This window comes from Mchenga conophoros, linkage group LG23 (genome assembly GCF_057382185.1).
Source record: "Mchenga conophoros isolate Kocher_MC1m ecotype Shallow Benthic linkage group LG23, M_conophoros_male_GT1.1, whole genome shotgun sequence".
NCBI classification, from domain to species: domain Eukaryota; kingdom Metazoa; phylum Chordata; class Actinopteri; order Cichliformes; family Cichlidae; genus Mchenga; species Mchenga conophoros.
Window position 1 is genome coordinate 5,547,169 of NC_140547.1, and position 144,179 is coordinate 5,691,347.

The following is a 144,179-nucleotide window of genomic DNA, read 5'->3' on the forward strand; positions in this document are numbered from 1 at the left end:
AGGAAACCCCGAGATGTCTGGCTCAGTGAATGGCTCAAATATAAGGGGGACCGTGGTGGTAAGCTTTAGGATGATGCAAAAGAGTGAAAAAAGCGCAGAGGAGTGGCAGTCAGAGACCAAAGCTGTCTCCCTCTTTCAGAGCAGATTAATGTCAGACTCCCCAAAGCTTCACATTCACCTCCCACTTTTTACTGAATGAATGTCACTTTTTATAGTCTGTGCTTTTCTCCCTGCTGTCTGTCACTATAAAGCACAAAGTGATGTGTATTAAATCAACACACTGACAGTTACTTGACTAAGGACAGTACATTATGAAAATTGTATTTTTCCACGAGGACAAATGACATGAAACAATCTTGCTTAAGGGAGGAAAACACAGACTACAGTCACACTGGTTCTCAGTTTATTATTGCTTTGACTGGTTATTTTCTTCTGTGTTTATTTAAAGTGATGGCATTATATCTACTGCAGTACTTGTAGAACATTTTAATCATGAGAATATGACTGTCTGCACTCATATAGCCCCTGACTTGTTATTTCTTCATGCCTCTTAAGATGCATGCCTACTGAAGCAGGGAACTGGGAGCCTGTTTGCTCTTCTCCCTGCAGTTTCCTCCACCTCAGCCAGCAACACTCTGCAGTTTGCTTTACTTTGACTGTGATACATGGTTTGATTGGTGGGTTGGCGGAATCCCAAACTTTGACAAGATAATTTGTGACTTCTGCTCTGACCAGCTTGTACAGGATGAGACAGACTTTGCATTAATCTGGATCGCTCTTTTTTCATCACTTCCCAGTCTTATAAGTTCACCGGAGGTTTCCTTAAAGTTAACCCCAACCTCAAAAATGTATACAGAGCCATGCTTTTCCTCCAGCAGTACTTGCAATGGTTAGTTGTCATGTGGTTTTAATTAAGATTGCAACAGAAAAAAACAAAACTATAATATTAAAATATTATGCCACTATTTTGTTTTTGTGGCGTCAGTCCATGAAAGGTGATGCATGACTGAAACATCTCAACAGTTATTAGATTATTTTTTTGAGAATTCTTCTACTGTGCTGTTGTGGATGAATCACAGATGCACTTCTGGCCTGAACTTACTTAATAGAGCAGCACTTGTAAACACAAAGGTGCAATTTAGAAGCATTGGACACGAAATGGCCTTTAACCTGCCAGTTTCCTGGTCCATAATCTAACTAATGTCCGATCAGGCCAGTGTGAGAATATTGCAGTTAGTAGCCCCTTTGTTTTTCATCTGTCCTGCTTCCAACATGGTCTGCACAGAATATTTCCACCGGTCATCATGCATATCAATGAAACTACCTCTTGAAAATATTCAGAAGTGATCCTCTCCACTGTTTGGAAATCATGTGTGGAAGCAGCTCTACTCTGCTCATTCCTTTTGTTGCACCATGAGGTAGACATTTAGGGTTTTGAATGGACATATCAGTAACAGATCAACTATTGCGATCTCTCAACTTTGTTATTCTGTACCGTCAGTATGTTTCTAACATGCTGTGTGGGCTACGTGTTGAGTTGTGATCAACTTTTGTGTCTTCCACCCAACCACCAAGCAGTGGGACAGATTTTTTTTTGTATTTTACTGATCCGTTTCCAGTCTACGTTGTATACCAGAAGGACAGATTATAAGGTGTGAAGAGGAAGGCAGCCATTTGAAAAGTTCCCTTTGTAGATCACAGAGAGGATTTGGCTTTACTCCCCAATTATTTGGAGGAAGTGATAAGAAGAGGCAAGAAATCAATATGAGCCTAAGCAACAGGGAAAAAAACATGAAATGAGATTCATGAGAGGGAACCTTATCTGCAATCCTTTCCCATGTCTTGATTAACAACCATTCCCTAGAAATGAGGCACGCTATAACCAATTTTGCTTCATTCATTTATTCACAGATTGGAAAACAAGCCTAAAATAACACTTTTTGAAAATTATTTGGTCCCTCAAGGCTCAATAGATTCGGATCATCAAAAGCAAAGTTGTTAAGAAAATTTATCTTTTCTTTTTTCCTTTGAGAAAATAAGCAGTTTACTAACAAGCAAGAAATACAGAAATACTTCTACTTTCAAAGAGATAAATTCCACAAAATCTCGTTGTTTACAGCATCCTAGAATGACTCTTAAATCCCATAAAATACAAAATCTCTAGTCACACCAGTGTTTTGACTTCTGCATTAAACAACTGAGCATTAAATATGGACTGGATCGGTACCATTAGTCTGAGAAAACATGAAGATTTGCACTAAAATTTGAACTCATGCAGACCAACACATTGCTATGCATCAACGCATTTGTCAGGCTACTGGTTAGTATACAAACACCATTTACCACAGTGTCCCCAGTTATATAATATCTGCCTAAACCTAATAAAGGATATTGATACAGTCTAGATATTGTGATATTGTGCTTGTATACACAGCAAACTGTAATATTTGTACAGATGCACTGATTTCAGTTCAATCCTTATGGCCGTTTTCTTTTGTGGCTGCTGTTGTCTCAAACTGACTCACGTTTGAGACATTTTGGCTTTTTGGGGGGTGTTTTGTGGAAAACATAGCGGTTTTCCTCTTTAAGATTAACTGTCAGGATGGGATGAATAATTATGATGGCACAAAATTGCTCCAGGGGATTGTGGTTTTAATTGTGACATAATTGTTCAGTGTGTGTGTGTGTGTGTGTGTGTGTGTGTGTGTGTGTGTGTGTGTGTGTGTGTGTGTGTGTGTGTGTATGGTGGGTGGTTGGGTGGGGGGAAGACAAGAGCAATTAAAAAAGCACTAGGCTCCCTATTCTTTATTTGAGTTCATCTCCTTTATTCTCAGTCACTGTTCTTGTAATAGGAAACTCAGCCTGTGCCTCAGAGTCCACTTAGGAGACTCCTGTCACACAGAGGAGAAAGATCTAATTTGGGCAGACTGTAAAGGAGCATCATCATCATCATCCACCCAAACAAACAGAGGAGGATAATGTTGTCTGCTCGGATATTTCACTTCAGTCCTTTCAACTGCCTGCATGGCACCAACCTCAAAGAAGGGAGTAAAGGGAGACGGGGCACGCGAGGAGGACTCCCCGTTTCCTTGTACAATTAATATTCAACACCATCATCTACAGTGTTCCCTTTTATGCATATTCTGCATTGAATTCTCTGCCTAAAAAGCTTAATCTGATGATGTTTTTTTTTTTGTTTAATTTAGACACAACTACAGCTTGTTTTTTATTGCAAAAAAAGCTAAATAAGAGAGAGAAAAAGTCGACTTAAACACAGACACTTTGTTCTGATAGTTTTATGACCTTTTAGGAAGCCATAAAGCCCCCGAGGGAGGAATCTGCTGCACTGTCAACTTTCTCAAGAAAATTAGAGGAGGAGGGGGGGCAGAAATTAGAATGTCATATGTTGACAAATAAAGCTTGTTTTGTAAGCATGAGAGAACATGCCTGCCTGATTAATTCAGTTGTAGCTTCATATCTAATAGCTTTTATGTAATTTCTCTTATCATGGCTTTAAACACAACTCTGGCTCTGTTCTCATTCTTAGTGCAGTGATGCCCAAAGTAATAAAAGTCATAGCTGATGGATCTTTGACTGATGAAGAATCATTGCACCAGAGTGCTGGATCTTGTCTAGTCTGATAGTTCTTCCTGTTGGCAGGCAGGACGTCTCATTTTTAAACCTGCCGCACTGTCAGTTTTCGCTGTCATCTAAGCAAGCTAGACATACAAAAATATATTACTGCTCATTAAACAAAAAGTTACAAGTAAACAAGAAATGTGTCACAAAGCCGAGAAGCATTTTCAATCACACAGTTGGTGATAGAGGATGTCCTCAATTTGACCTTTTCTGTCATCCGGTCAACCAACAGGCTGGACACCACTGATCTAAACAACCACTCTGAATAACTCCATGTAGCGTAGCGTCTTCCTTATTTGGGTCAATCTTTTTAAAGGAACTAAGCCTACTAAACTAATTTAACTTTTTTAAAGGGTCTGTGTTGCCCTGCAATAGGCCACATCAAGATAATTTATGATTCATATAGTTCTAAGCAATCTTTGAATTCACAACTATGTTTTTACTACAGTATTTACTCTCACAGCACTGGTAGGTAACTGTTTTGTCCACTTCACTAGCCTTCTACTTGTCTAATAGCACCTGGTTTCACAGTGGATCAAGGAGTACAGAGGCCATAGCAGCTCTCAGCTTGATTTACTTTTACTGGAGAGCAGAGACAGAAAGACAGCAAAAGAGGCATAAAGAGAATACACACACAAAGAAACACTTAATGAGGAAGCAGTTATTTCTAAAATTGTATGATTTTTGATATGTTGATGTTAGTGAGCTGTAAAATGGGAAGACTCAACAGCTTTGTAATGCTGACACTTGCAGGGAGAGAGTGGATACATTTCTGGTGGATCAGCTGTATCTACGGTTATCTGGGAATTGGTGTTTAATTGAAACTGAAGCAAGACAAACCAAACAGAAAGAAATGAGTGTATTAGCAGACAGGAGGTTGATGAGGAGGACGATTGGAGCCCTGCTACACTGGGCTGTGGTCCGGAGAAGCGTGTGTGGCTGTCACGGTCACACACTCTGTAGCCGTGTCCTTGGTCCTGCGAAGGCCCGTGTACAACCTCTCATCCAGGTTAGCACTCAGTTTGTCTGTTAGCTCTGCTGTGATGGTTTGTGGACCGTATCCCGACGAGTCGAGCAGCTGACGTGAACGCTCATCTGGGGGTTCAGAGGGGTGGCTAGACTGTCTGCTGTCATCCTGAGGGTCAGGCAGCTCAGTCAGTCCTCCGTCTTTCTCTGAAATGGAGGGATGAAGAGGTGAAGGGGAAGAGGTTGTGTGGTCCTCAGTGTCTCTGACAGGGGCGCCCTGCACCTTTTCTCCATCCTCAGATGTTGTGAGCTCTACCTTTGGAGTTTCAGGTGTGCTGCTGGTCCCATCGCTCGTCTCCTCGTCAGGAGCACTGACGATGCGGGGCAGCGTACTGTGGTAGCTTGTGTCCAGGGGATAGTTTACACTGTCACCCCTCCGTAGAGGCGTCCGCTGTCTCTCAAAGGAGGACTGGAAGTGTCTGACACCAGGATCGCTCCACTGCTTGTGGCGCTGCCACTGCTTGCGTAGGTGGATTCGGGACCGGTGCTTTCTTAGTGGGGACTCCTGCTGATCAAACTGAGGGTCATGGCGGAGAAACTCATGGAAGAGCGCATCTGTCTTCTCATCTATGCTGTAGTCTCGGCGGTGCAGGGTTAAATGCTGAGGTGGAAGCTGTGCAGCTTCTCGAGGAGAGAGCACATGACCATATGGAAACCACCCCAGTGAACCAGCACCTGTTTCGGTGGAAACTCCTCCACTGGCACCCAACAACAACTCATCTTCAGGCTCCTCCTCAAAGAGATGAGATTCAAAACTCTCACCTATCGTGCCAGTTCGCCCTGCATTGGTGAAATGATGCCTTTTCTCGTGGGCTGTTCTGTCTTTGGGGCTGCTGGTGATGCTGCTGCTCCCAAACAGTCGCAGATCTTCCGGACCTCGAGACGGAGCCTCTATCGACGCGTAGCCGCTGTCCATCTGCAGTAATTTACGAGTCCCCGTTTCTCCATCATTGCTCCCTCGCTCTGAGTCTGTGCTTTTCTGTTTCTTCTTTTTTGACTCCTTCACCTCCATCTTCTCATCCATATAGACAAAGAAGTCCTTGTCATCCTCCCCACACTCTCCCTCATCCCCTAAATCCTGGGATGGGTAGCTGGGGAGACCTCTTTCTGTGTCTGTTCGTCCACCAAGTGAACACACACTGTCAGCATCACTGCAGACTGAGTTCCTGTCATTGTTGCTGCTCTGGTCAGAGGCTGCGTACTGTTCGAGAGTTGCACGTAATGTCCAGATGTCTCTGTAAAGTGACTGGGAATCCTGGGGATCAATGGGGTCGGATTGGTTTGCACTTTCCCTTCTAGCCAAGGACAGCGCTTCCTCTTGGGGATCAGGGGACAGGCCAATCACCCCTGGTCCTCCATGGCTGCAGCTGGGCTCCACCATCACCTCTACCTCTACCCTGCAGTATCCACACAGGGATGGAGAGATGAGATAAAATGAAAAGAAATAAAGAGACGAGGAAGAAGAGAAACAAAGAGACATGCAACACAAGTGTCAGTGAGCATTTACCTAAATAGGATGTTAATCTGAGACATGGTCGTGTTCACAGAGCACAGAATGATTATCATGACTTGCAATGGTTGCAGCTGCATGTCTCTAAAGTGATCTTAGCTGAACAGCTGAAACTGCTTAAACTCTGGAAAGGTGCTTTCATCTTAGGGCAGGGAATTTTAATAAACGTAATGCACGGAGCATAACATGACCTGAGGAAATGAGCATAAGAATCATTGCATTTCTTTGATCACAGAAATGGATTTTATTTTCAGCAATAAAACAAATGTACACCAAAAACATTGATTTGTTTCATATTCAGTGTAAGAAAATAAATAGTTATGTAAGAAAATATGTATGAGCATTAGCAGTTTTTGTTGCGTAACATAAAACCCTAAAAAAACCTGCACTGCTATAATTGCAAACTTATATTATAATCGTACTTTTGAAAACATCATTACATTATCAAGTCAGCAATGAAATGGTTTCGTGTGCCTGTTATAAACCCCACGTCCCAATTCTCCGCAAGGAATCCTCTCCATGTGGCTCAAACTGATGGCATTGTTTGAAAAGACAGATCAGACTTTGGTTACAGAGTGTTCACACTTAACTCTGCATTGTCTGATATCATCTAATTAAGGATCATAGAAAAACAATTAGTCTAAAAAAAGACAAGATGATAAGTTACAGTTTTATTTAGTTTAGGAACTTTTGTGTTAACGCACTGTGGTGGAGAATTAGGACTTTGAGTTGTAAATTACTACAAGTAGTTAGCACAGGTTTTCTTGCTGAAATAAAGAAATGAGTGCAAGGCAGCAAAGCAGTGGACGGGATGAATGGCAAGGGAATTAAAGATACCTGCCGAGGGAGGGGGGTGGTGTCGAAGGAGGCGAGAGGAGGCATGTGGTGGGCTGGCTAGGGCGATAGGTGACGTCATGGGTGCGGGCAATGTATTGGATGAGGTCTATATGATGTGCATCGTTGTCATCCTGGTCCATGCTCTCACTGGCGGCCCGCTGGCGCTGGAACTGTCTCCTCTTTGGAGAGCCTGGCTCGCATCACACATGAAGAAAGAGCTGTGAGTTATAGGTGTATGACAGCAGGAGTGAAGTAACATTTAATTCAGCAGAAAGCTTCTATTAACTGCGGAGAAGATTTTGTGATGTTTTGGGGGTTTTTGGGTACCTTGGTATGACAGAAGAGGCGCGTGCAGACAAGTGTGTATATAGAATAAGGAGGATCGGTGTGGAGGATTTACTCAGGGGCTCAAATTGATTTGGAACAACCAATCTTTGCGTCACTGAGCCATCTGTCTATTATGCTTGTGTGTACATCTCCACCTCAGTCAAAAGGCAGCTCACAGTTGGTTGCTAAAGCCTGCTGCTTAACCATTGTATGTTTACCAAGAGAGAAAGCTGGCACAAATACTTCATACACAAATAAACCAAAAAAATAAAAGTCCAGAACCAGGAAGAACTATTTGTACTTCCTTGCTGCACTGGTACTGATTTTTCTCAAAAAGAATATCACAGCGATACCATCCATTACCTCTGGTGTCCAGACTCGATGCTCTCTGGCTGCTGTCCAGCTTCCATTTCTTGATCTTGAAGTAGGGACTGGCCCCCTCTAGACTAGCATGGCGCCGCAGTTTAGTAAGGAACTGCAACACGGGCCTCTGGCCTGCACCGCCACCAGCAGGAGAGGCACCGCTCCCCAGCACTGCTGATTCTCCCACACTGACACTGCTGCCTCTGCCCCGAGGCCCCACTCCCATCATTTCAATCTGAGCAGAGAAAAACATAGTCAAAGAGAAAACCTGCCAAGAGTAGTAGTCTGTGTAAAATCCTATCCGACAGTGATGTTCCTTGTTTACCCATCAGCCATCATTCTTGCTGGTCCTCCCTCAGGCTACGTGACCCTCTAACGTCTGTGTGGATGACTCACTTGTTGACTGGCTTGTGGGTGTAAAGACTGACTGACTTAAGAAAATGTATCACTCTACAAATGACTAAATATTCATTCCACAAACTCCATGTTGACCTAGATTCTAAACTAATGCCTTGTTTACTTTTTTCATCGCACGACCTCTTACAAATCATTTATATGCATGCTCAGCATCTAGAAGGCCTTTGGACTTATGTATCTTTACTGTGTGGCTCCTCAGCAATAAAAATGTTGTGTGACACCATCCTTTGTACAAAAACATATTAACAAGGTGATGTAGAATAATATATATTGATATATTTCACTCACAGAAGTGGAGCTTGGCTCTTTGGTGCTGTCCACCACAGAGTTGAGAGCATCTCCAGGGAGGGCACAGCTTGGACTGACACTTAGGCTGGTCAACGCTGTTTGTGGCAAGGGACACAGCATTGGCTGCAGGAAAGCACAAATAAAACTAGACTTTGTTATCTTATGCATAACTGCTGTGCATTTACATTCTTTTAGAAAAGTTTATTTTTTGTGTTAAAGTAACAAATATCAATTAATTTCAAGGACAGATTTCCTTCTAGGCTGTCATCCCAGCTTTACCTAAATGGAAAATTAATGCTGGGTCTGTTGAAATGATCCCTGAACCCTATGTTTGGACTCATTAGGTTGCCGGATTTTCTTGACCTGACCCAAATAAAAGATGTTTTAATTGGCCCTGGTGAATACTAATGACTATTGTTACATCAGTACGAATGGCAGGTCAAGGCTGTCACCTGGAAGATGGAAAGGGCTGACTTAGCAACAGGGCGCGTTGTCATCGTGATGGTGTTCTCTGCAGAGTCGCACTCGTGGATGGTGACTATCTTGAGGGCCGGAGGAGGTATGTGGAGGTTTGTGAGCCGGGCATTCTTCAGATGATGAAAGTCACCCTCCGTCAGAGTGTACCTGAGGTGGAGAACGCTGAGTTACTAAAAAACTATAAATTGCTGACATGAGTTGCATGAATTCTTCATGAGTGTTGAATCATGAAGCTTATCTTTGTATAAGAGGGAAACGACCAAGGGGAGATATTTGACTTCAAACCCATTAGAACTACCGTGATTTCTAGATTTAGGCTTAAAGAAAAATTAGTATTTTAGAGTCTGAGCTTTAAGGGAAAAGTAGGGCAGTGAAGTAATAACAAAGGGTGAGAGCTTTTTGTGTCCGAAGCATACATAATGCAGACTGATTTTATTCTGAACTCTAAAGTAACAAACGCATGTGGGACACAGTAAAAGGTTTAGATACTTTGAGCTCACAAAGAATTAAGCACTGGCGTGAACCTACATCAGTGAGTGGTGAATGCCGATTCAACAACACAGAGATTTGCAAATGTGGGCTGCTTTGTTTGTGTTGGCTTTCTAACCTGCGGCCTTTCTCCTGGGTTTTCTTGCCGTGGTCGAAGAGCGCAGCCTCATTGAAGGAGACGCGACGGCCTGTGGGGCCCGTGGAGAGGAAACGCTCTGTTTCTTGGTCATGAGAACTGGCCATGGACAGGCAGTCTGACTCATCCACCCTGATGGTGATTTCTGCCCAGAATGAAGGAAGAGGAGAACGATAATTACATAAATAGCAAGAGCACAAGGACAAAACAATAGAAGAATAGAAGTAAGTGTGTGAGCTCAGCTGTAATGCTGGTCTGTCAGTCAGTGAATAAACTGCACTAGTACAAAGTGAAATATGGAAATACCATTTATGGATCCCACTGACTTTGGTGTGTTTTACTCCAATCTGACTAACAGGATACAGCTTTAATTCATTCACTGAAAATTGCTCTCTACCTAAGATGGGCCGATGCCAAACTTTGTAAGAATCATGCTCCCCAGAGGAAGTTCCCACTTTCATCTCCTGTTTTTTAGACCTCTGTGAAATGTGTCAGTGTGGTTTTGTGTCTCAGCAGTTATTTTAATGGATTGCCTTCAAATTTTGCAAAAGCATTCATGTCCTCCCTGGGATGAATTACATAGACTCGTGTGCTGGGTTCATGTAACGAGCGGTGTTTAATATTACATCAGGATGAATACACAGCATATTACAGCGCTGAAGAAAACGTGTCTGATTCAAGTCCCCATGGGTACCTCTCTTCCTACTCGTTTCCTCTATTGCACTGTGTAATAAAACTATAAAATGCCCCCCAAATACTGGAAAACTAAATGCACTGCAAAAGTAGTGTGGTACAAAACACATGCTACCTCTAATATATCTTGTTCACTTGACACAGATAGCATTCACTGGTAACACAATGTCAAAATGTGTTCCTGGAATTGCACAGCCATTTCAGCTAATTGGGATGAGATCACAATATTTTAATGGAATAGACATTACACATTTGTGCTGACATGATAAAAATATCCATGCCATCATCCCATCTCTCCAGTTCACAGCTTCCCCATCTCCATTACTTCTCCCTCACTCACTTACTCGCCTCTTTCTCTCCTGTCTCCTTCTCTAGCCCTCCCTCACATTTCTCCTTCCTTTTTTTTTGTTCTTTTTTCTCTTACCATGGGTGGGCTGAGACTCCTCCAAGTAGGTGTTGTTGGTTTTCTCAGGGTCATTGCTGGCCCTGGGGCACACAAAAACATTCAGATCAATGCAGTGACATGATTACCCCTGAAGTCTGTCTTTCATCTGATGGACCCCGCTGATGCAGGCAGGCACTCTGGACACCACAGAACAAGGCCTTATGATCAGTGTTACTATCTGACCTTCAGCTTAGTCAAAATAATGCACCTGGGGCCACATGCGTGGCAGTCTGTGGTGATACACTTAAAACTGTGTCTTTGCACGAAAGCAGAAATGTTGCATTTTTTTTGTCAGACTTATGAAACTGCACTTATGCGTGGCCTTCCTTTATACAAGTCCATCACCATAAATGGTCACGTGTGCACAAGCCTCGCTCCGTCCTTATCCATGGAAGGTTGTAAACACTCATGATGTAAAAGCGCTGTTTCCACTGCAGATTATTAGACGAAGGCTAATAAGACAACTGCAAAGAAGAAGCACATTTTCACCAAATGTAAAATTCAGAGAGAAGTCCCTGTGTTATATTAGGTGGTCCCAGTTCTGCTATCACAAATAGAACAAAATTCTGAAAGGAGAAAAGTAATGCAAGTTGTCAACTCAGTAAGTTCAAAAAAAAGGAAAAAAAAAGGAATTTTTCTGAGACTACAGAGATCCTTCATCCTTATGCTCAACAATTTTCTACAGAAGCAGCTATTTAAAATATGTACAGTTTATCCCTCCAATAAATAAATAAATAAGAACCTCACAGAATTTATTACATACTGCATTCTTCACATTAACATTTGTTAATGGTACATTTTAATTGTTGAAATAGAGGTATGTGTCTGAACAGGTGTAAATTAAAAATGCATGCTCTGTGTATGTTAAATGTAACATATTATGGCTTACCTCATTTTGTCACAATTATGCTGTTACAATGGCTGCTCATATTAAGCAATAAGCATCTGTTCATGTGCAAGTAAACCCTGTGCACCAAATTCTCAGGCTGCTCCATCCCCTCTGTTTCTGACAGTTTTCTCTTTCTTGGCTCTGTGTGATGTTGGTCAGAGTAGATATACTTAATATGGTCAACCAAAGCACATAGCTCTGGCCGTGACTACAGAAGTGAAACACTCTGTTTGTAAGGGTCATCCAATCAGAAACAAGGTAGCTCAAAGGGATGAGGAAGCTAAAGCAGCTGATTTCAGACAGATGATCAAGTAAGAAGCTGCTCCAAGACACATTATAAGACAAATGAGGACTATTGAGAACTACTCTAGAAGAGTCCAAGAATTTAAATGTTGAGTGGGAATTTAGCATAATAGGTTTTTTCTGCTTCCCTTATGGTAAATGGTAAATGGCCTGCATTTGTATAGCGCTTTACTCAGTCCCTAAGGATCCCAAAGCGCTTTACACTACATTCAGTCATTCACCCATTCACACACACATTCACACACTGGCAATGGCAAGCTACATTGTAGCCACAGCTGCCCTGGGGCGCACTGACAGAGTGCCCCTTTCATGGAAATATTACACATTTCCATGAAAGGATTGATACTGTTTCAAAAACATACATATGTACTTCTTTTATAAATAACAGTGCTGGAGTGGGAAGATGCGTACGCATGGTTTTGTGTGGAGGACAGAAAAACTGCGATTCCAGTCAAATCTGATGCAAGCTGCTTAAAATGGTGTTTTTTGGTCCCAAAATATGTTTTTTAACAATGTTTTTCTCCTTGGAAGTTATACTCCATCATCATTGCTGTTGGAAAGTTCTTTCAGTGTCACGCCTCTCACTTGAGTCACTGTTACATTTATACATTGAGTTCTTGTGCTTTATTAATACACTTGCATGTGAACAGCTTACAAATTCAGCGATCAAAGAACTATCAGAATAAGTTATTAGGACTGAAAGTCCACTGTGCTTTTTTTATAAATGGCCTGCTCGAGTGTGTAATCAATGAAGGCCTAAATCATTGCCAGTAACTTGATAACCTTCAGAGCCAGGGGACTTCTTGAACTGATAAAGCATGATGCTTTATTGGATTGTACACTTACACTCATCTTTAAGGACACAGAGGAGATGCACAATAAAGGTCATTTTGTTTAGCAGATAGAGTGTCTATTACTCTATAAGCATATCTTTATGCAGCCCTTTTTTGTTTTAACAGCTTATAATTTTTGTTTTTAGTAGCTTATAATCCTCCACAGTGCTGCTTAAATCCCATACACAGGGTCTAGTTGATGAGGCAGAAAAAAGAAACTGAAAGCTGTTCCAGAGTGGTGCAGAGATACAAGTTGTATGTGTGCGTGTGTGTGTGTATGTTGGTGGGTGTATGTTGGTGTGCATTGTGTGGGTGTGAAGTGACTTAAGGGAATTTTCTTTCCACTCAGATCTGTGCTTCTCCTTGTCTTTCATTTCCTCTGTGGCTCCTCCTTTCCCGTTCAGGGTATGCCCGTGAGTTTGTGTGTGCATATTCTCAGCGGTGCACACACAGCACTCGTTTGAAACGTAAGATTAATCACTGCCGATGGCGGCTATGAAATCTTATTACACTCATCATTTGTACTGGTCTGTCCGATTCTCCTTTTGCTCTCTCCCAGGCTTTTCACGCCTCAGCCTCTGAGCTCTTTGTTTATCTGCATCTAGGTGCTGTGCACTCATGTATTCAAGTATACGTGATAATGTGTGCTGCTGTAGAGATGGACAAAAAGTCTCGAGGGTCAGCCATCTTGCTGTACAATAAACACGCAAATAAATAAGCATGAATATTGAATGTCTTTCCACTAAGGTGTTCTCATAGCAGCCTCATGGGAGTCTCAACACTCAAATGGAAGACATCGTATAATGAGTTGTTCTGCTTTAACATGCTGAGATGTCACAGTAGGGCAACATTTATTTTCTTACCACCTACTGCAATATAGCTTTTTTGTGTTACAAAGATGCTTTCATTTGTTTGATGGCTCACTTTTTGCCTGTTAATGACGTCACAGTGAAGAACTGGATAATATTACAGGATGCTGTTAGCGTCATTTGCAATAAGCTTTATCTATTATGCATGTATACAGATTTGATAGAAGAACTGGTTTGTCTCGAAATAGCAGTTGCATGAAAGCATGAGAGCAGTCTCTGTGAACAAAATACTTTTATGCTGCTCGGTAAAACAACACCTGTGCACCTGAATCTTTTTTCTTTTCTTTTCTTTTTTTCTTTTTTCTGTTGATTTCAAGTTTTTGGAAATTTTCAAGGATGTAGAGTTTGGTATTGTTGCTTGGTGCTAACAGTGACAACAGCAACAGCCTAAAATATTATAATAAAATTTAAACTCAAAATAACCACAGGTGAATCAAACGCACTGAGATACAGTGTGGGCATCACAAGCCTTATAAGGTTATTAGTTCTTAGATAGATAGATAGATAGATAGATAGATAGATAGATAGATAGATAGATAGATAGATAGATAGATAGATAGATAGATAGATAGATAGATAGATAGATAGATAGATAGATAGATAGATAGATAGATTTTTTTATTTTATTTTACGAGAAAAGACATACATAATTTTTGTGTCCCACCTGGCACAGCATTTCCCTCCACGGCGGCAAGCGAAGAGGAAGACAGAGATGAATGTCAGTGTTCCTACCAAGAAGATGGAGAGGATCACCAGAAGGAGCACATAACCATCCTGCTGCTCCTCAACCTCGAGTGGGATCTCCTGAGTCTAAAAAGAGGGAGCAACATGTTGCAAATTAGAGAAGGGAAGTTTCCTGTGTTGCCAAAGTAGGCACTGAAACACTCACTGATGATTAATGCTGTGTCGTTCTGGGCTGATAGACAGAGGTACAAAGGGAAAAAAAAGTCACACCTCCACTCTTCTCACTATGATTTTTCACCTTTTATTTTTACTCTTTCTAAAATAAAGTCATACAGATCATGCCTGATGGCAGAAATTGCACCAAATATGCAACGCCATGCAGAAGTGTGCACCGTGCAGGTTTACTTTGAATGCTTTACAGTCTTTTGGTTTGAAACATTGAAACATGAAAAGCCTGACACCTCAGTAGTAGACTAGATTTGCAGGCGTTTTACGTTCGCAGTCGCACCGTGGAGTCCACGGGATTGATTTAGTCCTGCTGTTTGGTTGGTCTGCATAAAGTAAATCTATAAATACGACAGTGCAATGAATCAATACATGCCAGGGCTATTAACCTGTCTACAGTGTACCTTTAGCTATGGGAGAGCTCTCACAGCAAGGACTGCAGCTGAGTGAATTAAGCGTACATTAGGAGACACTTCACTGAAGTTAAATTTTACTTTTTTCCTTCTGTTTTAAAAGCAAAAATGTGTTCCCGTCGTAAGTTTGATTTGGCTCATGTCAGCTGCATAACGGTACTTTAAAGTATTTTAATAAAGTGATAGATGACAAAATGATACAAGGATAATAGACTTGATTTCAGAAACATGATGAATAGGTGGAGTATTGTTCTGGGCTCTGCGATGGAGAACACTCTGCAAGTGTTAATGAGCATTAGACTCTGACGTCACACTGTAATTTCTCTGCAAGGGGAAATCAAAGCTGAGATTAGATCAGAGATTTAATTATTTCAGGTCCAGGTCAGGATGTTCTCCATTAGCCGGTCATCCAGCCAGAAGAGAATATGGGGGGAAAGTATGGTTCTGGTGCTGGGCGTCTCACAGACACACACACACACACATGTAGGACATACAGGAAGTTTGAGAATAAGCCATTGGTGAAAGGCAGACTTACTGTGGAGTTTTCTGGTAGGCTGTTCCAGACGGTAGACTCATTGCTCATGGTCCAGGCCAACTAGAGAGTCCCCCTGAGAGATAACACATGCACAAACACACACAAATACACAAAGGAAATGACTGTAACTGGAGATGTGCATCAAATCACAAAGTCAGCCTCCAAATGTGCTGCCTTCTATCTGTGTCAATAAATCCAGAAATACTGAGCATATAAGCCTAAAACAGCCATGTAGGCTGGTGTGTAATAACATGGAAATTATTGTAATGTGTAATCTGTGTGACAGCCAGTGACAGCAAATAACAATCTTTTCAAAACAGTCATGAAAGACTGGAAGAAGAGGAAGAAACCAAATGGGTATGTTGTTCTTGTACGCATGCGTCGAGTCCGACAGAACATGTAAGCTTTAGCATCTTGGCTGTTAATCATCACCCATAATTCCATATCAGTCCAAAGACTCTATCTACCTCCCCCACACACAGACACACACGCACACACAGGGAACAGAGAGAAACAGCAACTCTTACTAAATACTGGCTCCCGCAGCTGAGTTCCACTACCGCTGCTGGCTCTTGCTCTTACAGATCACAGCCATTAATTCTGCTACTGCTGCACCAGACGCCCACGCATACGCACACACACTAACCCTGGATGGATCTACTCACCCAGCAAGGGAGAAGCAACATGCCAGCAGCAATCAGCACGCCTTGCTCGCCTGCCAGTCACTGCGGTGCTCAACTTCAGCACCACAACCTGTAAGCTATAGCCGAGCTCTTTTCTGCCAGCCCATCTAAAGCCCTGCGTCCACTGTCCAAGCATGAATAGTTTTACAGAAAGCACATCAGTCTGTGGTCAGAATGCTTTCCTTTGCAGTACTGTACCACATCCTGCTTCCTATCAGACAGTAATCTTACCCTGGTGGAGGGCAGTACGCAGCAGCAGCAGTAGCAGCTCTGAATGTGTGTGCCAGGCTGTAGCTCAGGAGTCTCCTCCTCAGCTCCCTTGCTGCATCCTCAGCCACCACAGCGCACCCAGCCAACTGAGCCTGAGCAGCGGTGTTCCCCCTCAGGGCCGACCCACTGGCCTCAGAGCAACAGGACGGTAGTGCTGCATGGCTGATAACAAACACACAGAATGATGCACATTGTTCAAGACACAAATAGTGGGGATTTCGTATTAATGAAACATCTTCTTGGGATGTTCCTAAAACATTAAGCATCATCAAAAATTAGTTACAATTTAAAATAAATGCAATGAAAACCTCTCCCAGCACGTCTTTGGTAACAGGAAGTAAACAACAGATATACTACTTTTATTGACCTGCACTCAAAAATTAAGAAATCCATGAAAGTAAGCTGAAAATCAGTGCATCCTCACACTTTACTGAGGACTGCTTACTTTTGCGTTGTTGCAAATCCCGATGATAGCAGTATTCCCATAGCAGATGGCAAGACACAGGTGTCCCAGCAATACCAGTCAGTATCCAGTCATGCTTAACAAAATTCAAGCATTACCAAGTGCAATACTGCTATCATACAGTGCATCGTTTTCACTTTAATATTTTTAATCTTTAAAAAATATTAACTCGTTTCCGTCCTCCATAGAACAAAGCATGGATATCGTTTTATTTAAATCATGTAATAAGTAGTTTATTAAAATAGATTGCCGCAGTAGAAAAAGCATAAAGAATGCTGTCTCTTGTAGCTACAAAGGGCAATATTTTTCCCTGGAACAAATTAATGGGGATTTTCTCTGGCAGATGTTTCCTACTGAAGGTTTGAGCGATAACAATCTCGCTCTCTTTTTTTTCTAAGTGTAATCACATTATCGAAGGAAATGAAGCCCACCCTTAAAAACTGGTTAGAAAACAACAAAGCCGTTTACATAGATCTTGGTGTACAGAGAGGAGAAAGGCAGCTCACGATTTTGAATTGGGTGCACGAGCACACACAAAAGTAGGCACGCGGCGACGGTAAGCACTCACCTACCCAACTATCCTGGTCCATGCGGGAGTGGAGGGGCGAAGTCAATAACGCGGAACTCTTCCGTGATCACTTTAATGTGGACTTTAAGGCTAAAAGTATTTATGAATGAAACCCCACCGCTTAACACACGCCCACCACCCAGTCAGAGGCGCATCACGTGACTAAAGGAGTGAGGTAAAGCCCAAGGGACGGATGTCAGAAATATCCTGAAGCACAGTTTAGTCTCCACAGCTGCGTTAGAGGAGTCAGGGAAGCCCGAGTGTCTCTGCTCTGTGCTAATATAAACCATGTCACACAGTCAAGGAAACGTGTCTCTTATGCTTACTTATTCTTTTTTTTTCTTTTTTGGCAAATGCACTCACTGAACCTCTAGAGTGAGAAAAATTATTGAAGCATAAGTAGGCTCATATGATCTCATTTACTCGCGCCCGTGTGTGTGTGTGTGTGCTTGCGTTTGTGGAACCCTGCGAGTGGAATACTACAACTAAACTTTATCCCTCGGCCAAGCTTCCGGTGGGTTTCGGTGATTTACAGTATTTGCCAAATAATGACTCGTTGGCCTTTAATCGTCAAACATGTGGCTGAGACAGTCATATCTTTCATTTTGAGTCAGTAAGAACTGTCCTCTCACAAGGCAGAAGTTGCAATCAGTTTATAGCAAAGGGACTTTCATATATCCAGATAAAAGTCTCACTGACACTGCAAATATGTTTTTTCTAGAACTACCTGGTCAAGAGGGCAGCACAAATTCCAAAAAATATAACATAACAGTTCTATGAAGATATCATAGTGGCCAAAAAGGACTGGATATATTATAATCAAGGACACAGAGGTAAACTAATGCAGGATCATTAAGATACTTACAAAACGACCGACCCATTTTTATTTAATTTTATGTATAACCCTTCATAAATCATACTGACTACATTCTGTATATCAATATATGTAAATATGTTTGACATTAAAAACACACAGAGACACTGGCAGGCGTTTACTGGCGACACACCGGTTTGCAGGCTTTTTACAGGGGTTTGGCGCCATCTCCTGACGCAATGGGGATTACATTTATTTGTCAATAAATACTGATAGATGCATATATTTAACAATATTGAACGATAAATATATTTATTAATGAGTAAATATGGAAAACACTATTTTTCTCACATTAACCACTCTTCCCCAATCAATCTCGAAATGTTTCCCCGAGTAACTCCAGCAAGAATACCAGCTGAAAGGCTGAAATACACATTTAGCACATTCAAAACAACCTCAGTTTATCCCAGTTCTATACATGTTATGCTAAATATACACCATATTGACTGTGCTAAATCAACAGTAAACAAATATACTACAAAAAAATCAAATAAAACAAACCGAATAAATCTGTTTTACTGTGTGTTACTGCATAGTAAAAGACAGGGTACCTTACCCAACTAGAACTGAAAGCATATGGGACTAAGGAGGTGATTCAAAGTATTTTTAAACGATGGATAAACTGGGAGACCTTTATTTGTTAACGCAATTGGGGTTTGTTTTTTTTTTGTTGTTGTTGTTGTTTTTTCCCCCCAAGACTACACTACCCTGCATCCTCTACGTCGCAGCAAAGCCTGATGGGTAGCCTCCCGACGTCCTTGTCCTACCAAGCGCACACTGACTGCCTTCACGCAAGGGCTTGGGGATCCCTGTCATTCACTCGTGCTTCACAAAAATAACATTTTCAAGGATGATGGCAGCAAGATTTCTCCGCCGTGCTCTGCCTGTGCTGAGGCAGACTCGCTGCTACGCCGAGGCCGCCTCCGGTGCCCCGCAGATGTCCTTCACGTTCGCCTCACCAACACAGGTACTAGGCTAACGATAACGGCTAGGCTTCTCAGGCCCAGCTAGCTTAATCGGCTCACCGAATGATTTTTTTTTTTAATGAAATGGCACCTTTGGGGTCGTGTAACAGATTGGTGCCGGTCCTTGGCCTCGCTGTGTCCCCGAGCAGTACATGCACGGTTGCATTTAAATTAGCGTTTGTGTTTGGAGGTTAAGCTGGTGTAGCCTAGCCTAGCCGTCATTCACCGTATTTGACAAGCAGTGTGTGGTCCTTCACAAAGCATTGCTCTCTTCACGGTTACTTAAGACTCCGGATCCATTTTTTTAAAAACACATTTACATTTTTTAGGAGTGCAATAAGTTTCAGTGACACTATTAAGGAGCCCTTGTGTTTTAAATACTAAACTGTAACCTTGAAGTGCATGTCGGTGGGACGAGCTTGTCAGTGCAGTTCACTTCACATTCTGAATGTGAATAAACAATGTTTTTGATCCAACAGGTAAAGTCAAGCGCAAAGACAAATTTGTTATATCATGATGCGTTAATATGGATTAAAAAGACTTGTGGTTATTGTGATGCTCTGTTCGTTTCAAAAGTCTGGTTCTTAGTTTTGCATCTGGATATTTACTTAATTGTTGTCAGTTAATGTGGGTTGAAGCTCTCTGTTAAAGTGGTGGTGTAATGTTTCATTTTATTTATTTTTTTAATTTAAAAGTGTTATTATTGTGTGTTGCAGGTTTATTTCAAAGAGGCCAGTGTGAAACAGGTGGATGTCCCCACGCTTACCGGTGCATTCGGTATCCTCCCTGCCCACGTACCCACCCTGCAGGTGCTCCGGCCTGGTGTTGTCACAGTCTTTAATGATGATGGCTCTTCTGCCAAATACTTCGGTAAGATTTTCCTTTGGAAAAATGAGTGAATGACTGCAGACAGACCCACAAAGAAGGATCAAGATCCTACTTATCCAATCAAAGAGAGAGAGATTATAGTCATAGTAATAAATTTATTTTGGTTTTAGTCTCATTTTTTGAAGCAGAAAAGAAAATTATCTCAAAAGTACAAAATTAAGAGAATTAACAGATGCCCAGATATAATGACCATTGTTTAATCTTTAGTGGTTTTAAATTAACCATTGTGGCAATAATACAGTTTTATCTCCATTATTGCACCCAGTAACACTGAATCTCTCGGTGGAAGAACTACCATCTTATCGAATTAATATGATGTTATTAATGACTGCTACAGTGAAGGCTTACACTTTATTGTGATTACCCACTGGTCATAGATCACTTGTTTTGTACAGTGTGAGCATTTAACAAAACACTATCAGGCTGTCTACTATGAAGCGGTTTGTAGCCTGCGTCCAGCATAAAGGGAAAGCAACTTGTGCCGCACTACAGTCAACCATGTTCACTTTCTTTTTTTTTGGGGGGGGGGGTAAAGATCTGCTTTCCTTTTTTCCTTTTTGGCTGTTGTTGATGCCAAAAACAACAACAAAGTGTTTTATCACATCTAAACAAAATACTATTAATGTGGGAGTGCACTTGGCTGACATTACACCTGAGGAGAACGTTACAATTATAGATAAACCAGCTAATTGTATGATGGGATTAAAAATTTGAGAATCTGGTGAGGTGATTAAAACTGGTCGAGAGAAAATTGTAAGAATCAGGGATGCTATGGGGCTCTTCCACACTGCATTGAGTATAATGGTACATATGTAGTTGAGGTGACTACAAATTCCATGTGGATACTTACACTGTGTGTGTGTGCGTGTATATATTCACAGTGAGCAGTGGGTCCGTAACGGTCAATGCGGATTCTTCTGTGCAACTGCTTGCCGAGGAAGCTTTTCCCCTCGATCAGCTGGACATTGCAGTAAGTATAATGTGAACTTTGAAATTAATGTGTGTGGAGCTGCTACACTGACCCCTCATTATTATCAAATGAGAGAAAACAGGAGGAGATTCCTGACTGGTGGTTTGAATTTGAGCATAATAGTCGTTAGTAGGGATGGGTATCGTTTAGGTTTTATCCGATACCGGTGCCAAACCGGTACTTTTGAAACGGTGCCGGTGCTTAAACGGTGCTCAAACCGGTGCTTAAAGAATGGAGAACACAAAATTGGTCCAAAAACCTCTCATGTTCAGCAGTTTTTTTTGTAAAAAGATAACAATGTTAGTCTTTTCTGCAGCTAGAGGGCATATATGGTATCACTCTTGGCTGGAAGCAGTGCTTAAACAATGGAAAAAACACAAACTTTGTCCAAAAACCTCTCATGTTTTCCACTTTTTCTTTGGTCATTTTAGCCTTTTTGGCCAGGGTGAAGGGAGTATCTGCCATCAAACAAGAAGACCGCAGCATGTAGCTATGATGATGTTTGCTAGTTCACCTTACATGCATTAATTTAATAACGTGGTTAGCCTACTCAACGTAAATTATACACGAACAACATTAAGCTACTCACGCAGAGAAGAACGGCTGCTGCTGCCATCATCATCCGTCATCATTTCTGCTACACTGGCAGGGCTAGGGGCCAGGACTGTACTCGTCCGGTTTTTGGGGGATGTTGCTAACTCCGGGTCCGATAACAGTTACCACACCCGCAGTAGATGTGCACGGTGTGAGGTCTCACAGCAAGCTATCAAATACAGCGCATTTTTCGGCTTTTAAAAAAACCGCTATGCGTCGCCGGGTGTTTCATCGGATTCAAGGTGTTACCTCCTTTGACAGTATCACAGTATCAGCTTAAAGCACTTGTTGCAGGTTGCTGAGTTTGCATCTTTTGCTGTGAAGTACAGCCAGACTTTTGACCGCTTCGCCTTGGGCATTTTTAATCTGTAGCTCTGCTCTAAAAGAACGTACGTACCTGGACCCGCCTACTATCCTCGGAAACGTAAAATGATTGACTAGAATCTAAAGTGTATCACAGCTCAGGAAAAAGAAGCACTGAAATAAAGCACCGAAATGTGCGCTGCTTTTCGGTCTGGTTACTACCATTTATGTCAGAACCGATACCGGTACCCATCCCTAGTTGTTAGTCTCATCATCTTCAATTTTCCCCCTCTGGAAAAATTCTTTTGTGTGTCGGGAGGGGACGATGCAGCGTGAAGAGGTGCAGGTGAGATGATTTTTATACATGGAAAAGAACTGGATGATGTAGAACTACAGGTCTAAGGTGAAAAAACGGCAAAGAACCAGCAAATGTTAAGATGTGATACTGTTGCAGCTGCTCAGCTTCAATAGTATTAAGTCCATGTATGTTATCTGTTTACTGTAATACTAAATAATTCATCACTCTATGTAAACTTGTTCTATATGTACGTGTGTTTATGCCACATGTGCATTATGGGTACGTTAACCTCCTCTGGCACCCTGGGTGATACCAAGACAATTGGAACATGGAGCAGATGGCCAAACGCTACTATGAACTGTCACTTTCGGGGTTCTTCACATATCTTTTATGAGGTTCAAGTATGAGCTTTGGTTGGGCTTCTCAGTCACTTGTCCTAAATCCACTCTTCTCTCAACTTTTTTGAGTAAGTTGCATCCTGATAGGTGAACCAGTTTCTGTTAGCTCTCTGTAAGGGCCTCTCTATATTTGACTACTTTAATATCGATCTGACTTGGTCTCACTTAGTGTTAGATTTTTATGCTGGACTAAAGCTGTGGGAGCCTTACATACACACAGTTTTGTCCAATCAACAGAAGGCTCATCCTGATTTTTTTTTAATTATATATAAATTTGAAAGGGGGAAAAAACCCTAGAATATTTTGGTATTCTACATTACTGAGTGCAGATTAATGAAGCCAGATTCAATTCTCCTTATATATAATATGCTATAATGCACTAGTTTTCCAAAACTGAACAAGTCTGAATACCGTTACCATTTTTATCCCCATCTCTCAAGCTCTAGCTGCACATCAATGAATGACTATTTTAGCACACAGTGTACACAAATGTACCCAAGAGAAATTACACTTATGCAAGAATGCGTATGATAGAAAGCGTCATGTTAAATGTGACCTTCACTGTGACATTTCATTCACAGTGCAAAGAAAAAGCCTTGAAGGGTATGGTTTGTGCTATTCCACTGAGCTGAGTATCTGCCCTCCATTACTCTGTTTCAGCAGTGTTGTGGGAGTTTCCTGCTGTAGCACTGTAAGCTCTTCACTATGCTGTGTAAAGTGCCTCGAGGTGACTCGCATTGTGATTTGGTACTTGAAGAAGATAATGCAATAATTGACTTGAAATTCGATTGGGAAGCTGAGTGAGGATACTTCTGTGTGCACCAAGAAGTCTGCAGAATGAAACAGATAAAGGTAATGTGTTGTATCACGTAGGTGGTCTTTATAATGGGAAAACGTCAGTCAGTGGCTTAATGGGTAAATGTTGTGCTTTGAAATAATAAATGCCACAAAAGCAAGGGTCATTATGAAACTGTCACCACTGCAAACCAGCTCATATTGAGCTTCACAAGATTTCCCAAAGGTCAGTATTTAAAGAAGCTTCATTGATTGATTGTGTGACATTGCACAGGTGATCCTATAATTGCAATCCGCAGCTCTGTATTTACTTTAATGATGAATTATCCAATAGGTGCATTGCTCCCCTCATATCTCAGACTTTTAACAAGTTATAAATAAAAATGATCAATGTTTGTGGCATGTAATGAGTATAAAGTCAGCCTTGGTGTATAAGGACTGAGATTCAGTCCGACACAAATAATTGGTATTCATTAAATTGCCTTCCCATCAAGCTTTTTCACAATTAGGGCTGCCACAAACGATTATTTTGATAGTCGACTAGTCACCGATTATTTTTGCGATTAGTCGACTAATCAGATCATCATCCACTGGACGTAAAACTACAGCTTATATAACTATCATTAGCTTACAGCTTTAAGCTTTTAAGGTGCTAACTAAAAATAAAGACAAGATGATAGTTTATTCAATTTTAATGAAATTTGCAGATTGTTTCGGTAAAGTTTAATAAACTCCTTGCTATCTAAAATATAACAGGACACCGGAGTAAATTCTCCAGCATCTCACACTTCTGATAATCAGCTGTCTGCTTGATGTTTATTCAGCTGTGTAAAAACTATAACTTTAATCTCAGCCAAACCGATTTACTCAGGAACAAATAAAATACTGAAAAAAAAAAAAAGCCAAACAACAACATTTTTAATTTATCTAAGTGACTCATATATATTTAACCTGAGTCGCGAAAGACGGCGGTGGGTTTGAAAACAATTTGCCGGGAGTCCAGTGTTCTCACGGCGCTAGTGACCTAGCCCCCGGCTAGCTATCGAGCTAGTGGGTAACAGACGTCTCCGAAAACGTCGGAGCGCTTTTGAAAATATGTGGTGTCCTGATAAACTGAGCCGATATTTGAGGTTTACACAGCTACATTCTCGCCTGAAAATATGTTAAACGTTTATTTTGTGACCCAGAAAGAATAATAAGAGTAATATTAAAACTAACTAGCTACCGCCATTGTTGGAAACTAAGCTGGGCCGCGCTATGAATTCTGGGACACAGCTACTTCTTCTTCTTCGGGGTTTAACGGCAGCTGGAATCCTTGTACGTGCAGTGCTGCCATCTTCTGTTTCAGTCCGTTATTACACTCTTAAATCCTGCTATTATTCCTGCGTCTTTTGCGATCTTACAAAGCTTCAAACGACACGTCGACTATTAAATCAGTCGTCGACGATTTTGATAGTCGACGTAATCGTGACTAGTCGACAAATCGTGGCAGCCCTATTCACAATATAACCCCCCCCCCCCACATGTTTGAACTGTATGATCACTCTGTGCTCTGGTGTTAATTCACTCAGTATTTTTTGAAATTGGTTTCATTGAAGACAAATATGTGTGCCTGCTCTAACAGTTTATTTAGATGTTAGAACTTAAATAAGTTGTTTAAATGAACAGGTTGCTGTTTTTGCTATTTCTTTACACTCTGAATTGCTTTTGCACTCTTGAGTTTTGCTTCTGATTTTGTGCAGCAGCTATTTTTGTACCTGAATTGTCTTTGAGCATTGTAATCCTCACCAGCTCTTTTCTGTTTGACTTTGGATTTAGAGCAGGGCGATATGGCCAAAAATATTTATCACGATATATATTTGAAAATTTGCGATAACGATATAACCGACGATATAATTGATGCGAGACAAAATACAACTCCACAACATTACTAGCGCAAAAAGACAACCTTCCATTTATTTTCACTTAAACAAGAAGCTGGTTTTTATGTACATTAAAGCTTTATAAAAATGTAACAGTGCAAATGCAAATTCCTTGCTGAAAGTTTAACCAAAAGGCATTTCCAGTAGAAATGGGCTGACATATCCTGAGCATAACCATGTATAATATCCACTGAAGTGCTTTGCAACATTAAACTGCAGTGTGCAGTATGTATTTTTCGGACCATAAGGTGCACGGGATTATAAGGCACATTAAGCGAAACAAAGCAGTCAGATAAATCAAACTTTATTAAACTCATTCTTCTTGCTTCCTCCACTTCTGTACCATTGATTCATTAATGTTGAATTCTCTGGCAGCTGCTCTATTCCCATGTTGTTGCAGTCTATTAATGACTAACCTCATATTGTGGATGGATTATCTCAGTTGTTCTCCTGACTGAAGTTTGGTCCGTTTACAACATCCTGCCATGCGATTGCATTTGTCTCTAACCATGAAGAACCTTCATGTTAACTTTTATAAGTGGAAAAGTGTTAGTGTTCGTCCTCCAGCTTCACTGTTTATGTTATGCTAACATAGCTGTGTCGCTAGCGATCACGTAGCACATCATTATATACCAGCTAGCCCAACTTCAGTAACCCTACAAACGTCAATGCTGTTTAGTTTCCTGTCTTCATTTATGTTGGAAGTGATAGCAGAACTGTACGTTTGATTTTTTTCAGAAATCTCTCAGTCAGAACATGCTATATCATGCTTAGGTAACTAGCGAAACTAGCGAGCTAACTTCCGCTAGCTTCCTGCTAACGTCTAACTCCGTTAAATGTAATAACTTTAGTTTTCATGGATGCCTGGAAGTTAAACTTCATAGTTACACCTGGTAAAGCAGCAATGCTGATCGTTTTATTAAAGATGAAAGAATTTAGACAGTTTTTAACTCTAAGTGATGCTGCAGTGTTGTTTGACCTGAAGCACACGGAGTTTAGGACCCAGATTACTCCCAGATTTAAGAGCATCTTAGTCCGACAAATATGACAATAACAACGGCTGCTTGCATGTTCTGCAAAAAAATGTGCTTTGTCGTGTATCTGACGGACAAACACCAAACCAGTTCCACATCACGGAAGTTGCACCATTTTTACAAACCAATTCTGGTTCATCTGTTTCACTCAACAATCGGCCATGTGCGTATGAAAACAAAGGCACTGCGCATGCGCGTTTTACTCCCATTCTATCGCGATATTTCATTTTCCTATCGTTGCCTAACATTATACCGGTATTACCGTGAACGGTATAATATGGCCCAGCCCTATTTGGATTTTTACTTTTTTTTTTTTTTTTATGGAGCTGGATAAATAAAAGATTGTTTTGTTTTTCTTCTCCTTTTGTGTATGAATAAAGTTTGCAGCTGCAAGTCAGGAGACCAGGTGTTTCACTGTGAGCTCAAATGGTGGGAGCCAGTCGTTTGTTCTTAAAACGCTGTCAAAAGCTGTGCAAGTGAGAAAGCTTTGAAAGCCTTGTTTTAAAATAGGTTTCCTTTTCTTTTCACACTCTTTACTCTTTAACAGTGTCACCAGTATTGACACAGTGGTATTCATAAGTGGGTTGTCAGTTCTTTGTCTCTTTTATGCTTTAATGAGGTTTGTGTGATGGGTATCTATATATTCGATTTGTTCAGGCTTGTATCATTCCTAATTATCCACCCAGATCGTGCTCTTTGACAGCAGAGACCATCCTTTGATCCCACGCTACATTATTTTCTTCTGATTTGATCTGCTGGGTCATTCGGCACCTCCCAGCTGATGATTATCCATCAGATCGGCGTTTCAGTCGGACGTCAGTGTTGAGTCCTCTTTTAAATGTCAGTCTTGTTAATGCTAGGCTGCGTTATCATGCACTCGCCTCGAAGGTGTCGCGTCTTTGACCTTGGGCAGTGCCAGAGTCACTGTCAAGTTGACTTCATAGCAGTAAATGAGTTAATTTTTCCTCATCGCCTCCCACTCTGGAGTAACAATGCACATGGGTCTGGTCTGTTAATAAGGAGGGAAAGGTCAGTCACTGTTGAGTTAAAGCAGATGTGTCAAATCCCTGCTGGGAGACCTTTAACTTCCAGCTATGTTTGGCATTTCTCGTTTCTAATCGCGACTGTGACAAATGGCGCTTTCAGAGCAAAGAGGCAGTGGGGATTTTCCCTGCTTGTCTTTCTCCTCACTTAAGACTAGCTCTTTTTTTTCCCCATCTTGATATCCTGACATCCCAGTCATCCTCAAAGGGGTTTGTTGGATGATTTAGAGTTTTGCATACTCTATTATGTTTTTTTTTCTTTTTTTTGAGGGTGATGACCTGTCTTGAAGTATTTTCATAGTCACAGATGATGAGGGTGTATTTGATATTGCACACTACTGTAATAATGTGGTATAAGATGGAAAAAAAAAAAATCTATAACTGTTTCTAAAAATATGCAGCTGGACTTTTGGTTGTTATCTTATAGTGTTGCTTTTTTTTTTTTTTTTAAATAGTCACACGTTCTATTTTTCTATTTTCAGGCAGCCAGAGCCAACCTAGAGAAGGCCCAGGCTGATTTGGCTGGAACAACTGACGAGGCAGCGAGGGCAGAAGTTCAGATCGGCATAGAGGCCAATGAAGCCATTGTCAAGGCTCTGGAGTAGACTTGTGGTACGACCTTTCAACTCCTCTAACATGAGCTGTTTATTGTCCTGGAATTTGTTTGGTTTAACAGGATAATTATGCAGGACTGCATACAATTAATAATATCAAAAGTGGAAACGTTAACAGGTAATTACTGACCACTAACAGCATTAGGTTTTATTTTCATCAAGCTCTTGTTTATTTTCCCTCCTAGGTAATCTTTTCTGTTGTTTGGATGGAAATCGACAGCCCATCTGTGTTTCCAGCTCAGTCACGTCGGCGTCCAGAAGACTCCATGCTTACTTTGTACAGGGGATGAAATTAAAAATAAATTTATTTGGAATTACTTGCTGGAGGAGTTTGTGGTGGTTTCTCATGCTGCAAAAATGCACATGTGTAGTATTTTTGGTGCACAAAGACAAAGTTAGCAGTGTGTTGCAATTACATGCTATTATTAAATAGTTGTCATGTGTTGTGGAAAGTGCTTCACAAAAGAAGTAGTGTGGGGGTTTTCTAATTCATTTTTATAGTGACTGATGACTGTAATGAATGTATTCTGCCACTTGAGGGCAGCAGACATCATAGGTAGTTCAGTGTTTTGGATAATCAAATTTTTCCTCTACTTCCCAGCAAACCACAGTTTCAGGGAAGGAACTGTCATATTTTTCATATAAGGCTGGAGGAAATTGTTTACCGTAAAGCCTCAAAAGAAAGGGTCTCTTGAAATATTTGTGGTAGCTCCTGGATTTGAAAGTGTAGTCATTTTACTGTTGCATTGCCCATGTGTGGGTTTGAGTTATTTGGAAGCTTCTGTTGCTTCATTTAAATGTGTTGGCAGGGCTTTTTTGTTGTGAGTGATGACTTCAGGCTTACATGACTAAGCCAGGAAAAGTCAGGTTTTTTTTTGTTTTTTTTTTGCTGTCCCTTCTTTGGAAAACTGGGCCTTTTTCTTGTTTCATAACCAGACTCACTCCAGGAGGCGCTGACCTCACTCACGTGCCCACTTAAGGCTTTCAGAGCATAAACCACAACCGGTTTATTTCGAATGTCAAAACTCTTGCAGGCTCTCAAGAAGTGTGAGTATGGTGCAAGTAAAAGTATTTACGCAGAAATGTTCTAATAATTACTAATGTGCATGGTGAAACTGCTGCGTAAGGTTCAAAAGCAGGAACAGGAAGTTTTATAAATCATTTCCAGTACAGAATAAAAATGAGGAAAGACAAATTACACAATTTTATTTCAAAACTGTCATATATTTGTTTTTAGCAGAGTTGACGTAGGCTGTGAAGACTTTACTTGGCTTGATTAATTATGATATTTTTTTTTTTAGAAAAGAAACAGTCAACAAAACCTCACACATCCTGCTCTTTGTTCTCCTTTCTAATCTGCTGTTTTCATCAAAACCTTCTCATCCCAGCTGCACACACACACACACTCATGAACAATATACAAACTCATCAGTTAGCCTCAGGGCTTGGAGACATCTGAGTAACACTTCAGACAAACAAGATGAATTGGTTATGTCAAAACCACCACTTCTTAATTCCAGATTTATAATAGAGGATGTTGAAACCAAGAGCTGCACCATCATGTCTGTGTTCTGAGATTTTAAGGCTGCTCGTGCTGAAAAGTGAAGCAGAAAAAGACAGTGTGCTTTCCAAGCGAACTCGTTTCTCTTGACGTGTGCTGTCGTGCAGCTAAAACAGCTGGGTGTTCCGTCGTGTCTGGAGAGCTGTGCCCTATAAATGAGGAACCAGTTCTTTTGGTTCATAGTGCTTCCAGTTTTAGTTTTGCTTCAAACTTCTACTGTATGAGTTTGTAGTGAAATATTTTGAGTTTCACAACATTCACTTCTTCCTCAGCTACACACACTACTGAAGTATCTCACAAATGAACTGCCTGACCCAAGTGTTTAAGTGCTGCTTGGTGGTATAGAAACATTAAAGTGCAGCGCACTGACAAAGGACGACGAGTATCCAGTGAGAGCCCTTACTCAAGAGCCATTTGGTGGTGTTTCAGAGCAGATCAGGTTTGTGATAGTAAGTCAGTGCACATCTCCCATGGATCGCCACGTACTGTAGTTAAAAGATTGCACTGTCTGCACCCAGGAGCGAATAACATGATACACACTATGACAGTCCACGGTGTCATGTTTGAGTGGTACTCGAACACAAAGCAGCTGGAAGCTTTGGGAGAACTCACTGGGCTGCGTTTACTGAGTCAACCACAGTGGCAATAAAAGGGACCAGCCCATGTGAATCATTGTGTTTAGCAATGATGTAATTTCTAAAGTGCTTGCTCCAATGCAGTGGTGTTGTTTGGAAATACGGCATTGTCAGCTTGATTCATAAAGAATTACTGTGTAACAATCTGTTTAAATAATCAAGACCATTTATCAGGAAAGAATGGCTGCTGCTCTTCATGTGGCTTTTGAATGGAATTACTTCACTTTTGGTTGTTCAAAAAACTTGCACTGCAACTAACTATTGCCGTTGGGAAAATGTAATATCTACAAACCAAATGCAATTCCCATCACCCGGTAGCTCTGTTTACTTTTAATTTGCAAACGTTAGCAGGCTATCGTGCAGTCTGATTAGTTGGAGAACATTGTAAACTTTACCTGGAGCATGTTAGCTGAGCAAACCGCTCTCAGCAGTTAATGATACATGCAGCTTTGTAGAGCTGCTAACATGCTGTAGCTGCGAGTGATCTGGTGTCACACTTTATGTCAGACTGCACAGCATTTTTATCTCTTGCCCTCGTCTAATGAAGCGAGTGTCCCAGTTTTCTTTTTTTTTTTGGCTCAGGCTCAAAAAAGTAAACATGTCTCACAAAGAATGTGTCGATGTAGCCCGTGGATGCATCCCTACTGAAATTTAAAGATCAGCTGAAGTAGCAGTTTTATAAATTAAAGTCATAGTCTCAGTATTAGTAACTTGTCCTTCATTGCCTACGATTTATCCAGGATCTGGTTATCATGTTCTCTTAGGTGGTGTCCACAAGTCACTAGCTTTGTTGAACTGAGTTATGGACTAAATTCACTATCAGAATGTTGCTTTGGACCTTTGGCTGTTTGATCACATGGATACTACAATTAAAAGAGCAGCTTTAAAGAAGCCCAGAACAAATATAAGATTGAATAACAATGACATAACATAATTACTTTTGAATGTGCCACCCCATAAAACAAGCATGGAATACTTATGCTTGTGTCCAAGCATGTGTCATTGTAGTAATGCGGCTAATAGGGTGAATCACAAAGCAAATGGAAAGAGTCGAAGCGCAAGATTTTCTTTATGTACTGGCACAGGCTCCAGCATGACACACACTGGCTGTGACACGGTGTGAGATTTTCCTTGATGACTTCTTGCAGGCTTAGTTCCCGGCTTTGTGGATTGGGACATGAGCGACTTTAACCTCATCAGACTTGAAACGGAGTTGAGAGACTCTCAAACCCAAACCCTCTTCATCTCTCTTTATATCGATGCTCTTATTAGCCTCATGAAATCACGGGACACACTTCACATGCGCCACCATTGACATTTCACTCATCGTGTTAATGATAATTCATGCAGCCGACAGCGCTGGGAGAAATATTAATTTATCAGGCTCGATAATGAAAAAATAAAACAATGTATCAGGTGAATAATAAGGGAGTTATGTGCGTAAGAGGGGGAGTGACAACTGAGACACTATGATAAAGTCCCACAAATGTTGCCTTTATACAAGAGGTATCACATCACAGCTTGAATTATTCATTTACAGGAAGTCATCTTCAGCAGAAGAAACAAACTGCAACAGGCTATTTATAAGTTGTTTTCATGTTGCCTGTGCTGTATAGTTACCAGAAGTCTTATATTAATTAGTACTTAAATTGCAATTTTGATAACTTGGAAAGTAGATCCTTCCCAGCAGCAGGTAGCAGAATACAGGATATTAAGAGCGCCTGATGTGTGGAGGCAAATGAGAGACCTGTGAAGGAACCGAGAGGAAATTAAAGGTCTGGAAAATTTAAACGCTTTGAGCAATGAGCCAGCTACGAGGATGTCAATTTTCCACACACCAAAGTGCACTAAAATTACACATATCATCTAGTGTGCATAATCATCGGCCCTGGAGCTAGCTTTAATATACAGTAGCTGTTAAATGGTACAGATACATAAACACATTCTTGTAAGCGAAACCTGAAAATTTCCACCTGTGAGATATGGTCAAGCATGGCTAAGTGTGTATCAAGGGGGCAGATTGAGGCTTCGCAGCACTAAGAGAGAAAGAGAAGCATCCAGAGAGTGGAGCTGATTGAAGTGCTGACCTTTTGGTGGGTCTGTGTAAAGAGGGGGCCTGCAGACTCTCAGTCAGCTGTCAGATACTGCATCCAGCCTGGTAGTGGGAGTAGGGCCCTGACACCAGCCTCCCACCACTTTGCCCTGTTTGTGTCATCCATTCCTCCATTCTTACAGCCTTCCATTCCACATAAACACCCACCCACCCACAAAACACACACGCAGGCAAGCGCTGCCGCAAACACTCACCCAGACGCAAACATCCACACAAACACAAATATATTTCTGCCTGTGCCAGCTAGGTAACATTTCTACAAATAGAAGTGTGGGCATTTGGGAGAAAAATTGCAAAGCTGCAAACACAGCCTGCTGTAGAGGTGAGATAATCAGCTTTGTGGTAACAGCAAATGGCCCCCTGAGTGGCAAGGCAGGTAATCATTGCACTGAGTATTTCTGTGGGAGAGGGAAAAAGTGCTTTTCTGTTCTCATGCATGTATCTATGCATATTCACACAGAAATGAGCAGCCAACTCAAAGACACGCAGGTATAAAAGTATCACATACACGCACCTAGAAGATTAATTAGTGCGTATACAAAAGGACGATACGGTCGCTGGTCTGCCACTTATGGTTTCTTTTTTCTTTTTAAAGAATTCAAAAAATAACTCAAAACAAGGATGTATTTGCGGAGCCGTGAAACATCCTGGGCCATACCAATGCAACAAGACACAAAAAAGTCTGTTGTGCTCAGAACTGCACTCACTTACTAAAAGCAGACCAGGTGGGGCACATTTACATGAGAGGCAAAAACATGCTGTAGATTTGCTTAAATTGAGCTTGGAGTTCTTCCATATCCCCAGTCTGTTTCGAGTTTAGCATCGCTTTGATGATCTTCACTGAATTACTCATTACTGAAAAGAGACATTTACTCTTTCCTTTTTGTCAATTCAAGGCTCTAATTAGCAGATTTGAGTGGTTTCATGCACATTTTACAGCAGTATGCATGAATAAAAACTAAAAGATGCAATAGCTGTCAACAAAAGGCAATGCAAATTTAATCTTCCCTTGAAGAATAAAGAAAAAAGTGAAGGCGGCACATCTGTGCGTGTCTGTACGAGAAAATGTGAAGCTCACTTTCGCTGGGAAAGATGTGTAAAATATCTGCCTTCCTGCTGACAGTGAGGACCGTGGCTGTTTGGCATTCTAACTCGAGGTGTCACATGCTACAAGGGAGTGCATCAGCTGGGTGGGACCCATCTTGTGTGTACAGTATATACAAACAGTACAGCCTGAACGTGTATACCTGTGCAGATGAAAACGAAAGATTTCAGAATCTCATAGTGAACGGTTGGACCAGGTTAAACCACACACGCACAGACATATATATATTGTTTCTATGATGCTAGTAGTCTGGCCTTTTGTGCCTCTGCTGAAAAAAGACAAATCTCAGCGGTTAGTCATGGGGCAAAAAAAAAAGAGCTCCATTTTAGGTCCAGTCTGGCTTTACATTTCTCGTGACTCAATCTAAATCACCGACAAAACCCAGACGTACACATGATGCATGTCTGACTGCTGTTTGAGGAAGTTTGTGGAAGAACCCCAGTAAGTGTACATATATAAGTCACCAAAATTGAAACAAAATTATTAACTGATATGCTTTTCTAGTCAAGCTGCTTCTTTCTCTTTCTGATTTTATGTATGACAAATGGACTCGTGAACGCTGAGTTTATGAGCTGCCAAACCAAAAACTTGAGCCTTTCATGAGGAAACAAATGGTTAGCGGTATCAGCAAGAAGGATGGAAATATTGCAAGGCCAGTGACTGAGCCAAGGAGTGGCCATGGACAGCACTAATGTGTGCCCACCATCTGACCACCCCACACAAATAATGTTGTTACAAAGTTAAAGAGAGTAATTCCTACTTCTCTTGGCTTTATTGTAATTTCTTTAAAACTGCTGTATCCACATGAACACCTCTTAATAGCAAGCCTTCTATTTAAAATTGATTAAACATAATCTTTTTTTTTTTAAATGTAGGACTGCATGAAAAGCTTACTGTTGTATACTCCATGGTGTACATGTCTGTCGTACCTGAATAAAAGATGAAAGTAGAAAAGAGTAAGTTTAAAAAAATGACTACTTGGTCAATCAAAGAGACGTCAGTTTCTCTGCCACACCAATATAAATTATATTCTCAGTCTGCTAACCACATCAAAATTGTCTGGTTGTATCACTGATACTGAGACTTTAGCCGTTGACAGGACTCACCTCAGTTTTGGGCCACTGTATTATTTATTAAGCTAAAGCTTTATGTCAGTACATAATTTGTATTAGTCTATAGAGGTCTGAGTTATGGTATGCCTTAACTCATATATCTAATATTAGCATTCATCTAGCTAAACATTATCACTATTATAATTATTGCAAAGATTACCACATTACTACAACAAGAATTGTTGGATAATATTACTTTACATGTTCTGGAAGCCTAGTTATTGCACAGTAATTGCCATAGCAGACACACTGATCACCTTTACATTTCATGTAAGAGTAATGATACACCCTAAAACCCCCACAGGGCAGGAGTAGCCATGAACAAGCTACCAGTTACATGCCGCAATCCTAGCCTAGACACTCAGTTCTTCCCAAACATGGGACCAAATACTGATCCCTGAGTGCAAATATCATCAGATCGCTCCACTGTCCTTTTCCATGGTTGGTCACTTCTTTGGTGACTGCAATTTTCCTTTTAGAGAGAATCACACACTTTCCCTTCTCTTAAGATCACTTACTCCCATGTGGTGCGCCAGGCCCTGTCGTGTGCCTCCTGGGGATTTTTCAAGCACATTTTCCTGCAGACTCTCCTCAGCTGGTTTAAACTGCTCTGTTGCCTTTTTCCAAAACATCTAGTGGATGTGCCTGGGCACGTGAGGATGCATTCACACACTGGTGCACATGAGCACACACACACTCATCATGAAAGTGCAGCTAGTTATTTGTTGTCCTTTCAACTGCACAGTTATACTCTTGCGCATTATGTGTGTGTGTGTGTGCACGCATGTGTGTGCGTGCGAGGCTGCACAACATGCCAAAAGAGGAAATGAGGCAAAGTGTAAATAACACCAGAGGAGCACCTCCGGGTTGCCTTTCCTTCCTCTTGGGCTGTGTTGAAACCTTCATGTCATTGCATCTGCTCTGCCACCTGTGCTGTTGTGAAAGTTTCCATCTAACACTGTATTTCTTTAAACTACACTCATGATGTGACATTTCCTATATGCAGATTTAATGAAAAAAGCTGTGTCATTTTAGCAAGTGGTAACTTGCACTGGCAAGGAAGCTAGCATGTGCCATGTACATGTAAAGAAGGCTAATCCATTGAGTCATATGCAAGTTAGGCTGAAAAGGAAAAACAAACTTTAATTTTTTTTAAAGTTTAGCTAGTTTGTCTACATGCCCTGTGATCTGATGCCACACAGCGAGGATAGTCAAATGTGTTTGGAGTTAAATTCCCCACCATTTTTTTCCTAAAGAATGAACACTTCAGATATGGTGCTCTCTTATTACTTTGGAATGATAACATACTACTTTCCAATCTGTGTTGTCTTCACACATCATACATGTACTATTTTTACCTATCTGGATAAATCACAAGCTTCATGTCCTTGTAAGCTTTGCACAACAAAAGCAGGAATGCAACTGATAGAAATTCGATAACATCTCAAATGCTTTTTTAGATGACACGATGAGTGCGTCTTCCTCGAACCTGGACCAGATCAGCTAATCTATCAGTGCCGGTTGACACTCGCTTCTGTAGCCAATGTGACGGTCACAAGCATGTACACTGAGTCACTGTAGGAAGATATGCCAGCAGGCTAGTTTCCACCTTGAACAACCAGAGAAGCTAGAAATAATCCCCTAACATGCACAGACCAACTTTGGCCCTCAGCACGACCTGTGAGGTGAATGCAACTATAAAACCTGTTATGGTCAGTGAGTAATGACACCACAGACTACAAACAATGTATCTGAGATAGTACAACAGTGTCATGACTATAAAGTACAGTGCTTAAACAGTTTATATTTGAACAGTTTTTGCACAAGACGTGTCATTTTTGACGTATGACCCAACATATATTATACTGTTACTGTTACAAATCGAATGATGTCCATGTAAATTCCCTGTGACCTTCTGCTACTGTTCTCTTTCTGCTTTACCTTCCTGTACCCTTTCCCCACTTTAACTCTAGTATCGTTCCTTCTAAGTTTGCGTTTCCAGAGGCATTTGGATCAGCACAACAATGACTGAGAATGTAGACTGCAGAAATCCAAAAACACAACATCCTCTTTTCTAAATGTCACCAAAAACCAATTTATTGTAATCCTGCTTTTGATTTCTGTGTTGTACCTTGCAGCCTATGTAACTCTTACTGCATGAGCATGTTCCACAGGCATTCATCCCAGGTCAGGCATGCTCTCAATGTAGCTAGTGACTGATTCCACACGTGGAGGCTTGGGAGGTGTGGTTTTCCATGACTCCAAATGGCAAAGTGCTTTTTGAATCACTATGGAAAGGTCAGAGGGTTTACAGTGCAGAAGCACATACCACGTTTGATGAAAAAGCCTTGAATGATTTAACAAAACATCCCCTAATATTTGTCTGACGAAAAGAGAGAGATTTTTTACCCTGATATCACATATTTACCAGTATGTTAAATGAATAGCTGGACATTTGATAAAATACACTAATCCCCTTTTACAGGTCTTAGACCATGGGTAGCAACTGGTTAGCTTAGAGTGGAAACACTCTAAGCTCTCTGGTTTGGTGCGTGTATTAGTTCATTCATTGCTCATTTACAAACATGTCATATTTAATTTCTTTAATTTTGCAAAAACAGAAGTCATAAAAATGTTAATCTGATGTGTAAACTCCACATTTTTCTGCTTCTTTTCTGTTAATTCCAGTTTTTTGTCTAAGCTAAGCTAATTATCATCTGGTGATACCTTTTGGCAGTAATAAAAAATGCTGGCTGTTTTTTTGTTTCTTTGTTTTTACCACTCCCTTTGGCAGAATTGGCGGAGTTCATTTGAACTGGTTGGTTTCCTGGCATGGCGCTGGCTTTTATGCATAGTCCACAAATTTTCAATACAGTTAAGAGGTATGTTTGGAAAATTAAAGGTGAGGTTTTCAAACCTTACAACACTATACCAAGTGTTAAGCATGGTGGTGGTAGCATCATCCCCTGGGGTTGTTTTGCTGCTAGTGGTATTGGTACATTTCACAAAGTGCCAGGAAGCTAATTATTCTAATATCTGGCAAGCAGAGTGCTCAAATATCCCACTAAAATTACCCCAGAAGCTTACTGATGGCTACCAAAAGCATCTGGCTGAGGTTCAATTTGCTAACCAAGTAATATCGGGTGTGTATGTATACTCTGGATCTTGTGTGGATTAGAGAAAATCCAAAATAAATGTAAATTTGTCCAGCCAACACTTTTTAAAGTCATTAAAGATGTGTGGTGTACAATCATTCCACCTAGGAAAAACAACAGCTCAAGTCATTAAAGTTATTAAAAGGCCCAAATTACTACAACATTTATGCCTATCATAAGCAGATGTAAACTTTTGGTTACAGCTGCATGTACTTGAAATATTTAAGCACTTTCATCAACCTCTAGTTTACTGTTCATTCTGACATCTATGTTTAAATGCAACACCAGCTTGTTAGTTGTGAACACATACACCACTAAAATAAATTATTTTTTATTTTAACATCATATTAAAATATACACTTTACAACAGTCAAAAAACAAACTAGCATTCATTAGAAACTATGAGATAAGCTTATTTACAACAGACTTGTTTTACACTTATTTACTGTGCCTTACTGGAGACTTACAGCTAGAAATGGGAAATTGGTTCCGATATTTATTAATCTATGTGCAAACATGAATTTATAAGGCAAAAACAGAGTTTGTATGACTTCAAAGTAACTATTTGGTATGACCTTTAGTCTTCAATATAACCTGAATTCTTTTAGGCGAGCTTTCTTGTAATTTGTCCAGCAGTCTTCAGGAATAGTTCTTCTGGCTTCTTGAAGAACATTACAAAGCTTGTCTTTGGATAGTGACTGCCTTTTGTTCCACATTACTTCTTGACAGCCACCCTTTCACTTCAGACTTCAGTACACAGTAGATGGATCAACTGAAGGTCCAGATACATCTCTCGGGTCCTGTGTCAGTTGTTTGCTGCATTTTCTTTCCTATTTCTTAAACACACAATCTTCATTATCATCACTTGAGTTATTCTTGAATGATTCATAGTTCATTGTTAAGTGGCTTGAGAAACAACAACAACAAACTAACAATAAAACCCCCAAAACTCTGACTGGAAGAAAAATGTCTAAAAAAGAAAAACATTGAAAGACCTTCTAAATACATACATTACACAAGACAGTCTGGCTATTATTAATAATATATTATAAAGAAATGAGGGATGTGGCAAGACTGTACAATATGGTCAATGATTATGATATTCTTATAATTCAAAGATCAAAATCACTAATAATGTTAGAGTCAGGAAGCTGGAGCAAAGGAAGTTACTAAATGTGTTGTTGCTCTGTCAGTGACAGAGGTTAAACATTTATGAATAGTCATTAAGGTTATTTTCAAAGGGCTACTAATGATACTGATTATCTTTGTCACATCTAGATTTAGACAGTTTCCACTTATTTCTTTCTTTAAATAGCACACAGAGTAACTTGAGTGGAAACAGCTTACAATTTTGTTCATACTACTTGACAAATATTTCACAACCAACAGAACATTCAGAGGCTTGAACTAACTTGCTATCCTGATTATATTAAAAAAAAAGAAGAAAAAAAAAATCTTCATAGGCATGTACTATGTACCAGTCAAGTCCTGCCTCCACCCCCATTTGTAGTCTGAAATTGCCCTTTAAAATGCCACTGAACTTGGCATATCACAGCCAACCCACTATGAAATGTGTCTGATTATATAATTTTTTCACAAACGCTCGTGGAAGCTCAATAAACACATCTTTAACAAGCAGTAGTCAACACTAGACACGTCAGCTGGTATAGTATAAATAGATACAACTGACTAATTAACTGTGAACTCATATTTGGCTGACTGTCTGTATCAAGTAGTATCAAAGAGAAAGAATAGACATGACTAAACATAGACAAGGATGAGGACTGGTGGAGCAAGTGAGGTGAGGCTAGTTGTCATTAGGTTTATCAGATATGCTGATGAAATAAGTTCAGGACTCTGGTGAGAGACAAGACTGCAATAGCAAACAGCGGGGCTCGTATATGACCTAATGAATTCTGTCTGCTCTGCTTATTCCTAGTCCTAAATGGCTATTTCTGACTGCTGCTGGTTGCTGTCATGGAACCAGCAGCAGTCAGAAATAGCATTGTCTAGCTGTGTCTTGACAGTGATTTATGATCCCTTGTTTTAGGCAACCAACAAGCTGTGGCTACTGAGCAGCAAATGTAAGAACATGTTCCACTCTTAAAACTCCCACAAACCCAATATAACAGCATTGCTGATGCATGTGATTTAAAATGATATCAGACTGAGGCAGATAGATTGGTTAATAGTGATCGCTTTGGGAAAATCGCATCTCCTCCCCTGTCAGAGTGAAGTGGAAATCGGTTAGTGTGGGAGCAATGTTCAAGTGAAGCTGGAAACTTTTTATAAGTAGTCAAGAGTTCAATGTGATATCAGTAATGTGGTACTGTGCAACATCTTGATTCACTCTTTAAAACATCTGCAAATATAAATATAAATACAGTATATGAGGTGAAAGGATGGCTTTTAAAGTCCGACAAGCTTGAAAGTATGATCTTCTTTATTGTTCGGTAGAGCCTGAACTCTCTTAGTCAGCTTTCTTATAATTTATTTAAGTAGTCTTCATGAATAGTTCTCCAGGCTTGTTGAAGGACATTCAAAGCTATTCTTTGGATGTTGGCTGCCTTTTGTACTCTTCTCCTTCGTACCCTGTCAAGATGATTCCACACTGTTTCAGCAATGTTGAGGTCTGGGCTCTGGGGAACCTGATTCATGACTGTTTTTCTATCCAGGTATGCTTTTACTGCATTGGCAAGTGTGTTTGGAATCATTTTTATGCAGAAAAATGAAGTACTTGCCAATCAGACTGTTTTGGAATAAGGTATCAAAATCTGATGGTATTTTTTTGGGTGCATAATTCTAATCTATCTATCTATCTATCTATCTATCTATCTATCTATCTATCTATCTATCTATCTATCTATCTATCTATCTATCTATCTATCTATCTATCTATCTATCTATCTATCTATCTATCTATCTGTCTGTCTGTCTGTCTGTCTGTCGAATGACTGTTGAATAGAACTGCAGTTTTCACCTGCCTTTCAATTTCCTCTTCCTGTTATTGTACCTTGGATTGAAACTGTCAGTGGCCACAGACTGTCAAAGTTTGAAGAAAAAGAACCTTCCTGGTTCTGTAAATTCAGGATACACTGTATATGATAATGACAGTCTCAGGATAGCCAGTGCGTGGGTTGTGGAGCTGTCATGCCTGAACAAATGCTGCCACGGTCCTGTATAGGGTTAAACTGAAACCTCGCCTTTGATCATTAGTTATATACTGTGGATACAAAGGGTCAGAACAACCTTCCCTGTGTGACTCATTTCAGCTTCCAGCTTTCCACCCATACACAGTAAATATTTAACTACACGTCATTGGTGGCATTCTGCAGTCAGTGTCCAAATGCACCTCTTCTCCGAAATGATGCTGGCATTTCATTGATTTCAACAAAGTATGCTTGAATTTTTTCTGGTGGGAAAGTGGGAGGTCATGGTAGCGTCTATTTGCATGTTCATTTTATGATTTTTCAGTAGAAAGTCTGGATGGAGGTTCCCTTCATTGAGATTGTTTGGAACCTGTTTTAAAATTCTAGCCTTAAGTTTACAGAGACCAATCGGGACAAAGTACAGTGACCTTACTTTTATGGAATTAGTGCTGTTATCGTGAAATACAAAGAGAAAGAGAGCAAGAGAGAGAGCGCGAGACGGCCAAGAGGAGGAAGAAAACGGGGCAAGGTGGGGGGGTGGCAAAGCCTGGAAAACTGGGGCGTAGTTGTGGAAAAAAAGGGGGCGGGGGGGATAAAATTGCAGAAAGGGATGAGAGGGAAGGGGGCGGTAGAGCCAGAGGGAGACGGGAATACATGACGTTGTCAGTGGGGTTGGAGGGCTATTTTGAGAATGTAATAGGGAGAAAGCTGCTGCGCACATCTCTGGGCTGACGTCACAGATGAGATCAACTCTCTGTGCAGCCTGCCAGCCCGATCATGTGGCCGTTAATGACCTTCGCTATCAGTGCTTAAATTACTGCGTATCAACTGCAAAGCAAAACCAGCTTCAGGGGGCACTGTAGCTGCTGCGTAGAAAACAACAGGAGAAAGTAAAGAAAACTAAAGTAGAAAGAAGAAAAGACAAGAAAGAAGACAAAAGTCCTTTTTATGATAAAACAAGTCGGGTTGGGGGGCGTGGGGGTAAAAGCAGAAGAAGAGAGAGAAAAACTAATTAGCAAGAGTGTGAGTGGAAGGACCAAGGGTGGAGAACAGAAAGACAACGGGAGAGATATAAAACAATGCAGCGCCAGCCAAGATTGAATTAGCCTGCAGCTTTGGCTACCCCTAAGTCTAGGATGGAGGAGGATTAGTGGGCTGGGATTCTAGAGAGTGTGTGGGAGTGTGTGGAAGTTTTCAACCACGTGGGAGGAGAGCAGGGCGATTTGGCAAGTTCGGAACTTGCTTGCACCAACAAAGGAAATGCCTGCATCTGGTATTCATCACCAGTGTGTACTGTACACACACGCACACACACGCACGCACACACACACAAACACACACAGCTATTATCTCCTAACTGGGGGTTTTTCTGTGTGAAAGTGCTAGGAGTAGTAGTGCACATCATAACAGGTTGCTCTTAAACTGATTTTGTGTCCCCTCTACACACGCTGACCTCAAAGGGTGAAATTTTTACAACTGATACTACTCAGTGAATGGATAGAGCTCTTGCAAAAGTCATATCTTTGTTTTACCAGAAGTAATACGCAAGAAGTCCGTTCTGCATTGCCAAAACCACCTACCCAACCACCCACAATCCCTGCCCCGAGTCTCTCTCTCCTACACTCACTCTCACTCTTGTTTTTTTCCAGTCGCTCTCCCTCCTTTGTTCTGCTCTGTTCTATTTTCTGCACTCCACGCTAACACATAACCTTTGTCGGACCACCAGTCCCTCTAGCGCTACGCCATAGGCTGTCAAACAGACAAATAAACAAACAGATACAACTAACACCCTCCCAGCCTGGCCGAGTTTCACAACTATAAAGGTTCTTATCGTGCCCGGCTTGTGTCCTGTGGGTGGATTTCATTAGCTTATTTAGCACATTCAGCCCAGTTCCAGCCTGTCCTATTGTGGGCCTTTTTAGTGTGAGCAGACCAGCTCTGTAAAAAGCAGCAATTATCAAGTCTACTTTGCGGGGGTGTTGAAGTTACACCATTTGGATGAGGTTGTGCAGTAAGTGGTTGACAGGCCCAGATCTGGGCTTTGGAAGTACAGTACAGCACCACTAGTGTCCTGTGAGTCGTGCAGCATCTCGACACAGGACAGACTGTGAACAAGACTAATGTTTCACTGCACACAGACAGAATATGGAACGCGGTGTGAAGTGTCCTGTTACAAACTTGATAGGCTAAGCCATAACAGTACATCGTATTCTCTCACAGGATCCATGTGGAGGCTCAGATCGCAGCGATATATGATTCACAATAATATGCTACTACAAGGCAATGGTTTGAATTGTTGCATATTGCGTAATAATTGCAGATACAGAACACAGACAGTGCTCCCATATGAGTATTACCTCTTCCTGTTGAGATTTTCTAACTTTGAGGTTAAAAAGAATTTTATTTTTGAACCAAAGCCACCGAATTAACCGTACAAACAGACTCCACAGGAATGAGGAAGACAATTACACTTAACTATCACTTGTTTATTACATGAAATAGTCTGCCAAATCATGCTGATCAACCCACTGTAGTATCAAAGTGTCCCCGTGACAAGATTTAAGGAAGAGTATTCTGGTTACATTACTTTCTACACAAAATATGCCTCATTCGTTTTATGTTTCACTTGGGAATGCACTGACTCGTTATGGGGTGACCAATGTGCTCTTAATGATATACAGAAGCTAAGCACAAAGAGTTCAGAATGTTACTCATCACATATACATGCACTCCATCCTCTCTGTGATTAATGTGCTGTCTTTAGAGAATGAATACGGTGAGTTTGATTGTGAAATGTTTGGATTTTATCCAGTCAGTCTGCCTCTGGGCACTGTTCAGGCTACAGATGTTGCATTTAGTTGTTACTCACTTTCTCACTTACTCACTCACTCAGCAGTGCTATATATTTGATAATACACACCCAAGTTGATATTGTGGTTCTTTTCATCTGGTTTTTTTTCTTTCTGACTAAGATAGGAGAGAGTCTGCAAGTCAAACTATCAGCTTCCTGAAAAGTTTCAACAAAAAGTTTTTTGGACAAAAGTCGGGAATGTCGTGACTCTGGAAATGGATGTCTGGTTGTTTTGTCCTTGGCCTGGCTGTTCAGAAGTTACTGTAAGCTGTGACTAAATCTGTCTGAAGTGACACTTTCTTTTCTTGTCCCTTGTCATTGCATGTTTTGCACAATTCTTTCTCTCACTCTCATTTTTTCTCCTCACACTCTCTCTGGCATGATGTCTGCTTATGTGTGGAAAGCAGCAGAGCTCAAGATGTGTCATCAATCATCTGCGCTGTGAGCCGGGAGAGCGAGCGAGCAACACTTCAAACAGGGCTTCTTCTGCAGGTGTGGGATCAGAGACCCCGTCCACACCAAAACCCATCCCACTCAACTTCTAACCCCTCTGTTTTTTTTTAACCCCACACTATATCTGAAGTACTTGTGTAACAAGAATCTCAATGCATTTAACCACTACTTTGAGTGATCTAGCTATTTTTGTAGCGTAATCCCAGAGGTACTAAAAAGTATCTGTAGCAAAGTCCAACTAGAAATGTGTATTTCAGTGTGTTTTCTGCAGATAAACTATCATTTTAATTACTGCAAAAAATTCCACCCCACAAATGTATCTTGACCTGAATCCATTTTTTTTTTCAATATAATGCATTTAGTTAAAAATAATACTGAAACTTGTGAACCCTAACATGTTATAAATTACCTCTCATATCAAAGTACTTGGCTTCTTTTTTTGTTGGTTTTTTTTATAGGTCTAACACGTCTTTTGACCCACAAAGGTCGTTATTTGTGCGTGCAATGCACTCACTGGGCCAGTGACAGAAACCGCTCAAACTTATGAGCTATGGTTACTAAGGTTACTAAGTTCCTATTGTGGCCCAGAGTATACAAATATTGTATTGATTGTAATTTCCAGTTAAAAGGAAACAATGAAGTGATATTACACTTCACGGCTTTCATGTGGATAAGTTCAGACTAACTTCCAGGCTTCCAGATGACGTGCAGCTGTGTTCTTGCTAATTCCCTCTTTGAGTCGAATATCGTCAACTAGAAGAGCTCAAAAATGCTTGTAAGTGATTATAAGCAGCTATTAAAAACAAATCCAGTTATTACAATTTTCTCCCACAAGAAGTCGTGTACATTTACGTCCTTGCACCCCCTACAAGTCCAGGGTCAGACTTATCCAGTTCAGGGTGAATGTATGAACTGTTAGTATTCGTTTGTACTATAAAACCTTGGTCAGATTCAAATGTTCACTTCTGACTGCACTGCACTGTAAAGAACAACTGCAGCCTACAAGTGAATGGATAAAAGAAAAAAGGAAAACACATTTTCTCGTCTTTACTTTCTACATCAGTTCAGTAAGTGACAAACAATTGTGCTTATGCAATTTTGCTCACTTCTATTCGACAAAAGATGCACCTCATCAAGAATAACATGTAAATACTTTAATTTTAATTTTTTCTCCCTGATCATATGTAATATTTGTGGCACTGGGGATCAAATAATTTGTACTAATCTGTTTTGTAATTTTTGTACTTCCGAGTGGATGAGTTAGGCATACATTTTTAAGCCATAAGTCATAGACACTCCTTATCGGTAACATTCTTCCCAGCACTATTTGAATCAGCACGTTTACATGCATCCTCGCTGAATGTGTCAGCTTCCGGTGCCACTGTTGCGAATGTAGCATGGGGGTGGGTGGCGGGGTGTGTCTTTCTAACTCACAGCCACTTAGGGTGAATCAGGAGGAAATGGTGGCAGTAGGAGAAGAGCAGCAGCAGGCCGAGTCTGTTGGGCATGGTTCATTTTTCTCCTAAGGCAGAGGGCGGCCCACGGGTGACTTTGATGGATAGGAATGCTGCTCACCCACACACACAGACACACACACACACGCCCACACATGTCCCACACGCTGACTCTCTCACACAACAACTTGCGCGTTTTGGCTAGCACATGACCCACACAGACTCATTGACTTCTACACATACAATCGCACACGGTCTGCTCTGTCCCACTAGATCTGATATTGGATGTGAAATATTTACGACCCACCCACACAGCCTTCCACCCTTGTCAATAAACTCTTCCCAGAAGTACGTGTGATGCATTATCACGGAGATGACCACATGTGGGGGTTGCTCCTGTATCCTTCATCACTGGCTTGTCCATGTGCATCGTAATGCAACATGCGGCATATAGTGTAACAGATTTGGCTTTTAGGCTGCACAATGATAAATTCGTGCATTAATGCATTTTTTTCACTTAATCACATTGTGATTTGTCACATTAGCAAAGATAGAATGAGGAAAGATACTACACTAGTTGATGCAGATCAAAATAAATGACATACTCAACGAATGATCTGCTCTAGATACTAAAGAAAAACAAAACATGCCCTTTAATTTTTTTAAGAACAAAAAACACCTCCCATTTTATAAAACAAAGCCAAGATCCAGATTGGAGAGAGAGCTGCACCTTTGTCACCAAACATGTCAGATTGTGAGCTCAACTGCCAGGGCTAATTTGGGCAAAGAGGTCAGAATGTTCTGCATCACCTGAGCTGTGTTGACAGCCAGACCTGCTGACGAGCACAGCCGAGCCATCTCATGCCTGAAAGAAGGACTTAAACTCCCAAGCGGCCACAGTGACAAACATCAGCGCACATTAGCTCCTTCTCACCAAAAGTCATGTACAAACAGATCCATTAATGTGCAGCTGCCATCAAGTCCAGCGTAAAAACAAGCTGAAAAGTGAAGCGTTTGACCCAAACAAAGGGTTGTGTTTCAAGTTAGTGAGGGAGTTTAACCAACTCCTTTCACTTTGCTCTACTGAGTCAGCATCTTCCAAAGAGAAAGAACAAGATGGAGACAGATAAGGAAGAAGAGGGAGCTGTTGGGGCCAAGCAAAGACAGGCCCCTTTGTCTGCTCATGTAGCCTCTCGGAGATAATACCAGTGTTTCTTTTGAACACAACAGCCTTTTCTATCTCTATCACACACACACACACACACACACACACACACACACACACACACACACACACACACACACACACACACACACACACACGATGATGATTCAGGTCTCAGACGTTGTGATAATATGCTGGTGGGGCGCAGCCTCCCCTGCACAGTGGGAGTGTGTCTCTGTAATCAGACAGACAATCTGTGCTGGTCCTGAAGCAGAAAAGAAGGACAGTTCTAGATTGGTGCATTTAGGTATTTTCTGATGGCAGAGTCAGGCTTTTTCTTTTCGCTTCTTTTCCTTTTTCCGTGTCAGTGAAACATTGCAAAACATGTCTTGTCCTTGAGGTGGACCACATTGTGATCATTATCACAGTTCTAACCATAGGGACGTAATCACTGCGCAGACATATTAAAGCAGACTGTCCTAATCTACCAATATCAACATCCACTAGTGGAAAGTAAATTTACACACGTACTTAAAAACTAATTTGTCTACTTCCTTCTTTTTCACTTCAAACAGACTTCAATTCCTTTATCTTAAAAGCCATAGCCAACCTAGACTTTAAATATGTTTTTTAAGTTACCTATGTAAAATTATATCAATAGATTTAGAGTTAGATCCAATAATTACAAGCAACAATAGCCTATAAAACCTAATAAGATACCATTATGAAAGAGGCAGTTATGAATAATGAGTTTCAATAGTTGTTAAAAAGCAACTAGATAAATGGATAGTTACCAATTTGAATACACTTAGTTTATTATTACACTTTAGCCGATTTTACGTCTTAGTGTCTCTGCTCCAAAGAGCAGCAGCCCGTAGAATAAACTTCCTACATTCTTGTATAAAACAGTCATTTTGTACATTGTGCGCTTCAAGAATCCGCATTAGGTTATCAGCAGGGCATTAATTCCTCAAACGGGACCAGTGGTGTTTGTTTATCGGCGTACGTGTGTCGTATCCAGGGAGCGTGTTTACCTGTTGCCCGGTGACATTTTCTCTATGTCGTCAAAGGTTGGCAACACCTCCAATATCGCCAAAGATTTAATTTCATTGACTCTTTTTTTAAGGTGGTAGGTCAGTGGCTGTCCGGGTTTCGTGTCTCTGTCGGTGTATGCTACCTTTAAAAGTCGTTCCTGCTGCTGGGAGCCGCTGTGCTTGACACAGTTGGATAGCTTTATCGGTTAAGAATTGCGTTATAGACGCATTCTTTCCCACAGACGACAGCAAGTTGGACTTGGTGGCAGCAGGGAAACGAGGCCACCTTAAATGACATGCTGACATAAGAAGAACATTACTCTCCACCCATATCCGAGAAGCGTCAGTTAAGAGGAGTCTCACCTTTCCGACTACGCTCTTATCACCAAGTAAGACACCGGTGATCTGACTATACACGAAAGCATCTCGGGACCTGACTGTTCCCATTATTGGCCAGGACTGACGAGCCCGGGTCTGCAGCGTAACGACGCGCACGGGGCCACCAGAGAATTTACTGAGACGTTATTGTGGATATTCAAGTGTCTGGATTTATCTCAGAGTTTTGTCGCTGTGTGGGTTTACTTTACATGCCAAAACTGGGGCAAGAGACGGGAACGCAGCAGACTTTTCCGCGAAGCTTTACAGTTTTCGCCACAGTTCTTGGTGAGTTCACTTTATTTTTTATTACGACTGATCTGTACGTTATGTTACGGGTGATGTGTTAGTAAAGTTTGACACGCGCTTTATGTGTTGGTGAGAAATTGATTAGAGACGAGTCAATTGCGGATCGATAGAAGCGTGTCAGCTGCTTGTATGAGACAATTGGGCGTAAATTCTGAGGGACAGCCTAATGTCGTGTTTATTGACGATAGCAGAATGTCATTGTTCCTGTAAATTATAATTAGTAGAAGACAGCAAGTCATTGGTAATTATCTCAGATTAGAAGGAGAACGACAAATCTTATCAAACGTTGCTTTATGGTGACTGTCGTACTCAATACGAGTAAAAGCTGCCATACTTTAATGCATAAGGTTTTAAAAACTGCATGTTCCAAATGTAACCTATTTATACATATATTTATATATATATATGCCAGGGGTAAACTATGAATCGTTTGCATGCTTTCATTGTGAAAACTGATTCCGTTGCCACTGGGTGGCGACCGAGTATTTTTAATGTTTGTTTTTTTTTATGGTAAAGTGCCTACTTAGGTTTGAAGAAACTGCAGAGGTAAGCTCGCTGTGTAGGCTTTATGGTCATTTAAATATTCTTAGTCAGTCTCTCTTTGTGAGTTGCTCTGGTTACTTCTCTCAGGGATATTGCTCTCAGGGCGCTTATTGGTCACCTCAGACTTGAGAACTCGTGCAGCAGCAGTCCGAAGTCTGTGTTACATGCATATACTGCAGCTTACCTGACGAGAATAACCTACTCGTGTCCAGCGTGGATTAGCGTAAGATTCGCGATCACTTGAAGGGTTCCTGCTTGCTTCTGAGGTCAAGGGGGAAAGAGGGTGGCGTCAGCACTATTAATGTCGTTACAGTACATCTGATAACTTGGAGCAGAGGGATCTGGTCTTTATGCCAAGGGTTTAAAAATAGCCACGTCCAAGTTGGTGTTGTTGAAAGTTGATGATGAGCTACATATGCTTAAATTAAGCAATCAGTTATATATTCACACTGTGTGCTGCTGTCAAACATCTCTTCAAAAAATGCGTTTTTGGGATTAATGATGATCGCTATTTTCAGCCTGTTGCACAGTTCCCACACGATGAGACCCTTTAAACAGGCGGTACTTCCAGAGATGGTGCACTCATCATCATATTTGTCTCTAAATATTATCTATAATTGGTGTATCTCGTGAAACGAGAATTCAGGAATGATTCAGCCGTGATTAACTTAAAAAACAAGTCATTTTTACGGGGACTGTCTTTAAAGCTTCCAGTAAGCTGTAGAGGCACACGGCCCTCGGTGTAGCCCTTTATTTGAGTATACTGTGATACTGTTGCATATTTTGCACTGTGCTGTAATTTATTATGAATGGCCTAAACTCGCTTGGCCTCCACGTGGGTGTCGAGCTCATCTTCCTATTGGCTGAGGTCATCGGCGTCCTGAAGGAGCTCTCCTGTGATTGGTCGGACGGCCTCGGGGGCTGTGGGCGTACTTTATCGATGGTGGAAGTGGGATACTTTGTGACAATGTTCATTGTCGATATTTCAGTGGGGCTGCCGTGGGTATGAGTGCGCAGCGGAGAGCCTTTTACTACAGCCGCAAGAGGCTTTGCAGCTCCGGATCGCGTGTCCCATCATCCAAAGCCCGAAAAAGCTCATAAAACATCCGAGAGGAATTTGTTGTTATACATTTTTTTTCTTTCTCAGACATTTTTTTTGTTTGTTTGGTTGTTTGTTTGTTTTTTAAAGGTAACTGCCTGCGTAAATGAGCGTCCGTGCCATTTTTTGCTGACAACATACTTGCGTTTCTGTGTGGCATTTGCCCGTCTATGTAGCATTTCGAAAGACTTGCTTGCACGCTGGAAAGCGCAACAAAGACAAAGATCACACAAAGGGAAACGCGACGCTTGTGTAGTTAAATTTCCTCGGGGGATATTCTCATGATATTGACCGGAGAGACGACGGACTGGGTTTTATTCTGACTCTCGGAGAGCGAGAGAAAAAAAGGGGGCACCAAGAGGAAGGAAAAAAAGAGAGAGAGAGAGCTCTGAATGCTGCCTTTGATTTGCAAGGAGATCAAGGGACTGTAGTGGAAGCGACGGATCTGCTTCACTATTCTTTTCACCCTTTTCACTCCCCGGCTCTGCTCGTCTTGTCTCCCCCCTTCTCTGAGCACAGGTTATCGGATGGACCAGCATCCCAGCGCCCGAAGCTGCACCAGTCGCGGGGCTTCGTCCTGCGAGGCCGTCCCGACGGAACCCTCCATGAATCTGTACATCCACTCCACCACCGGCACACGCTTCGAGCTCTCCTTGCCACTGGAGGAGACCGTGGAGGGACTGAAGAGGAGACTGTCGCAAAGACTCAAAGTCCCAAAAGAGAGACTCGCTCTGCTACACAAAGAAACGTGAGTAAACACGAAAGAAATGCATTGCAGTTGAACGTGTTTAGTAAACGTGGTGTTTTCGGATAGGGACAATAATTACGCATACTTATTTCTTAAAGAGCCAACCGGTACTTGAGACGCTGACATCATAAGCCGTAATGTCTAGGATAGTCCGCAGTTCAAAATGTGCACAAACCGACTTTAGGTGCGCCCACCCTCCTGGGTTGAGGTAATATTTTCCAAACTGCACTTTAACTGGTTAAGCTCACGGGAGGCAAAGGTATGCCCGCTTTGGTGATCAATACGTTCAAGGAAACTATTGACCATGGGGGTGGACAATATTGGAATTATGGGCTGGGACTCACCAGTCACTGGAACAGTATTGACATGCAATCTGCAGACTTGCATTGATTCGTCCCCCCTTCTTATAAAAACTGAAGCATGACTGAATTGCTAATGCTGTGTGAGTCAAACATGTTACACATTAATGAATAAAGTCACACAGAAGTGCTAACCTTGACTGTATTTATACTGCTACTGCACAGGTGTGCATTATTCATGCGTGACTTGGTACTGAACCGAAGGTGGATATGTCTTGTGGTTGGATGTGAATGTGAGCGTGCAGTTGCATGACAATAGCCAGCAGATTCAGGAGAATAACAGCAGTTTGTTTGTGTGAGGTATCAGACGGCCAGTTTCGCGAGGGCTTGAAAAACGCTGCTGTTTAAGCAGAGCTGCATGTGTGAGAGAATAGATAAACTCTTTATTATTCAAAACGAACCAGAACCTGAAGCATTATGAAGCTATGAAATGAATCAGGCACAGGTTAAACGAGCTCACAATAGTGCAGGTGGTGCTATGCAAAAAAGAAAGGGGGGGCTTTAGTACATGCGAACAGTCAGCATTGTTTTCAGCCCCCATCTCCTCCCACCCGTTGTAATCACCCAATAAATCACATCATCCTTTAAAACCTGAAAACTCCATTTTTAATCCCCTCCTGCGCCTTAAACTGTAGACCTACAGCAAGTCGGGGCTGACTGCCTTTGTTCAGCTGCGTGGCATAAGATTTGGGTCATGCCTCCAGACCAGACTGCCCTAAACATCCTTCACTAACATAAAGCAGGCAAACGGGCAGAAACGGGTGTGAATGCTTGCATAGCATTTGGCTCTGAGATACTAGTACTTGCCATTCTTTTCATTTATAAATTTAATATGCTGTGGTTTTGGTTTCAGCATGAAGTTTTTCTTCCTCATTTGTGCAACTGATATTGTCAAGAAAAAAAAAATTCTTACCTCCACTTAGGCAAGTGCCAGTGGTGCCAAATATCCACTGCAAGCACTTGTCAAGCTCCACTATACTCGAAATTGAAATATGACAGTGCAATCAATACTTCTCTTTCGTGGAGCTTTACACCCACAGCTCTTTTCCAAAATAGTTTTGATGTCCGTCTGCACCCCCTGGCTGAAGGGTGTTTGTATGTCTGAAGAGAGAATATATTGTCAGCACAGTCTAATTATCTTGTTCTCCCCAATCCCTGCAGGCGACTAAGTTCAGGCAAACTCCAGGATCTAGGCATCTCGGATGGGAGCAAGTTAACACTTGTGCCAACAGTTGAAGCAGGATTAATGGTATGGATTCAGCTTGCTGTGAATTTATTTTAGTTTGGAGTTCAAATCTAAAGAATGAACTTAAAAAAAATTACACATATTAAATTTTTTATTTTATTTCTGTCATGCAGTCTCAAGCATCAAGACCAGAACAGTCAGTAATGCAAGCTTTGGAGAGCCTAACAGAAACTCAGGTAAGGATCTATGTGTGCCTGTGCATGTGTGTGTCCGATGAGCCTAAATCAAGGCTGATAAAGCAAAGTTGGAATCCTGCAACTTAAACTGAGCTCCAAATTTTTTGTGTGCATATTTGCATTACGGCTAAAGAAGGTGGAAGCTTCAGTTAAGCACAGAGCAACACCCAGATATGGCAGAGATGAGCCGGCTGCGCAAGCCTCTTTGCTTGTCTAATCTCAGCCTCTTAAACAAGCCAAGCCAAGCTAGACAACCAGTGTGAGCTGCTAGAACATAATAAGCAACAACACCCTCCTGTATCCTAGTAACATCTGTGATTGTGTGTGTGTGTGTGCGCGTGTGTGTGTGTGTGTGTGCGCGTGTGTGTGTGTGTGTGTGTGTGTGTGTGTGTGTGTGTGTGTGCGCAAGCATGCACAGCCCTGTAGGAAGCTAGTGCGAACACCACTCAAGAAGAACTTGAGAGGGCCAGCACTTACTTCCATCTTTCTGTTTACGCCTGTATCTATAATCTCTCTCCGCTCCTTCTGTATTTCACGGTCTTGACTGACAGGCACATATACACGAGCGCACAAGGCGAGTTTCCAGGAAGTGTGCTGTGGCTGCATGGAGACTGATTGTAGTCTCACTCACTCATAAACAGAGTGCTGGATCATCAGATGACAGTCTTCTCACTCAGTATTAGCACATGGTTCCTGGAAGCCTAGTGTGCATGCACAGGCCAAGCGAGGCCTACACCCTGTGCTTGCAGTGAAACAGTTCTGTGGGCCTGCTTAAGTACAGTATGTATTTGAGTCAGAGCGGCATGACTCACCAAAATGATCAATAGTGAGTGTGAAGTTTAAAAAAGACTCCGTGCCGGCCACAGAGAGAAACCGAGCGAGAAGAGAGGCGATAAGGCTGAGCGCTCGCAGACAACAGTGTGACGTATGACACACTTTGCAGCTGACTGACTGACTCAGATCCACTTCCTTTTGTACAGTTGGGCAACACTGAGATGTACGTAAGTGTATCACTGATGCACTACTGTCTGATGTCAGAACGGTACAAGACGGTGAAACAATAACACTGATGTAAGGAGTTAACTGAACTCTTAACAGCGGTTACATCCTGAAGAATTTGCCCGACGCTGTTTAGTGGAATAATTATCCGATAATGTGGGCTGCTCAGTGATAGCAGAGTGTGGTTCAGTATGGCTTCTTGCCCTGCTGATAATTTTATGGTGGAAATCCTAGCCTTGGTGTGTGTGCGTGTGTGACAGAGAGAACTCAGCATGCATCTCGTAGCACTGACAGCAGATGACTGCATGTGTGTAGGTGTGTGTAAGTGGATGTGTGCGTGTCTGTTACTGGATGTGTGTGTGTATGTCACACTGTAAGTAGGCTGGAAGCAAGCTTTGCCCATCATGTGGTACGCCTTTGCTGGGTAGCCAAGAGTGACTGTCATTTTCACTAGAGGCAGATGATAATTCAACCGCCGACCCAGAGGAACCGATCTCTCACTCTGCCTGTCTTCCTGTGTATCTCCCTGTCCACGTAACCTTATTATACTTAGATTCGTTATGAGTCAAGTGCTTGCGTTTTTCTCACGAAATGCTTACCACACGTTACCACATACACCACTTTTGCAAACATGTTTATTTCACTGTAAATGGTCATCTGACGCCGGGGTACGGAACGAATAATGGGTAACAGGAGATTGATGTCACAGTAAAACACAAAAAAGGTGTAAAGCTGCTTTAGTGTGTTTATATCCACAGAAATTGATTCTTCTTTATAATTCATGAAACGAAATGGAATGATATAGATTGCGGAGAGATTACAGATCTTTGTAAGATTAGAAAAATAGGAACACAAAAGCTTTGCCTCATTTCCTATCTCCTCTCTAACTCTGGGGCTATCAAAAATCAATCAATGCACTTAGCCCTTAAAAGTGTCTGACAGGATAACTGATATGCCCATGCAACCAAAAATAGCCTGAGGGAGGTATGGGTTAGTTCTTAGAAAAAGGCATACAAGAGTTGGTTGTTAACCCCTGGACCCCTAATAAGCCATCACCCCTTCAAATATTTTGGTCATGCAAGGTCTTATTTCCAGATTGGATTCCGAGCTGCACTGAGCAGATCACCGTATGTCTTCTCCTTTATCGGGATTATGAAGAAGTCTTCAGCTACCAGGTTGTTAGTCAACAAATCATGCAGCGCATGCCAGCTTCCAAGGGCTGTTTCAGTCTCTTGTGGCATGAGTTTGGGGTGGGGGGCATTTAATGGAAGTTCTTACCCAGCAATGATTAAAATGCTATTTTTTTCCAATCTCCTATGTTTCACCTCCCTCTCTTGTTTCTGCTTAGCAGCTCTCCTAGGGATCTATAATTTAAATGTGCTGTGGTTTGCAAGTCCGGCAAGCTGCCTCACTTTGACCGTGATGGCTGACTTCTTTAGCAAGGACAATCATAGCTGCCTTAATTCCTCCTCTGGCATCCTCCTAGACTTTTTTTTGCATGACATCTAAGCTGATTTAAGCCACTGCTTCCTGACAGCCCATCAAAATACAGTTGCCTGCACTACTCACTACTCTTTTCTTATTCTGTCTGCTAAATAGCGGCTGTGTGTACAGCTTATATTTGCAGTCATACATGGGAACACACACATACACACACCAAATTGAAAGGATATATTTAAGAGGATTTATGGTCATGATGAGAGAATGAGAAACTGTCTGAGCCTAGTTGTAAAATAAATGTATATTTCTATGACAAGTAGTGAAAGCAATATTTACCATTTCTAGTCACATTTAGGCAGTAACATCAGCTCTTGATCTATTTTAGAATTTGATTATGTGGCCATTTAACACACAGGGACTATTTGCTCATTGATGCACATTGACGGTAGAATAAAGCCAACCAGACGTCACCCTTACCATCCCTACCCCCACCCCCAATGCCCTTCCCCCCCCTATGCAGCCACCTCTTTGTTCCCATCCTAAAGCATGAACACCACACCGGCTCAGCTGACAAACATAAGACAATGATTAGTCACCTTTCCACTTCAAAAAGTCATGTTAGGCACAAGGTAGGACAATCGTTTACTCAAACCTTCTCCCTAATCAGTCCTTCCAGTGCCGTTTGGGCTCCATCGGACTCTTGGAAGTGACATAATAATTTTGTGTAAGCTTCAGAATGTCAATTCTGAGTGTTCCAAAACAATATAAGTTATGTAACTATGGATCGGTGACACCAAAACGGTGACCTCATTGGAGCAAGCCAAGGTAGTTGTTGCTGTTTGTTCTGTAAGGTGAATTTTTAGATTGCTGATGGTGATGTTTGAGAGATCAGCTTTTAAGTGGCTTGTTTTTGAATTTAGCCAAGTTTGCATTAAGCTCAGAAAATTTTCAGGACTGTACTTTTCAACCCCTCTCAAAAATTGAAAGCTCTAAAGGAGCAGTTCCTGTGGGACAGACACATCCTAGGATGACTAATTCCTTTAGTGGTAGTACTGAGGTGGGGGGGTAAAGAAGGGCCTAATAGGCTTCAAACTCCAAAATCCTGTTAAGTGCAGCTACAGTGGTGCATACTGGTTTTTAAAATCGATGCGCAACCCAGCTGGAGCGAGGCTCAGCAGGCTTCAGATTGACAAATTTTGCCTTGAACACTAACACAGACTGCTTCAGGAGGAGGCTGTGTTGCCATTCCACGTGTCCCAGGAGAATACGCTGTTACATATCTGCTCTACTTTTCTCGCTCCCAGCGACAAGCACCTCCTGTCCTCATGCACTACCTCCTCCCCCTCACTTATTCCTCCTCTTCCTCTGGCCGGGATACGGCACGGTTTTGTCTTTGTGTCTACAAGCAGACAGACGCAAACTTAACAGGCTCTAACAATCTGTGGGGAGTCACCTCAGGGTCACCCTTTCCTTATTTCCTCTGCTATCCCTCCCTCAGGGGTTGCCACAGTGGGCCTGACAGGTGGAGGAGAAAAGAAAGGGGGAGCTTTGCACAAGTCAGTCAGTAATGTGTATTTGTGTTTGTGTAGTTAAGTGCTATTGGTTGGGGACAGTGGGCAGGAAGGCTAACATGGTTGAGAGATTACAGGGAAGATGAGATGATAGAAGAAAAATGGAGATAAGAGGAGAGGTGCTACTAGAAAAGGAGGATTTAAGAAGTAGTGCTTTTTTTTTTTTTTTTTTTTTTTTTTTTTTTTAAAAAGACAAATAAACTTTGGACCTGTGTGTGTCTATGTACACAATTGTTTGTAAAACAGCTCAATGCAAATGGTCAATATGTTTCTCTTTGCAGTCCTGCGCCCTGCACATCACCTTATATTGATGTCAGTTAATCAGTAGGATTGATAATACTGGAAATCATTGGAGAGTAACTGTCTTGAGGATTTGGGAGCGCAAGGAATTGAAGAATGACCAAGTCTGCCTGTTGGTCAATATGAAGGGTTTCCTCCCCTTTTACATCCCCCAGCGCTCTCTGTCCTTCTCACTACTATTGAGATTAAGGCTTTTTATATGCATGCAGCTTAAGAGACAGAATCTTTGCTCTTTAGAATGGAAATTTCCTTTATTGTAACCTAAAATGAAAGCTACAGAAATTAATTTTGTTGCTGAATGTGTAAATCAAATCGTGCATGGAATAAAAAAACAATGCTGATCTAAAGGCCTTTTCAGTCCCTGCTCATGTAAATCCTGGCCTTGAAAATTGCATTAATAGGCCGATCATGCAGTATTTTTGCACCTGTGTAATCCCCTTTGTGATGCTTAAAATGCATAGTGGGAGGGGAAGTGCTGGGATGGGTGGAGGGAATCAAGGTGTGTTGTGGGGCAGTCAAAAGGGAGCTGGATTTGCAGGGAATTTCATTGTCCTATTATGTATATTCATCTCGATGCATGTGTTTCTGTGGGTGTGCGCATGTGCCAACATCCATTTTTAATGTTTCTCTTTGTATGTTTCCTCACTGAGCGACCAGGGGAGACTTACTTCTCCATTTTGGAGTCGTGACCGTCATTGTTTTCCATTCCCTGGCGATACAGTGCTTTTGTGATTCAAGTAGCAGGCATCGTGACTAGTGGGGCTACTGTGTGGGAGGATGGAGGCCATGTATATCACATTCGATAGCCACTACCAAGACTAATGAAGCCAGTGCTACTAGGGATATGGTGCTGCTGGCAGAGGTGCAGGGTTCAAAAGAGCCAGGTCATTTCAGTCTTTCCTACAAAAACGTAATGAGGAAATGAGAAACGTCTTTAAAAAAAAAAAAAGGCATCATTTTTGCACGATCACCGTTGCAATTACTTACCGTCTTTCTGTTAACGTTCCTCCATCTGTCACAGAATTTCTATACCTATCTCTCAATTTCCCCACACCCACTTCATTTATCTCAGAAACATGTGATGCTGTTTCTTCTTTCATTTGCCGCTGCTTCGTATGATGTTGTTTTTCCCAACTATCCACAAATTTGTCTCACCGGGTACAGAAAATGCTGTGAAGTCATTCTCTGCCAGAACAGGATCCTGATTAAATTGTATTAATCAGCTGGTGTAAATGGCTTTCAAGAGAGTGAGAGGAAAGTGAACAGCGGGGGAAACGAGTAAGTGAAGATTGCTTTGGTGTTGCTTGCCTGATTTAAACCGGATCTTGATAGCTGGGGACTAAGAGGTGAATATGCTCAGTTTTTCTGGCTAGTTGTAAGGAGTGGCTTTTGCAGGAACCCGATCGTCTTGACTTTGCCATTTTGATCTCTCCTTTCATGGAGCCGATCATATTCTATGATGGCCAGCTGTTCCTTTTTTACTCCACTTACCCCCCTCTGTTTCTTATCAGGTACTGTTACAGATGCCTATCTTTCTAATGGTGCCTTTGAAGATTCAACCCCCTCTGCCTTTAGGATTTGGGGATGATGCAAGTCATTGATTTTTTTTCTTTCTCCTTCTCTCTTTTGAGAGCCTTTCATTGCATCTTTAGCTGGTGCGTGTCTACCCAAAGACTATCAATAGCGTCCTGGTGCGATCAAAACATTTAGGTCGATAGGAGGGTTAATAAGCAGTTTTTGAACCATACCTTTCCACCTCGCTGTCCGGCAGGTGAGCAGCTGCACTGGAACCAGAATATGGCTGGAGGAGTGACTTCCTCCTCTCGCAGCTTCTCCTTCTCCTCCCCCGCCCGTCCCGCCTTCCAATCCTCTATCCTCTATCCTCTTTTCCCCAGCACAAAGCTGCTCAGTTGTTCATGAATGTCAGCTCAGTGCTGGCAGCACTCTCTATCTTTCCCTCCCTCTCCCTCTTCACCCGTCCTTAGACTCTCAGCCTCTCTCTTCCTCCCTCACTCCTTATCTCCCTTCCTTAGTTCGCTTAGTGTGCAAAGGAAGAACGACTGCAAATGAGTTCCTTGAACCACAGGGACCCCAATAAATAAAACTGTCAGCCAGAGATGTCGAAAGGGGGGAAAAAAAAAAAAAAAAAAAAAAAAGAAGAAGGAAGGAGCCAGAGGCGCACTCTCACTGAATATTTCATCACCCACCACCACCACCACTACTACTCTGACACCTTACCCTCATTGCCAGCATCCCCATCCCCCCTTACCATCCTTGTTCCCTCCTTTTTTCATGCCATCCCCCCCTTCTCCTTCTCCTCCATCTTGTCTCCACCCCTCCTCGCCCAGCTGCCCCTTATCATATTCTCTCCCATTACTGCATAGCAACCAAAGTATCATACAAACCCCACCTCCTGGACACCCAACAACTAAAACAAAATGGCTGAGAGCACTGTTTCTGGGGTCACTTGTTAGAGAGGTGGGTCTGACGGCTACTAGATGGAAGAGCCATTTTTCAGTACCTGTATATTGCTAAATAAGCTTATCCGTGCAGTTTTTGGTGAGTATAATCAACTATGTTTACGGTCAGGAAATGCACACCTTATTTGTTAGGCATGAACTCCTCATACTGCTCCTTCAATATAATGAAAACACTGGAGTGCTGGTTTCTTTCTGTCTGCCTTGACAAAACCCGGGGTCTCCATTCTCCTTGTCCTATGACTCTCCTTCATAAGTTGCTTTCATAAAGCACTGGAATTTGTACAGCGTCCTTCAAAGACCAAGGTGGAAATAGAATTGGAGGTCTGTTGCAGACTTAAAGACAAGCTATGAAGCGCTTTTTTGTTTTCCTGTGATGTTCCACAAAGCGCTATCTGGTGTTTGTACTGACGTCAATGGTAGTCAGCCACGTTGGCTGTCTTGACTGTGCTCCTGAGAGCAGACAGGCATGTTTGGACTGGAGCTGAGCTTCTAGCCGAGACCTCTGGGATTGATTTGCTAGCCAGCTTTCTAGCAAATCAGTGCCCCTTTTCCTCTCCACCCCCCATCACACACACACATACATATATATATATATATATATATATATATATATATATATATATATATATATATATATATATATATATATATATATATATATATATATATATGCATATGCACTCTCTAACGCTCTCCCCTTGTTTCTCTCATAGTCTCTGTCCGTCTGGAAAAGGCTTGTTGTTACATGATCACTCTCGCCAATCTAGCCTCTGGCAGGCAGGGCGCACTGTATCATCCTCCGCCTCCTCCCTTCCCTTAGGAAACGGGCCCTATTTCAGGTGTTCCACTCCACAGCTCCCGGCTCCCAGCTACACAAGCTGTTCGCCCTCCTTTTCGGGAATTGTCAGGGAGACGGCGTGTCAGATGAAAGTGATGTAGCTGTTTGGTTTGGACGAGTGGAATTCCACACCTGAACGTTTAATTTGGGTCTTTCTCAAAGCTAACCGCAAATATATGAGAGTGTCCAATGGAATTATAGTAGTTGAGATGTCCCCTGTCATTTTCCCTGCAAATGAGATGTCTGTGTTTGTGTGGGTTTGTGGCCTTTTAATTTCTTGCCTAAAAGAAGAGGTTCTGGTGGGTGGTGTATGCATGGAGACCCCATATGAGTCACATGGTCACACACATTTTTAGCTCTCATATACATGTGAAGGTTTGTGTGAGCAACTTCTAAATTGACTTTATGAGTCAACGACTGAGACTCTGAGACCTGGAGTGACAAAAATCAACTGGAGGCGGGAAAGAAGGAAAAAAGGTGTGAGGAAGCGAGCTTGCTTCTTTCGCAGGCTAATTTAAAACCTGCTATGTGGTGTTGGGAAGTAGGAGTACATGAATTCTGTCTTGTGGTTTTGAATAATCCACCCCAGTCATTATAAAGGTAATCAAGCCTCCTCTCTGTTTGTCTTGCTGTCATCACAGTTGGTCTTTTTCTCTCACTTTTTCTTGCATGTGCTTGTATACAAAGAAAAACAGTGATAAAGCAAAGATCCTGTTCATACTTGGCTCTTGGCGTCTTGGATGTTCCTTTCTTGGAAAGAAATAGAAGTACAGCTTTGCAGTCTCCTTTGGTTTCATGCAAATTTTGACCCTATGACATTCACTCTGACCAGCTGTGGCTTGAGGTACCCAGAAGTCATGGTGGTCGTTCCCTCCCCCTCCATGTCACAGCGTAAATTTGAGCAACATGTATCCGTTTAGCAGCAGTTGCATTTTCTCTGCAGATAAAATCAGATCTGTGCAGGGAGGTAAAAACTGATCTCACATGGTTCCTGGAAACAGGATTCTGACGCGAAGTGTGAAATGTAACCTGTTTGAACTGGACGTCGACTCAGCCCGAATATATTTTATATTTGGATCTAGGATCAGAGGTCTATAACGGATACCCACAGGGGTGTCCCCCCCCCCCCACCTTCTAAACATTGGGTTGACGATCTCCCTTGGGGCTTTCGATTTGTATGCATGCCGCTCTGCGTGTTGTGGGTTGACAAACTGTCGACACTTACTCTTGACAGCTGTCAGTCACAGACACAGTCATTGTCTCCTCCCCCTCCTCTGGTCTTTTCTTCATCTCTGTCTCTCCCCCCACCCACCTTTTGGAGCAGGCCTCCCCATTAGGTCTCAAACACATGCACACCTCTTCTCCTGACCTTTTATGTACGGAGTTTCCTAGCGATGTCACATGTAGCCCCCTGCGCTGTTCTCCTCCTCACTTCACACCCCACCTTGCGCCTGCTGAGCGTATCGCCTCACCACGTTGGGGTAATCGTGGTGAGTGTGGATTGTCAATAAATCATTAGTGGCTGACTTTACATTCTGAGAAGTTTGAGTTTCTCTTTATCCAGCAGCGTATTTTATTCCGATTTTTGCTCTAGCCATCAGATCATCCCAACCCCTTAGTTCTTTCACCTGCCCCTCCTCTCCCTTCATCCTCTTTTTCCACATCATGTCAATACCAATGTCCAAAGGTCACCCTGGCAACAGAGAGGCAGCGGTCGATAGAGAAATAAATAAGCAGAAGAAAAGAGAGAGATGTGATGGAGGGCAGAGCCTGGTGATTCAGAGGGTTAACTACAGGCGAGCATCTTACAAGGACACTCCAAATATAAGCCCTTTGCTCAGAATTTTTTTTTCTTTTTATATATTATTTTCTGTGCTTTGTTATTTATATACATCTATCCCTGTGCTCTGTTCTGCTTTTCTGTCCGTCCTCCCTCTCTCTCTGGGGACTAAAATCACACATGCGGTAGTGATTGTTGAAATCTTTTTGGACAGGAGCGCCACTTTGTATTTGCTAGTGCTGGCCATTTCTGCTTGTTTCCATTTAGGGAGAACCTGAGTCATTATTGCTGAGTCTTCAAGACCCACTGAAGCTTTGTGACTCCTGAATCACACTCACTTGGGGGGGGGGAAAGTAAATAAATACATGTCAGACTCTCGTTGCTTGGACTTCAGCAGCAAGTCACAATACACAGCATGAGAGCCACAGGCATACAGGAGGATGACAAGAGAGGTTTTGTTATTTAGCACGAATATTCCAGCCGAGTCGTGACAACTCTGTACTTGTTAGTGTGTGTGTGTGTGTCCATCCAGGCCTTGGGTGGGTCACTGAAGGCCCCCGACACTTGGCTCCAGTTAGCTGTTGCCAGTGCTCCAAACATGGGCATCCTTTCCTGATCTGCTGCAGATTCACAGACAATTGACTATTCTGTGTTTGAGATGCAGGCGGGGTGGATTTCCTAAACGTGGGACTGATTTTTCAGGCCATGGGCCAAACAGAAGGGTGGCCTTTGTCTTTGAGCTGAATAACCCTGCTGACTAAGAACGGACTGAGTGGCAATGGGAAGCAAGGAATAGTGGGTTCTATTTGTGTGTATGTGTGCGTTTTCCAGTAGGCCTCCCTATCCATTCCCCGCCAACAGAAGTAAATAGATGACTATTACAGACTAGTGTTTGACTGCACGATGAGCTTATGTGGTGTGTCTGTGTCTCTGTGAGAGGGGTAGCTCAAAGAGCTGTTGTGTGCACTGTAACTGGCATCCATGGCCCAGATTGTTCATTTACTAAGAAGGAAGTCTGTATGCATGGGGAGCCTTTCTAGTTCCATAGTTTTTTACAGTGAACAGTTGTAAATGCCAGAGTGTCATTAAATCTGGATATAGAGCATCATATATTAAGTTAGACTTTGTCATCTGGCTAAGCTGTGTTGATACCTTGCATAAAAGCAAAGACATTGAATCACTTAACCCTTTTTCCCCTTTCTTTATCAATAGGTCAGTGACTTCCTGTCTGGTCGCTCTCCCCTCACCTTGGCGCTGCGTGTAGGTGATCACATGATGTTTGTCCAGCTCCAGCTGGCAGCGCAGCAGTCCGGTGGTCCCCAACTCCAGCACAGGCACCTCATCACCCGGGGAAATTCGGAGGGACAGCCCCGGGTTCCCCACACTCACCCGCACTCTCATCAACACCCCCAGCATCCACATAATCACCCCAGCCCCCACTTGTCCCATCCTCACCCTATCCCCTCCTCCCCTTCTTCCCCAGGATCCCCTTCTTTTCCCCTGCCCTCCACACACCTCCAGTCCCTTCCTCCCATGTACCACCAGTCACCCTCCTCTGCTCACTGTAGCCCCCCTACTCCTCCACCACACTCCCCTCGCCCATCCCATGTCCCTGGGGGTCTTTTCCGCTCGCCCGCTCATCATCACCACCACCCCCACCACCACCATCATCACCACTACCACCAGCCTTCCTCAGGCCAACCCAGCCACGAGATCGGCCAGGTCAGCCCTGTAGCCCCAGTCCTCTGCCCTGAGGTAAGCCTCAAGAAAATATTCTTATAATTCTTCCAAGTAGTGTTTTGTTTTTTTTTTTTTCTTTAATAATAGCCAATCACAGCATAGGATTGGTAAGATATTGTCTTATATTATTTTCTCAAATAAAAGGGTTCAGTGGTAAAAGTAGGTACATCTTTACAATACATAAGAAAGACACAGGCACTTGGGCTGCCATGAGAACGATAGAGTGGATGGGTTATGACCATTTGACCCAAGTGCCATCCTCACAACTAAATCATTCTCCATTAAATCAATTAGATTAATGGGACATCCTTGTAGCACGAGGGTGAACCCGTGGTTTAGTCAGCTCTGGAGAAGCGTTACACGTGATTTTGCGTGTGTGTGTGTCCAAACCACAGTACATTTGTTCATCACTGGAGTACACTGTGCTCCCCAAATGCATGCAAACAAGCCAGCACATGCGTACACCATGAGAACACAGCATTCATATGACCTCAGTCTTCCCAGGGTAAAGAGCAGTGGGCTAAAATTATAGGAGCAAAAGTGTTCTGGTGTTGTCATTTAACTTTCAGGGTTATGCTCATTTGTTTACCTTAGGATAACTTCATGAACAGCTGCACACACATGCAGAAACACACTTACTTCTGTTCTTCAACCCAATGTGCTGTTTATATTTTCTGTACCTCCTTGAATAGTGAATAGTAACCAAATATCAGCGAACTGTGTGGGAGAGATGGTTCACTACAGGAAAAACAAGGAGACAGGCCAGTTTAGTAGTGAGAAAACGGATATGGCTATTCCTCATCAGGCTTTCACATGCATGACAAAAAGACATGCATACGCACACAACGCGCTTTCTTGGGGTTTCAGTTTCGCTTTCAGATGTCAGTTGAGCAATCCATGTTAAGCCAAAGTGAAGTTGTGAGGTGACCATCTTTAGTTTGATCACAGTAAAGTAACCAAATACCTTAAGTCTTAAGCTATATGGCATGGCAGCAAGCTTAAATTTCATGTTGTCTGAGGTTTCTTATAACCATCAGCCTTAACTGCAGAGGTTAATTACACTGTGCAAATGGTAGTTACACCCAGAGGTAAAGGGTAAAGGTCACTGAGGGAGCTCCTGAAACAGTGATTTTGAGTTTTCACAGCTTTTACTGTAATAGATCATATGCCCTTGTATCCTCAAACATGCTTTGGTCTCACTTTATGCTCTTTTAATAACACTTTTCTTTTCCCCCCTTCAGGCTAACTGCAGTACCAACACCTCCAACAGTGGCACCAGTTCCTCGCCACGCTCCCGTAAACCCGGCGCCATCATTGAAAGCTTTGTCAACCATGCTCCCGGAGTCTTCTCAGGGACTTTTTCAGGTAAGAAAACAGAGCTGCCATTACTGACTTATGACTTATTGCTACTTTAAGCATCAACTGTGCACATAGTGAGATCCAGTTCTAAGATGCCTCTAAGTAGAACTTGACAAAATTTAACATTTTCTTCTCTGTTGGGCCTTTGTTTTAGACTTGTACGCATGCCAGTTTTAAATGTTTTAATTTTTTTTAAAAAATCAAATGATATACAAACATTATACAAAGAAATATAACACGCAAAAATTATAATATTATTTTGGTCTGTTTTGCTTCCTCTCACAGGCACTTTGCACCCAAACTGCCAGGACAGCAATGGGCGTCCCAGACGGGATATTGGGACCATCTTGCAAATCCTCAATGACCTCCTGAGCGCCACACGCCACTACCAGGGCATGCCCCCCTCCCTCACCCAGCTCCGCTACCAGACGCAGTGTGGTTCGCCCACTTCCCCATCCCCCTCGCCGCCTCCTTCCCCTCCAGTTGCTGGCATGACGGGCCTCTCTGCCAAAGCTACCTCTGTGCCCGCCAGCAGCCCTCCTCCAGCTCTGCATCCACTTGTGCAGTGCGAGAGCCAGATTCGCATGTGCAAACCCCCTGGTGAGTGACTCCACTCCACTCCCCTTCTGCACATGCAAACATGTCATGAGCACAAACAAAAACACCCCCTCACACATTAAGTCATTGTGCATCCCTTGAAGCCCTTATGAAGCAGATGTTCCTGCAGTTGCCACAGCTTTGGAGGAATGTGTGTGTGTGCATATGTGTGTAAAATTGCATGCAATTTAGAACCCTGTCAGTGAGTTCTGCATTTGCCTTGCAACCTACTGAAGAGTTCATTGTTATCTTTGTCTCTGTTTCTGTTCTCATATCACATCATGTTTAGCTCAGTTCTGTTGGGATGCTTTTACATCATTGTTTTCAAGTGCTTATTTTCATCTCTAAAATACTGACAAAGCGAGAACAGAAAAGTCAGATTAAAGAACAAAAACAGTCATGCATATGTGTCTCTGGAGGTTTTGAAGCAGATGAGAGAAGAGGAAGAAAGCGGAGGGGGAGGGGGGTCTTCTTAGTAATGCAATACTAGCTTCTCCAGACCTGTTCAGTCAGGCTTCACTTGTCAGGCAATGCAGTTGCCTTTTTGTCTTTGTGAGCTGAGGGGATAGGTTTTACCCCTTCAAGTCTGGGCTGGGCTGTGTTTATATTAGAACAGGTTTGGGGTGATGTAGCCTACCTCCTAAATACGGGCTGCAGCTTGGGCATGTATAGACCTCAACATACCCACGAGAGTTTGGTCGAGGCAGGTGTAGAGTTCAGATGATGCCATTTAAGGACTGGGCTGGGATGTTTTAAAACCTCCTTTCCTTACAGCGACACAGGATGTTGTGTGTCAAACAGATGTCCAGCGCTGATAACATCCAGTCAGCATTGTAAGCTTGGCGTGAGTGCACTGAGGAAAACATCATTGTCCTCTGCCTCCTTATCTCAAGCTAGTCTTCAATGAGCTGCTAAATTTGCACAAAATTTACCAGCGTAAGTAGAATTGTCTTGTGGGAAGGATTGTAGAAATTATTAATTAATGTTTAATGTTTTCTTCTGTTTGGAAAAAGCAAGAGCATACATACCTATTGTTGTAGGCTGGCTTTGTTCCTTGTTTTCTGACCTTTAGTTGTGAGCAGAATGAAGGATTTCAGTTGTCGCTTCTAAACACTGACTCGCTGGGAATGTCCAGTATTTCACTGCATCACCCTTAGTGCATTTACAAGTGTTCAGTGAACAGTTGGAATAACACAAGCTTATTTTCCTAACTCAGGAAAGACCATTCCTTTACTGCCTCCACCTATTGACTCACCCCCATCCTACCCCTCTTCTCCCTCTTCAGTCTTGTCATTTCTCGTCATCTCCGCTCAGCCCAATGCCACTGCCCCCACCCCGATTTGCTATCCAAAAACAGTCTGTAAAATCCATCTCTCTGTGTTCCTCCTAATCACCCCCTTCTTTTTCCATGTCTGTGTTGTGCATCAATACATTGTCTGTGTTCATTTGGCCTTTAAATAGATTTATTCCAAAATGCAGCTCTGAAAAGAATTTGCTTTGTGAACTTGAGGCCAGAGAGAGGAGGAGGGGGACAACACGGAAGATGGGGGTTGTTAAAACCACAACACTAAGCCTCCATTCATTCATCATATGGGTGTTTATATCCTGTCCGTCAGTCCACCAACTGTCCACTCATTAACCAAAGGCAATGAGTGAAAGAATAGCCTGTCTACTGCCATTTTCCAATTTAACTGGCCTGAACCAACTTCCTGCTCACAATATGCACTTCCAGAAAGCCTTGAATGGTGACCTGTCCAACTAAGCCTGGTTAAGACAATGATTGTCCTGGTGTGTTGTGTGAACAGGGGCTATGTGCCTGTTTGTATCCTGCTCTAGTTGGTGTTCTAAATATGCCGATGACTAAGCGGTCTCAGTCGGTCTTATCAGCCGACACCTGATGCAAGACTTACTGGACTTAACACCGCAGCTTAACTCTGCTTCACAGAAACCTGCCTTCATTCAGCTACAGGAAAAAAGCCTGCGCTTCCCAGCTGCCTGAATATGTGTGCGCAATCAAACTTGGATTGAGAGAGCCTCTTGAAAATGTCACAAAGCTTTTCTGTCTCCTGAGAGCCTTTACCTTTTGGTGAAGAAGAGGAACGTAAATAAAATAAAAAAATGCACACACACTCCATCACAAATTTCCTGGTTAAAGGCTGTGACGACTAGCTTGGTTTCATGGTTTTGCTATATAGTATTGCTGAGTTCTAGGGCTTTTTTTAGACCAGGACTTGTGTTGAATTTGAACAGGAGGGTTTTAGAATGGCCTGACAGGTTGATTGTTAGCTAAATTCCTTTGCTGAGTAGGCTGGACTTCCCCAGCATCCCCCCTACATCCCACTAGCCCCCTGCCCAGTCTAACCCTTTGTGTGGGGGCCAGGGACAGGGGCAGTATAGAGGGCACCAGCCTGAACCATTGTGGGACAAAAGAGGGGAGGGCTATGGGATTATAGGGTTGCCTTTTAGTCTCACTCCCACTGCAGCTGGCTTAGCTCAGGCACACAGAGAGGGGCAAAGCGGGGGCAAAGTTGGCTCTGGAAGCTTCTCCGAACCCCCTTCCTCTCTTGTGTCTCTTCCACATCCCTTCACCACCTCCTAACCCCTTTCGATTTGACATGTCAGGTCATGTTAGCTTTGTGCAGGCTGGGACTGCGCAAGCCAAAGGAAGAGGGAGGGTGGCAGAGAATGAGGGACACGCATAGAAGGAGTCTTTGCCCTTAACCCCACTGCGTCCTGTATTTAAACCCTGACCTGCTTAGCCGAGGCATGGCGCATTATCCACTGGCAGGCTTTAGCTCCTCTCGTCACAAACAGACATTTGCCGGGACACACGTGCACCAGTAACGCAACAAATGCCCCAGCGATGCAGCACAGCACAGAGATACCTAGCAAAGCCAGCCAAGCACATCAGGTGCCCTTTCATTGTCGACAAGGAGAGCAAGAGGGAGAGAGAGAGAATGCAAATGAAGTCTAAAAGTCATTGAAGAGCTTGCGTCCCTGCAGGGCTGTCAGTGCCCTTTCAGCAGCTGTCAAAGTGCTCATATTAGCTCCACTTTGATTGGTTGGTTAAGAATATGTCCGATTTGTTTAATTTTTGCTTTCTAGTAAGTAGAGCTGGGTGGGTTATTTCCAGATGGGTTGGGTTTTACGGCTGAACTTTGCTCTGCAGACTTTGAGCTACTGCTTGACTTTGTTAGGTCAGGGAGATGCGGAGCATTTAATCTGAATACATATGTTAGAAGCACTAATTTATACCCTCTCCAGGTAAAAGAGGAAGAAAAAGTGCAACATTAGTGATGTTCAATAGTGGCAGAGTGGCACTATTCAATAGAATAGAATTCAATCTTCCAGTTGAATTCTATTCTAGTTTATTAATATATTATTTCCACACAATAAAAGGGTTAAGGCAAATTTACTTTCTGATTCAGGATCGTTACAGTATTTTTGCATGTTAAATGTGCCACTATTATTCCCACTTGTAATGAAGACTGGCTTCAAACAAGCACAGAGGGATGCTAAAAGAAACCAAGAGTGATTTTGCTGCAATGTGATTTTCTTTCTCTTTGTCTCCCTCCTGTTTCTTTCTGTGTCCGTCCACCCCTCGTTCTCTACCCTGGTTCCCTGGATGCTGAGCAAACACAATGTTCTCTCTGCAAGATCACAAGACTTATCAAGACAAACAAACAAACAACAGCAATAAGACAACTGCAAATGAAGGCCAATCTTTATACAATCAATAAAAGGAGAAGCTCCTTTAATCTCCCTCTCCGTCCTGCACACTGCAGCCCCTCCTCTCTTTTTCTCTTTCTCCATCCTCTGCCTCTCCTCCTCCACCCACCTACTCCTCCCACCCTCCCTCCTGTTTGCTCCCTATCTCAGTCCTTGCTGTGTTGCTGGGCTGGGCTCAAAGGCAAGGAAAACTGACGCATCGATTATTCATAGATCACCCCTTCTTTCTCTATCTCTGTCTTTTTTTCTGCCTTTCTCTGCAGTGCCCACTCTATTTACTACAAGGCTTATGTCAAAGTCTTTGGAGATGAGTTTGGGGAGGGCGAAATGTGCTGCTTCAGGTTGAGTTTTAGTGTGAAAGGCAGGCAGGGGAGTGGTTAAAAACAGAGAGGAGGGGGGAAAAAAAAGAGCCTGGTGTTTCCTTCCTCTGGGTGCCCTTGACCCATCTTCTGTTTGAAATCTTCCACTGTGTCTAAGAAAAGATCTGTAGTTGCTTCCTCATCCGTCTTTTCTGTGCCACGGTGGGTTGTGTACGAGAGTGGATTCTCTCTCTTGCTCTACAATTCATTCCCTATGTCTTTTAGTCACCTCTTTGGGTTCTCCAAGGTTATTGTGCTCACGTCAAGCTCTAGTCTTTGCAGTGAGGCTCCAGGCCAGCCTGTGTGTGTGTGTGTGTGTGTGTGTGTGTGTGTGTGTGTGTGTGTGTGTGTGTGTGTGTGTGTGTGTGTGTGTGTGTGTGTGTGTGTGTGTGTAGTCTGTCCTTCTTAGCCAGCCCTAATAATAGCCCTAGTGTCATAAACATAGTCTGGAGATCCCTGCGGCCAGCTGTGTCCGGCCTAGCCGCCCAGGGCTCCGGTAGTGACGCTGATGAATGGCTACACACACACACTTAGTGTAGCTCCAAGCACATTCCCAGAGCTCTTGCCAAGCCAAAGGCCAAGACCTCCTGCCTCACCACCAAACTGCCCTTTATTCTCTGTGTGTGAGTGTGTGCGTGCACGCACGTGTTTTTGTTTTTTTTGTTTTTTCTTTCATATTGTTGAGCCGTTTTGGTAAATTACCCCTTTTAGAAAAAACAAAATCATGACTGAGGAACTACCTTGGTGAAATACAGGCAGGATTTAAACGGAGACACTCCAGACAAACAGATTTTCTATGTGGGCATGTGTTGGCTTTCTGCCATTTCATTGTTTATGGCCATATTTTGACAAAGCTGAAGGGCGGTTTCACTTTTGACTAGTCAGAGCAGGGGAAGAAGGTGTAGAAGGGGGACCAGAAAGGTAACAAAGCCTTGTGGCAGAATATATGGATGTCACATGGAGCTGAGGCAGCAGAACAATGGCTTTAATGTAGAAGACCACCCCCCATATCCCCCACCCACCCTGTGGTGTACCCCCCCCGTTCTCTGCTGATGACACATTGCCCTCACGCACAGCGTACAGAGCATCTGGATGCACACATACATTTATATCAGGACAGAACATATTGACAGGAAGTGGAAAAACCAAGTCTGCCTGTGTGGCTGTGTGAAGACATTCATGTTTCTGTTAACTCTGAGCCGCTATTCACATCCTTTGTTTTCAAAAAGCACCATTGAGGCTGCTTAGTGGCAGTTTACTTTAGTATGCACTGGTAGACAGTGGTGAATATTTATTGCTGGAGAAAAGGCTCTGGGCTGCTCGATCCGATAAGCAAATGAGAGAAAGAGGTAAATTAAGCCCACACAGAGTCCGGAATTCATTCCGATGAAGGGGGTGGGGGGGGGAAGCAGAGGAGGGCACAATCGATTTGGAAAACTGACACCTACGGCTGATCCTTTACCCTCCACCCTCTTCCTCTGCCCTTTTCTCTATCCCCCTTGCCCCTGGGGTAGGAATTCCTTAACCCACACCACCAACCCCCACCTCCACCGCCAGTCCCCTGCCTGTCCCCTCCTCCTTTTTCTTCTTCACACTGCCCCACCTAGCTGTCTCTAGGGAGATATGGGGCAAGAACTGGAAGAGGGAGGGGCAGAAAAGGGGCTTTCTGTGTGCTTGTGTGTAAAGGGTGAAGGGGTAGAATAGATGGAGTGGGGGGGGGGTAAGGTCAATGAGTGGAGAGTAGGAAGCTAAAGCCATAATAAAGAAAAAATGGAAGGGGGGGGGGAGAAAAAAAAAATCTTTGCTTTCCTCTCGTCTCTCTCCCTGCTTACAATTTCCATTCGCTTGCATTTTCTATTGAAAGCCAATAGCGTTGTCCTGGACCCGAGATGGATGGCTGCACTAGAGCTAAGGTTTAATCAATAGGTCTTTTTAATTTGCCATCGATCCACGTTAAAAGCTACTGCGGCTGTTGGGGTGTGTGTGTGTCTGTCTGTGCACCTGTGACTGTGTGCAGCTGTGTGTAGTTCAGTGCACGGGTGTGCACATTGTGTATGTATTTTTGTGTGAATACATGATGTACCCAAATACGGATGTGAACGTGTGTGTGTGTGTGTGTGTGTGTGTGTGTTGCGGTGCATGCAGCAGGCGCAGGGATGGCCACTGTGCTTCGGTTTATTGACATTCTAGCCCATTATTTAATTATTTAATTCCCAGACAGATACTAATGGAGCTAGCTAATAGATTGCGGTTGCTTTCCCCTCCTTCTGAGGCCCTGAATATACGTATAAATGGAATTAGACTCGACTTGGCTGGTGTAGGAAAGCATTCACGGTGCAATGCAAGGCCGCTCCCTTGAGACTAGACTCTCCTATAGGCACATCAACAGCTAGAAATGCACTTAGGAGCAAATCCAGTCACTGAAGCATGCCATGGGTAATTACGTTTGTAAATATCATAGGCAGCTATCAGAAAGTATCATGTCTGTCAGGGGTTTGCATCTTTTTTGACCCTAGTAGGTATTTCAGCCTTGAGAAGGTCTCCCCCATTCACTGATAAGGGGATGAAATAGCACTGTGGAGGCTAATTATACTCTGTGGGGGAGGTTAACCATCAGATTCCAATGTTACATTGTGTGAATGGTGGATGTGTGTTTGTGTGCATTTGTGAGCCTAGCATGTTTTAGCATTATCATCAGCTACACAGGCACACATATTAACCCCCCCCCCCCCCCCCATTCCTCCAGAGCTGTTAAGAGAGAAGACAATTTAAAAAAAAAAACAAAAAAACATTTGCTATGTAAAGAAAAATACCTGACTGTCTTTCTACTCTTCTCTCCTGTGTCCAGGTGATCGTATACGTCAGACAGAGAACCGCGCAACCAGGTGTAAGGTGGAACGTCTGCAGCTCTTGATGCAGCAGAAGCGTCTGCGCAGGAAGGCCAGGCGGGACCAACGGGCTCCTTATCAGTGGCTGCCCAACCGCAAGGCGGGACGCAGCAATAGCAACAGCAGCATGTCCAGCGAGGGCTCCCTGGACCTGGACTTTGACGATTCAGTGTGGAAGCCCGATGTAAAGGCTGACTTGAAGTCCGAGTTCATCATGGCCTGAACCATCTGCTCCCACATACGCATTCAAAGATGTGCAAAGCATTGCTTGGGATTTCCTTAGAGATAATTTTGAGGGAGCGGATTTGCAGGAGATGACATGTAACTTCAGAGAGGAAATCACAGTTGTCCTTGCGACAGTCATCTGTCACATGAAAACAGGCTCCCTGCAGACTCTAATCTCATTCTGCCCTTTGTGGGTGACCTTGTGAAAAAAATAATAATACAGCAACATTAGCAAAAGAACTTTCTTGTGATGCTTGGATTTGGACAGGCAACTACTGGACTTAACAGTGTGCAAGACCTTTTTTGGGGGGTTTGATTACAGAGACCATACCTGTACTTGAGTATAGCAGAATTCAGTGGGTGGTGGTGGTGGTGGTATTTTCAGAATTTTTGTTTTTGTTTTTTTCTTTTTAAATGCACTCTGGGGAGAAATGAAGAGATCCACACTGGACATAACAGGACAGGAGCACCAGAGGCTTCAGTGTTTCCTAATCAGAAGAAGGGCAGAACTGCCGGACTATGGATTATTTCAGTGGGCATTCTAATTGATCTCAAAACTCATCAACAAGAGTCCAGTTTTTACCTGTTACGGGGTGGTTAAACCTTTTCTTTTTCCACTTTTAAGCATATTATTATATTTTATAAACAAAAAAAATATGTAGCATTGTTCACAAAGCATTCAGGTTTTCATATAACAGTTCAAAGTAGTTTGCACATATTCTTGATTTATAACAGCTGGTCAAAATGTGCGAGGAGGAGGTGGGGCCTGAAATAGAATAAATAATAAATATGGAAGTATTGATATCAACCTCAGTGACATAGGGTATTGATAGGAATGATTAATGAATACACAAAATAAATGAATATTAACAGAAAGTGCTTTAGAGGATTTTAAAATCTTTAAAATGTATATGAAAAAAAATCTATTTTTATTTCTCTTCCTATCTGCTGTTTTCAAAAAACAGCAGCCCTTTGTGGCTTTAGTCAGATCGTTGACTACCAACAAATATGTGCATCCATTCAATCATTCATTAGCTCATTCATGCCTTTTTTTCTTTTCTTTTTTTTTTTTTTTTTTGTCTAGCCACAACAAAAGTTACAGAAAGATCATTTTTCATGCAGCCAACCTCATGTGTTACAAACCTGAAGAGACTGAGGGATTTCGAGTTTGTGTACATAAATGTGACAATTGGCAAATGCTTGTTAGGGCGTGTGTGTGTGTAAGTTTGTTGTAAATTGATTTTTAGAATATCCTATGTTTTTGTCCAGTTGTCTTCTCTCAAACGACCCCATACGTTCTCAAATTTGTGAAGTTCAGCTGCCGTGAGCACATGGCCCACTACTTTGCAACATGACTGTATGAAAAAGCAAATTGGCTCCCAGTTTGATGCCCAATTGATGTGTACCTGTTATCACAAGTTCTCATAATGATGCCTCCATTTTTTTATTTTTTTTATTTTATTTTTTTTATTACTGGCCAAGAGGGAGGCGAAATGGGATCTTTATCCGGCATCATTATCTAGTGCCTCCACCAGTACATTCATTGACATATCAGGTTAGGCCTTTCACAGTTTTGCTGCTACACATGGGGACTTAAAATGTGGGGGAAAAAAACAAACACGGGAGGGAAAAGTGACTTTCCTTTGCATGCAGAAGTGTGTAATTATGCTGATCTTTTTTCTATTGATGGAAGAAAAAAACGAAACTGGTGCTGTGGAAATGAAGGTTAACAACATGCATGAATTTGTGAAGAAAATAAACAATGCTGCTTTTGTTGGCAAGGTTCTTTTGTAACGTTTAATTTGTTTCAATGTTAGAACAACCGTGTCCTGCTTAAGTATTACGACGCAAAACCAAAACGGATGAAGTTAAGTGTGGGCTAAGCTTTGTTGCTCGGCACTGAATATTTCAGTGAAAATGAGGATGTGATGATGAGCAAAGAGCAACTGACTCTCTCTCTCAACTCCTTAAAAGCTGGTTCTTATCCCCAATGACTTTCAAGGACCCAAACAGCCTGCAAACTGTTAAACCGCCTCCCCTCCTCCCAGCCTGAATGCCAACAGAGGCTCATGTGGATGCATTCTCACAGGGAACCAACAGACCTGAGGATTTGCAGTACTGTCTATCAAACCTACTCAAGAGAAGCGTCTGGTCTGTCTGTCTGATTGACCACCCAACCACGATTGCACTCCCAGAGATTGCAGTGAGAGATTACCTTTTTGGTGAACCTCATCTATTTTTTTTTTTTTTTTTTTTTTTTAAGTGGCCTTACCTTTCACTAAAAAAATGAGACACTTGGGGACAAATGGGGGTGGGAATGTTTCCTGTTTGTTTTTTAAACTTTCTGTGCATATCGATGTTGGACACCGTTTTTGTCACAGAGGACACTGGGCATCTGTCGTTTAGTGCTTTTAGCTGGTGGAGTCTCTATTATGTCAAGGCTTCTGTGCCTTAAAATGTTGCCCTTGCAGTGTCAGTGTCAGATTTGAGCTTGTTATTCATTTTTTTCCCCACTTTGTTGGTTGATACACATGACTGCAGTATTTTGCAGCAATGAGAGTCGTAGATTTTCTGGGTTAAAGCTTGTTTGAGTGAATCAAATACTTTTCAAAAGTAGGTTTTGTTCCTCAGATATGGTCTTTGTCCCATTTCATTGTGTTGCCATGCTTGTTGGTCTCTGTTATTCAAACCACACATCCCTCTTAACCCAGTCCCCAGCTGCCAACAAGCTGCAAAAAAGCTATAAATCTGTGTAACTTTTATCTGAGGAAGTTTACAGCACAGAACGTAGATGACAAGAAACAGCCCAGATTCAAAATAAAAGGTCCTATAAGGACTTCCAAGACTACATGCACTTCCTGTTTCCTTGGATCCATCATTTTTAAAGGACAATTAAACCCCTGCCCCTCCCAAATGTTCATTTTGGGTTGTTTTTATTTATTTTTTTTTTTTTGGTTTTTTTGTATATGTATGAACTATACTCTGTGTGTGCCTCACTTCTGTGTAAAACTCAAAGATGAAACAAAACAAAAAAGATGACAAAAGCATTACAGAGAGGATTAAAAACAGTATGTTGGTGGAATTCTGATCACGTCATTTAAGTTGCCTGTTCTTTCTTGTAGCCAACTATTGAAAATAACAGGATTCAAGAATACAATTTACAATGTTCTAGCTCTAGACCGGTGTAGCACATGTGTGACTGTATTAATTTATAAAACCAAAATGGTAACTGTGAATTATGTATTTCTTTGTGCATTTTTAAAAACAAACAAACAAAAAAACGACAAAAAAACGACAAAAAAAAAAATCAGTGGAAAAGGTTGTTGGGACATGGAAGCAGCTGATGTTCATGTCCGAGAAAGGGAAACTTTTTTTTTTTCTGGTGGAGTATAATGGAAACAGAATGTGTTTCTGAAAAAGAAAAAAAATGGAAAAAGCAAAAAAAATATATGAATATATTTTTTTTTCTTAAGCAATACATTTCAGTGTGACTTGTGATAGAACATTTTCTTTTTTTAGGTAATAAATAAATAACAAAATGAGTACATCACATTGTCTCCATGAGTATTCATTACTTACTCTTTTAATATGACTCAGTGATTTTCATCTGAGATCTGTTTCATGATGTATTTTGATAATAATAATAATAATAATAATAATACTTTCAAAACACTCAAGGACACTGTACACAGCATAATAATAAAAGCAACATTAAAGCAAGCAGTTTACACAATCGTAAAAGCACAAGACATAAAACAAATGTAAAATAGCAGAGTGGAGAGGTTATGTGGGATAAGCTATTTCGAACAAGTGAGTTTTGAGTTGGGACTTAAAGAGAGAGAAGGGAGTGATATTTCTTAAATCAGGAGGGTGGGAATTCCAGAGTCGAGGAGCAGAGCAGCTGAATGCCCTGCTCCCCATGGTGGCAAGACGGGGAGAGAGAGAGAAGATCTGAGACACCGAGATGGGATGGTGATCTGAACCCGATCAGAGAGATATGGAGGGGAGAGATGATGAATAGCCTTAAATGTATACAGGAGTATTTTGATGTGAGTGAAATATGAAAAACTTGAAATTTCATTGGTAAAATATTGCTACCGGTGTATCCAAATGCATTTCTACGTGTTTATCTGAGTTTTTAGTGGGGGAATTCCCCTTATAGTCTTAAACCACCTTGAGTGTGTAAGTAAAAGTAGAAAACCCTTATATAAATACTAGTCTATTTATTGTGTTGTATACATAACAAGCTGACTGGCTATGAAGTGGTAATACTGGAACTACTAGCTTCTATGTTCTAGGCTGCACTGCTTAATGCTATCATCAAAGTAAACAAAAGAAATCATGTGATGCTAGTGGAAGTTGTGTTATTCAAGCATCTCTTCCCCTTACAGCTCAAATTGATTTAGATATTTATATTTGATTTTTATTACCTGCTTCAATCATCATGACCTTACTTTTTCCTCCTCTTTCTCTTGTTTCTTAGTTCTTTGTTAACTCCCAGAAGCAAGTTAACTTTCCATAGCAAGTTCAGCTCTCGATTGCTGCCTATACTACAAACTTTGCATATTGCCACTGCTGTAGTATAAAGTTTGTCAGTCCTCAGGGGCTCCCCACTGACCTGAGAGCTGACCATATGTAGATGAGAAATTGGAGTGCAACTAGTGCTATCTAGCAAGCTTGTTTAACTACATTAATGGACATTACGGGGGAAATCACACATCCTAAATAAGTGCTGCTGAAATTGGAACACCGACTTTTTAAACTTGCTGTTTAACCACAGTGGAAGCCATATTATTTATCAGGTAAATATATGCTCCAGAACCAACATGACAAACACCTCAAGAGGCCCCGTTCAGTGACTTAAATAAGCAAAGGTGAAGTCGAGCTGACCAGTCACAGGTATACACAATTGTCTTGCCATCCATCAAAGCAATAACATTATTTAAAAACAACTAATATTAAGTGTTAATTATGTTTAAATAAAAATAAAAATAAAAATGAACTCCTGTAGTTGCTATGCTTATCTATAGAGACCAAAACTCCTTTACATTTCAGGGTGTAGGTATGTTCATTTCTACTATAAGGCTATGCAAACTAACACGAGACAGTCTCAAGTAGCCAGTTAAGACATCATAGGTTTCTGGGCTTTGCATTGGCTTCATTTTTTCACTGTTCACTGTTAAAGGCAGTGGAACCAAGGGTCTGAATTTGTGGCTGGAAGGCAGCTGAAGTGGTGAGGAGGTTCAGTAAGGGAGCCTACAGAAATGTTCCCCACATCTGTGAGTATCGCCCAGCTCAAGATGAGACAGAATATGGAAGTGCAGTGACAGACTGGAGAAGGAGACTTGCCTCGTGTGAAGCCTTCTTCTTGACACATGTACTAACAACAAAAGGTGTTCTGAAGCAGCTTCCTGCTTATGTAAACAGTGAGGCTGAGAACCGAGCTTGACTTGGAGCATTAAGAAAAAGCTGAAAGAGGAAAGGAAGATGAAAGAACAAACCGATTGTCAGTCAAAGCCCCAATAACACGGCATACTGCTGTGAAATGTTGCAACATAGCATGGTGGCATCTTCTGTTGTTTCTTTTCAGATGCTATAACGAACTTAATGAGTCAGCATGACTGAAATGAAATTGGGGTAACTCATATTTGTACATTTATGCTTGCTGAGGCAAAATGGATCTTTGTGCGAAAGACTGATGCTTATCTCTGATCTCTAATACACAAAACCAGTAATTCCATTTTTTTCCAGTCAGAGAAAGGATGCTTTGTGTTGTTTACACCTTCATTCTAAAAGTGATAAGGACTAAAAATCTGTCCCTTGACCTTTTCTAATTCTCTGCCTCCCTTCCTCTTTCTGCAGATATGTTTCTCGTAACGAAAAAAAAACCCTCCTACTTAGTGTCCTTCCGAGTAAAAGCCAACACTTCTACGGCACGTCTATGGCTTGGGGTGAAATGCAGGGACAGCATAGTTTGATAAAATAAGACTTAAAAGTCGATCCAAGCATTGTCTTGAATCCACAAAGCTATTATAAAGCAAACTATTTTGTGAGCGTCACAGAAGTCTACATAGCTTTTTAACTTCAAAGTGACAAACCCGAACTCTCTCACTCAGCCTGTTTTGGGAAATAGAAACCACAATTATCTTTAAGCAGTGAATGCTTTTTCAGCACTGAGTCAACACAGTTAACACGAATCTGTCTGCAATTCTTAAGAAATATGTAACTAGCAAAGACACTGTAAGCTTTATTACAAACCTTTGTACAACAGTGTATTCATGCAATCAGCCAGTCGTGCTGCAGCAGTGCAGTATATAAGCTGGTTTCATACATGCAACCCTGAACTCTTCTAGGACTCACCCAACAGAGTAGTATGTGAGAATGCAAATATCTGAGTCAGCCTGGTCAGATAAAAGCCAGTCTTAAACCTGCCAGCTTCCTAGTACAAAGTCCGTGTGAGGCTGGATTGCTGTCACATGGTGGGAACAGACCACGTAATAGTCTGGTACACTTTTCACAGGTAAATCCATGCTACGTTTTGCTTCCTGCATATTATAATCAGGAAGCTCCCGTTCCTAAACTATAGACAGCATTTTCAGAAGCATGAATACTTCTTAACCTGAGAACCTCAATTCTACCAGTATTGGGGTTCACAGGGGAAACATCTGCTTTCACCGGCTATGCCGCCAGGTCTGCTATTTGAAAATAGACATCCATGGTATATCACAGAAACATCAGAATCTTAGCCAAAAGCCCACAGGACATTTCCACGACCACTAAACACAGCTAAAACAACAAACAATTAAAGAGCAGGTACACAGATTAAGCGAAAAGTTGTGAACACAAAGTACAGATTCCCACTTAATGGCGTGCACAAGGCAAAAAATAGTTTCTGCTGAAAACACAGATCTCACAGATTCTCAAACTGCAAGTTTCATCATAAAATAACCAGCTCCCCTTCCTAGAGGTTTAAAACCCAAATGTTACTTAACATTTTATTGGGGTAATTTCCACCAGAAGGAAATGTGGACAGAATATCTAAATCCCATTTGTAAATCTGTGACTTTATAGCAGTAGCTTCACCCACTTGACATCAGGGGTTCCAAGTTTGGGGTGAGCAATTTGTGGCTAAAAACTTGAAGAAATTACTGATGCAGTCATGTTGCCATGGAGCTGAATGTCACTGTGTGGAATCCACAAAACAAAGGCATCCACCCTAACCATTGTTACTGCATGCTGAGGTGTGGGTAGGTTCACAAATATTCAGGGGTCAATCATTTTTTTTCAAAAGAAACGGACAGCTTTAAGTAGGTGTTACTTCACATATGAGTAAGCAACCCATTCGCTGGATACCATCTCCAGCACTGTGTTAATATATTTTCTGCCCTGCCTGGATTAGATCGCAGAGAGACAGCGGGGTGGTACACTATATGTGCCTTTGACTCATTTATGACGACAGTATAACCAGATGCTTTCGATAAAGGTGTCAGTTTCAAGTTTTAGTTTAATGATTGACAAATAATCTGTGAGTCAGGGCTATTTGTGTAACAAAAGTATACAAAAATAGCATTTAAAAAGTTCTATGAGCTTCTTAACCCATGTGTTACAATAAAGCTTCTGGGGTATTATTAAAGACAGCAACAGTTTTCATATTCATGGTAAAAGTAAGGAACAACAGTACAACAGTCAGTGTGGCTTATCTCAGATTTTGATGCTTTTATTGGGTTCTGGCATTGGGTTTGAGCTTTGCATAAAAGGGTCGATGTGTTATTTCCTCATAGCTGCTAAAAATAAAGCAAGATAGAAAGAACCAAACTTTATAATTGCCGAGTGCAACTTTGACGCGAAGGTTATCCTGCCATCTGTCAGTTAGGTGAGACAAACAAAACAAACCGCAAGTGAGAATGTTGACACAAATTTACAGAGAATATTGCAGGTGTAGCTAACAGACTCTTCATACTGATTCTGCTCTTTCTGACTGTTTACTGATTTACATCTTACTGGATATAACATGAGCAAGAAGTGTGGCAGCGCGCTGATAAATTCTCATGGCTTCCAGTCATACTGCAACTATCAGGAGCCTCTTCTGAGAAGTCACTGCCTTTTTCTGACTGCATCTGACTGTCAGTCTCAGCCTCCACACCTTTCTGCTGCTATGTGCAAGTTTGCTGTCTGTGGATGTCACTCTTTTTTGAGGTAGAAAAGAACAGAGAGAGAGAGAGAGAGGCAGAGGCAGACAGAAAGAGGAGAGGTAGGGCCTCAGCTGCCACCGCAAACTGAAACCTTGTGGCTCTGGGATTGAGAGGAGTTCCGCAGAGTTGGGGTTTCACACGTTTTTCTGTGATCTAAGATAAGACATGCTCAGCTGTATCCTCCCTTCACTTAAAAAAAGATATACACACTCACACATATGGACATAAAAAGAAACGTACACACACACGCAAACACACACACACTCACACACACACACACACACACACAGAAGCATAACGGAAAATATTCCAGGATGTCGTGCTGTAAGAAAGCAAGTATCATATAGTCTGCAGTCATAATGAAAGTTCATACTATATGTGTGTTCTTATCTTCGCAAGTGTTGCAAGCATTCACTTCCATACGTACGACTTTAAGATCTTGTAGACATTTTGAATTTCATGATTAGAGCTTGATGAAGAGATTGTGAATTGGAAACGGGTTTAAATATCTATCCTGTTCTGACATTGACTCAATCCACCGACCTGTAGCCCTAAACCTAACCTATGCCACATACATGCCACATCTAGTTTGAGTTATCCAGAAAGTGAAATGTAAAAACTCAGTTTTCTTTCTTTTTTTCTCTGTGCGATTAGTGTAAATCATATTAAGATGCCTGGACAAAACAACAGGATGAAAGCTGAACTGGAATAAATTTCAAAGCTAATTGTTCCCCCAATCTTCTCTTTCTACTCTCTCAGTTTAGTTTTCATGCATTTTGCTGTCTCGTTTAAGTGCATGCTTTTATCATTTCTACATAAGGAAAACAAACAACCTCTTTGCTCTGCTGAAAGCACCATCTGCACACGAGAGTAATGGAACAAACACACTGAAGATGCATTTTTCGTCAGGTCAGGGCACAAACATCAGAGCTCGTCACTATGTCTCCTCCGCAGTAAGACCCAGAGCTGTTCACATGGTCAGCAGGGACCTTGTTGTCTTTTGTCTATTTTTGTTTGTTCCCTGCACAGTTGAAAGAGAAGAATGGCTTTCTGTTTGGAACATTACCTGATGGATATTTATGCAGCTGTGAGGCTGTGAAGAGGACCTTTGATATCTTGTTCAGCATTTGCGCGTGCACATACATACATACACACGCACACACTAAAACACAATGGATTCATCTGCATAGCAAACCATACTGACATATGTACATTTTAATGTCAGGACAACTTCAAAATTTACATGGAGACTTGTGCTATTTCCCGTAAGTTACGTCCCACAGTGCTACTGTGTAAACAAATTTACGTCCCCACAATATGAGTAATATCCACCCACACACACACACATACATGCACAATGATTACTCTGTGAAACTCCGAAGAAGCCGTAACTGCCTTGCACATGCAGACTTTACTCTAAAAAGCATTCAGCTGTTTTTCCTCATCGCTGTGGAGTCAGCCTAAGAGTTAGACCTCGTGACCCCGGGGGACTCCTGGCACAGAGGTCATGGTTGAAACAAACCCTGGAAACTGTGTAAACAGGATGTGTACACCCAGCCAGGCATATGGTACAACTTGTGCTCAATCCTACGGGAACAGTCTAAGACCCCCCAGCATGGGACTGGCACTTGTTTGATTGGAACTGGGACCTTTGTCGCCATCAAAATATGTCTTGAGAAAATGTCATTTTGTTTATTTTTTGTCCACAAGTCTTCTTCTCCAAAAATTTCATGTTCTTAAAACTGTTTTGAAAAGCTATACATAACATTAGCCACTAGACACACTGCAGTAAAACTTACACATAAATGTGAAATTATTAAAATGTTAAAATAACAAACATTTTTCATAATAATGCATGATTTTTAAAATTTATCCAAAAATATGCAAACAACGGATTTACCAGTAACTTCAATAGAAAAAAAAATAAACTACTGCAAATTGTTGATCTATCTATTGTGGATCAAGCTGCTTAACTACAAAACCAGCTCCCTTAGCTCAGGGAGGACACTCTCTTATCAAATGTCTATGCAATTTATTCAAAGACTATCAGAGGACTTAGTGTAAGTGAGTGAATTAGGTATTAAATGCAGAGTGGAGTTCCTGTCACCAACCACAGATAATGAGATGGAAGAAATAGATCTGTTGATCACTTATCAGTGATATCCCTTGCATTTTTTTCCATTCTCAATCCTGTTAAATTGTTTCTCTGCCAAGGGAAAACCCAAATCAAGCACTAAATATATTTAAATCAAAGCTCAAGACCAAGCAGGAGACATCTGCATTGGTCTGTAATTATTTAAATCAAGCACATTTTCTTTTCTTTCCCAGAGTTGAGCTGGGCAATCCCACATAAGCTCTGTTCACCTTGGACATTGCTATTACTCACAGATTTAGGGGGGGGGGGGGTTCTGGCAGGTGTCATATGTCAAATGCTCCTTTTTGTTGGTGTCCTCCACCTCTCTTTCTTCTAAGATGACGATCACATACATTTCAGCAGTTGCTCTAGTGACCTTTAGCAGCTGTGGGGGTGAAATTGGCTCAACAAGTTTTTTCTAGTTCTGCTTCTAGTTCTCACTTGTATCTGCATTGCAAATGACTGTAGCTTATACAGTAAAATACAACATATGTACCATAATGCATGCACATGTTCCTTCCTTAGCAAGTCTGTTCATGTGATGGTAAAAAACATTGCACAGCATATCCTAAAACATCTTAACAGGTATGACATTGGCTGTGTAATTGGCATGCAAAGCATTAATATGTACAAACTAGGTCTCCTCTGTGGCTCAGCATGCTTCTCCAGACCCTCACATGTTGTAGATGCCCGGGCTGGCTGCCTAATTAGACCTGTGTCTGAGTTAATTGTAAAAGGTATACTGTTGTTGCTCTGTGGCCATGCTTCCTGTACAAACATGGGGATTTCTCATGCTAAGCACTCAACGAAAAAGGGCAGGTCAGTGGTTTGGATGCCCTCCAACAGGTATTCACTGCAGCAGAGCAGGCTGGGCATTTTTGCATCTTTCTCTTTGCAATGCACCCTCGATTCCTCTTGCCCCATTTATTGAACCACCATCCCATCCATCCACCCTTGGCCCCCATTAGTGAATGTGGCCCTATGAGTTATGGGATGGCTTTACAGTGCGCTGAAACAGCTGAGGTCATGGATACAGCCAGAGTGCGTGCAGCCTCGTGCGTTGAATGTAAATGAGTTGGCCTTTCTCCAGCCAAAAGCTAAGCAGATCTTGTTTACCCTTTCCTCTGAGACAACAGCCAAGGCAGGGATCCTGCTAATCACTCTAAAGTATATGGGACAGCAGTGAACATGTAGAAAAGGACTCTTCCGAGGGATTCAAGCTTCTTCTTAAACCCAAATACTTTTTGACAGCCATCTCTCTAACCCCAATCATGTTTTGATACCTTGCAGAGCATGTAGTGAGGAAACACCGGTTGTATGCGTGGGTTCAAGACAGTTTCCACTGAGAAAAGGTGAACTGCAAACCTCCCCCAAAGAGCAACAAACTCAACTTCAGGAGCGACAATGAAACAGGGGAGGAGAAAAGCTGACATTATGGTTGTTTATTGGGTGCTAGTGGCAGAAAAATAGATTGCCCTGATGCAGTGTAGTGCCGGTTACAAAAAGCTCTGGATAATTAACATTAAGATCAAATAACAGACTCTAACCCAACCTAAACTGCTTTATGCTTTAGTTTTAGTTTCACAGTCCCTTGAAATACCATGTCAAGTAGGATACACATTTACATTCCATTTAGCTCTAAGTGGAGATAATTGTGCACAAATGGGTGCAGTTTTGAATGCCTGATAAGGAGCATGCAAAAGGCTATTAGTGTGTGTATGTGTGTGCACACCATTGAGCATGCATATGTGTTCTGAAGGTGTATTTGTGTGGATGCAGTTTATGGTGTTTATTTAGCTTTGGGGGAAGCCCTGTGCCCATTGTTCATAAAACCCCATATATGGTAATGTAAACACTGTGCTTCGTAACGCCTCTGGAGCATACACACAAAAATGAATGAACACAGGAAGACTCACTCTGGCAGGAAGTGGCAGCTGCTGCCATGGTAACAAACTGAAACCCGAATCAGAGAGGGAGATTCGCCTCTTTCACTGTCTTGACGTCATTTCTAGTACACTACGACTATAACGCTGCAGCTGCAAAGCAGACACAGTGCAAAAGAAAAATACAGAGAACTTTCGAATGCTCACAGAAAAAAAAAAGAACACAAGCACCCCCACCCCCAGCACCCTCAAAAAGGCAAAAAAAAAAAAAAAAAAGTAAAAAAACCCCAAAAACGTTTGGCCTATGCCCTTTTAAGAAAGTCATTGCACTGGAAAATCCCCATATGTTCACCCCCTATCAAGGACAATGATTATAAAGCAGCACTGACATCACTGGCTGTAACAATGGCACATTATCAAAAGTGCGACCATATGGTTCACGTGCAAGTGGCAAAGTTATAGTTACAACTCCTTTGTAAACTCCAGCATCTCTCACTTTTACAGATTAGTGGTGTGTGAAGCAAACTGATTCTTTTTTCTTATTGTTTACAAAAGTAGTAGCTCAGTAAGCATTTGCTTCTCAGTTCATGCTGATGGTGCCAGCATGTCTTTATCACAATGAGAAGAGAGACTGTGAAAACAGTCAGATAAATATAAAAATAAAGAGAATAAAAACTAACAAGGGAAAAAGCAGTTTAACGATGATGCAAAGTAGGAAAATGTGGGTGTGCATGTACACTTTATGGACAAAGTAAAAAAAAATGCCAGAAGCACACATGCTGCCAGTTTTCAGGTCATGACACAAATGCAGTATGTCATAGTCCTCAATGCCCTCCAGGCTTAAACATTTATCCTATTTTTTCAACCATCTCTGCTGGTGAGCAATTTTTAAATTATTTATAGCAGTAACTATCTTGTTACTCACTCTGCTGACCCATTTGGCTTCAGCAGTCATTGTTGTTCCTAAAATGAACCTCAGAAATAAAAACACTATAAAACCGGGAAAACTTCAAGGCAACAACAAAGGCCACCCACTGTCAAAGCAGGTGATTTGTTGCCAATCAAAGAATCCCGAGCCCTCATGGCCTCGTTCATTTTCCTCTCTTTGTCCCCCTCGCCACCTAATTAAAGACTCTGCATCCATACAGATTTCTAGAGCTCCATTCGTCTGTACAACTGAGCTGTGACCTTATCCTTTGTAATTAGCTGTTGCTTTTTAATGCTGCTGGCGTTTATTAGGTTGGAGGTTTAAAGAAAAGGTGGGGGTCTGATTTCACTTGGCCCTCAATGCTAAATCCACAGATGACTTTTAAGAAGGAAAAGGGGAGGGGACACAAGTGTGTGTCTGTGGGGGTGTTTATAGAAAATAAAGAGGCTTGAGAGAAGATATGTGTGAGTGCAAATACGGGTGGCTTGTATAATGGGAAGCTGAGCTCCAGTTACATATGCATTCACTCCTCCTGACAAACATCTGCCTATAATCATCCAAACCATTCACCCTCCTTCCTATAGTTCTCCAAAAGGTGACAGACAGGTGTTGGAGCCTTGTGCAGTATTATTATTCCATGTTTGTCAAAGGTTATGATTTATGATGGTAAATCTCTGAAAAGAGCCATACGTTGAAACATCTGTCTCTGTGGCAGTGTGTATAGGATCCAGGGATTCAACACTTGAGCTGCCAAATTGTCGTTTTATTTGACTGGCTTTACACAATCTGTCGGGTCAGCAGTAGTCAAAAGATACTTTTGGCTGAAACCTATTTTCAAATGTTAAAATAAAAAAAGGAAAGTCAAATTTAGAGTGAATACTAAGGACATATACACACATATTTTCAGTCAAGCAGTTTCTTGAAAGAAAATATTAAATGAAAGAAAAATTATAATGAATTTTATTTTCCTCAGCTTCTGCGTACATCTTAGAAACGTCATCCTGGAGATGATAAACTGAACAGCAACTTAGAATAAAAACAGAAGATATGAAATTTGCAGATTTACATTTCTGTGTAGGCAAGCATTAAAAGTGTGAAAGCCAGCTGAAAAACAGTGGAATTAGTGTGTCAGCCGATCATGATCATGTACATGTCCTTTGCCAATATATATTACTGCACAGATTATGTTTTTTCTCCTGTCCAAAAGGTTTGTTGTTTAGCAGTGCACAGGCCTGATAAGAAGATTGATAAAAAGGCGATTGTCATGGATGGCTGGGCAATTTTTAATCTTTTAATATCATAAATGCAAATATTGCAAAAGAAATGCACGATTTTTTTCTTGATTTGATTGTGCTTGCAGATTAAACCCAGCTGGTTTACGCATTTAGAAAGGTATGAACATTAAATGTGATGAAATTCTGTATTTCTTGTGTGAACATTTCACAGATTCTCTCTTTGGTTTGCTTTTTAATGCTTACCACTAAACAGATCCTACGCTTTATTTTGATTTTATGTTTTTGACTGTCAGATTTATACATTCGTGTAAAATAGAGACATTCTTATTTCTGTATGAGTGACACATCAGCAGCCTTCTAGCAGATACCACTGAGTGTGATCCAATTGTCCATGGTGGGATCAGTGGATCATCCGGGACCCTCCTGCTATGCTGCCCGCCCTCCCCCGCCTCCAGAACAGTGTGGGGCCTCGGGTACAACAGGGGGGCCATGATCAATAGGGATTTTGTGTGTTTGATTGTCTGTGTGCGTATGTGTGTCTGGTTCGGTTTCTGTTTCCTAGTATGTGTGTGTGTACCTGTTTCCATCTGTGTGTTAAGTGATGCAGGGAGGGGGTGAGGGTTTGGAGGGTGAGCGGTGTCTTTTAGTTCAGTGCTGTGGTTGTGACTGATAGGGTGGCGGGCCCCAGCATGTGGAGGCCCAGGGGACCGGCTCTGTATTGGCAGACTCTGTAGAGAGGCTTTCTGTTCCCCCATCGATCCCAACATGTCAATTAGACAGACTCAAATAAATGTGCCCTCAACCTTAGCAAGCCCGCCGTATGCAGAGCCTCCCATGTAAACGACACTCACACATCAACCCTCGTGTCACCGGAGCCGGGGCAATACCAAAAAGGCTTTCTGGGTTAAAACTGAACTCGAGCTTTTCCGCTGCACAGATTGTTTTTCACTTTGACCCCAGCCTTTGCTAACGAGCAGTCAGACAGTGTTTGATGCTGTGCAGGTAAATTACCTTTTATGGTTCTCACTTCCCCTTTGGTTTCTGTGAAAAACAAGTGACATTTACAAAACTGAAAGCAGGCTAGGTTGTTTTTGTTTTTAGAATTTAAAAAAAGGTAATTTGTAGAATAACAGAGTGAAACTGAAGTTGTTTGCTCCAGTGAGAAATAAAAAAAGTTGTTTTTACTGAAAATTCTCAGAGGTAAATTTAACCATTAAAATTCCAAATATTGAAATTGAGAAAAGCCTGTTACTATAACAGTTTTTCATACTTCGTTGTGGGACGTCATACTTGGCACATGTTGACTAAACAGAGACGGTTCAGACTGATTCAAATTCACGTCACCATCAACTTACCATGATGCAATCAAACTATGGTTGAAGGCTGATGACTCTTATCGCATCATAATGTTGCCCAGCAACCACCTAAAATGAGCATTTTTGCTCAAATTGAGCTATAACACCTCAAAAAGCCATTTTATTTTCAATTTTTCAACAACAACATCTAATTTACACACCCAAAATTTAAATTATGGTTGAATTAGCCATGATATATCATGATGCCATTATGTTGCCTGGCACATTACCATTACGTTGCCTGGTAACCATCTAGCAATTGGATAAAATTTATTATTTTTAGCCTTTGAAAGCATAAGCAACACCTTATGAAAGCATCCTATTTTTTAACATCTCATTTGTACCCACGAAAGTTAAATATGCATACCTAGCAACCACTTGTCAATATACTAAAAACACTATTTTTTTTAGCATTTAAACACTAATCTTTTTTTTTTTTTTTTTTTTTTCACAACATAATTAAGTATGGGTTTCTGAATAGGCTGTTTAGCTTCAGTTAAACTAAATAGCAGCTGACTGTAGGCTTCTGTTTAATGGACAGACATAAGTGTGGTATCAGGGTATTTATCTAACACTTTTACCCAAACCCTGACTGACTATTTGAAATACAAGATTAATGCCTATTTCTAACTAAGCACACATGAAAAGACTCAACACAACACACAGACACAAACAGACGTTTGAACAGCCGGATGAGACTATAAAACTCCAAACAAGCCCACCATTATACAGACAGATTGAGGTTGGAGCCTCTTGGAGATAATGACAGGGAGAAGTGAGTGACCCCCATGACTGGAGGTGATAAACCGATACTACCTCTGTCTCTGCCCCTCACTACATCACCCTTCATGCCCCATATTCACTGCTCTCCATCACCCCTCTAAACCCAACTCTTTATGCCTCTTTCCCTTGAGCAGACACCCCTGTGAGCTGCCGCCCCACCCTTATTCCACCCACTCCTCTCCACCTCCCTGCACTGATCAGTAGGATTTACTGTGCACTCATCCACAGTTCTCAGCCGGTCACACATGCCCTCTGGGTCGATCTCGGTCGAATTCAATTTGTAAGATATTATGTATTGATCCCTGTGCTCTGTCCTGTCCCCCTTCCAACCCTCTGTGAATCCCTGGCAGGCGCTCATTGACCCACATGCATGATTCCTCAGATCATCATCATGTAAGAACGGCAATCTGAGCCAGTACTACTATATGTTTGGAGTATGTTTGGAAGCGATTAATAATGGCGATTATTTTTTAAACATCTGCTGCCCAAGATGTACTTGATAACACAGAAGAGTGTAAGAAGCTTGACATGAAAGACATATTCCCTAAAAATCTTTTGTGACAGGTTCGTCAGTGCTTAAGTGATCTTATTTCTTTGGTAAATTAGTACAGTGTTTGGCCTTTGTTAACAGTACATTTTGAGAAACGACTTAAATGGAAAAACAGATGTGTTTTCCTCTATCCTGCAGATTTATTCAGCACATTCTTTATTGAGAATGGATAACAGACCTCCTTCTACTAACCATCTTGTGCTTCCATTTAGCTTAGCCAAGAGGCTTTAAACCTTTGAGATCAATAATTGCTCCCCTGTTTCTCTATAAAACCCACAGGTAAATAATTCAGATGAGATTGTGAAATCCTTTACAATATAAATTCTACTGGGAAAAAAATATTTTAATTTCAATGTGTGATTTACAGCTATATATATTCACTATCACGGGCCCATCTACACATTTGCAGGTTAAATCAATGACTATTTTGACTGGATACATTGAGATATGTAAAACATTTATAACTAACCTCTTACATCATTACCAAATATGAGGGAGGCTCAGTATCAGCTCCCTGCAAATTGCAGTGTTACAATGTTGTTAAAATAAAAAGCCAATTATGTATAACCCAGAAAAAACCTTAGCCCCAGACTCTACCTAACACATTATGGTGCACCATGAGCAACTGACACATAAACAGATGAGCAGAGGGCTTGCATGGCTGCGACAGATAAGAGAAATAAGGTCACATGCTAACAGGGGAGAGAAAGCTCTCCACGAAGGTGGACAATGGCTATGACATTTCACAAACCTGGCTAATTCCCCGGAAAATTTAGAAAGGGCATGTTGCGTATAATTGCATCATGAGGTGATCATGTTCAAAGCATATCGCTGTAGCTCTCCTTTTTTTCCTTGTGCCCACTAATGGTCACAACAAACTCTTATTTAAATTACCACGCTTTATGATGTGCATTTCAAAATAAATCTCAAGCAAATACACTGAAGTAACATAGTGGAACAAAGCAAAAAATCTTAAAACAACAAATGAGATTTAAATTCTTATCTCAGCCTGACGGTGTACAACAATCCTTCGTCTCAAACTGAGGGTATGAGGGACGGTGCATGCACATGTGTACTTAAGATGTTAGTGATGCATCCATGTGCAAGTGTGTAAATGTGTGTGTGTGTGTTTAGGGGAGAAACTGACAAAAAAAAAAAGAAAAACAGGAGGTAGACACAAGATTCCCTGTGGGGTGAGTAAAGGACGGCACTGTGGAGTTTCCACGTCAGTGTTTGGGATTCCCTCTGTTTACCCCTCAACTTCCTGTCCCAGTAAGGAAGCATGAAACACTCTCTGACTCCCCTGGCAGGAAACATGAGCCTGCTCTGCTTTGTGACTCACCCTGACCTCCAGCCAAACCTTCATCACATGACAGTTTTAGCTGTACTGTGGGGAAAATTTAAATGAGCCGAGAATACAAATGTTCAAGTTGACAGTATACTTATATCTCTCTTACTGTGTACAACATATATTTTTTGCCAAGGCCTTTAACAATATAAACACCTAAAAGAGTACAATAGTGTGCAAAAGTCTTGAGCCATCCCTTATTTCTACATATTTTGCTTTGAAGGAGTTTTTAACTTTGGGGGGAAAAATGGCCCTGAGCAAAATTTTGTCAGGCTTTTCAAACTTTTCAGAGGATTTTTTGTTTGTTTGTTAAGCCAGTTAACACTGACCTATGAATCAGGCAATCAAGCATAAAAAGGGTATCTAATTTGAGATTATTGTGACTACACATAACAGACAACTTAGCAAAGAACCAATTTTAAATGGTGTCTTTGCTACTTGGAGTCTGCAACAAAACGCAAGTCTATGAAAAACACCAACAATAACAGTTTGACAAGCATAAAATTATATTTTTGCACCAATAAGGTGATTTCCATAAAGGTACAAAAACAGACAACCGTATTTCTTCATACATCTACTTTAACTTTGCCAGCATTTAATTAAAAATGAAAATTAAAAACTGAGTCTGTGACACTCTTGTAAAGCTTTTGCTCAATACAATATGTGTTGTTAACCTCGATGACACCATGCAGCTGCAACTTTTCTTTTATGCCATTAGTTTTGTGCCCCTTGTTCTACAGAGATAATTTAAAAGTTTGTTCGCCCTCACCTCTGAGCTTATTAGCATGGAGAAATATTTTGTTCCAGCTGTAAGGATATTGACAAATTTCAACTTTACAATTAAAACTCATGAACTAGTTTTTTGGCATCACTCTGAGACAGGATGTTTCTAATTTTTGGGATGTTGCGCAAATGCAAGAAAGCAGCTCTACATATTTGTTTAATATGCACATTGAAGGACATATCCTGGTTCTATCCATATCCAACTGCGAAAATATAGCTAGAACCTGTGTATTTTAAATGTCTCTAGCACACTAAAATAAACATATTTTATTATTTGTCTAATCTTGAGTGCCTGAATGTGGACTTCTTATTTTAGCAATAACCTTTTCAGTTAGTTTATTCTACCATTATTAATTTCCACTGGTGTTTAAGGAACAAGCAATCCTTCTCTTATTTAATTTTTTTCTCCAAGTACATGTGCCTTTTAAAAATATATATTTTTAGGAAAATACTTTTTCTTTCATTTTTTTATATTACTGTCATAGCTGTAGGTTAAATATGGAGCTACAGCCAGCAGCTGGTTAGGTTAGCGTTGCACAAAGCCCAAAGGACAAACAAACAAGGCCATATGCCTATCAGCATCTCTAAAGCTCACCAAGTAATGCTGTAGACATTAACTGTTTCTTACACACAAAGATTTTAGGATTTATAATGCATCTTAATATTGCTTTCTATGTACTTTTGGAGATGTGTTATCTGGTTCTTCCATTTCTAGTCTCAGTGAAGACTATTTACCAAAGAATCCATCTGGTGTCCATCTTTTCACTAAGCTAGCAAATTTTCTGAAACTACAAGTAATATGTGTTCTCATTACTGCTTCAGCTAAAGTCCTTTTTATGTGCCCAGTTTTATTATTTTTTTAGTAAACAAACAAAAACAAACAAACACAAGAGACATTGTGTGAGGAATGAGCTGTCATGGCTCTAACATTTGGATTTAACTGGAATTTTTTTTTAAAAATATCAGTAAACCTGGAAGCCTGACATTAATCTTCTTTTAGCAAGTAAAACATTTCCACAAACACTAAATTTCAGAAAATTGTGGGGAAAGTTCACTGGAGCCACAATGAATAAAATACACAGAGCAAGAGCAGTTACTTACTTCTAAAGGTTAGTGCTACAGGCAACTCAGACGTATGCGGCTCATTAAGGACCTAATAAAAAACTTGGTCTCCGTCCAATAACAGCATATGTAGATTCTCAAGCCGCTGGCAAACATTAAAACATAATTTCTTAATAATTTCTTATTTGTTTAAAAAATACATTATTAGTCCTAGGGAGGAGCAATTTCTTATGCTTCGTGTAATGATGCTTTTCTTTAAATTTAGTCCAAATTGTGCAAATTTAAAGCTGATTTACCCATCTTTTGAAAAATTTTTAATTCAAGTAAATTTATACAATATAACACTCGTGTCAAGGTGCTTAATACTGTAAGATAAAAACCTTACAGTGTTAAGGAGATAACCCTAACAATCAAACGACCTGCTACAAGTAAGCACTGGTAGGCTCACTTAATCCTTCCCTAACTATAAGCTTTATAGTAAAAGGCAAGCTTTGAGTCTAATCTTAAAAGAGTGCATCTGTGTCTGTCTTCCGAATCCAAACTGGAAGCTGGTTCCAGAAAGAGTGACCTAGAAGCTGAAGTCTCTAAAGCCGATTCTATTTTTAGAAAAATTTATTTTTAAAATTTAATTTTAATTGCTGTGCAATTCAACCACAGAGATGACCCGACTTTCAGGGGCCATAAGATCACTTGTAATTTTCACTAGTCCTGTTTTTGTTATATGAATTCTGAAACCTGATTGAAGCTCATCAAATAAACTATTTCTATACAGATGATCAGTTAGCTGCTTTACAACTGCTCTTTCAAGATTATTTTTATATAAGAGGAAGGCTGAAAAATGGGCTATACTCAGCTTAGACATCTGGGTCAAGTGATGGCATTTAAAGTATAATTGTTTAATTTCTGCCATCTTAAAGGCCTGTGTTATGTATCAATTTAATAGAGACAAATTACTAGTATTTAAAATTGTAGTATTTATTAATGGTAACGTTTTTTGAACAGTCTTGTGGGAATGGGCTCTAATAGACACGGTGATAATTTAGAGGAAGAAATTATTCAAGTTTGAAATTAGAAAAACTGATATTTATTTAAGAGTCTTAATAAATATCAGTAGTTATTAAAATTGTACTTAATATCTGACTGAATATTTTTTCCCTAAAGGTTAAAATTTTGTTTGTGAATAAGCCATAACATCACTATTACCGTAGTTAAAGTTGCAGTAATACTTGGCTCAACAGAAATGACTCTTTGTCAACTTGGTTACAGTGCTGAAAAGAAACCTGGACTTGTTCCTGTTTTCCTCTATCAGTGAGGAGGCCTGTTTTTATAAACTAATTTCCCAGGCCAAACAAAGACCTTTTAAATGAGTGCAATGTCATTTTCTCTTTTTAATAATCTGCTTTAAGGTGCATATTTGTGAGTTAGATCAGGGAGTAAAAACAGTGTGATTTGATTTCTTTTACAGAGGTGCCACAGTATCCAGTCATGCAGAGTGAGAATGTCATACTATTAACAAGATAGTTTTTGGGAGTAATTTTATTTAGTTGCTCTGCATTGTGTTTGTGCATGACATTGAAGATGAATGTTAAAAATCACGCACTGTAATGATATAATCTGAACTGAGCACTAAGTCACATTACAGGTCTAAGAAATCAGAAACTTTTAGTAAGGGCTGGCCTACTTTTACTTGTACTTAATAACAAATAAACCTGTTTTTTGTGTTTTCTAATTGGGGTGTGCAATACTAAGAGTTAGTTTTAATTCATATGAAAGCCTATCTCTTGGTCTTTGCTTGATTGATTAGTCAGAGTGAAAGATTGCAGCCATTCCTCCTCCTCGGCCTGTGCTTCAGTATGATTCACGGGTGTTTATTAATGTAAACGTATATATCCTTTGGAAACCAGGTTTCTCTAAGGCATTATAAAAAATATTTAGCTCAATTATTACATTTTATACTAGCAAGGAATCAGATGAGAGTAATCTAATGCTTAACAGTCCACATTTAAATGTTTTGCTCTTTGGTGCAGTTATATTTGCCATCCTTTGACTTTTTTATAATTATAACATTTTAATTGTATTTTGTTTGTATTTGCATTTTGGTTATTATTAAGTAGTCTGGGCGCAGAGGAAGTCTCTGGGTTTTTAGGGTTAAGATGGTCATTCTGTTGGAATAAATAAAGTCTCTAGTAAGTAAGCAGCAATTAGACTGGAAGGGCCAACCTGAGTTGAGCTCAGTCAGCAGTACTCGTGGTCATTGGGTGGTACACGTGAGCAGCGAGAGAAAGGTGAAAGCTGCAAATGGTGTAAGCGAAAATATGTATTTGCCAACAACGTGCAAGAACCACTTCAGTCTAGTGTCTACTTGTGCATACCTCAAACTTTTCTCCCTGTTCCCCTTCCTTAATAATGGTCAGCATTCCACTGATACCATTTCTGATGACACTTCAGCAAACAATGCATGGATCAATTGAGGATGGACCACATTCATCTCTCAGAGCTTGTGTCAAGTCTTTGCTGGAGCTTTTCCTGTTCTTCTCAGTTACTGTTTTTTTATAGTAGATTTTTTTAGGCCTTTCACTTCTTTTGTTCTTCACATGTCTGCTTTCAAGAGTAACATGTCCTTAAAAATCTCAAAATCTAAGGACACACTGCACACCATGCAGAACGATGACAGGTTTTTGGATAATGGGTCTTTGGGAATCACCTTGTTGGTACAAAAATACAACTTTATGTCTCTCAAACTGTTGTCTTTGAGATTTCTGGAGACTAAATAAATTATTCACTAAGTAAATTCAGTGATTCATAAGTCAGTGTTGAGTTGCTTAATAAAACAAAAACGTTCCTCTGAAAATCATCAGTTAGAAAGAATGAATGGAAAATGAGTAAAAAAGCAGCAATGTCCAAAGAAGAACTATGAAAGACCTCCAGAAAACCTGGAGAACTCTAAACTTTTTTTTAGAAAGTCTGTCTTCTTGGTAGCAAAACATAAATAAAATAGGGGTGGCTTAAGACTTTTGACGTGTACTGTAAGTCAATAAGAATATTCATCTGCAGCACATGGGTTTACCAAATTAAATGGTAATCCATCAGAAAGCTCCACACTTGAACAAACTGTTAGACTGACATTGATGTCATCCCTACTGCTAGTGTGGCTAAAAAGGAAGATTTTACACGTTAATTCTTCTTTTCTTTTTTTGGAATCCATCGAAAACAAAACAGCGAAAACCTTGGACTATGCCACAATGTATAAGCACTGACTGAGTGATGACTGGCTGTTGTTTTTCGAACTGTGTTGACTGTCTTGGAAGTGTGCTTCCTTCCTTCCTCCCCTCCAGATTTCAACTCTGTCTGAGTTTGGTGTCGTAGGCCAACAGTCAGAGACGAGGCCGGCAGTGAGCCTGGACTACATCAAACGTGCACCAGACACTGCAGCCGGAAGACAGGCAGGAACCATGAAGCTCTACTCAACTCTGTCACTGTCTATCATCAAAAAACTGACCTAGAACAAGCAGTGCTGCAGAAATAGGGGTGTCCGGCAGGTGGGAAAGGATGTAATCCAACATACAGACATACAGTTTTTCTGTCAGCATTTTCTTTTGCTGAGTATTGTCTGAGGAGAGATGAAACTGGAGAGAAATTGAGAATATCAGAGTTCATGATAAGTGGCAAAGGTATCCTCGTTTATCTGCAGTATTTTCTCTTTGTACAAAGCAATCGCAAACTCCAGTACATGCCAATTTTCTGAAGGAAAAGGTTATTTTCAGAGGATGAAGATAGACTTTCCACTTGACCTGTGTATAATCAAAGAGCATAACAATGAAACCAGGTTCTGTCTGCGGCTCCCCCCTGCAGCTTTTTGACATTTAGCAGAGCTGTCTTTTGACTTAATGACTTGTGAATGAAGAGAGAGACAAGGGAGTGTTGTGTGATTATTGTTGCATTCATTCAATTCGTACAGCTATCTGTCATTTTGTAGTTGATTTCTATGTTTACAACAACCTGTAGAACCAATTAAAATGGTTTGTCCAAAAACAAGACATGAATTTGAAAAAAGGGAGAAAAGCACATCAAAGGTGTACGTAAATTAGAATACCTTCTTTCAAATTGGCAGCTCTTTCTGAAATATTGATTAATGACTTGGCACTTGTTCAGCAACAACAATGTGTCAGACGTGAACGAGACCAGGCAGGACTTAAACCAAACCAAGATAAACAAAGTCGATACACAGCAAGAGAAAACTAGCACAGACTGGACCGGATCAGACCTGTCAGATGTCTGTCAGTCTGCACAGATCTTCTCAGTCAGTCTGGGAGGAATTGATCGCTCGGATTGATCTACGGCTCAGTCCATCTGCCTGATCCAGACCTTAATGCCATAGAGCACACAAGAGGAAGAGATGGGGAGGGTGGAAAAGCATAGCAAAGCAGAGATAAACAGATATCAGTGCAGATAGGTTGGTACATCAGGAACTGTAGGATGGGACGGAGTCTAGTCAGTCTAGTCTGGACAGCTGGTGTTGATAGCCAATCTGCCCAATCCTGGCGCATTTTGTAAAACATGAAACCCAGCAACCTGATAGCATGAATTAATAAATGAACAATTTCTCTTACAACAGGGCCCCCTGCTCCATCTGGGCTTTCTTTACACAGCCACAATAGACACTTTAGAGGGGCCCATAGGGGTGTTCATTCCCTCAAGTACTAACTACACAGACCACTGGATGACTGAGAACCACTTGATCGCATAATGACACGAAGAGTTGATATCGCCGCTCAAGCAGCCATCAGAGTTATACATAGTGTGGAGTCTGTGAATAGCTGCTGCTTCTCTGTTTCTTTTTTGGTTATTTAGAGCGGGCCTAATAAGCAGTGTGGGTGGTGAATGAGGAACCATTAGCTCAATAGCTGAATGAAACCAGTACAGCCTCCTCTTACTTCTTTGCTTTTCACCCGCAGCAATAGGAACACCTGCACCGAGAGACAGGCGTAGTAGGAGCACAGGGACAGGGGGTAAAGAGTGCCAGGGTTAAGAGGTGGAAATGGATAACAGGATGAGGCAAAGAAAAGAAAGAAAGACATTCTTGCCAAGAGAAAGATGGGAAGATCAATATCACTCTTATGTTTGTCCTTCAAATATAAGGCCAAGGCAGCTGGTTAGCTTACCTTAGCATAGAAAATGTAAATGGGCGATTGCTGGCCCGATACTGGTTACCTGGCAGCAATAACTAGTCTAACATGTAAGGTCTTCAAACGGTTTCAATAAACAACATATAGCAACCTAGGTGGAAACGGCAACCCTTTAAGTGCTAATAATATGTTTTGCAGGGAAAGCAAGCAAGCTTCCCCGTATTTCCTCCTTTGTTCGGTGAAGCTCAGCTCACAGCTACTGAACTCAGTTAGATGTATAAAAAATAGCTGCAATAGTCTTTTATCTAACTATTTGCACACAAAAAACAAGTGTAATTCAAAATGTTGAACTATTTGTTTAAATTCTTATCATTAGTTTGTTTGCACTTCCTAGAAACAGAGATTTTCCTACATGTCTGTTTTGCAATTGACAGCTGCAATTGATGAAACTGGTGACGAAAGGTGAAAAGAATGAAACCAAAGCATTGTGGGTGTTGAGTGAGCCTGTCAGGCTACTGATGTATGGCAGGGCAGATGTAGCGCGGGGGAGCTGGAGGGCAGAGGGTGGGGGTAGTTATGGGATTGGTTGAGGTAAGCTGGCAGAATAGAAGAGAAAGAACAGCGAGAGACCGAAGAGGAGCAGGCATGCAAGCTATGTGATGACTATCAGAAAAACACAGGGGCTGTCTGTTCTTTCAGCCTGCCTCGGCTGGGAGGCACAGGGCTGGGTCCCTAAGCAGGTGTGCGGGGTGGGGAAACACAGGAGGAGGGGGGCAGAAAGACAAGCGAGGGAAATGGAAAGTCAAGTAGGAACAGAAAAGAGGAGAAAAGTACAAACAGTGGTGAGTATTGATAAAAAGGCTGAAAGACAGACCAACGCCACTGAGATGAAAAAAGAGGTCAAAGCAGGTGGAGGAGAACGGCACGCAAGGCTTGCTGGAAGCTATCCTGGTCATTAGTATCTCTCGAATGGCTCAATAAAATGCTCAGACACTGGAAGACAGTATGCCTTCCAGCATTTGTCTGTATGTTTAGATGTCAATATAGTAAAAGTAATGTATCAGAGGAATCAGATGGATCAATACAGAGGAGAGGTGAGTATAACTGAACCACTGTGACCCTTAGCTGACCTTTCATCATCAAGACACAAGTCTATCTCACCTATCCCACAGATGTACACATACATGCACACAGACAACTGAACTCTCACCTTATTAGTTTATTACTTCACCGATTCCAAATAGCTTTTTCTTTCTTTTGTCTTTCTTTCAAAATTGATGCATTGCAAATATGTGTAGAAGGAGAAAATGCATGCTCGTACACACAACTGTAATTGATGTGCTACTTTTTCTGGTTTCCTAAACCCAACCAGTAGTGTCAGGCTAGATTCATCCATCTCAGACTGTATGATATCCAATGTTTATATCCGTATCCAGTCACATTTGTCCAGTAAAACGTTTTATTTATTATTATTTTTTCGGACAGGATGGTTATTTCCTTAGTGCTGACACAGAGAAATGCTGTTTCTCAAACTTCCTACTTACACAATTGCACTTGCTATTTTGAGCCCATTAACAACTTCATGCTGCCAATTAAAACATTTAATATATAATATATATATCTGATATAGAGTTAAAAAAAAACTGAGTGTGGATTGCTCTACACTACATTAAGGACACACTCTTGGCTAAATAGCAGAGCAACTGCTTCTCTTTACATTTGCATTGCAACATTACCAACTAGTTTCACTGTAACACCATTTCTTTATATGGTCATCAAATATGTATAAAGATTATTATTATCAGTGCAACATTTCAGAATGTAAGGTACTTTGAAAGTTGTTTTAAAATGTTGTTACTGCAGGTCCCAGTCTTGCATTTTTCTAAATTAGTAAATGTTAAGCAGACAGAAAAGAGCAATATGGGAATTTACTACTGCCCTGAGCAAACCAAGCAATTGTTAGCCAGTAGGAGGAGATAACTTCACAAGCACTGATGTGTATGTAGATACTAGGAATAATTTTTCATATTTTAGATTCTTTATTTGGGTATCATATTTGCCAAAACAGTTTATTTATTTGGCTAATGTAACTCACCCTTTTGTGTTTCCCCTTAGGGCCAAGTAGGTCAATGTACAAGAAACAGGAAATGGAAGAATCTAACAGTGATGTGTTAGGAGGGGGACATGGCATGAAGCTTCAAAGCTTCAAAGCTTTTTGTTTGTTCCTGAAAATATGATAGAAACCATCTATGCTTGTACTTATATGGTTTGTCATTTAGCTTTTTAACGTGTTAATCCCACATAAGCATTCATGTAAGGTAGTAATTTTACATGTTCATGTGTGGCAAATTATCCTCTTTGTTGTAGAAGAATTAATATTATATGTGCAGAAGGCATCAGCAAACAGTCACAGTCAAATGTTTGATTCAAGAGAGCACTTAGCTGGAAAAATGCATACATAAATAAATAGCTTACCAATTATACAACATGAAGATGTAGTAGCAAAATAAGACACACTGAAAGGTAGTTACTTTATGCATTTTGACAGTATTTCTTTTTAGTCTTAAACAGTCAATAATCCCCATTAGGGAGGTGAAGGACGTTAGCATGAACCAATAATGTATGGTTTGTTCTTTAGGGTCCCTGCTGTTCTAGCATTAGTGGCAAACATAATATTTTGGTTAGGCTAGCATAAAACCTTATGACATTATTCTATTCTATTCGATAATCCACATTTAACAAAGTGGGTTCTTGTGAAGCAGGAAGGGCATGTGGGATGTCTGCTACACCTGTCTCATACAGGCTGAAGAAATATATTTGTACAAATTGCTATGGTTCACATACAGCACCATGTTTCAATAGCACTTGTGAACAAGTTAACTCTTTAGGTCAGTAGTACCACTGATAAAATGGCTACCCAGCATTTGTCTAAACAAAGCTGATAAATATAACTGGCAGCAGGAAGCCTTGTTTTTCCTCTTAAGCATGTTTTCCCATAATGATCTGATGTCATACCCAGCTATCTACTTTTAGTATGTTTAGTCACATTTTTGGCTTTATGTTTTGTGGTTGTAATGAAAACATACTAAACCTTATATTCATACTGAACCTTGAATTTTGGTGCGCCATTTCACGTCTTCCAAAAATATAACTCTTTTCTATTTCTGAGTGTGCGCTAAAGCTTTGAAAGGGCAAATAATTGGCTTGTGACTCCTCACTGCAACATAATTAAGCGCAGATAAATCTGCAGAGACCAGCGTAGGCCCTGTTTATGAATACACACACAGACACAACACACACACAGTCACAGCCACTGTTGCTTTGTCAGCTGCTGCTGTTTCTGGTAAAGAGCGCAGGCTGTGGGAGTGCAGGGACATTTCTCGCTAAGGGAAGTGGTGGGGTTTTGCGGTCTTGTTTTAGCCCTTCTTGTTGAGAAATGGCCAAATGCTGCTTTCATTTTGAGCCGAGAGGCTAGCAATTACACTCGGCTGGTCACATGACCGAGATGCATGGCTTTTTACTGCACCACTGAGACCCTCCAAGGCTGATATGCCAAGAATGAAAAATAAAGAGATGACCCCTCCCCCATCACCTCCTCCACCACCACGACTCTTTCCTTGCACGCACACAAATAAACAGGCACACACAAATTCATACAGTCTGTCGCTTGCCCTCTGAATAGCATCCAGCCAAATGTGTACATGCAGCTCATCTTTGCATTAATCCATCTCATAGTATAAAGAATACCTTGCTCTAGAATTAATGAATTTGCCAATAATGTTCCAAATGTTCTGGGGCTAACGTGGCTCTAGCCCGTAATGCTCTTATGGTTCTCTGCTGTATTTGCTTCATTGAAATATAATCAATATCCAGAGACAATAGATGACCAACAGCATCAGATGAAAAAAAGCACTCATTTAATTGCTGGAGAGTCATCATTAATCTACTCCAGTGTGTGAGTTTCTTTAGGATTGAGTGTGCTTCCTATTGTTTGTACGTTCACTTACTTTGTTTCAAAGTGGATTTTTTTTCTTCCCCTCCCAACGACAGGGCAACGCATCTTTTTCTGCTTGAGGAGGACGTTGATGAATTACTAAGAGGCCAGCCGGAGAGGCACAATTAAGATTCCATCAGGATAACAGAAAAGGTAAATTATTTACATTAACAAGAAGGCTCAGATCACCCAAACATTCCACCACAAATGGACAAAAAAATGCCCTCTCCTCTGGAAACTGGTGGAACTGGCTTCCTTAAATTGTTTGTGCTGATAATTAATGAGCCAAGCAAATGTTTGCATGTGTGTCTGTGTGGTAGGTACGTTAAAGTGGGGTGGAGAGAACATAGGGGAGGTAAAGAGGAGTGATGTGGTGGGTGGTAGAGGAATGGGTTTGCTCATTAAAATGGCCAATGAGGCACACAATATCTTGTCTTTTTGATTTTTTGACTTGTACGTGAGCTTGTACTCTTTAGCATATGAAGATTTGTCTTTGGATCCAAAGCTAATTATACTGTATGTACACTTGCTGAAACAAAAGATTCAGCTGCTACTTTTGTAACCAAGAAACAGATTTTCATGTTAATAAAAGTTAAATTATTTTAAGAAGGATTTGATGTGTAATTGAATTGTGTAGACTCTGTTTATATATGACTATTTGATCACTAAAAATTAATTGGCATTTTTTTTTTAAAACATACATGAACCTAAACAGAGGTGTGCATATGTAAATTACGGATTCTGGTATCCAAAGCTTTCAGTTTAGGGATTTCCACTGGTGAGGGCGTGAGTGTTCAAGTAATCCTAGAAGCTATGCTATCAGTGACAATTTGACCATTGGAGGGCCTTTAACACAAATTGCTGCTGGATGAAGAACCACAGTATAAAAGGAATTTCAAGAAAACATGTTAATTTGCCTGGGATAGAGATACCAGAGCCCAACCCTGGAGCTAGGTTTGGGGGAGGGGCTCATCTGCAAATGCTTGGTGGTTGGGACTTTATCCACGGGATGACAGGATTTTGGCGTGTTACTGATCAGGCAGCAGTTGATGGCGGGGACCTTGGCTCCCCAAGCACCAGCTGCTGAAACTGGCTTTGAGGACATGGAATTGGAGTAGTTCAAATGCCTCAGTGTCTTGTTTAAAAGTGGTTTAAAAATGGAGCAGAACAATGGCAGGTGGAACAGTAAAGCATCTGGAGTGATCCCCAATGGTGAGAAATTAGCTTTTTCTAAAGAGTTCCCGGACTGGACAATGTAGGGAGTAACTAGAATTCCTCTTGGATGTGTCCCCAGTAAAAGCATGTCTAACCAGAAATGGATTATAGGAAGATGTAGGACATGCAGGAAATATTATATTCCCAGAAAAAAAGAAAAAAAAAGAAATATTTATATATATATGTTGTTTTTTCCAGTGGTAGGGAAAAGAGAAGGTTTGGACAGCTGTTATAGTTTCTATCTTCACAAATAAGTAGGGTCCACTTTTCATCAGACTTTGATACCTGCACCCTTAGGGAGACTTCAAGCAGACTTGAAAAATGTATAATGGAAATATATGCAGCCAAGTGTAATCCCATTCCCAAAGTGCAGATGAGCAGGATAAAATAGATGGATGGTAAACATGTTACTGGTGTTGGTCACTTAGAGGATCAATAAACACTGACGTCAACACTGACAGTTGCATTTAGCAGGTAAAGAACAACATTAGCATTCATTTGGAGAAATTTCCAATATGTGTTGTGTGTTAAAGTCAAACATTCACTCCATTAAGGAAATATGTAGACCAAGATGTGCCATTAGATTCAATAGTTGGTTATTATGCCATTTGCTGGTAGGCAAATTTTAAAACTTTAAAAAGAATAAAGAGCAAAAAAAACAAAACAAAACACATTAAACTATCAGCAAGCAGTTTCACATACTATAAAATAGAAAACAAAGAATACTGGTTTGTAGTGAGTTTTACTGGCACCAAGATTCTTGAGAATGTGTCGCCACAAAATAATAAAAATCTCTACACTTAAGATAAATAGAGACACGAGAGAGAAACTAATATGGAAGGAATCAGAAACATAAACACATCTGCGTAAGAAAAAGTCAGAGTGGAAAGCTATCAGATTTTTAAAGATGAATTTGGGACTGGCTTCTTTTGACAAATTCCAAAACAAACCTTTCCCTTGTGTGACATTTAGGGAACAATTTTAAACTGACAACCCCATGTCACCATTACATTTATTTGGAATGTATACATGCAAATATTTATGCACTTTCTCAGATTTCTAGTTCTGGGCTGTCTACTTTTGTTTGCATTAGTGAACACTAGAGTGTTTTTGGCAGTATTCAGGCTCCTGCTCCTCTTTCTTGAAGCTTACAGAGACTAAGCGAGGTGCATGCATCAAGAAATCCTGACTGATAGCATGCGACAGCTCAGTCATTTCAGAAAATGTGTATAGTTACTCTCACACTGCATAGCCTTTGCCTAGTTTTGTTGAAAAAAAAAAATCAAGTGAATGTTTGACCAAATTTCAAAGATGACCGCATGCGCTGCATATCGTAACACAGTAAAAGAAATTCCTTTAGTCAAATTTACATCGGTCATGTTTATTCTCTTAAGGTTCTTTTAAAAGATAACTTTCAAGTATATTTTAGTTGTAATATAGTGATGTTGCATAAAGCAAATGCAAAAACAGTATATCTTATAATAAATAATAACTATGAACATTTCATCCAACATTGCTGCACACTCTTCTGTAGCAGGTGCAATGTGAGCATTTTATAATTCATAATTCCTTCTATTTAGACTTAATATAATTAGTTTAATTGACGTTTATTTATACAAGGACACCTCAAACTAGAAAGTGCATTTTCTGAAGAAACTGCAGTGTGAATGCTTGAATCTGAATGTATGCACTGAAATGAATTAATTGCTGAATTTTGAGTTAAAAATATTGAATGAGATTAAAAAAAAGTCAGAATTTAACCTGAAAACAAAAGTGCTGAACTGCTAAAAGCTGAAGGTTACACAGAAGAAGAAGTTGGAAAAAAGCTGAAAATGTTTTAATTGTAAATTAGAAAAACCTAAGAAATGAGAAAAGAACATTTAGAGTCAGAAAACATCTGAATGAATATTAAAAGGTCATATTCTTTGAATCACTGAATGACTAAAATGTGATCCCTCCACTTGGACCCACACAGTTTAAAAAGTTTACATCTCTGAGCTTTGAAAGACAAGATGTTGGAAAAAGAACAACGATGGCGACGTTTTGAGGGTAAAATGATGGCTTTAACACTGTGGACACAGCAGCAGTTGAAAGAGAAGTGTTTAAGATGAATCTTGGCAGAGTGGCAGAGAGAGCTCGTTAAGCAGGCAGGTGTGAGCCTGGTTGCTATAGTGACCGCACCCAATGGCTCCATACACACGGACACAGACATGCGCCTCACTTTTGCTGCTTAAAATGAACAGAAAAGTCAGGCCGAAACAAATCGTTCCCAAATGAAAAGTAAAAGTCGTATTGACAAAATTCTTTCACCGTGAGCGACAGCAGCTTCTATTCTACCGAATTCTCAGTTTTCATGCCTGTGGAGTTTATTATATGGACGTGGTGACAGTGGAAAGACACCATGCTCTTCTGATTTTCAAACGAACCTTCTGAGCCATTTTAACATTAGAGTCTATGGAAGAGTTGGAGGGAGGAGGCTGTGCATTGGTGACATTTATGAAAGAACCGTAACACCTAGTACAATAGTAAACACATTGGATGAAAGAGGACAGCCATGGCTACGTTTTGAGGTTAAAATCATACCCGTAGAGCAAACGCTGTGGACACAGCAGCAGTTTTAAAAAAGATTTTAAGATTAATTTTTTTGCTCCTCTCACTCTAGCAGTTGAGCTGCCTCACTCTAGCCCCAACATTCCGTCCCATACACACCCATTATAAACTCTGAAACGGGTGAAAAAACATCATGAAACTTAAACTGGAACTGAAGAAAAAGTATAATAGATATTGAAAAGATAAATACAAGTTGAATAGTTGAATGTCTTGTCTTCGTTTTAAAGTTTGAATGGTGGCTCTATGTCAATGTATGTGGAAGTAGTAAGAGTTTAAAAATGAGTAAGTTGAATGAGAATTTGAAGGGTCTCCCCATTGAAATACATTATAAATTTTTGTTGAATAAAGTTGAATAAAATTAAAAATATAAATGTTAAAAATGAGAAAATTAGAAGCAGTCATGTCCAAAATAATAGGAATCTAACGATGTTTGAATGGTTTTTCTAAGTTGAACGGTTTTGAAGGAGTAGGCTTTGAAAAAACGTACGGAAAAATAAAATATAATAATAATAATAATAATAATAATAATAAAGATTAGAAGAACAATACTGTGAATGCTTTTCAAGCATTCACACTAATTAGTAAGGAAGCACCAATCATAAGAGAACCTCCTATAAACAAGCAGTTGGTGACAGTGGGAAGGAAAAACTCCCTTTTAAAAGGAAAAGACCTCAGGCAGAACCAGAACCATTTCATGTTAGAATCACATTATAATAATGATTCACAATAGTCCCGCCTATAAGTAACAACAACGTTTAAATGCAGAGCCTACCAGAGTTTTGTTGCTGGCCATATCTTTTGGATGTTTAGCCATCTTTTACGTTAATGTGGCATATTACAAACAAAACCACACACTGTACTCAAATGGCCTCCACAGTCAGCGAATCTCAATCCAATAGAGCACTTTTGGGATGTGGTGGAACGGGAGACTCACATCATGCATGTACAGCTGACAAACATGCAGCAACTATGTGATGCTGTCATGCTAATATGGATCCAAATCTCTGAGGAATGTTTCATTCACTTTGTGCTGCTTGCTACAAGGAAGTAAAGTAATTCTGAAGACAACCCAGTACTAGCCAGGTGTACTTACTAAAGTGGCCAGTGTATTTGTGTGTATGTGTGCGCGAAAGTGTGTGTTTGCATATTTGCACAGCTGTGTGTGTTTATACCAACCAATGCATGTATGTGCCTACGCATGCTCAACATGAAAGTTTGTGCTCGTGTGTGTGAGAGAGAGCCAGAAAGAGAGAGTGTGGGTGGGATACGTTTTGACAAAGTTCCCCATTTTTCAGAAATAATCACTTGTTCCCGTTACAGCGACAGAGTCGTATCACTCCGGGCTGCTGAGAAGGCAAAGCCAGAAAAAAACTGCTTCTCTCTTTCTTTCTTTCTGCCTGTCTCTCTCTGTCTCTTTCTCCCGGTGCATCCGACCCTTGTCCTTGTGGCTGCTAACGAGGGGGTGTGGTTGTCACTGGAGGCGTTGAGGCTAAATTACCATATTAATTAGCTCATCTTTTGACCGACAAACACAGAACTGAAATGTCACCACACTCATAGGGGCCATAGGAAACACAATTAGGGAAGTCATTATTGTTTTAGTAATACCCCTGTTTCTCAGTTCATTTCCTACATTCTTTATTCCTCCAATTCTTCGTTTCCTGGTCATATTCTCCCACTCCTATCTTTGTAGTTTGACCCTTACAGCCCTTTCTACTTCTATGAATTGCAAAGCTCATATAGGAAGCATGTAGGATGGAGTTAGTCATCAAGTGTTTATGTCTGTTGCAAACCTGCTACTCGGGCCATCACACCGAGCTAACAAGGCTCAGGAACAGCAGCAAGGTTTCACTTCTGCATATTAATGACAACAGCTACACATGCACGCATATAGTGATTTCACAGTGTGTTGCCACTGAACCATGACCTATTTTTGACCATCCTTGCATCAAGACAACATTATTCTGCAGGTATGCACACACAGCCCATAACGCTTTTGACCATAGCACTAATTACACTTTAATATAATTCCCATTTCACTGCATTTCATTTTAGGCCAGAAAGATAATAATTATATACAATTTCCTGTCTTTACATTTGAAAAAAAAGTAATATTGTGGACAACCTTTGATAGTTGATCATAAAACCAGTTAATCATAAACCTTTGATTGATTTGTGACAACTACCAGTTTGTCCTTAAACTGTGTCATATATACTGTAAATTCAAACATTTTGACATGAACCAACATGAATTTTCACCTCTTGTCAGTTGTACACTGTGTGACTGCTTGTCTTTATTTAACTTAAACAACCATAATATGTAATAGTGCATGCATACGTGGAAGACATGTAACATCGCACACTGTAAAATATCTTGTAGAAAAAATCAAACAAAATCAAAAACAAACAAAAAGAAAACAGTTTTAGGGAGCCCAGCTTCCAGTCTTTTAGCAAATACAAATATTGTATCTTTGATATATGCAAGTATTTAGAAATGCTCTTTTCTACCTCTGACCTGTGTGGCTGCTACTTTTACTTGTGACTCTGGCATGCGTGCTGAAATACCACTGATCCTTCACCTTGATATTCATATTTGGTTAAAGTCACAGGAAGTCAAATCTGGAGAATGGGGTACGTGGTGAACCAAGATTCACCACGTACCGTGGCGATCGTGGCTCAAGAGTTGGGAGTTCGCCTTGTAATCGGAAGGTTGCCATGTTCGAGCCCTGGCTTGGACAGTCTCGGTCGTTGTGTCCTTGGGCAAGACACTTCACCTGTTGCCTACTGGTGGTGGTCAGAGGGCCCGGTGGCGCCAGTGTCCGGCAGCCTCGCCTCTGTCAGTGCGCCCCAGGGTGGCTGTGGCTACAATGTAGCTTGCCATCACCAGTGTGTGAATGCGTGTGTGGATGACTGGCTATGTAAAGCGCTTTGGGGTCCTTAGGGACTAGTAAAGTGCTATATAAATACAGGCCATTTACCAACATTGCATTAGTATGCCCAAAAATCTCCTTGTGTTTTCAATGCACTGTGTGCTGGCACATGACAGCATTCTGGCACACAACGTTAGTTCAGACTGTTTCTGCTGAATAATCTCCCTCCGATACCTCAGGATGTTAGAGAAGACATAGCCTACAGCCTTATCATGCGCAGCCCATGAATGCTGTACCAAAAAAATCATGCATAGTTCCAGCTCCCATCTCCATCAATGGTTCTTCATATTAAATTCAGGTCAGTGGATGTTTGCTCTCTTCACAGGCTTGAGGACCCTGGTGACATATAAGACACAGTGTGTGTAAGAGTGTAAGTGGTCAGAGCATAGCAATCAAAAAATATCAGCCACACTGCAGTTCATTTGGACATGCTAGAAAGGATGAACCTGGTTTATATGCTTTATTGAATCCATATTAAAAGCTTTTGGGTTTCCCCATTGAAACCATCTGACGAGTCAGTTAAACCTGCCTGTTAGGCCCGGAGATCTTCCTGTGTAGATCTGACTCTGGCCCACTGCCTTTCCATTCTTCTGTGCTATCACAACACACTTATCATGTTGAGACCAAATGTGTTATCCAGATATCAGCACCCTCACATGTTTTGAAGTTAAAGCTAACCTTGGTGCTTCCTATGCATGCCTCTACAATCTTGTGTGCATGCATGTATGACGGCACCTTTTTGGTATTTGTATAGGAGAAGGAGATCCAGTAGATGTCGGGCAGGAAATAGTTTGTCTCCTGCTCTAATCTTACGCAGCCAGACCTCTGAGTCATTAAGCTAATGGAGTAATTTAGACACAGAGGTTGGTTTGTAAAAGGGTGGAGGCACAATCAAACTATACAACAGAGAGTTTGCTCAACAAGAGGATGTTTTTCTGCTAGCAAGCTAAGCAATCAGATTTGATTGTTCTGATTTCTACTTATTAGTTAGATTAAATGAGCTCTTTTAATTTACCCACTTTCTTTTTCTTTAATCAGAATAGTGGCTTTCTTACAGTTGAAATGTGTGAGCTTGTATGCTTATAGGAGTATGTATATCAAACCTGTAAGGTACAGCTTTTTTCAGGATTTGTGATGTGGGTCACTTTAAATGTCACACTTCAGCTATGAAATTATTAGGCATTCAACACTGTGTATGATCCTGTATATCCACTCATGTATAATGTCATCTGTTTATGGCAGAGTGTGCTCTGGTTCTCCTCGGGGGGCCTTCACTTAAGCTCACCACAAGAAGAAGTGGGTCAGTCCCTCTGTGGTGAGGCGTAAGAGTCAAGCGGTTACAGGTCTATGCAAAACAGGGACCGGGAGGAGCAGAAGCCTCAGTAAATCAAAGGCGGTACGGCATGTAACATTTAAGGCATCCGTTAGAAACATACAGCGTGTGTGCAGCATATATGCTGTGTGGTGTCTATGTGGGTGGATTGAGCAGCGAGCTAATCAGATGTGTTATGTGTATCGGGTGAAAGCGTGGATGCTCACGGAATATGTGAGAAATCTGTCTTTGACCTCGAGTCACACTTTCATACTGCAGCATTTGATGACTTGTCACGTGGCTGGGAGAGAATGAACCTTTTAGAGGATCAAACCGTGATGTGTCAAACTGAGAAAATGTGCATGAAGCAAAAACAAGATCATTGTTGTTGCTTTGTTAATTTATAGTGGATTATTTATATTTCTAAATACATCCACACTTAAAGGTGCTCAACAGAACTTCTGGGAAACCAGTAATATTAATGAGACATGTAGCTGTTGAGTTAACTACAGTCAGCTTTCTTTTGGTTGCATTTGCATGTAGCATGGTGATGCAGATGCTATAGTAATGCACTGTTATGTATGTCATGTATTTTGCTCATTCCCTGACATATGATGACAAAGCTGACTTACATGCGGCAAAGCTACTAATGTTGGCTGCAAGAAAAAATGTTCATTCTGCAACCAGTTGGGGACTTGCTGGAGATTATCTAGACATTTAGCTGCACTAAAGGTTAGTTTCACTACAGCTCAGAGAGTAAAATGGCAGGCGTTTGCAAACAAGTGAGGATCTGTCATGCAAACTACAGGTGACTAAGACAATCCGACCAAAGCAATTACAAGGAGGTTTTAGAGTTCAGGGGTCACTTAGTTGGCTAATCCCTACCCTTGCTATTGTTATTAATTAATTAGCTCTTAAAAGAATTTTACAAAATAGCCAACTAGCACTTCTACTTGGCAAGGATTTTGCGAATTATAATGTTAGCATGACAGACAGCTTAGCTAAACTGCATGAATCTCATGATAATTCCCATTACGGACCAGATCAATCTAAAGATTTGGGATTAGTCTATTATTTGCTACATAAGATTGCTTGCAAATTGTTTTGTTAGTTGACAACCTAGTATTAGCTAATGGTGGTCAGGAGAGAGGCAGCTCAGGGTCAGTTTTGACTCCCAAAAGCAAACAAAGAATCAAATGCCCTGCTGAGATTCTTCAACAACCTTAGCAAACACTATTCTGTTGAGTTTGCAGTCTCACATGCAAGTTTGAAATCTAATTAAATACGACATGATGTTAATTTTGTAAATTATGGCCTCCTAACGGGGCTACATTGGTCACTTGCTATGTCACTCTGTTTCCTAGTCAATGTCAATGTCAGGTTTTAGATGGTTCAGTCAGGCACTCAGTTTTACAGTGTACATCATCAACAGGCATCCATCTTTTACATACAGTCTATTGTTACAAAAATTTCACACAACGGTAATAAAAAGGTGCTTAATACCTGATGAATCATGCAATAAGAATTTTGAAATATAGAATAGCATAATAGTCCATATACTGCCTTTGCTTATTGTCTACGTGCATACTTTTTCTTCCAGTTTTTTTATGGTTACTGGATTGAGAATGAGTTTCACATGCACTAAATACTAAGCAAATCTGATACCCCAGTTCTGTTAAGTTCTGAGTTATGGCTCTCACTTTGATTTTGTTTGTATAGAGGGGGTGTTCCTCTTTTCTTTTCTTCTTTCCTCTCCAAACCTAATAGAAGATGCTGTTAGAAGTCCTCTCTCATGGGAAGAATGCGACAGATCCCACATTGTTCATTGTTGTTTGCCTCTTTTTTGAAAGAAATGCAGAAAAAAACTTCACAATGGTGTGGGCAGGGATGGGGAAAAATGGAATTACAAAGATCACATTTTCATCTACTTTGATCTTGTGTGTTAAGAGAAGGTTTTGGTGAGTTGGTGTATGCATGTGAGGGGGGGTGACAATGTTTGTATGAGTGTGTCATGACAGAGAGTGGGGGGTGGAGGAGAGGGGATAAAAGCAAAGTATAAGAGAGAAAGGGACAGTGAAAGGAAGAAATTTATGGAGGAGGGGGTATAGTGATGTGTAGGCCTAGCTGTCCTTGAGGGTTTGAAATGCATGAAGAGAGGAGTTGCTCCATGCAGCGAGAGTGGGCTGTTTATTTACTGCAAAGAAGCTGTCTCCCTCCAGGGCTTTCCAGAGGAGCATGTCCCCATCACTACCTCAGCTCAGCTCCTGTACCTACCCTCCAGCTAAACATCCCAGTTAAGCTCCACCTAGCCAAAAAAGACAGCATAAAGAGAAAAAGAGAGAAAAACAGAGAGTCACTCTCCTCCCATAGCCCTTGGCCATGTTCTTTTCTACCCCCGTCTGGAGCTGAAAATGGGGGAAACCACGCAGCGCCTCTGCCTCGGCGCCGAGGAAAACAAGCAGACTCCTAATGCCAAAGAAGTGCTTATTAAATCCCAGGCAGCCTTGCAATTGTGCTGTGCAGCCAGTTAAAATAAGAAATTGTTTGTTGTTGGTTTATTCACCCTGCCTCCCTCTTATTCCACATGCTTTCTTAACCTCCTCCGAATAAGCCCGGACTTTCTGTTTTCTCTATTTCGTCCTCCCCCTCCCTACTTTCATCTTTCTGTTTGTGAGAAATGATGTGTGGCTGAGGCAAAAACATGGGACATGACAGCCAAGCAGTGAAAACATGCAGATGTGACAGTATGAGAGGGCCACTGGAGGGCAGAAAGAAGGAGAGAGTATTAGAGAGAAAATGACAAGCACAAACATAAAATCAGATAGAACTGAGATGAGACATTGCAAACAAAAAAATGCAGGAGGGAAAGGGAGAGAGTCAGAGGGATGAAATATTTGAACTAGTGAAGGAGATTGTTAGTGTGGAGAGAAGGAAAGGGAAAGGGTTGGGGTACACTGTGAACAGCAGATTGTGGGGGCGCATGTTGTCGAGGTGGCCCAGGTCCCTGGTGCCCTCCTGTTTCATGGCTCTCACAGGCTGTCAGTGAAAACAGCCCAGCCATGTAGACAGCTGTGCTCAGGAGGCTGCGGGGGCGAGAGGAGAGGACCTTTGTTTTCCATTTCGCTCCTCATCTCCATCAGTGTCCTCATTTCTCTCCCGGCTCACTGTATATCCATTCCATTCAAATTTCTGAGCTCTCTCATGTTTGTTCTCCTCATCTACAAAAGTACCACAAAGGAAACAAAAGCCTTGGTTTTGCATTCAACAGCCTTGACAATATTTACACGTCTGTTTGCTCAAGTGTGTGTTGTTTTGGTTTTTCTTACTGTTGTGACTCAAGTCAAACAGTGTAGACTGAAATGCCCCCTTTTTTGGTTTGGGACACATATTAACCCATTTCCTTGAGGCTCTATTATGTATGTGTGTGTGTGTGTGTGTGTGTGTGTGTGTGTGTCTGTTGGCATATTAACACAGGAGACATCTGAATTGGAACCATCCCGCTAAGCAATAGATGTGCAGAACTATGAGGCTGTCATTTCCAGTTGCTTGAAATCAATCACGGGTTTGTTTGAGCAATTTTTATTGGCCCTAAAAAGTCCTAGCCACAGGCTAGGGGATAGATTCATCTTCACTCCGCAAAACAATTCATCTCCCAACGTAGAAACTTAAAAGAATATGACAGCTTGTCATCCAGAGTGTCTCTGTGCATTAGTACCTTTTTGTGTTCATGTCTTCAACATCAGAGGGATCATAGAGATCAATGCTCTCTCCTGTTTCCTTTGAAGGGACAAATGCTATCCCTGTGGTGGCCCCCCTCCTCCATATACTGACCTCTCTGTGCCTCACGAAGGCCTTCGCTTTGCCGCCTCATCTCCCTCCACCTCCGCCCCCGTTCCCCCCGCATTTCCTGCCATCTTGGCTTTGTTTACGAGCCTCTCCCCTGGAAGGACAGGTTAATAGAAGACCTGGCTCAGCTCAGGTCCGCCTGGTTCCCATTCCCTCCTAATAAGATGTTTCATCTAGTGCCTTACTGCCTGCATGCCGGTGGCAAAGTTTTCCCCATAAGCACTGAGTCCAATATGCTTGTGTATGTGTCCTTCCTTGCTATTTTGGCCTTGAAGTACAAAAAACAACCAAATGGAGTAAACTGTACAAAACTGAAGAAACAGCTCCATAACAGATATCCGAAGACCTTTGAATTGCACAGGTTTTTACAGGTTTTTAATTAAAAAAAATACGTGTGTGTAACGATTTTATTGGAGAAATGGCCCCACTTCCCTACAAGGATCACCAGGGTTTTTCCCACAATATTCTCTTAGTTTTAACTGTAAATGTAAAAAATAATAATAAAGTGCAGGTTTGTGTTTTCTTCTGAATACTCCATGATGTGATTTAAGGAACTTTTAGCTACACCTTCACAAGCTGATTTAGCAGGAAAAAATTATTACCCAGTTAGGGAATGGGATCACAATTCCAGATCACATGAGTCAAACAGGATATCTGATACTTTGAGTTTGTGTGAACAGGGGTTTACAGTACCTTGTACTGGGTGTGTTACACAGCTGCCGGAGAATGTTACAATGCCACAAAAGAACATTTGCCTCATTTGTTTGAATGCTATACATGAATTTGCAATAAATAAATAAATTTAATCGGCCGGCTCCAATTAGACTTGACCACATTACTCAGTAAATAAATGAATATCTGGGGGAAGTATTTGGAACAAATAATTTATTGTGATTGTCTGTTAGGGGCATAGACAAAACAAAAACTGGTCTCGGTCAAATAAGAATATCAATATCAATTCTGCAAGCTGAGATGTTGTCGTACATTGCCCTCTACAATATCTGGCAAATAAGTTAAGAGGAAAAAAACAAGTGATAAATGCCTGCTGCAAGTAGGGTTAGTTGACACAGTAGGATTTGTTTTTGGATCGACTTTTAGTTGACCATGTTTAGTGCGTTGTTAGTGCGTTGACTAGATGACAACAGGGATGGACTGGCCACACTGGGCTAATTTTTGGCTTGTGATAAACATTCAGTTTGATCAGCAAACAGTTTACAGACCTCACAGAATCCACGCTTTAGGCATGACCCTCTCCACCACAGACTGCTCGCTCTCTCTGCAGTCTCCACAGCGCAGGTGCGAACACCAAAAATGCATATAATAGCATCTGCGTAGCCTCTTTCTTTCTCTCTTTCTCATTCTTGCTCTCTCTCTGTCTCTTTCTGAGCCTGGCAGATAATGTGAACCAGGTAATGTTAGACACACTGATCAGATACAAAGAAAAGATAGAGGTGAGAGGGAAAAAATGAAAAGTGATGCAGTTAAATGATGAAAAATATGCAAGAATCAGGGAGCAGGTCAGTTTAAAACACTAATAAAAACAGTTAGAATCTATTTTAAACGTGACCAGTTCCAGTGAGTTTATATGTGAAGTTTTTTATGCTGTTCCATGATGTTTTAATATAAAACACTGGGAAATTTAATCTGACTGTATCTAACTCTTTGTTTAAACCATTTAGGCTAATTATTTTGCATGGCTTTGTACATTTGTATGTGTGGTTATTGATGTAGTCCTAGGAAATTTTCACTGCAGTGGGTGATCTCCGAAAGCACTGTGCTTTTTCTGTATAGCTTTATATAGTAATGATTACAGATGGTCTTTTTACACTTATAGTTTCAGTGTAATTAATTTGCCAATTTAATAAAAATGACTATTTTTTAAAAATCTGTATAAATATCATAATAATGAAATTAAATTACATTTTTTAGGTGAGGATAACTTGTTCATGCATAATGAAATCAGATATTATCATAAGCCTAAACAGCATGTAAGTTTAGCTGCAAAAATAGCACTCAGGTAGTTCACATGAATACAACTACTTCATTCTCCATTAAAAGGAGTTTTCACAAATGCTCTGCACACCTGATTTTTTTCTTTAGAAATTATAAGCTAAATCATAAGCTAGAAATGCATATGAGAAGCTCAACTAATAGTCAGGTCATTGAACTCTTTTAGTGTTTTGCCATCACGTGTGCTGCCTCATGCACAACTGCATATGCATACCTAATCTCCAGAATTTATCCACAGTTCCTGTGTGAAAATGGATAAAGTCACAGCTCTGTATCCATATTCACTACTCTTCCCCATAAATATATAGGGTTATCTGCCATTTTTCCTTTTTTAAGGTTGAATTGTGTTTTCGCATCTCAGGACCACAATTAAAGACAGAAGAACAAACCACTGAAGGTCCCCCTCTCTAGCACAGTTACCCTGTAAATGAGCTCCCAAGGACACAGTAACAGCTTTCTGAAAACACAGAAACACAAGAACTGTGGTCTTTTTACAGGAGAACAAATGAAAGACAGGAACTGGAGGAATGGGGAGTCAGGCCTTGTCCGTAGTGTCTGGACTTTAGGTGGTTTAAATCAACTTTACTAGCTGTGCTCTAAAAGTGAACCAGTTCCCTCTGGTCCAGAGGGAGACAAAAACGCCCTGGCGCCTAGTAAGCAATGTCCGCCTCACCCTCTGAAACCCAGGGAGGAAAAGGAAATGGCATGTTCTTCAGGCTTCAACTTTGACCCCCCTCTCTGATGAAATATGGGGCCTGCCCCGTGGTGCAGACTTGTTTGAACTTGAGTCTCTGCTGGGCGAGGGTGTGCATGTGTTTTTTATTTTGTGTTTGTGTGTTTTTGCACATTACATAGTACAGTTATGTGATTAATGGTTAATAACTTGGAACTGTGACTTTGTGACGTATTAGCAATCACACAACGCGACTGATGAGAAAAAGGCAGGACTTTATTTGCATGTGTGTGTGTTTATTGCAGTTGTGTATCTTTGATAAATAATGACTTTCTAAATCATTTTGTGAATGGAAATAAATTGTTAACATCCGATTATACTGATATAATAGATATAACAGGACAAAAGAAATATAATTACGTTTAATAGATTTTCTGTTACTTTTGTTCTGCGGTGTGTTAATTATGAATCTATGCAATTATGAGTCTACGAGAAGAGTATTATTGTGTTTTTATTAGAATGAATGACTCGTGGTTGAGAGGTGTTATGAGAATGTTTGCACAGGACTCTCTGGCACTTTGATAAATGTACTCAGAAATGACCTGTGTGTAAAACCAGTTACACTGTTCATTCATATTCGATATTACACTTGGCACATGATCCATGAGCAAAGCACAATGACCTTTACCATACCGATGAACAGTTTTTCACTCTATGTTGCAGATAAGGCAGAATGTATGCCTGCTGAAGCAGTTGCGTATGGACTTGAACTGTGACATTTTGTAAGAATTCACTCGGCTCTTTTCCTCACAAAAGCCACATGTGCAAATAAGTCCTCATATCACCTCATTTAATCTATTTCTGTGAGTACATTCCCTGAGGTACTGCAAACTAGTTTGGCAGTTTCTGGCAATATGATGACATGGCAGAAGATGGATATATTGCTTTCATGTATTTGCTTCAGGAAAAAAATGAAAACGCTTTTGCAAATATACAATTGTAATAAGGTATTCTAAATTGTATTCATATGATATATTTGATGCTGGCTCAGTGATGGATGGCATTTCAAAATAGACATTGATATTTGCTTTTTAAACATACACGGGAACACAGAAGTGAGATTTGAAATTTTCCACTTCCCTTCAAATCCTCCTGCTGTGGCTGTTAGTTGAGGTAATTAAGAGTTGTCTCTGTTTCCATGGCACATCAGAACTACAAGCCGGCTTTGTACAAACTGATCTGACGGATGTCCCTCGTACTGTGCCTGGTGTTTCCCTAATTGGCAATGCGCACGTTTCCATCTCTGCTCTTTTAAATTTCAAATTATGGATGAAAACGAAGGCTGCCTGTAGCCGACGAGAAAAGCAGCCTCAGACTATGGATGGTGGCTGCAAGTGTCGTAACCTAGCAACCAGAAAGTCGCTGTGTGAGTGTGCACCGAGGGAGCGAGGAGAGAGCGAAAGAGAGGGGCTTCCTCTTGAGAAAAAATAAATAAAAAAATAAAGCCCCTTACGCTCATTCCACTTTATTCATGCCTTTGTTTGACCAGTTATTTTAGGACCTTTCTCTCTCACCCAAAGATTCATTTATTTTTAGCGTCATCTCATGCTTCCTGTCTCTTTCTTCCTGGGTGAACACTGCTTAACCCTTTTCTATTTTTGCTGTGCCACCTGCATCTGTTCCACAGAACCGCATGGGAGAACCGAAAAGGGAGGATGGTGGCAATGTGTGCGTGTTTGTGTGAGAGGACTTAGAGGAGGGGAGGAGAGACAGGAGGGAAGAGAATGAGGGAGGAGAAGGGACAGAGGGAGTGCTTTCCATCTGTTTTTTGGCTGGATGTAGTCTTTTTGTTTGAGGCCATCATGCCGAGCAACATGTTCTGTTTTTGAATATGGTTGTTTCACCATCTGGGCTTTCACCTATTACAGAACATTGTTTTTGTCTTTGTTTATAGTACATTTGTGTTAGCCGTGTGCAAACACTCATGTTAGACTTAACGGCACTCTTATATATGTAGTCTTCTGTTGTTTATGCAGAAACACAGACTGGTCTTCCTGCAGCCATTTTGATGACAATTAAAATGTCACTTTTACAGTTTTAAAGGGTGCGAATGCAGATAATGCAGTTTTGTTGGTGTAAACCCTCCAGTATGATGATCAGTCTGCAAGACTGAAATTCTAACTTTAATTATGTACCACTCTACTTGTGCCATGTGTATGCTTTCCATCGTCACAACCCATTTATACCCTCATCTGTAGCTGTATATCCCAGATTCTGTAAAGTTATTTATTTCATATTCTGTATAGTTTTTCATATTTATATCCTGTTCATATCCTGTACATAGCTTGTACTCACTACAGCCTGTACATACTTATAGTTATAGAATATTCACAACATACTTCATACTGTGTACATTATAACATACCATAATAGACCCATTTCTGTAATATACTCACATATCTATATTATTGCTAATATATATTGTAATATATCTATATCACTAAAGCACTTCTGGATGGATGCAAACTGCATTTCGTTGCCCTGTACCTGTGCATGTGCAATGACAATAAAGTTGAATTCTATTCTATTCTATTCTATTCTATCTTACTTTAAGTAACGGATCATTTCATTATGAGTCTGGGTGTAGAAATATCAGGTCTTGCATTCTGCCATTGCTTTCTTCCTCTGAAATTTGTTCTACAAAAAAACAACCCTCTGCCTACTGTTTATACCAGCACTTGTGACTGGTGATATCCTATGCAGACATATTACAGACAAGTAGCTATATAATTAAGTTTAAAAAAAAAGCTAATTCAGCCTATCAATAGCACAGTTTATGCGGGACTGACGTAAACGAAACTACAGGGTTCATGTTACATGGTAGACACATTCATCCAGTGCAGCAATGTGAATTTTTGATTTTCTTGGCGTTTTTGTTCACTTGTTAATGCGACTTGTATTCAGGCTTTTAGTCTTTGAGTGTTATTTACTGATAATATGAACTATACAAATCATCAAAATTATCTTTTAAACGTTTTCCGTGTATCCCTATTCAACAATTAGGAAGACTACATTAACCTTGTGAGGAAAACTTGATCCTTCCATTACAAGAAGTTCCAATTACCACTCAGATTTTTGTCTAATGCAATTTATACATTTACTTGTGTTTATATTGCTAACTTTCATGGGTCTCTTTGGTGTATAAACAAACAGAAGACATCTTCTTTTAATCTCTCCCATATTGCAACTGCTTCTTATTCTTTCTACCGCTGAATTTGCATTGTCAAAGCAGGGATCATTTACATGAAGGAACTGGTACAATTCATTTTAGTCTGAAACCACTCCCTCCCCTGAATAAGGCACTGCAGTCCCAGTCTGCGTGTCTGTGGGGAATGACGTGGAAAAATAAATGAGTGAATCATATAGGGATGCTAAGAAGCTGATGTGTAGCTCTCCAGTGGCAATGTGATTTTACTGTCATTGGCTGGAGAAAGGTCAAAACTAAGGCACATTGAAATGGAGAATAAATAGGCAAGCATGCTGCAGTGCATGGGGAGAATGGGCCTGCCAATGAAGTCCCAATCTATTCCCCTCACGCTCCCTGTTCACTCCCATTACAGACCTCATCAGCATCAAATCCCCACTAGCAGCAGCAGCACCCTCCCCCCACATACAGTATCCTCCCTCTGCCTCATGGATGCAAACACACACATGTTCGCCTGCCTTCAGAAAGGCCAGCCATTTGTTTAAATCTTCTGCATGCTGTATGTTTGTGTTTATGTGAGGTTATAACCTTTGAATGCATTTCTTTGGGCATTCATGGGGTCACCAGTTATAATCTCATACCAAAATTCTGAATAAGAGACTGCTTTCTGAAATTTTTTGGACTTTATGTGTGATTTATTTTTTTTACATTGATTCCATTTAAATTAATTATTCTTTACTTGCTTTGTGGTAATAACCAGCTGGAGGTCACAACCCTGCACCTCTGTTCTGCTCATCTCCTCTCTCCTCCTCCTTCGACACTTCCACGTTCCTCTCCCTGAGACAGTGGACCCAGATACCTTTGCTACATCAACACAGGTACACCGCAATCTCCACCTCAACCACCTTGCAGTCTTACACCCCTTAGTGTCCACCTTAGCTGACTTCAGCCCAGCTATCATGACAGGACGGGCAGATGATGATAAATGCTGAGGAGGAAAAGCAATTACTGGATCAGTTAGGTGTAGTAGGGAGCGCTCAGGGCACTCATTACCAACAGACTGTAGAGTTTGGGATGCATACACACACACACACACACACACACACACACACACACACACACACACACACACGAATTTAACTAACCATCAGCAATCCTTACATATGAGTGTTGTTCTGTTTCTTTGTTTAATTCTTTCATTTATTATATCTTAGCTATTATTAATTTGGTGCTGTGCATGCAAACACCTAAAACTGTAATGAGGATAAACAAAAAAATAAATAAGACGATGAGATCAAAAGTGGCAAGCGAATGACAACAACACTGTTACAGATGGAGAACATGAATAGGTTAATAGCAGTGTAGTGGTCATGTGCCATGCATTTGTCATTGTGAGCTATATAGTTGTGTGACGTGCCATCTGCACACCTGTCAAAACTGAGGATGCTGCATGTATAGAATATAAGCCAGTGAGGATAAGGCAGCCTTGGTGATTGACAGTAGCACTGAGGTTGTCATAGGGACAGCTGCAGTCCTCACTGTCCCCTGAGGAGGATGTAGAAGCACTAATAATAAAGGGAGAGACACATTCACACAGAGGGAAAGAGGGATATTTAGGTGGAAAAAAAGAAAACGATGATTTGTATTTACCCGGAAAATGCACACGCACACACACAGATACGTGAACACACACATCAGCATTCTTACTTGCAGGCAAAAACAGAGGGAGTTGCCTGAGCTGTGTGTGCATGCGAGTGGTGGGTGGTGAGATCGCAGGTCAGGCCCACGCAGTCCCCATTCAGCTGTACAGTATGCAGCACGCACCGGCAACACCGAGGCCAGAATGGCAGACGGAACAAACAGGAGCTCATGCATGCACACACACTCACAAAAGAAGAAAGTACACACACATATTTAGACATGAAGGCACACACAACAAGCTTTCCGTGTCTGCATCTTCTCTGTGTTGCTGCCCCCTAACTCTATCAGAGACATGATGATTATTGCAACATCAAGAGAGCGTCTACATTAACCCGATTAAAGCCCATAAAAACAGAAAGCATAAGACTGCACATGAAAAAAAGGTTAACAGAAAACATTTACTTTAGTTTTCCCAAATGTTGCCTGAAGATATTACGTTTGCATGAAGGTAAGCAAAAAAATTAAAGAAATAAACAAGAAATAAGGAAAAAAGAGTATGTTATAATGTTTTAAGACATGATCCCTTGTTCCCTTAAAAAAACTTCCAGTTTTCTCTCTCTGACCAAATGTCCAGCCACAATTACATAAGAGTCCACAGGTCTTAATTGTGGGTTTCCTTTACCACTACACACAGTAAACATGTGATTACAATAGCAGCTTGATTATGTTGGACATCTAATCACTGGTTGCACTGCGGTTTACCGTGATATCACTTTCCTTAATCTTAACTGTCAGAGGAGGTGTGTGTTTGACTTTTATAATGTGTGTGTTTAGTTATTTATCTTGCATGGGCATTTTGTCACACATCTGACCATATTTAGACTGGACAGGATGTTCTAAACAAGTTCATGCTTGAGCACCGCTGGGAGAGGATGATGTAGTGCCACTGTAGGTGGCAGAGATACACAAAGTCTTAAAGAGTGTTTACGTGCAGTGTGTGTGTGCGTGTGTGTTTGCGTGTGCGTCAGAGCTGAAGTGAATGTTTGTGTATATGGGCGAGTGGGGGTGGCAGGGCTATAATCTGCTCCAAACTGCTTGCGGGCAGAGGCGAGGTGGGCGAGACAGTGATACAGAAAGAGAGCAAGGGAAGGAGAGAGCGAGGAGGGATGGAGAGGAGGGGGGTTGAGGACAAGCAAGGAAGAAATGAGTTGGCAAGAGGGAAGAAATATGGAAAGAAAGGAAAACAAGAGGGGGGAGGGAGATACAGAGGTGAGTTGAGAGCAGACTGAATTCATACAGCTTACTGATGCGCTACAGGTACTGTACTCACTGTCCTCTCTCCTCTCCCACCCATTGTCATGCCGGGCTCCGTGGGCGCCAGCAAGGCAGCTAATTCCTCTGACATTTACGCTGCTTTCTCAGTCCTGGAGTGATGCAAGCCTGGCCGCAGTCTCTGTCAGCACCCACAATGGTCTCAGGTGAACGAGAGGTGGTGAATGGTACATAGCTGACGTTGAACTCCTCAACCCTAGCTAAGGCCTAGCCAGCAAGGAGGCCCTTAAAAAACACTCTCTGAGCCAAGGTCCTGCATATTGTGTGATATTATATGGTATGTCATGAATAAAATAGGATTAGTGTGGGAGTGTGGGTGGAAGAATAAGAGAAGACAACAGTGCAGAGGAGACTGAAAGAAACTGACAGAGAGAAGAGGGACTGAAAGAAATTGGAAATTGATAGTGTGAGGAATTTGCAAAATTTTCACTCTTCCCTGCCAAATAATGCACTTGGGTTTTTATGAATGCACTTAAAAGCTAAAGAAAAAGACTTCAGGACTTTGGCCCGTACTTCACTACAAATGCGCATCCAGTAATCCCTTGCTACTGTGTAACCTTTACATATCTTGTACAACTCGTACAAGCAACCTTCATTAAAAGAAAAGTATTAAAAAGATCTTTGTTTTTTTATGCGTGAGTACAAAAAACTTTTCAAACTTTTCAACTATTCTAACTACTCAGACCATACAAAATCTGAGAAATTTCTAAAATACATACACTCTCTGTGGGATTATTGCCAGATACAGTTAGGTCCATAAATATTTGGACAGAGACAACTTTTTTTTTTTTTTCTAAAATTTGGTTCTGTACATTACTGCAATGAATTAAAAACGAGACAACTCAGATGGCTTCATTTCTGGGGCTCAAAAGTAATTGGACAAATTAAATAAGTGAAAATAAAATGTTCATTTCTAATACTTGGTTGAAAACCTTTAGCTGGCAATGGCAGCCTGAAGTCTTTCAAGCTGTTCATGCCAGTGTAACAAACACATATAAATGCCCCTTTAGAGCAACAATGGGAACTGTTAATTTAAGCTGCTTCACAAGCAGGGGCCACACCTCCATTCTGATGAAACAATGTTTATCGAACGAGAATCTAGGCCTGGAGTTTGGGCCGCAAGAAGGATCGATGACAGCTCAGGGCCAATCAGATCCCCTGGGCACCGACTAGAGGAGGAAGGGTGGGGCACAGGGACGAGAATAAACCAGCATGTTGGGAAGGACGGTGTACAACTATAAGGGGAGTGTGTGAAGTATGGTCCCTCTCATGAAATTCACACAAACTATCTCAAATAGTTTGTGAGTTTGGTCCTGTATGAAGCTGTAGTTAGAAGTATAGGCTAAATTGAAGGGAAACATATAAAAATATTAAAAAAATACCTTTAATGTACACACATCTATTTTTGTGTATTTATGCTATAATAAAATAACCACCTGAGCAAGCATAGGTCATATATTCAGCAGTAGTGATGTGTCGGTCGCGAACGAAATGGCTCTTAGAGCCGGATCTTTGACGTGAACGATGCGAGCCGGCTCCTTATCGCGAGCCGTGGGTTTTTTTTCTTCTTTCTCTCACCCTCTCTCTCGCACTTTTTTCCGATTCACTCCACAAGCGAGCCTTGTGCTTGCGCTGGGAAAAGGGGGGAGGGGCGGTAGTTACAGTCGCAGTAGCACAGGAACAGAGCGAGAGGGCGAGACAGAGAAAGAGAGCCAGGGACAACAACGTCACATTAGAAAGGTATAGTAATCATCCACAACTATTTTCAGTTGCGGATGATAAAGGATACAGAAAGTTTATTCATGCAGGTCCATATGACAGAGAATGTGCATCTTCTTTTTGTTTTCATATTTTAATTTATATTTAATTGTGTTCTGGTTTGCAGTGTTTTGTGTTGTTTCACTTTAAATTAGTTTAAAAGGAAAAAGCTGAAAATTTAAATAGTTAAAAGTTGAAATGTGAATAGTTGGTTTTTGCATTATATGATTTATTTATTACATTTTATGTGGAGTGAATAAATAAAAGTATATTTACGGTGGCCCCTAGAGACAAAGCACATACAAACTCCAAAGCACGTAAAACACTCAGACGCACGTAAAAACTCCAAAACACGTACAAAAGACAACAGGAGCGCTCCAGGATGCTGGGCGCAGTGTTGAGCTTTTGTTACCTAGTGACTACACAAGCCAGCAAGTACCAACGACCGGATTTGGTGTGTGGTAGTAACAGGTAAATGAATATTTGTTTGAATTATTTGAATATATATGAGTGCATGTGTATAAATACACAAACAATACACATATGCTTTCAATTGTGTAATTTAAGTGATCTAGGTAGCTCTGTTTTGGAAGTTCAGTTAATGCTAGAAATGTGTTTTGGAGTTTGTACGTGCTTTGTCTCTAGGGGCCACCGCATATATTTATATATAAACATATATAAATAAAACCACTTTTTTTTACATTAGTAATTCATTTTGTGCATAATTTTATATTGTTGTTAATAATAAATTAATTAAAGCAACAGAACAACCTAAAGAGCCGGTTCGGAGTCGGCTCTTTTTAGTGAGCGGAGCCGAAAGAGCCGGTTCTCTAAAAAGAGCCAGAAATCCCATCACTATTCAGCAGTAATTTGACTGAAACATCTTTATTTGTTATTGTGCAAACAGGTTTGCAGGTTTAAAGTTCATCTTCCTCTCAAAGATAGGAGACTTCATATCGTATGGCGGATACATGATTTGACTATGTTTCTGTTTGCTCTCTGTACACTCTGTAGAGTGGTGTAACATGCAGATTCCTGTCTGTCTGTAGGGTTCCTATGGTTCACTCTTTCAGCAGTATCTTATCTTCACCTCCATTTGCTTTTCTTCCTCTCTGCTTCTTGTCTGATCTATTTCCCCTCCTTCTACTCTGCAGGCCTCACTGCTAGATATAATTGTCCAGACACTCACAGAGCCTGAGGGAACAAACAAATGCACACAGACATTCACTACTACCTTACATAACCCCCTTTAACATGGACTTTAAGGTACTAACATCGGAAACTTGTGAATCAACCAGTCCAATGACGAGGTGGCTTTAGACAAACTTTTTTGACAATGAACAGCAGCCATCTTATTAAAGCAAAGTCACTCTTGTCATTCCTGAATTGCCTTTGCAAATGACTGTAAAGAAAATGCAAATCTCTCTTTGTGGGTTTTAACGCTTCAAGCTGAGACATGCAAATGATAGATAGAATCCATTCTCCTGCCGAGTATAGCTTTGTTGTCTGTTGTAGTCAGTCTCCGCACTGACTCTTCTCTTTCTTTTTCCAGATGTCTCAGAGACCCAGCGCCTGTGACTTTGCATTTTAAGAGTGAGAGTATGAACTGTTTTCTCCATCTTCTGTTGATGGTTGCTTCACTAAAATCACCTTTCATGGCTTTGAATTTAAAAAACAAGAAAAACAAGCGCTACTGCTGTCCTGGTCATTGACCGCTCTTCTTTTTATTCCTTTCTGATGTCATATCTTTGTTTCTGCAAAGGCGTGGGTTCAAATAGAGTTCACAGTTGGAATGGAAAAGATCTGGAGGGATGTTATCATGGGTGGGATGATAGGAGTGGCACTGACCATGCAGTGATGAAATGGTAAGATGAGGAGTTTATGACTGATTTGATTGTTCCTTTGTCATGAGTAAATGATGACAACCGATAAGAAACAATGGATTGATTTACTGTCCAAAACTCCTATTAAATTAAACACATTTTTGAGTCTGTCTCCCTGCCCACCCATATATAGACATGTACATAAACACATGCATGCAGATTGGATACAGACATGGCATTGGCATCCGGGGCAAGACAGCATCATTATGACCGAGCTCCAACTGCGACTCCCTCCCCGCAGCCCTCAGTGCTCGCCCGGATAGATCTAAATGATATTGACAGTTGAATAAATTTTCTGCATGAAATCATGTCAGCTCTAGCATACCATCTCTCTGCCCCCCTTCCCAACACCTCTAAGACCCACTGAAGTGCTAAATAATTATTTTAGTTTCCAGAGGCTAATTTGACTGAGAGTAATAATTCTGGTCCCATTTCACCATAGCTGTTTTCATGCATTTAAAATTGGTATTGGTACATGAAAATGAACCACAGGGTACCACAGGGTGATAATCAAGATTTTGGATTGTGGAGTACCTGCAGGGTTATTGACCCTATGGGCGCTCTCTGACATCATCAGATATCAGGTATGTACTATTTGTCACTTCAGCAGACTTCTAACACATTTATTTACCATGATCGTTTTGCAAAACACAGTTACATATTAGACTTGTTTGCCTTTTATATCAATTTAATGACATATATGAGCCTCTAATAGATAATGCTTAGTGCTTAAGACCTGCTACTCAAACAGCTACAGTAACATTGTAATTTATGGCTTCTTTAGATCTCCTGTGTCTCACTACTAACATTGCAATTACCAAAATAACACAGTATTAACATGGTGTACAATAGTGTTCATTTATTGCTGACAAAGGCTTTGACCTTTACACCTTTCCTGGCTCAAGTACAATGAGACTGTTTGGTTGCAATTTCGTAAGACAGGTTTATGTGTTTTGGTTGCAGATGCTTTGCTGTCTGGAAATGATGTTATGTAAGTGTGCTGGGTTTGACTGGTCTTTCCACTGCTGGAGTTTCTGCCCCCTGGTACTTGGAGCTGCAAACGTCTGACTCCTGTGACTGCATGACTGCATTCTATTTATTGTGTGTGTGTGTGTGTGTGTGTGTGTGTGTGTGTGTGTGTGTGTGTGTGTGTGTGTGTGTGTGTGTGTGTGTGTGTGATTGGAGGGGGGTGATCTAACAGCATAATAAAGAGCAGTTACATCATCTAAGAAAAAAGGCAGAATTCTCCCTCTTTGCCTACAGCCTTTCAGTCAAAGGACTACTCTGTCTGTGTTTCAGCTTTCATGTGAGACTCAATGTGTTTTCCATTAAAAGAGTGGTCTCAGTGTCTTTTCACTGATAGGTCACTGTCGCACAAAAACTGAAAATCTATTCCAAGGTTATTTTTATGGTAAATAGTCATATCTTCTGGGAAGAGTTGTTCTATGTGAGAGCGGAAGTTCGGGAATCAGAGAACAGACAAAGGTCGGTGGCTGCAGGGTTAAGGCAATATGGGTTAAGTAGCGTTAAGGCTTCCTCTCTGTGAAAAGCCCTTTAATCCTGATGAGGACAAACAGCTCACTGACATACACACAGACACAGACACACACACTCATATACACACACAGAGTTTGCTGATGAGAGAGCCAGGGGTCACCCTGAAGAATAGCTGCTGATAATGATAAAAACATTCCTTCCTCAATACAGCACTACAGCTCCGTTGACATATGATCAATCTTTTTATTTGTTTTTTAATTCTTCTTGTTATAAACTTTCTAACTCAGCACATTAATTCCAATTGTTCTAGTTTTAGGAACCAAAATAATGTTCTGAGACTCAAATGTATTTCCCAGTCTGGAAATAAACACGCGTTCACTTCCCCTTACTGCTCAAAGTAGTTTTACAAAAATTTCTGTCTCCATAATCTCCGCTCTCATGCCATGTGTCAACACCCAGAGGCCTGTAGTCTTAAACAAACCTTCCCCACCGCCACTGTACACCAAGCCACTCCCTGGCGCAACATCAGGAAGGCAGCGCCGACAACTCTATAAATGTTGGCGGTCCGTCCCAGAACAACATTGATTTTGTTCCAATCAATCCAGAGTGATTGCAGTGCATGGTAAATGACACAGTCTGTGTGCAATAGCATACATTTCAGCATTAACTGTTGCTGGGCAGACTTGGGCGTCCAAATGGTGGGTTGGTCCCATGAGTGTTACGACATCGAGAAACATCAGTGTTCATTCTGTTCACCAGAGCTCTGTGGGAGGCCCAGCTGTCACCCATATCTCAACTCCAATTGGACAAACTTGATCTCCGTTCAGATTCTTACTTAATTTAAGTTACTGGCAGCAGGGAAAAATATACTCTCACCCAACCAAACAAGAGACCATAACTAATCAGAACATATTTTCCTATTATGAAATAGATAAGAAAATTGACACCACTCTGTGTCAAAGTTATAGATGGTAAATGCCAAGAAGCTCAGAGAGATTATTAGTTCTGTTAAAAAGCAAACAACTGGGCTAACTCTGACCAAAATTAGCAAAATAACTGGTATTTTATGTTGTTCAATTAATACATAAGGCTAAAAAGAAGAATAAAATTCACTGAACTAGGGATGCTAAGGTGGAATTTGTTGCCAAAATAACAGTCTCTTTGCTGAAGCATCTTTATATTCAGTGACTTGATAAGAAAGTTGTGTTTTTTGATCAAGGCAGAAAAAAGATTTTCTCTCAAAGGCAAAGTCCAGCTCCTTTAATCACCGTTTTTGGCCTTTTTTCAGGAAACACCGTTTCCTTCACCTATGAGCTTTTGATTGCTAACGTAAATTGATATTGCAGGCTTTTGCCCACAGAGTGTATGAACGGTCAAGGAACCGCTGTGGATGTTATTCTAGCTGTCAGGCTTTGTTTACCTTTCATTTGAACATTTTCCTGTCTCTCATTCCTAACTTTTGTATGTTTTCTCTTCACCCCGCCTGCTGTTTTGTGTCATAACAAAATGAGTTTTACTCCCTCCTCCAATAGTTTTCTCATCCTCTCTTCTTATGGTTGATTTTGCTGTTTATGTTTCCACTCATTCTTCCCGACTCACATGGAGCAAAGACGGGACAAAGCCTGCTCTTTCACTCTCTGTGATGTGGGCTTGGATATGTGTGTTTGTGTGCGTGGTGGTTTGGCTTTTGGTTTTGAAGTACATCAAGAGAGGTGTATGTGATAGCTGTGTGACGTTAGTTACATGGTGATGCAGGTCTGTGAGACAAGCTGCATCATGTTGTATTTCATCTGTATTTGCCTTTATATGCACAGAATGAAAGGGGAGGGAAGTCCTGTGTTGACAGCCAGCCCTGCTGCCTCTTGACTGTAGAAAAATATTAATGTACCAGTGAGCAGGAACACTGCCAGCACTCCTCCTCTCTCTGTGTCAGTCCATGTCTGGTTGCTGGAAAAGACTTCTAGAGTTGTATGAGTTTTGCTGCCGGACCTGCCGCGGGCTTGGCTTAAGGCCCTGACAGGGATCAGAGTGGCATAGCAGCTCTCACGCCAGGGCACACACAAACACCAGTGTATACTGTACACATACAAACACTCTCACACACTTGAGTAAACGCGCCTGGTAAGAAATGTCAATCACATGCTTGTCCTCTCGTTTCCTCATTGGGAAATCTCAGCGATTGAGGTGGTGATTTGTAGTGCCATGGCTACACAGGAGCATACTGGTCCCAGCCTGTACACAAACACACATAACCACATTTAGACAGAGCAGGAACAACCTGCAGACAACTTGAACAGCCTTAGGCCATTACACTTGTGAATACACCACACATGAGTGGCTGCCTGTCAAGGCAAAGGGCACTGAGATCAGATGTGACGTACTGCTAAGAATTCAGTGCGTAATCACATACGGCAGAAGAGTAATGATAAAGATAAACATTTTCTCTTCAGGACATTTATTGCACGTTGTGCTGAATTTAGGATTGGTGACAACCACACTGTGTATCATTCAGTCCGACCAACCCATGGCTCTGGGCCATTTCCTGTTAACTTTGACCTTTTTCTCCTGCACTGTCTCTTTCTCTGTTTCTTTAACTCTCTCAAGGCAGGCGTTGCAGATTTGCAACAGTTAAAAGCTAACAACCTGATTACCCCACATACATATTTTATGAGTTTTTCTTACTCAGAATTACCACTGCAGGCATTCTTTTGTGCATTAGCAACAAAAACTTAATTTGAGCCTGAGAGGGTTAATAGATATCATCTACAGTGCTCTTTATGCTGACATATAGCTAGAGAAAAGGAGGAGGGAGCAAGACTTTATTAAACACTGACAAATGAGTGCACACAAATGAATAGAAAGCCTAATGAGTAAAAACAGAAAGGGACAAGAAGACCTGTACAATGCTCTTTTGAAGTTGATGGTTGTGTTGTAAAAGCAGCAGAGCAGAAAGCGAAGAGAGGTACTGTCCCCGTTGGTAAAGAGCGCTCACTGCCCTTTGTGTTTGGTTTAGAAGAGGAGGAGTAACTGCTGACCACATCAACCACAGGTCTTTAACTTACGGTGCAAGCACTTTCTGCATGACCTTCACATTAGAGCAACATTAAACTGTTGTCTGGATTTCAGTTGTTTTTTTTTTTAAAGGAAAAAGATGGACTAGAATGGTACCTTTCAGAGTATAAAAGCTTGACGCTGGGCAGAACCCCATTAAAGTACAGTTCAGTGCCCTTTCTTGCAAAGCTATTTTTCCCTACCTCTTCAATTTGTTATTTTAAAGAGACACGATGTGAAAGTTGAGTGAAAGTGAAACTGTGCCTTTAAACAATGGCATAATCAATAAGCTATATTGAGCTCTGAGGAGGGTCAAAATTATTTTTTTCTTAAATGGATTAAAATGCTCTACTGCTCAAAAACATGTATTGAGCATCTATTACAATAGTTGTTAAAAGTTAACTTTATTTGTGCATTAAATCTTATGTCCTGTGTTAAAATACAAACTACAAACTTAAGGTAAGGTAACAAAGTTGATAAATCAATTAGCCATTGATCAGTCAACCTAATGCAATAAAACTTTATGGCTTAGATGCTTTTACTATCAGTTTCTGTCAACAGGATTTGTGTTGAGGCTCGTGTTCGCATGGAGCCATGACACAGGCTCTGGGTGTGAATTCAGCAGAAATCTATCTTTAACGATCCCCAGAGAGAAAGCCGGTCATTAAAGACGAAATCAACTGGTAGAAAATGACAATGTAAATTAGTCTTGCCCTGGATGCACTAGTTCACAGTAAAATATTTCAGGCTGCTCTGTGTCTTTCTGACGAGTTTAATCATGCCACTGGTTTCACAGAGCTGCTTCCTCTCACCTCTGACTGTGTGCATTTACTAAACACTGGCCTGGGAATGATTACCTCCCTCCTTCTGCTCTGACTGTCTCTGTATATGTCTGCTGATGTTGTTTAGAGGAGTACAGACCACTTCAAATCGTCCTCAGTGTGGAAGGGAAACGGCGGCAATCAGGGGGAGTGCTGCAGCACATTCTTATATGTCACTTTTTAGCAAAACACACAAGCCGAGCTCTTGTTCTCTGTCTCCGCATGGAGTTTGCAGTGTGGGCAGAGGGTGATGAATACAATGGAGAGAAAATAGAGGAGAGGAGAGAGGGGGAGTGGGGATGGAGGAGAGTGCGTGGGTGAGCAGATAGGACTGGAGATGAGGGGGAGGGGGCAGGTTAAGTTGGTGCCTACACAGGGCTCTATCCCACAGGCTCTCTCCTGTCTCCCACGCCTGGCCCCTCTAACCTGGCCTAGCTTCTGTTTAGTGTCTGGCTCTGTCACACCTCAGCCCACTCCCTAGAGATCTGTGCGTCTGTGGAGTAAAGTACATTTCAAACTATTTCTCCAAAGGAAAAAAAAAACACTAGCGAAGACTTCAGTGTAGATTTTTTGGGCCTTTCATCTCTCGAGCAATTTTGGCTTGGCTGCATCTCTGGCTCTGTTTCTCTTGGCTCTTAAACTCTTTTTACCTCTACTTTTGAAGGACTTGACGCTTCTAATAATTTATTTGACTACACTTTTAAATTATCCATATACTTATTGCACATTCAAACAAACTATACCACAACGTCATTTTCGAAATTTGACTTTTGACAGAAGAAAATGAATATAAAGTTGTTTATTATTAGCTTGATAGACATTTGTGATGGTGGTAAGAAAAAGGTTTCATGCATCTTTGGTATCGGTACGAATTTCTGAGATCTTTTACAGATTTCATTTGCTGCCTGTGCTCTCAACAACTCGTAGGATAAAACACAAGCAGTTACTCATTTCAAGGTGTGAAATTCTGTGGTTCCCTTGGTATTGCAGAGATATGCACAGGGTGTACTTTGGCATTGTTTTCTTAATGAACCGGCCGATACTGGATAACGAAAGATAATGGTCCAAGATTTGAAGGTTGTGGGATTGGCAGTGGAGCAAAAGTTAAACATGTGTCTGCAAAATTCAATTTGTTTTGCAGACACATGTTTTGTATCAGGTGAGGGAAAAGAAAGCTTGCAGAAAAAAAATCACTTGCCTAGGACTAAGAACAGAAATAACTTGATTGAGGTTTGGGTTAAAACGTGCCTCTTCCCTACATAATGAAAAATTATGTATATTCACTTTGTTAAAATGCAACACCAAAAAATTAATCCTTTCTTAGTTGGAGCAACAGGAATATTTGAAACTATGTATAAAGGTGTGCATCATGCACATACTGTGTGTTCCTATCTAACTGATGTTTTGTATGATCTTAATTTATTGATCTGTTGATATATAATGTTTTGCATTGATCCATCATCTGCTGTATTGAGTAAAACTATATCAAATTAAAACATAAAGAATAAATATATTTTATATATTTTATATATAAATATATTTAAAAAATAATAAATATATGCAATACACTTTGTTCCTACCCTGCTACCTTATCATTGCTGCAAGTGCCAACTCTACTAATAAAGTCATCATGTTAAGATGTTTGCACTTTTAGTAATCAGTGACTCCTCTGGTTGAGATAATGGTTATATACAAGTGTTTTTGGCAGGTGGGGGAATGCTAAACGAAGCCCTGTCATTCAGCATGCATACTGAAACGTGTCTGGGCACTCATCTGGGGAACTATTTTGAAACATTATCTAAATTAACTTTAATGTCAGTGGGACATAAAAACTGCATGTACAGAATATCCAGTGAAATCTGTTAACAATAGCTTGAAATTCTTCTGGCTTTTCCCACAAATGCTGTGTTAATAAGCTTTTATCCCCCGGATGATTTTTCTTCCCAACCGTCTTTGCTGTTGCTAAAATATCTCATAAATTTGAATTCAGAACGCTTGCCATGTCTCTCTATTATGTCTGCTGCTTCCCAGAACCTAGCAGTGTCCATGGATACTGCAGCCTTCCCTGCACCGGAACAACATACTCCATCACTGTAACCTGTAACTGCAATTTAATAACTAATAAAAAACTAGAATCGTGCAGTTTGTTGACAGAGACATTACTCTACATGAAATAAACATATAACATCAGCAACGCGTCGTGTACAGATCCACTATTGGTTTAAATATTTAGCATGAATTGGAAAACACATGCAAGCTTTAAATTTTCAGTTTGTCAGATGTCAATTGCTAAGAAGTCTTTATCTTTAAAAATGATCCCTCAGCTTCCTCAGCTGCACCTAAGTCTTTCTTGATGTCTAAGAGAGTTATCGCATTAACGTTTATTTCTCCTGAGAATTGCAACAACGGTACCTTTCGCTAGCAACACACATTGTGTGTCAAACAGCACAGAAACAGTATGTGTTTTGGGTGATATTTGTTGAGTGGTTTGAATCACTACATTTGAATACCTACATTTTAAATAACAAGTTATGTGCTTGCACCTCTCAGGTTTAGCAAGCCAGACCCTGACTTACCACCACTTTATTGACATCCACATGCCTAAACACATGACACAGGTGAGAAGAAAAAAAGAATGCATGCACCATATGCTGACTTAACTGTCTCCTGGCATTAGCTGAAGGGCTTGAAAATGAATTTACTTTATAGCGTTTTGTATGAAATGATATTATATTATTTTGTATTATGTGATATGTAATCATGCTCAAAGTCTAGAACACTTCCTCATGGAGTCTGCCAATGAAGGATTTGCTGTCTGAGTGATGCTTTCCCTCATCTCTGTGCATCATTTGCTTGTGTTGGCCTGGAAACAGGTAACGCTTTACCAAATGTTGGTTAACTGTACATAATCGCTAAGATATTCAGATCCACATGAGGGCTGGATGAGCAGATTAATAGTATTGACAAATCCTAATTAGCGTCATGCTGAATCAAATGATTAATGTGAACAGTTGTTAAGGAGGCAGTGTGTGTCTACATAGACCCAGAGGCTAGATAATACAGTAATAGCCTATGACTCACACTAGCACTGTTTTAATGAGAAACAGACAGAAAAAGACAGAGAGAAAAAGAAAGAATGTCAGACAAACTGAAAGTAAGAGAAGGAGGGAAAGGAAAACAGGATGAAATGACAGTGTTTTGCATTGCTATCCTTTTGAGTGCCTATCTTCCTGCCTGGCTCCCCCAGTGTTTTTACACCTCGAGTTTTAAGCAGCGATGGGATTAGTTTGTAGGATTGTTGGCTTGCATTGTGTGCTGAGAGGATAGGCAGTGAAATCCCTTTTTCAGCCACCACTACTTATCCTTGTCCCTGTGTTGTCTCTTTCAAACAGAAGCGCCTCGCTCTACATGCATGTAATCTAGGTGACAAGAAAGAATGAAAAGAGAATTGAATGTGTATGAAGGGATTGAAAATGGGATGGCTGACAGGGAGAAGAATGTGGCGAGGTTAGTGGAATAGTCTTTGGAGGAAAGAGGGTGTGAGTGTGTCTTGAATGTGAGCTGACTTTGTGGTTCACAGGTAGTTTCCTCGGCTCATTTAAAATTGGTGTGTAGGCCCATAACATGAGCACTGTGCATTTATGTCTGGTATCAGCATGTAAATAATTCATTCTCAACTTCATGCCTGAATTATTGATGTCTTAAAGATTACAGAAACAGGCAGCAGAAAACAGCAGTCTAGAGGGAGGGAGCGTGATGCAAGATGGAGAAAAGAATTATGATTTCATCATTATTTACAGTTTTGTTCCAAAATGAGTTTTTCGCCAAATGAAAAATGTGACATTTAATCAGATAAAAAATGATTGCTAGCATGAAAATAAACTTGTGGTTTAATTTATTTTGTTATTAGCCTTTTGTAATTTATAAAACAATAACATTTCAAAGAATATAATTGAGCAAAACAAAACTCGAGAAACACGGAAATATGGAAAAGGTTGTCTGGGAAGGCCAAGCACAAAGGTGCTATTGTGCCCTATATACTCTATAGAAGTAGAGCTTTTAATAATTGCATTGTGATTCTGTGGGCAGCAGTGTTGAGCTGTTTACCAACCATCCAAGTGGGGATAAACCCAGCTGTTGTTGTTTTTTTATCCCTGGCTTCTCCTCTTCTACCACCATGAAGTATTATCATCAAACTCGTTGAGTAGCTTCCTGTAGCAGAGTTGGGTAATTTAGTAAGTAAATATAAATGAAATCTGTTACATATAGTGAGAAAAACTTACTAACTAAATACTTAATTGGAGATTATGTATAGGAATTTCAGGAGCAGGACCACGCCTCCAAACACGCTCCTTCTGGCTGTCATCTATGTAGGTTCCCTCAGTTCCACAAGCTGTTCATTCTCCTTTACGTGCCCCACCCGCCCTCCCTCCTTGTTTTACATTCTTTAACTTCTTCACTTCTGTTTAGTACATGGGGATCTGCCAGGCCCGGGAGCCATCACCAGTCCCCTTCGAGGCCTTCCCCAAACTGCAGCTCAATTCATGTCAAAGCATTCACTTTTACCTGCTAAAACGCTATTAAACCTAAAATGAGGACATGGGCACAGCTAGTGAAATGTAGAATATAACACTTGCTTGGTGGTTCTGCATTATTTTTGTATTGCAGATGTGGGAGCCAAGTTAAGATAGTTCATATGTTTTAGTATTTATATTTCGCTGTTGTTAAGCTTGTTTGTGTAATTAATAATTTAGGAAGTAAATGCATGTTTATGGTGAAACTAAAATTATTTTATTGCTGTGTTGGTTTGGTTACGTAGTACCATGAATATATGTGCCTTAAAGACTCGTGTTTATAGTCAAATCCGGGCATCACGGATATATGCAAATTAGCGCATGCGGTGCGGGAGGGGGGAGAGAGAAAAAGAGTTAACATGGCATAAGCTATACGCGGCAGCAGGGTAGAACAGAGCCACACGGTTTTCCTACCGTAGTAGGTTATTTTGTTGAGGATAAGTTAAACCTGACCACTCCTGTAAGATGCAAACTGTGGGATAAATTTTTTTGTTACATCTTTTCACATCGGAGTCCCGTGGAGGTCTTTTTCCTCTTCAAACGGACGTATGCGAGTGAAGCACGGGAAAACTGGTCTCACGGCTTATACAGCAGAAAAGCCTTCTTTTGACATATGTCCTGACAAAACTGTAGCAAAATGTGAGTGCAACAGCATCAAGACAAAGGGTAGTCTTCAAGGAGCATTATATGTGTTTTTATAGGTGTCAGCCATTTGACAGTATGCACTAAAACTTTGAGCATTGTTTTTGATTAGTTGAAAATACACTGCCCCCTCAAGCCAAATTAATGCAAATTAGTCACTTGAGTTTCCCATGCATATGACCAGCTTAATGTACCAAGGAGACTGGCCACATCTTTAGGAAAGAACTGGCTATTCAGTCAGTATGTAAATGACTGAGCCCCCAAAACTCTATATTTCCTAGTTTAAAAAACTATGTGAAACTGTGAACATCTTCATTCTAAATTTTCAACATGCAGTGCTAGACCACTACTCACATCACAGATCTTGCAGGATCATGAGCATTGAGGAACTACAGAATCCAACAGGGTTCATACAGAGGTGAAGGATCAATGGTAGCAAAAGTCAGATTCAAGACCTTTTACCCAAAAGACTAGGGTATGTAGCTGCCTGTTGGTTAGATTTAGATAACTTCTCAGTAAGGTTTAGGAAAGATTCTTGCTTTTCTTAGAATACCCCCCCGTCACAAAGTAACCACATAGTAGAAAGCAAATGTTTCCATTTGCAGCTACCATCGCCACCGTTTTCTTGGTTAACAGGTTGATGAGTCACACTGTGGTCTCACGACATCTATTATGGTGCAGTGCTAAATGATGTTAGAGGCTGCTGCCCTTATATCATTTTTAAAAAGGACTGTCTAACTGTATGCACATAAATGCACAAACTATACTCTAACACAAATGCTTGCCAAAATGTCAAGTTGGTTCTGAAAACCCCTTTTCAGATTTTTTAGAGATCAAATGTCATTGAGCACATGCGGGGCACTTCTGAAATAGGTTTGTGGTTTGTTTTCTCATTTGGTCGATCGCAATATAACTCAATTTTTCAACTGCAAACTCAAACATAACTGTGATCTGTCATGTATGTTACCTTTTTCTGAGAAGTTTCCACAATGAATAAACTGCACTAAAAACATGATTAGAATGATTATGTAGCAAAGAACTGGAGCACAACAACAAAAGACAGTTATGTCCATGGATGGATGGAAGGAACATGCAGAAAAAGATTCTTATCAAAGAATGGAGGAGAGACCTCACATTTCTCTGTATCTTTTGTTTACTTTGTTATCCCCTTTCTGCAGCATCCAGAATGAGACTTGTGTGCTTACGACATCTTTTTGTGGGTGTAACTGTGTGTTTGTGGTGGCTGTGCTGCCTGCTCAGGGAGGCACGGGGCCCAGACACTTGGAATCATTTAGTGAGAATTTTGAGTGTGGGAGGAGAGGAATGTGCGCCCAGATAAAAGAAAGAAACGTGAAAGAAAAACAGAGCAAAGAGAGGGGGTGGAGAGTGCGACAGATAGACACAGATATAGACAGAGAGAGGGCAGGCATGGAGAGTGTGGCAGGTGAAGTAGAGGTGGAGGGAAGATAGGGGGATGTGCCACCTGAGAGAGAAACACTTGGAGTGGAGGAAGACAAGCTAAAGTCAAAGACGGGGGTGAAAAGCAGGGCATAGCGAGGGAAACAAAACAGAGAAAGGGAGGGGAGAGCCCAAAAGACATAGATGTAGAGCAAATGACAGACAGTGGGAGCAGCGCAGAAAGAATAGGAGAAAAAAGCTCAGAAAAAAAGTACAAGCTGCCCACTCCTTACCTACTGTTCTCCATTAAGCTGATTTTTTCAAATGGCTCTTGCAGGTCTCGCTTAGGGGGAACATCTATTCCTATCACAATGCTGCCTACACACACCTCGCAGTGACAGGCAGAGCAGGAGAGAGAGAAAAGAGGGGGGCCCAAAGTATAAATGAACGAAGATTTATAAGAGAGAATAGTGGAAAAGGAAAGGAGGGGGGCGACCAGAGCATATTGTGTAACTGAAAGTATAAACCAAAAGTACAACATGTTATGTACCGTTTATTATTAAATCAAAGAAAATGTAAACAATGTATGCATTTTTATTACTTCAGTGACTCAGTGCTGAAATAAAAAAATGCTTTAAAACCTGTGGTAAACCACTTTGTACCAAATGTGCACAGATGTTCAGACCTCTTTTCTCTTTTGTATACATTTATATTTTTGTTGTCGACACATGTACTATACCCTCCCACATCCTTATCTCATGCGTCTGGTCTCTCTCGCCATCTCTGAAATGTGCTAACACTAACAACCTTATGCGAGCATCCCTCAGTACCAACTGACTGTGGCTGACTGTAAGTGCATCCGTTTGGGTGTGTACACAGGTGTGTCTGCAGGACAGCCGGAACATGCAAAAACTCTGTGACTATCTGAAGAATAGATGCCAAAATGTAGGTCTGAATCAACAGCTGATCGGCGTGATTCAAAGCAATCACTAAGGCATCCAAAATCATATTTCTTAATTTTTACTCATCCTAATCGGTGACGGCAGATGGCTGCCCCCCCTGAGCCTGCTTCTTCTGGAGATTTTTTCCTGTTAAAAGATTATTTTATCCTTAAGTGTTCGCTCGCTTGCTCATCAGGGATTCTTTGTTGTCACAAATATATACCTTTATACCTTCCAATATAAAGTACCTTGACATAACTGTGTCTGTCATAGAACTGAATTTACGTAATTAATTAAGGTAAACTATTTTCCTACTGAGAGATGAGAAAAAAGTTATTGCACAAGAAGCTTTTCTTTATGTTCTCACACAAGTTAAAATGACAAAGCATTCAATGCAGCATCTATCCATGCAAATATGCATTTCTTTCTGCCCTTATACAAGCTGAAAAGCCAAATCATATGATGAAAAGTGTCTATCCATGCAAATCTGCAATTGACCTCCTGACTCAGCTGATGAGCTATGTAGTTCAGCTGGACAGATTATACACTAAAACAACAAATCAGCAGCAATTGTTCACTATTGACAAAAATCAGTCCCTTGCTAGACGCCTTGTGTGCAGGTCAAGATGATTTCCATCCAAAATCTATCTCAGGGAGTATTGCGTGCATCTCTATGGCCATTCCTCTATCTTCAAGGGAATAATATGCAATGGGCACCCGTTTAAAAAATTTAATGAGGAATCAGAGTTCAGTTGATGGACGTGAGGCACTATTGACCAGCTGGGGTCACGCAATGAACTGGGCCAGGCTGACCTTCATGGCTGCTGGCAACAAGGCGGGCACATTCAATCTCACTTGACCCACTCAGCTTTGACCCTTGACCTGTGGCAATGCCGCCCTTGTGTGAACTATCACCTCGAGGGATCAATAGCTCTTGACCATCGCCACAGGCTTTTGGCCTGAGCGCTCATGGCGATGGAGGGACCACAGAGATGCTGGAATTGGGGTGCAGGCTGGCAGAAGCAGCTGACCTCACAAGGGTCGGTCACTGACTAATGATGATGCGGAAGATTTATGCTGAAAACGAATCCGATAAGGGGAGAGGGTCGCCGGAATATGTGCGGGTATGTAAATTTCAAATAGATCAAAGCAAATAATCTTTATCCGTCTTTAATTCCAACTCTGAATATTTGAGCTACAAATGTCAAATTTAGCCTACAGACTTCAAAACCTCCGGGTGGAAATTTGAACTCAGTGAGAGGAATCCTTTCAAGTTCTCCCAATCTGTTTATGTCATACATGGATACCTCTCTCTGTACTTCAAACTAGGTTTTCGCATTTTGATCCTTAGTTATTGTGGTTTTGTTGTGTAGTTTAACAAGTCAGATCGCTAATCCTCTTATGCTAGAATGGTGTAGCAGCGGCATCATAAAGTTGAGCTGCCCTGCATTCTAATCAGGAAGGTAAAGTTCTTTGATCTCGAGTTGGAAAAGCTTCCTCAGTTTCTGCTTTAGAGCTGATACTGTGAATAGTAGCGGCTTTATGGTCTAAAACCTTTCCAGCATTTGCTTTGCTGTTGCTACAGACTCTGGTATTATACTACTTACAAAAACAGCCATTTCAATCCTTATTCCCACATGACAATTTCCAGCTTTATTTTAACATTAGACTGGAACCTCAAGATTTCAATACACGCATTGGCAAATGGCAAAACGCACACACAAACACACGTAGTGGGTCTCGGTGGGTGTCGGAGAGATATGCTGAGGGTGTTTTAACAGCAGTGAATCATCAGCAATATAACACGATGGGAATACTGAATGCACTCTTCTCTCTGAGATTATACACACACTGGAAAATATGAAAATGGGACCCTAAATTCATGACACCAAAGAGTCAGAGTGGTGGGTTGCTAGAAAAAATTACTTTAATTTTTGAATAAAGAAAAACCACTTTAGAAAATAACTAAGAAAATTAGAACAAAGAACAAAGACACAAGGAGAGAAAGAGGATGATGAAGACAAAAATATTGGGGAGCAGAATGCATGTCCAAAAGAATGAACTCAGAATCAGTTTAAAACAAAGTGATGCAGAGACTAAGATGGGCAAAAAGCACCTGAATTCATCAGATATATTGTAGACAGCTTACTGTTTACACATGATGTAATTTTAAGAGAACAAAAGATCAATTCTTTTGCTAATAAATGAATAAACAACCTGAAAAGCAAGAAATCTGATTTGGCCTCATATATAGGTTGGAAATTAGTTAACATATGCCAAATAAGGATAGAGTACTGAAAAAGTCTCATTACACTATGCCTTAAATAAATGGTAAATGGTAAATGGCCTGTATTTATATAGCGCTTTTCTAGTCCCTAAGGACCCCAAAGCGCTTTACATATCCAGTCATCCACCCATTCACGCACACATTCACACACTGGTGATGGTAAGCTACATTAAAACAGAAAACAAGCTAATAGACAAAATATGTGCAACATCTTCACTGCATTGACAACAAATATGTTACATTTAGAAAAAAATACTCCAAATAAGTAAAACAGAAGCAGCTAAGAAACACATTCACCAATTTGCCAACACATATGTGTCATAAAGAAATGTGCTGCAAATACTTAAAAGCTTATGTAAATGATTAAATGTTACAAGTCCTACACAACACAACAGACGTTCCCACAATACACCAGTAACTGAAGAATCTAACAACCACTCCAATGTTACAAAAACAAAAAAAAAGTAAGCAAAATATTTTTAACACGACTGCGCTTGTGGAAGGATTGTAGGGGTTTCTTTTTCAGGGATGCAGGCACATCCCAGTACATATACAAACATATACAAATATGTGTTTCTGTCAAAACAGCATCACAGAAAGCATTATTCATCCAAAGAAAACTTAATGTTACAAAAAAATCATCAAAGTCCTGCCTCACAAAGCCTTAGTCACTTCACTGCAACAGCCAATAGTTAATGGGAGAGACAGGTGCTTCGTCCTAGATGACTCCTTGTACATAAATTCTGTGTGTGTGCGTGTGTGTATGTGTGTGTGTGTGCGTGCATGTATGTGTCTGTCAGCTTTTGTGCAAGTATCTATTCTCTCATTTCCCATTTCTCATATCTCATGTCTGCGGTTTCACAGACAGCAGGGCCCATCTCACGAGAGCTGAGGCATGACTCAGACCTACGCAGACTTGTGGCTGGCAGCTGTGACTCAGAAAGGAAAGGAAAGGATGGAGAGGGAAGGGGAAGGGAGTTAAAGAGGATCAGAAACCGAGTGAGGTGGAGGGTGTCGGAGAGGGAATGTCTTGTCCTCTTCACCCGGCATCGCACAGATGAGCAGCTGGCCATGAATACATGAGTGGCAGCATCACTCACACATGCCACTGATACATGCAGACACACAGGAGCAGCTGAAAATAGCAAAACAGAGGCCTTCCGCAACATCTGCTAATTATCTGGCAGAAAGCAGGCCTGGGCCCTGGATCAGAGTAGTCCCAGCTGTGGGCCTGGACTGCAGGATGGCACTGATAGAAATGGAGAGTGAGCAGGGAGAGAGAAAGCTTGGTGAGAAAAACTGTCAATAACAAAGAGCTTTACAACAAGCAAACTGGCTCCCTGTGCGGCAAGCGCATAGATCAGTCTGTCATAAACACATAGATTTATTTTATCCATATGTGCTGCAGAGAAATAACTAAGGCCCCTGCCTTCCAACTGCATTGGCAGGAATCACAATATCCTTGACAGTCAGTCAGTTTGCCCACCTTCCCTCTGTCTCCATCCTTCTCTATCTCTCTCTCTTTGGTATCTTCTGCACTCAGAAAAAGAAAGACAAACTCATTTCCATACAAATGGAGTGAAAGCCTGCAGCCCAGGGACCCAGTGGAATTGCAAATATTTCATCTTTGCCTGGGAGCCTCGCAGTATTACACCTTGGCTATTATTCCCTCTGTTTTATTCTTTCTCTTCTTTTACTTCCTTTCTCTTCTTTGCTCTCTTACACGCTCATCTCTGCTATCCACCCATGCTTACGCTGACCCTGCACGTATCTATATACCTACTGTCTTCCAAATCACCCATCTAAGGCTACGTCCACACTAATGCATTTTCTCTCCAGTTTGGCCTTCCGTCCACACTGAGACGACGCTTTCCTCAATGAAAACAGCAGCGTTTTGAAAACGCTCTCGCAAACGCATACATTTCAAAACGGATGCAGTCATGTGACCAATTAAATAAAGATAGCGGAGGGCATAATACAGCAGTTGTTTTGTTTGCTCTCAATTTTGACAGCCCTATTAAAGATTAATATCAGTTTGTACATGCTCCAGATAGCTTTTCTTCAAATTCTATAATTCTCACTCGATTTTGCAGCTTTGTACTTTTGTGTTACTCGCAGCAACAACTCCACCTCATTGTTAGTCCATTTAAATA

General features: G+C 41.0%; 3 protein-coding genes across 7 annotated transcripts; 2 read left to right on the forward strand and 1 right to left on the reverse strand.

Annotated features, from left to right (window-relative positions):
• Window positions 1–1,886: 1,886 nt before the first annotated feature.
• Window positions 1,887–17,624, reverse strand: cbarpb (CACN subunit beta associated regulatory protein b). Of its 5 annotated transcripts, none has more exons than XM_085264570.1 (11): window positions 17,387–17,624; window positions 16,313–16,513; window positions 15,399–15,471; window positions 14,206–14,351; window positions 10,627–10,688; window positions 9,492–9,654; window positions 8,860–9,031; window positions 8,408–8,530; window positions 7,703–7,937; window positions 7,013–7,202; window positions 1,887–6,062 (listed from the first exon to the last, which is right to left on the reverse strand). In XM_085264570.1, the coding sequence occupies exons 3-11, from the start codon at window positions 15,444–15,446 to the stop codon at window positions 4,544–4,546; spliced, it is 2,658 nt and encodes an 885-aa protein (XP_085120696.1). In that variant the 5' UTR covers window positions 15,447–15,471; window positions 16,313–16,513; window positions 17,387–17,624; the 3' UTR covers window positions 1,887–4,543. The 5 variants fall into 5 exon arrangements, with proteins under 5 accessions (XP_085120696.1, XP_085120695.1, XP_085120699.1 ...); XM_085264569.1 differs by having other exon boundaries at window positions 17,383–17,624; XM_085264573.1 differs by lacking the exon at window positions 16,313–16,513.
• Window positions 17,625–18,984: 1,360 nt separating this feature from the next.
• Window positions 18,985–28,397, forward strand: atp5f1d (ATP synthase F1 subunit delta). The gene is made up of 5 exons (XM_085264767.1): window positions 18,985–19,223; window positions 19,938–20,091; window positions 20,991–21,079; window positions 27,949–28,078; window positions 28,266–28,397. Exons 1-4 carry the CDS (start codon window positions 19,107–19,109, stop codon window positions 28,069–28,071), a joined length of 483 nt encoding a protein of 160 aa, XP_085120893.1. The 5' UTR covers window positions 18,985–19,106; the 3' UTR covers window positions 28,072–28,078; window positions 28,266–28,397.
• Window positions 28,398–48,100: 19,703 nt separating this feature from the next.
• midn (midnolin) lies at window positions 48,101–76,577 on the forward strand. Its single transcript, XM_085264262.1, has 8 exons — window positions 48,101–48,530; window positions 50,713–50,941; window positions 52,462–52,549; window positions 52,660–52,722; window positions 63,343–63,885; window positions 65,112–65,235; window positions 65,515–65,829; window positions 72,763–76,577. The coding sequence occupies exons 1-8, from the start codon at window positions 48,455–48,457 to the stop codon at window positions 73,023–73,025; spliced, it is 1,701 nt and encodes a 566-aa protein (XP_085120388.1). The 5' UTR covers window positions 48,101–48,454; the 3' UTR covers window positions 73,026–76,577.
• The last annotated feature ends 67,602 nt before the right edge of the window (window positions 76,578–144,179 follow it).

Excerpts from the sequence above, each read along its gene's own strand:
- cbarpb (XM_085264573.1), bottom strand. The coding sequence starts at position 15,446 with ATGAGCAATGAGTCTACCGTCTGGAACAGCCTACCAGAAAACTCCACA. Across the intron at positions 7,938-8,407 it reads AAGAGCCAAGCTCCACTTCT|ATTGAAATGATGGGAGTGGG; the intron begins GTGAGTGAAATA and ends TTCTCTGCTCAG. Across the intron at positions 7,203-7,702 it reads ATCGAGTCTGGACACCAGAG|GCTCTCCAAAGAGGAGACAG; the intron begins GTAATGGATGGT and ends GATGCGAGCCAG.
- atp5f1d (XM_085264767.1), top strand. The coding sequence starts at position 19,107 with ATGATGGCAGCAAGATTTCTCCGCCGTGCTCTGCCTGTGCTGAGGCAG. Across the intron at positions 20,092-20,990 it reads CTCTTCTGCCAAATACTTCG|TGAGCAGTGGGTCCGTAACG; the intron begins GTAAGATTTTCC and ends ATATATTCACAG. Across the intron at positions 21,080-27,948 it reads TCGATCAGCTGGACATTGCA|GCAGCCAGAGCCAACCTAGA; the intron begins GTAAGTATAATG and ends TTCTATTTTCAG.
- midn (XM_085264262.1), top strand. The coding sequence starts at position 48,455 with ATGCCAAAACTGGGGCAAGAGACGGGAACGCAGCAGACTTTTCCGCGA. Across the intron at positions 48,531-50,712 it reads AGTTTTCGCCACAGTTCTTG|GTTATCGGATGGACCAGCAT; the intron begins GTGAGTTCACTT and ends CTCTGAGCACAG. Across the intron at positions 63,886-65,111 it reads CCCCAGTCCTCTGCCCTGAG|GCTAACTGCAGTACCAACAC; the intron begins GTAAGCCTCAAG and ends TCCCCCCTTCAG.